The sequence below is a fragment of the Eschscholzia californica genome, unplaced genomic scaffold, assembly GCF_041429995.1.
Source record: "Eschscholzia californica isolate CP2 unplaced genomic scaffold, dmEscCali1.0.p SCAF_2, whole genome shotgun sequence".
Taxonomy (NCBI): Eukaryota; Viridiplantae; Streptophyta; class Magnoliopsida; order Ranunculales; family Papaveraceae; genus Eschscholzia; species Eschscholzia californica.
In genome coordinates this window covers 14,483,211-14,625,193 of record NW_028238309.1, presented here as the reverse complement: position 1 = coordinate 14,625,193, position 141,983 = coordinate 14,483,211, and the positions used below count along the sequence as shown (strand labels likewise).

General features: G+C 35.9%; 11 protein-coding genes and 1 long non-coding RNA gene across 26 annotated transcripts; 6 read left to right on the top strand and 6 right to left on the bottom strand.

Annotated features, from left to right (window-relative positions):
* The first annotated feature begins 758 nt into the window (after positions 1 to 758).
* Positions 759 to 3,997, top strand: LOC147556430 (uncharacterized). Of its 3 annotated transcripts, XR_015235359.1 has the most exons (8): positions 759 to 914; positions 1,011 to 1,236; positions 1,417 to 1,551; positions 2,352 to 2,392; positions 2,870 to 2,906; positions 3,215 to 3,504; positions 3,593 to 3,776; positions 3,907 to 3,997. It is a non-coding gene; the product is annotated as an uncharacterized LOC147556430 (long non-coding RNA). The 3 variants fall into 3 exon arrangements; XR_015235357.1 differs by lacking the exons at positions 759 to 914; positions 1,011 to 1,236; positions 1,417 to 1,551; positions 2,352 to 2,392 and having other exon boundaries at positions 2,437 to 3,504; XR_015235358.1 differs by lacking the exons at positions 759 to 914; positions 1,011 to 1,236; positions 1,417 to 1,551; positions 2,352 to 2,392; positions 3,907 to 3,997 and having other exon boundaries at positions 2,412 to 3,504; positions 3,593 to 3,901.
* Positions 3,998 to 15,133: 11,136 nt separating this feature from the next.
* Positions 15,134 to 18,805, top strand: LOC147556429 (uncharacterized). Its single transcript, XM_086664330.1, has 4 exons — positions 15,134 to 15,303; positions 15,390 to 15,456; positions 15,847 to 16,054; positions 18,070 to 18,805. The coding sequence occupies exons 3-4, from the start codon at positions 15,854 to 15,856 to the stop codon at positions 18,760 to 18,762; spliced, it is 894 nt and encodes a 297-aa protein (XP_086520456.1). The 5' UTR covers positions 15,134 to 15,303; positions 15,390 to 15,456; positions 15,847 to 15,853; the 3' UTR covers positions 18,763 to 18,805.
* A 17,258-nt stretch (positions 18,806 to 36,063) lies between these two features.
* LOC147556428 (peroxidase 16-like) lies at positions 36,064 to 38,492 on the bottom strand. Its single transcript, XM_086664328.1, has 4 exons — positions 37,980 to 38,492; positions 37,670 to 37,867; positions 37,397 to 37,562; positions 36,064 to 36,951 (listed from the first exon to the last, which is right to left on the bottom strand). The coding sequence occupies exons 1-4, from the start codon at positions 38,196 to 38,198 to the stop codon at positions 36,542 to 36,544; spliced, it is 993 nt and encodes a 330-aa protein (XP_086520454.1). The 5' UTR covers positions 38,199 to 38,492; the 3' UTR covers positions 36,064 to 36,541.
* Positions 38,493 to 42,977: 4,485 nt separating this feature from the next.
* Positions 42,978 to 51,369, bottom strand: LOC147556427 (centromere protein O). Its single transcript, XM_086664327.1, has 13 exons — positions 51,012 to 51,369; positions 49,744 to 49,791; positions 49,025 to 49,073; positions 48,861 to 48,909; positions 48,339 to 48,409; positions 47,437 to 47,495; positions 47,137 to 47,235; positions 46,333 to 46,390; positions 45,338 to 45,474; positions 45,182 to 45,238; positions 44,615 to 44,712; positions 43,850 to 44,040; positions 42,978 to 43,307 (listed from the first exon to the last, which is right to left on the bottom strand). The coding sequence occupies exons 1-13, from the start codon at positions 51,099 to 51,101 to the stop codon at positions 43,225 to 43,227; spliced, it is 1,089 nt and encodes a 362-aa protein (XP_086520453.1). The 5' UTR covers positions 51,102 to 51,369; the 3' UTR covers positions 42,978 to 43,224.
* A 7,794-nt stretch (positions 51,370 to 59,163) lies between these two features.
* Positions 59,164 to 64,637, top strand: LOC147556426 (Galactose mutarotase-like superfamily protein). 2 transcript variants are annotated; one of them, XM_086664325.1, is made up of 9 exons: positions 59,164 to 59,540; positions 60,294 to 60,368; positions 61,981 to 62,037; positions 62,107 to 62,267; positions 62,486 to 62,626; positions 63,119 to 63,221; positions 63,321 to 63,420; positions 63,515 to 63,763; positions 64,269 to 64,637. In XM_086664325.1, exons 1-8 carry the CDS (start codon positions 59,445 to 59,447, stop codon positions 63,727 to 63,729), a joined length of 948 nt encoding a protein of 315 aa, XP_086520451.1. In that variant the 5' UTR covers positions 59,164 to 59,444; the 3' UTR covers positions 63,730 to 63,763; positions 64,269 to 64,637. The 2 variants fall into 2 exon arrangements, with proteins under 2 accessions (XP_086520451.1, XP_086520452.1); XM_086664326.1 differs by having other exon boundaries at positions 59,199 to 59,540; positions 64,216 to 64,637.
* A 1,107-nt stretch (positions 64,638 to 65,744) lies between these two features.
* On the top strand, positions 65,745 to 68,515 carry LOC147556425 (uncharacterized). The gene is made up of 2 exons (XM_086664324.1): positions 65,745 to 66,066; positions 66,477 to 68,515. Exon 2 carries the CDS (start codon positions 66,700 to 66,702, stop codon positions 68,017 to 68,019), a length of 1,320 nt encoding a protein of 439 aa, XP_086520450.1. The 5' UTR covers positions 65,745 to 66,066; positions 66,477 to 66,699; the 3' UTR covers positions 68,020 to 68,515.
* An 8,026-nt stretch (positions 68,516 to 76,541) lies between these two features.
* LOC147556424 (protein FAR1-RELATED SEQUENCE 5-like) lies at positions 76,542 to 80,026 on the bottom strand. The gene is made up of 4 exons (XM_086658640.1): positions 77,757 to 80,026; positions 77,582 to 77,668; positions 77,442 to 77,499; positions 76,542 to 77,366 (listed from the first exon to the last, which is right to left on the bottom strand). Exons 1-4 carry the CDS (start codon positions 80,024 to 80,026, stop codon positions 76,542 to 76,544), a joined length of 3,240 nt encoding a protein of 1,079 aa, XP_086514766.1.
* Positions 80,027 to 83,926: 3,900 nt separating this feature from the next.
* LOC147556423 (uncharacterized) lies at positions 83,927 to 86,489 on the bottom strand. Of its 2 annotated transcripts, none has more exons than XM_086664322.1 (2): positions 86,305 to 86,489; positions 83,927 to 85,670 (listed from the first exon to the last, which is right to left on the bottom strand). In XM_086664322.1, the coding sequence occupies exon 2, from the start codon at positions 85,633 to 85,635 to the stop codon at positions 84,163 to 84,165; it is 1,473 nt and encodes a 490-aa protein (XP_086520448.1). In that variant the 5' UTR covers positions 85,636 to 85,670; positions 86,305 to 86,489; the 3' UTR covers positions 83,927 to 84,162. The 2 variants fall into 2 exon arrangements, with proteins under 2 accessions (XP_086520448.1, XP_086520449.1); XM_086664323.1 differs by having other exon boundaries at positions 86,196 to 86,322.
* Positions 86,490 to 91,369: 4,880 nt separating this feature from the next.
* On the top strand, positions 91,370 to 107,343 carry LOC147556422 (villin-4-like). Its single transcript, XM_086664321.1, has 24 exons — positions 91,370 to 91,501; positions 97,997 to 98,109; positions 98,977 to 99,076; positions 99,620 to 99,688; positions 99,821 to 100,057; positions 100,165 to 100,342; positions 100,429 to 100,561; positions 100,798 to 100,960; positions 101,054 to 101,201; positions 101,323 to 101,423; positions 101,570 to 101,725; positions 102,498 to 102,566; positions 102,722 to 102,790; positions 102,921 to 103,058; positions 104,017 to 104,145; positions 104,545 to 104,692; positions 104,820 to 104,830; positions 104,933 to 105,073; positions 105,351 to 105,476; positions 105,567 to 105,632; positions 105,798 to 106,116; positions 106,241 to 106,443; positions 106,561 to 106,719; positions 106,893 to 107,343. The coding sequence occupies exons 1-23, from the start codon at positions 91,493 to 91,495 to the stop codon at positions 106,672 to 106,674; spliced, it is 2,940 nt and encodes a 979-aa protein (XP_086520447.1). The 5' UTR covers positions 91,370 to 91,492; the 3' UTR covers positions 106,675 to 106,719; positions 106,893 to 107,343.
* Positions 107,344 to 107,970: 627 nt separating this feature from the next.
* Positions 107,971 to 111,887, bottom strand: LOC147556421 (hydroxyproline-rich glycoprotein family protein). Its single transcript, XM_086664318.1, has 5 exons — positions 111,555 to 111,887; positions 109,605 to 110,700; positions 109,343 to 109,492; positions 108,649 to 108,834; positions 107,971 to 108,530 (listed from the first exon to the last, which is right to left on the bottom strand). The coding sequence occupies exons 2-5, from the start codon at positions 110,673 to 110,675 to the stop codon at positions 108,453 to 108,455; spliced, it is 1,485 nt and encodes a 494-aa protein (XP_086520444.1). The 5' UTR covers positions 110,676 to 110,700; positions 111,555 to 111,887; the 3' UTR covers positions 107,971 to 108,452.
* Positions 111,888 to 111,954: 67 nt separating this feature from the next.
* Positions 111,955 to 123,981, top strand: LOC147556420 (uncharacterized). Of its 8 annotated transcripts, none has more exons than XM_086664309.1 (18): positions 111,955 to 112,095; positions 113,324 to 113,495; positions 113,963 to 114,329; positions 114,414 to 114,503; positions 114,701 to 114,791; positions 115,436 to 115,502; positions 117,156 to 117,199; positions 118,154 to 118,327; positions 118,416 to 118,514; positions 119,996 to 120,058; positions 120,216 to 120,354; positions 120,772 to 120,970; positions 121,243 to 121,412; positions 121,529 to 121,565; positions 121,739 to 121,945; positions 122,052 to 122,138; positions 122,880 to 123,018; positions 123,791 to 123,981. In XM_086664309.1, the coding sequence occupies exons 2-15, from the start codon at positions 113,361 to 113,363 to the stop codon at positions 121,903 to 121,905; spliced, it is 1,842 nt and encodes a 613-aa protein (XP_086520435.1). In that variant the 5' UTR covers positions 111,955 to 112,095; positions 113,324 to 113,360; the 3' UTR covers positions 121,906 to 121,945; positions 122,052 to 122,138; positions 122,880 to 123,018; positions 123,791 to 123,981. The 8 variants fall into 8 exon arrangements, with proteins under 8 accessions (XP_086520435.1, XP_086520434.1, XP_086520431.1 ...); XM_086664308.1 differs by having other exon boundaries at positions 111,992 to 112,091; XM_086664305.1 differs by having other exon boundaries at positions 112,005 to 112,144.
* Positions 123,982 to 124,689: 708 nt separating this feature from the next.
* On the bottom strand, positions 124,690 to 128,822 carry LOC147556419 (uncharacterized). 4 transcript variants are annotated; one of them, XM_086664316.1, is made up of 10 exons: positions 128,206 to 128,794; positions 127,528 to 127,759; positions 127,386 to 127,450; positions 127,058 to 127,122; positions 126,784 to 126,870; positions 126,561 to 126,691; positions 126,144 to 126,249; positions 125,737 to 125,825; positions 125,585 to 125,651; positions 124,690 to 125,054 (listed from the first exon to the last, which is right to left on the bottom strand). In XM_086664316.1, the coding sequence occupies exons 1-9, from the start codon at positions 128,535 to 128,537 to the stop codon at positions 125,610 to 125,612; spliced, it is 1,149 nt and encodes a 382-aa protein (XP_086520442.1). In that variant the 5' UTR covers positions 128,538 to 128,794; the 3' UTR covers positions 124,690 to 125,054; positions 125,585 to 125,609. The 4 variants fall into 4 exon arrangements, with proteins under 4 accessions (XP_086520442.1, XP_086520443.1, XP_086520440.1 ...); XM_086664317.1 differs by having other exon boundaries at positions 125,585 to 125,825; positions 127,593 to 127,759; positions 128,206 to 128,822; XM_086664314.1 differs by having other exon boundaries at positions 125,585 to 125,825.
* Between the last annotated feature and the right edge of the window lie 13,161 nt (positions 128,823 to 141,983).

The window sequence follows — 141,983 nt, the reverse complement described above, 5'->3', positions numbered from 1 at the left end:
CACCCCTTTCAATATGGTGTAACGTTATTCTGGGTAGCTGAACCAGAGCAACATCCAGATACTCTTCGCCCAAATCTTTTCCTCTTCATCTTCTCTACCTTTCCCCAATCCTAACGCCTATCTCCCTTCTCTATCTTCAGTTTTCAACCCCCCCATTGATACCAGCTTTCAATATTGATTATTACTCTTTCTCATCTCTTTTCTTTTGTTGTTTTAACTCTTTTTCTAAGTTACTCATTTTCTTTTTTTTTTCCTTCATGTTTCATCAACAACTCCAAATATCTCAATCTCAAGGTGAAGTCTGTTTTCTCTTTTTTATTTAATAATGTGTATGAGATTGCAAAACCCATTATATATTGTTCAAATTACCAAAAATTCCTTCTCACGTTGTTGTTTGGTCAAAAGGTTTGAACATCGATTTCAAGCGTGTCCAGCCCTAAGTCTATCATCTTCTCATTCTGCAACAACTTAGAGCATCTCCAATGCAAAACTAAAAAAAACTCAAATAGTCCTATGTGTCAAGGCTCAATTGAGTTCCTCTTTCCTAGATGTCAATGTTGAGATTCTCAATTCAAAAGACATCTCCAATGCAACACTCTAAAAACCTAAAAATAACTTAGGTGTCATTTCCTAGATGGTTAGATTTGCTTTTTATGTTGAGTGACCAATTGTGATCCTCAAAATAAATCTCAAATATTGAGTTTCTTCTTGAGATATCTCAATATTAAATGATGCCACATCATTTTGAGATCTAAATTGAGTGTTGCATTGGAGAGAGTTTTCTACAGAAAACTCAAAAAATCCTAGGTGGCACTCTAAGTTTTTCTATTTGAGTGTTGCATTGGAGATGCTCTTATAGGTTCAAAAAATTTCTCTCTCTAGAGATCGCGAAGATGGTCGAAGTGAAGAAAGCGGTAAGCTCCAAACCTTTACAATTTTGGGTTTTGAGGGTTCCATCAATAAGCTTCTCTCTCTCTCTCTCTCCATTTTTTGCTGATTGATTTTTGCAGAAGCTAGAAGACCCATGAGAGTGCTTTACAAACCCCTTCTTCTTCAATTTGAAACAGCCAAAGAAAAGTTTTACAATTTTCTCAATCATTTTGGTTTTACATATTCAATTTGATGTGTTTTCTTGAACCCTTGAGCTTGTGTAGAATTTCTCTTCAATTGACAAACAAAATCTCTCTGCTCCAATGAAATGGGCGGGGTTTTCAACTTCTTTCTGAGTTCTTGAAGGTATTAAGATTTCTGGAATTTTGAGTTCTGAATAATTTCTTCGAGTAGTTTGGCTTCATTGTTAGATATTGTTGTATGTGAGAGGTTTGGTGAAACTAGAGTTGTATGAACTGTATATTCCATTTTACATGAATTTGAAGGTGAGAGCTCTAATTTTTTTTCTTTTTGGCTTTGTTTTAGGTTCAGTAATGTTTGTACAGGACATCAGTCTATTTGGCGAGACTATATGAATGAAGCACTCAAAAGTCAAACCCAACAATGCCGCCTCTTAGAATGTATATAATGGTGATCCTACAACAAAACTGCATAAAAAGGGTATAACTTCGTCTTTGGCTTTTTTCTTTTAACTTGTGATTACTTGACAATCTGCTGATACTCTTGCTAACCCAGTGCAGTTTTAAGTCTATAATTACTCATCAAATTAGAATAGTGAACTATTTTGAAGACATACAAGTTGTCACAGCGAAAGAGATTTAATTCGTTTTCTTATCAAAGTTTTTACTTTGTTAGATTTGTTCATAAAAATTAGATACAATGATTTTCATACATAATTACATAAGTTAAACTATGTAACTCAGGGTCTCGAGTTACCAATACTTTTTATGGTGTTTGAGCTTATGCTTGGTTTCCTTTCTTAATTAGCTTGGTTTCATTTTTATTGACAGTAGTATTTGTTGTGTTTGTTACATATTATAGTTTGATTATTGAGTAACATATGGTTTCATTTTTTTTTTTGATGGATCATGTTCCTTCATTTTCTTTGTTTAACTTTACATAAATATTGACACTTTCTTCGGATGGATTGTTTTCTTTAATATTGGGTCCTCCGTAAAGGCATAGAATTTGAAATTATATATGCCCCTTTTCAGCCTTATTTGAAAAGCAAGGTAAAAAGTGATGTAGCGTTGGTGACCCCTTCTATATTAAGTGTTTTTAATGTAGTCGATGGAGTTATTGTTGCATTTATAACAATATATAGAAGGTGAAGAACACAATAGGCCTTTATTGTTATTCAACTACTACAAATATGTGCATCTTCTATTGAAAAATCAACATACTCCAGCTTCACACATAATTTATACTTCTTGGGCTAATTATGCTTCTTTTATTGGCAGGTGACCCCAAATTGAGTTGGACAAGGCTTGATTCAGATGAGGTGTTTTTCAATTGATCAATAATATTTGTCATAATTGTTTTTGTTTTTCTTACGTTACTAGCAAACATTTAGTTAGACTCTCTAAATGTTGTTCGACACTTAAGTAAATAACCTGACTTTATGTCAAATATTGTACCTTAGTTTTTGGTGACTGCCCTGTCATAGGCAGTGTGTGAGTCACCCATTGTGTTCGAAGAGTAGAATTTGTTACACTCATGTATTCTATAGACACTTTCAACAACAAAAAATGTATTCTATAGACAAGCATAACCGACTAAATCATATAAATTGCACACAAAGTATATCAACACATTGTTAACTCACTTAATATTAATTAAAATACATTGGAACAATACAATTTATATCAGGCTAATTTATAGGTTATGCTTCTCTTTATGTTGACTCAGAACCTATATTTTATATAACCGACATTCTTTGTTATATTATACCATCCATATTGAAAAGCCTTGAGTGCAGGATATTTCTCATCGGCTCCATCTTAAGCCAACAAGAGGTAAGTTCATTTTCTAAATTTAATTTTCTTCCTTTCATGGTTTAATGATTTTGGCAGTTTTGTTGTTTAAACGATTAAACCGTGAATGCAAGACATTGGATCACAAGTTACTCGACTTAGAAATACGTACAATACCTATTGTTGGTTTACAAGTACTTTTCTTTTTTAGACACGAATGAATCTCTTATTTGACTTTCAATTTAGGAGATTAAAAAACAGTTTTATTCCTACAATTTTCTTCATTTCATTTTGTTCTTTCTTTTCTAATTCTTGTGGGTTTACTGATTTTTGCCTTCATTTGAATTCAGTTTCTGTCTTACAAATTTGACCGCTGTTTCTTCAATATTTCGGCTCAACCAAGTTATATTCTTTGATATATGCTACTATTCACGGCATTCCCCTAGGTTAAGAGAATATTATCCTTTATGCTTTTCTCTTCAAGTAAATGGAACACAGGGTCAAAGAATATCATCCTTTATGTTGCCTTCGAAGATCAGCAACTTCTCTATTCAAAACAATGAAGATTAATTGTAGTAATGGTGAAGAAACAAGATGAAGACTGCTTCTCGGTTAGAGCTTCTGCAGAAAGCTTATGCATGTTAGTTTAGGTTTTCAAAATTTTCGCTTTTGTTGCATTTTTGTTTTCTATGGTTGAATTTGTTTTGAATTGGTTGTTCTGATGGTAGGTTTGATTCGTTAGAGATATCATTAATGGAGACATATGCACCTTAGGTTGTACGTCAAGAGCTTTTGGTGAAGTTAGGGCTTACGAATTGAAAACTACAGTTAGAAGAGCCATTGAGAGGGGGCGTACCAAATCTCGAGATGGGATTTGATAAGTTGCTTCTTAGTGCCTTGGAACCGCAGTTGGTAGTATTTGCGGTTGTTTTTTATTTTGTCGCTTATATGTTGAATTTTGAATTCCTCGTAATCTGAACGGTTTTACCATTTTGTACCTTTTGACAAGGTTGAATATATAGCTAGGCTTTTTTTTGCATAGGAGTGTCGATAAAGTTGGGTGATATAGAAGATTAAGATCGCTGGTGGTTGCTAGAAAAGGTGGTGGTTGTCGGTGAAGTTTGGTGATTGCCTCTGAGGTTGGTGATGAAGAAGAAGAAAAAAAAGAATTACTTATTTAGTTATTCAAGTCTCATTTTTTGGCATTGAAAACAAGAAGTGCATCTTTTTTTTTTATTCGTAAATCATTGTTTATCGTTTGATCCTTTTTGTTCTTTGAAGTTTAAACAAGGTCTTCTTTTATTTTCTGATGTCATTTTTAGGAAAACAATTGAATGTACTATCGAACCTCCATATTTCATTAGATGTTACCTGCGATGTTCACTATTTCTTTTTCAATTTGTTAGTTTTATCCATATATTCGATATATTTAACTATAATCTCTTAAAATTCGATAGGGATATTTAGCGTTTGGGTCAAGGATAAGTACTGGTTTTAGTGTTTAGGTCACAAGTTTGTCCGTTATAGGGTCTGGGTCACGGACTAACCATTGACCACGTTGACTAATGACGCAGTTAACTAGCGTCATTAGTCAACGGGTCAATGGTTAGTCCGTGACCCAGACCCTAAAGTCGGTACTTATCCTTGACCCAAACACTAAATAGCGTTGTTGTGAGCCGTTCCAAAGACGGAAATAAATTTGAACGCATTAAAATCAGAAAAAGGATTTGAACATCAATTCTTTCAGGTCTTAAAATTGATGGATCAATTTGGTCTTTGTTGTTCATAGTAATCACCATGATTCTTTCTTCAACCAAGTAGAGAAAATTTCGTCCATGAAATTCAAAATTCCTGATAAACTTATAGATGTTGATTTCTCATTCAAATATAGATCTAAATCTTTAATAAAAATAACTAATCGTTTTGTTGTTTGAAGAAGAAGCATTTTTAGGCCAGAATCATTAGTAACATTTGATATATTTATATCGTAGATATCGTAGTTCTGGAATTTAGCCATGGCGGAAACGAATGATGATTTTCCAATTTATGGAAGACCGAAGAAGATAGCTTTGTTTCCAAACAAGACGTAATCGACGATAAAATTGTTTTAATTTAATAAAAGATTCTAGATCTGATTTTACCTTGTTTTTTAGATGTGAATCCATGACAATTGTATCGAAAGTTGTTAGATGAGTAAATGAACAGATCTTCACATTTTATTATGAAAAGGGGGGAAAAGCTAGGGTTTTCTGAAGTTGGGGGTTTTCCAGGGTTCTTGAGAGTTAGGGTTTCAGAGAGCTTGAAAAGAGGGAAAGAGAGAGAGAGATGACCGGCAAAAGCTTGACCGACCGGCCAATGCTTACGCCGACACGGGAAGAAGGAGTTGAGCTCGGCTCATGGAAGGTGGCAGCAGCTTGGACGTTCATGGAAGCACCCTCGAGTTTGGGATTTCAAGGGACTAACTCGGTTTTCATGGCAGCAACAAATGGGACTTAGAACGGCTCACATCAGCTCGTGTTTAGTGTTTGGGTCAAGGATAAATACCGACTTTAGGGTCTGGGTCACGGACTAACCATTGACCATGTTGACTAATGACGGTAGTTAGCTATCGTCATTAGTCAAGGGGTCAACTGTTAGTCCGTGACCCAGACCCTATAACGGACAAACTTGTGACCTAAACACTAAAATCGGTACTTATCCTTGACCCAAACACTAAATATCCCAATTCGATATCATGAGTTGTTTTTTTCTCAAATTTGTGTAATTCACTAGATTGTACGGTGATTTTGTTTTTAGTTCAAAGTGATCAACAACTTGCGTTGTAATGCAGCAAAGGGTCCGTGCCCTATGGGCACGGGTTATTTCTAGTGTATGTATATATCATAATACTTTGTAAAATTTGAATAAACATACATAAGATCTATATTTTTTTAAGTGGCGTTGGGTCAAGTGTCCAAAAAGAGGGAGTTTATAGGCATCACATCCACGGTAGCCCATAAATGAAAGAGAGGTCCAAATAGTCAGAGCCCCACGCGAAAGTACCGTAACGTCCTTGTTTTTTCATCAAATTTACGAAATCTACCACCCAGAAAATTACGGAATTGCCACTCTGAAAAATCACGGGATTTACTTTCTCTCTCTACTCTGCGTTTTACTTTCTCTCTCCACTCTTTTACTTTATCTCTCTAGTTTTCTTTCCAGATTTATTTCTCTTTACTTATTTAACCAAATCCAAATTTCACTCCCAATTTAACCAAGTTCCAACTAATTTAGATTTTTTTCTCTCTCCAAATTTAACTAATCTCAACAAATATTTTCAGATTGGTTCAAAATTCTTTTTTTTTTTAGATTTGTTTCTTATCTCAAATTTTGAATTTTTTCTGATAGGTTCAAATTTCGAATTTTTCCATATTGGTTCAAATTTTGAATTTTTTCAAATTGGTTCAAATTGCGAATTTTTCTCTGGTAAATTATTTTATTTACGGGGAATTTTCCTATTAAATTTTTTTGTTTACTGGAAATTACTTTATTTATTGGGAAGTTTCTTGTGTACTCGACACTTTTGTACCGGAAAATTTTCTTGTGTACTGGAAATTATTTTATTTACTAGAAATTTTCTTGTGTACTAGACACTTTTGTACTGGAAATGTTCTTGTTTACCGGGAATTTTTGTATTTACTGGGAATTGTATTGTGTACTAGACATTTTTCGAACTGGGAATTAATTTATGTACCGGGAATTGTTTTGTGTACTACCAATTGGGTTATGTACTAGACATTTTTGTACTAGGAAATTTTCTTGTGTTCTGGAAATTTTATTGTTTACAGAGAAAGTGTAAAATAAAATGAAAGTAATTGAGAAAATAAAGTATTTGATTCAAAAGGTAAAAAATCTAGAGAGAAATATGATAAAGAGGGAAGGAAAATCTCAAGATAAATCTAAAATTTGAAAATGAAATCCATCCAAAAAAAACTTTAAGATTTAAAAAAAAACCTTCCTAAAAGAGAGATAAATTTACCGTAAATTTATGAGAGAAATTAGGGGGAGAGATAAAATCTGGAGAGATAAAGATCTTAGCGGAAATCTGTAGGCGGGATCCTACAATTTCCCCAAAATTTCTAGAAAAAAAGGCCAAAAATAGTGAGAGAAAAACTGGGAAATTTTAGAGAGAGAGAAAGAAACGGAAAGAGGGAAGTAACGAAAGTAGTGACTCTCTTAAGGTTTTAGAGAGAGAAAGAAGATGAGAAGACAGAGTTTGCTGGACGAGATCCCAAAATTTCGGCCAAAAGTTTCGAATTTTCAAAAAAATTTACTTTCTCGCTTTATATTTTCAGAAAACACCAGAATTTCCAGTCCAGGGGAAAGAAGGGGAGAAAAAAAATAAAAACCAGGGAATAATGAGTTGTCCCTGACATTTTGACCTGCACTCAATATTTTGGCATGTTTGGATTTTTTTTGTTTTACCCCCCAAAAATTGGATTGTTTACTCAAAAATTCATTTTTTTAATAGTATTTTAAACTTGCCCAGGCTAGTTCAAAATCCTGGTTCCGCCCCTGCTTTCTCAACAAAAAATCTAGAATTAAGGTTTGTAAACTCCTTGCACAAACCTTAATAAAGTCATGCCTACTCTACCTGCTTGTCTATTACATTAGATTACGGGAATGGGTACTTTTTGTCGTTTTACACCTTTCAGGGTGTGTGAAAAGGCAAGAAAACACCTTGTCTTATTTGTCGCATAGGTGAGACGGTAGACAATGAGTAAGGGAGGGGAAATTTAATCATTTTTCTAACGATTATTTCCCAAATAGCCCCCAACTTTGTAACCCGCTTCCTGCCTAGCTCCCTACTTTGTCAAAATATCCAGATGGCCCCTTTTTGAGTTTCGGTTATAATTCCGTTAACAATTCATCATTTCTCTCTCTGCCACCTCATCTTCTCGCGGGCGACCTTCAAACCTAAGAGAAAACTTTTTTTTCCCTTCTTCCTCTCTCTCTTGTTTTCTGTCTCTTCTACTTTCTTTTTCTTCTTGCTCTCTCTTGTCACCCTCTCTCTATATACTGCCGGCGAAGGGGGCCATCTGGTTAACGGAGTTATAACGGAAACTCAAAAAAGGGGTCATCTGGGTATTTTTGACAAATTTGAAGATATGTGAAATTATTTGAAGATATGTAATATTTAGTATATATTCAGAATATCTCTTGTAACTATCTAATGGTAATATTAGATAGATTTTATATTATTTTCTAGTTCAGTAATCAGAAAATAGGAAACCCTAAATCCTAAGTTATCTATAAATAGGAGAGGGTTTAAGTTATCTATAAATAAGAGAGGACTCTAGGAATCAAAATCATCGAGTTATGTCTGACCAGTGTAACCGATCAACCCACATTTGTATGTGGTGATTATTAATAAAGAGTTATTTCTCTGTGGATGTAGGTCTTGAGTATTTGACCAGACCACGCTAAATTATCGTGCCACTATTTAAATTTATATCTCCGATTATTATATAATCGTGATTTTAACATGGTATCATGAGCAAGTTAATGTTCTTGATTTAAGCTTCCGCAAAATTTCTAACGGTTTTTTATTCGTTGTGACATAATTGATCGATCAATTACTTTGACGATTTTTCTTTCCAAGATAATCTTGTGATTATTTCTCATCTTCTTCACACTTCTAACACGTAGTTACAAAGAAAAAAAAGTTAGAAGCATTCATAGTTGGTTGGTTCTGCGAAAAAAGGTACGTTTTACATTAACTTTCTAAATTTTTCTAATTTTTTTTAAAATTTTTTAAGACCTAAATTAGGTCTGAATTTGAAAAAAAAAAGCTTCGGAACCAAAATCACGGATTTGGTTCACTTTCAACTAACCAAAACCGAATTTATTTCGTTCTGGAAAAAAGTTTAACTCGGTTTTCCTTAAGCCCACGACCAAACAGACCTTAAAGAGCACGATGACTAAGTCAGCGCACTTTGACCCGTGTTTTTAACCACGGTGACTCCTTCATTGACCCAGCCAACACATGTTGACTGCGCAAGACCCGTCTTCTTCTTCTTTCGCGTGAAAGAAATCCTAGGGTTTGATCCCTCAATTTTCCGAAGAAATTTTGTTCCAAATCACTTGATTTCATCTTTTTTGACTATTATGTACTCTCACAAACCATTTTACTGTTTGATTCGATGGAGAATGAGTTGTTTCTCTCGGTTTAAACCCACCATCGATCTTTTTCTCTCTCTAGAATAGCTCATCGGCGGTGACGATTCCGACTACAATCAGTCTCTCTTCCCGCCGATAATTAATCCTATTACTAGGCTACATTATTATCGTCTATTTCCCCTATCAACCGGTTCGGTTTTTTGCAAACCCTAACTAAACCAGACATCTCACGGTGACTAAAATCGTGACTTTGGCGACAGTTCATATACTGTCATTGTTCTCCTTTTATCCATGACATTTTGTTACTGCTTATTTTTGCTTGCACTTAAAACCAACTATCACAAGTTGTGACCGTTTTCTATTCCATTTGTGACACTCAATAGATTAATTTCATATATTTTGACTTTTAATTCCGGATATACCAATGATATTTTCAAAGTCATACTTTGTTTGTGACGATTTCATTTCTCTATCAAAATTCTGAAGTTTCTCTTCAACGAAGAAAGATTTCCTATTTTGATTTTTAATTTCGGAATTCATCCTGCGAAATTTTCTTTATAATATTTTTCTTATGATGATTTTCTTTCTTACCAATTATATTTTGGACTTTTTCTACCACAAATAAAATATCTCTATTTTGATCTTTACTTCCGGACTCAACCGTGACATTTTCAGAATCATACTTTTTTTATGTTTTTTTATCCAAATTAGACTCGTTTGATCTATTTTGAGTTTTCTACTGGAATTAATACCAGCGACTTTGACATTTTACAATACCATCTTTCTTGGTTGTTACTTTTCCAATATTTTGGGAAATTCGACAATAATTCTCTAGTCAATTTTGAACGGAACAATATTATTTTGTTGACACTTATTAGGCAATGTTTCACTTGCCAATTTTAAAACACAACAATTTATTTTGTTGTCACTCACTCATTAAGTTCATACTTGACGTTTTTATAATACAAGATATTGATCATCACAACCTTTTAGTTGTTGACATTTTCTTCCACATTGTTCATACAATGACCAACTTTATATACATGACAGCAATACATGTAATTTCATTGTCATTGATTATCGTTCAATCTTTGACTGCATCTCCAACTTTTTCATTGTGACTTAATTATCGTTCAATTATCTTCTAACGCATCCACAATCTAAGAGTTGTAAGAAGACAAATACGAAGCATCAACAATTATTTTTTTCTATCTCCAAGTCGGACACTTCAAAATTTACGTGCTCCAACTTGCGGGGGGTAATAGGATACGTGATATAAGACGGATCGTAAATAAGAGATCCGTCGGTCAAGATGAGTTCCAGAAATAATATACGTGTGTAACACGTGTATGTATGTGACGGATCAAGAAGATGGGATCCGACGATCAAGAAGAATTCAGAATAAATACGAAGATATGTGAAGATATTTGAAGATATGTGAAAATATGTAATATTTGGTATAAAGTATAATATATTCAGAATATCTCTTGTAACTATCTAATGGTAATATTAGATATATTTTATATTATTTCCTAGTTTAGTAATCAGAAACTAGGCAACTCTAAACCCTAAATTCTCTATAAATAAGAGAGGGTTCTAGGAAGCAAAATTATTGAGTTATGTCTGACCAATGTAACCGATCAACCCATATTTTTATGTGGTGATTATTAATAAAGAAGTTACTCTCCGCCGATGTAGGTCTTGAGTATCCGACCGAACCACGTTAAATTATCGTGTCACTGTTTAAATTTATATCTCCGATTATTATATAATCGTGATTTTAATAATGTAGTCAGACAAGTTTTAGAGAGAAAATAAAACTTTACTTTTAGGATTTTTACTATATACTACAGTTGGAATTCAACCGGGACTATGGTCCGAACTAAAGACATACCCACGTTGGGACCTGTGGGGGCACGTGTTCCCTTAATTGTGCTCCACAGATCCCAAAGGTAAAAGTCTGTTCCAGATAGAACTAATGTGTTACATAGAAAATAACCCGAACTACTTATTATCAAAGATGAGTTGGTGTAATGCCGATAGTATGAGTTGTTTGTGTTTTAGGTTGTTTTCGATTCTCGTAGCTTTTCTTTTTAGTTTTCTATGTATAAATTCGTGTATACCCTTAATTTTACTTAGAATGTGACTCTATTTATTTTTATATTCAAAGATTTTTATATGTGTTTGTGATGTTTTGCAAACTAGATTTGTTTACATGAGCACCTCCCTTACATATACATACGAGCTAGGTGTGATGAACTAATGGAAGGAGATGCAATTAGAAGATGTGGAAAATGGAAAATCGATTTTCACACCTAAATACTTTCGTGAATATGGGAATTGGATATAACTGGGATGTTATAAACCTATTTGAATTAGAGAAGAACGAATGAATGAGATAAATGACATACCAAGAAACCCATATGTATTACTTAAGACAATTGAAGTTTGGTAATTCATTGTGATGGTGGGGATTAGTAGATATAATTGTTTCTTAAAAGTTCTGTGACGCATTCAAAATGGTGGTGGTGCGTGGTGGAAAAAGATTCTTTTTTAAGAACCGCCGACAATGGCAGATGCTAATGAAGAGAAAAAAAGGTGACAGAAGACATCTAAGATTTTTTCCACTGAAATCTTAGATGCACTTTAGACGTTTTAGGATGTCTCGAGACCCCTAACCCACCATAAGACATACCAAAAGAAGTGGTTGATTTTTGGGTTGACAATGTCAGTTGAGAAATTCTACTTGCACCTAAGACCTTCTTAGTCCGTGAAGAGTTGTTTCAAGATTCTATCAGGAGTACGAAATTTCTTAGTGGTATGTCTAACCACAAAATGTAAGTTTTATATACACGAACCACGTTTACCAACCACACCCCTTTTATCCCCAAACACCATCTCTCGCCGATGAATATTGTATTCTTCTTCGTATGATGACGATCGTCAGCAAATAGCTGGAAGGCCATCCATCTACAATCTTCGTAAAAAAAAATTATTTTTATCTGTTTTCTTTCTTCCTCTCCTATCACTCCCGAATAGATCTCTCTCCCCCCTCTTCTTAGAAGTTTTGTCTAGAATTTCTCGTTGAGAGTGTGTGTGTGCGTGTTGATGTGACATGAAAATGTCACATTTGGAGAGCCTAACTTAGACTAATTAGTCATTTTCGAGTGTTATCAATAACATTTTATGTGTTTTTCTTGTTTAGGTACCATATTTGGAATAAAGAACCTAATTCGGAATAAAGGGAGCGAATTATCACTATCATTTCATGTGCCCAAAATGAGAGAAAAGGACTTCAAGCAAATCATATGAGAAGAGGAGTCAAAGACGAGTCCAACGGTGAAAACGGAAGTCAATTCCGAGTTCGGACGGGGAAGTTGTGAAAGAAAGAAGTCGAGGTTCGGTCTTAAAACAAAGATTCTATGAAGGCACCCCCCCTTGATTTCCAAGTGAAGATTAAAGCCCAAGTCTTAAACCCAAGCCCAAAGAAGATGAAAGAAGGAAGAGATTTTGGAGGCACCCTCTTGATGGACTCAAGTTTGAGTCAAAGTCAAGTCTTGACTTGTCTAGGGTTTGAGTAAAAAGAGAGGGTCAAGACACTATTCATCTTCTTCATTCTATCATTCAACATCCAAGAGAGGAGAGAGAAAAAGAGCTAGGGTTTGGGGGTTTGGAGTGTTCTTGGTTAGAGAGTTTGAGCTAGAGAGAGAGCAAGAGGAAGAAGGAGTAGCCGGCCTTACTTGGCCGGCCTAGCTTGGCCGGGCAAGCAAGGCCGGCACAACAAGCAGCTCGGGATGGCCATGGAAGCTGCTCTCGGGTTTCTTCACGGGAGCTGCTGTTCGGGCTTTATAGCCACTCGGGTAGCTTCTTCAACGCACGGGACAGCAAGCCTCGAGCATGGGACGCGCGCGCAGCAGCTACCGGCAAGGACGGCCGGACAGCAGCATATTCTCACGGGACTTCACGGGACGGCCGGACAGCAGCACGGGAGGGTGAGTAACCTGCTCGGGATGCTTCCAAGATGGCACGGGACAGCATCTATGGGCCGGATCTAAGCTTCCTTTGGCCGGAAATCTTGATTTTGGCCGGAAACCTAACTTTCTTTGATCGGATTTTCGTGGTGTTCCGGCAATTTTCTTGATTCAAAACCTTAGGGCTTTTACTCCCCATGTCTTGATCTATCTTCCCATGTAGTTTGATTTGATTTTGGGTAAGAAATCTCTAGAGAGAGAAAGCTTGATGAAGCTTTAATGGAGTTTGGGTGAAAAATGGAGAAGATGATGGTGGTCGTTATGGGGAAATCTGATTTTTGCTCGGGGACACCCAAAGTTCACTATTAAAGGGAAATCCAGAAAATTGCTACGGGGAGATCGACTACACTTAGAGACTCAATTTTCTCGACGAACCTAGCCTCGAACCACATCGAAAAAGGGGGATTTCTCATCATCTTCTTTTCATTTATTATTCATTCAACATGTTTAGCTAAATCAAGTGTGTCGAATATATGGGATGAAATGTGATGAATTCGTGATTATGTTAATATGATTTCATGTTTCGACTATGAATTGATGTTCATTTGATTCGATTATCGTTTTGATCGTATTTCATGTGTCTTGTCAAGCACTTCGCATAGTTAGGCGACTAGACGATACTTTCGACGACTCGGGATTAACCGATTTAGGACGTTTGTTTGACTACGTATGACCTCCGGATATACGTAGTCCTTATAGACACCACCTTAGGAGTCGAACATCGATTGTATTTGACACATTAAATCGGACAATACATAGTTGTAGATTATCATTATAGATTCCCGGACTTCGATACATGAACTCTCGTATTCGGATACTCTTGAAGCATGATTTGAATGTGATGATTGGCTTATTATTTGTTACATGTGAGTTTAATTGTCTTCGTCTAGTTTTATAAACTAGAAGCCTTGATCGTAATCGTCTATTGACACGAACTTTGATAATGCGTACTTAGTTTGATAATCGATGCTTAGTGACGTTTGATCGATTATACTTAGTTTGACGTATTATGCTTATTAGTGTCATACTTGTTCATTCTCAATTCATTAGATGGTGTGTGTAAGTTTGATAGTCGATGCTTAGTGACGTTTGATCGGTTATGCTTAGTTAGACACATGATGCTTAGGATTGTCAATGTGGGTGAAGTTAATTACACTTTCATGTGAATAGATACATAGTATTTTGTCATTGTCGATCTTGTGGATCGAAGTATCCGTCTCAATTAACTTTTACCCGAATCGAGTCTTACCGTCTCCCGACTCTTGTTTCTCCGACTCTTCTCTCGAATCTCTTTCGCCCATTTACTTTGTTGTTTAGTTTAGTTTTACTTGCTTTGTTCTCTTCTTGTTGCTTACTCAATCATAAACCTCCCACTTTTATCTTGTTCTTTCCTTTTTAGTCTAAGTTAGTGAGTGACTCGTAGACCGGTGGGTTAGACTCTCCCGATAACCGGACTACCAACCTATCCTTGGATCAACTCCGGTTTTACCGGTTACTACTTGATACCTCCGCTTGGGTGTGCAACCTTTTCGGGTGCATCACGTGTGTGTATGTGAAAGGGAGAGAGGTGGGGAGGGAGTCTTTTTTCTTTTTTTGTTGAAAACCGTCTTACAGATATCCATAATTCTCTTTTAGGGGAGGGGAAGGGGGAGGGGGTCTAAAATATAACTACGTCCATTCTAAAAATTATAACTTTACAAACTTAAGCAAATAATAAATATTTTAATGATAAAATCAATAGCCACAAAGTGATATGTGAATTTATGACCATTTTATAAATCATTAGATATAGGTCGATATTTAACTCGATATGTTGCCCACAAACCCGCTCCGAGCCGAGACGCTATATTTATCCGCTTAGGAGGGTTGATCCCACGTTGTTGTCCGCGAGGCAGGGTTCCTCCTTAAGAAAATTACTAATGTTAGGGGTATCTATGTATATTTCGGCTGAGAAAGAGAGAATCGGTGGGAGGTGAGGAGAGAAAAATTGAAGGGGCGCCTATAGCCGGGCCCATGCCAAAATGGCCCTAGTTCCCGAATAGCAGCATATTAATTAGTAAGATTCAAAAAATAGAAGTTGACTTGAACCCCAAGTTTCGTAATAGGGTTTCTATCGTTGTCACCTTTATATAAATAAAGGACTGACCAAAAGTTCCAATTTCTTTTCAATCAACCTCCACCATTATCAACAGAGGTTTCTAAATTTTCAATTTGTCTCTTGGAAGATCTGCCAATAAAACCTCTTTGATGTAAGTTTCAGTTCCTTCTTTCTGTTTTTCCTTCTATTCTTTCTTTTTCTCTCGCCTAATCAATCGTCTCTCTCCTTTTGTACTAGGGCGTAATAAAAGTTTTTAACGAGCTCTCATCTCCATCGATTTTGCTCTATCAAGTTTGAGATTAAGGTAATCTTCTCCTATCCTTTTCTATTTGTCTTTTAAGTTTCTTCTGCGGTTGCCCTAAAATATTTCTTTAGTTAAACTTAGGGCTGAAGCCTGATTTTTTTTAGTTAACCAATTTCGTTTTGGTTATTCGATTTTGAGAAAGCTAATAGACGACGGAGGTTTGCAGTGATTGCATCTGCTCTATACTAATGCTTTCTAGGGTTTGCTAGTGTTTTAAGACGTAAACACGAAACAGCCGTTCATATTTACACCCCCATTGTTTACTTGTTACGACCAACATATCTTTTTTCCTCTTTATCTCAAATCTAATGACATGGACCAATTTCCTTTTGTTTTGTGAGTTGTTGTTTCTGGTTTGTTAAAGAATCAAATCTATTTATTTATATGCAGATTTAAAATGGCCGAGACTAGTAGTAGTAAGAGTAATGTACCAGTAGAAGTATCAGATCCAAGTGCATTTGAAAATTACTATAGGAAAGCAGCATTTGAAAATTACTATAGGAAAGCAGCTTTCGGAAATGAAGATGGGTTGATTGATTATTGGAAATATATGGATTTCTCTAAAGGATCGTATTTGCCCAAATTAATTTTAGACAAGGTAATTATATACTTAATACTCTTCCTTATCCTCTACTAGTACATTTTATATAATATACTAGGTAAGACCCGTGCCTACGGCACGGTGGATTCCGTTGAATATTTTATACATCATAAAATAGTTGACTACTCGTTATGAAAATAAATGATCTTTAAGTTGCAAAAAAAGAATTTCGGTTACAACTATTAGATCCCCTTTAAAAGAATAACATTGACTTCTAGCTCTAACACTTCCAATCTCTAAAACACCTTGCCCAAAGGCACCTACTGATGAATTTCTGAGGTTGATCCAATCTCTTTACAAGAGGCCTAACCTGAATAAAAATTAAGAAATTCATTGAAATCAAGAAAATTTTGACCATTCTAAAACCAATAATTTTGTTGAATATTTGTTCTTGCCTACAAGTGGAAATCTCCTTGTTATAGGAATGAAAATATGAAGAATTATAAACACCCAATCCAAATGAGTTAAAAGATGAGAAATTATTAGAATTGGAGAAATCATTATTTAAGGATACAACAAATTTTAAAATTCAAGATGGTTCAATAATCACTTGGACGTAAAATATTTGAAACATAACATTTTATCATACCATCTTATGCACATATTTATACATGATGCCATGTTTCTTAACCTAAAAATAAGAGCCTTAACAAAAATTTAGTCCACGCTCTTAGAAACTCCATAACTTTATAGCCAAGTATGTTAATACAAAACCACAAACCATCAAACCCTATTATGTATAATACTCACAAATCACATACCTTTATTATTCTTTTATCGGTTTTCCCTATACCAGCATGTATTGAAACCAAAATAGGAAGAAAAAAAGATTCGAGATCACTTGAAATGTAAATTTTGAGTTTACAAAAGAATTCTTTCAATTATTCTTACAATCATATGAAGTGTGTAACTCCTTTACACAATAGATACATCAAACTCTGGGAAGACAATCACAAATTTGAGAAAGTGTCTGTTCAAGAAAACTTGAATAGAATTTCTAACTGCCGTTGAATATATTGGTGAAAAGGAAGATGATGTTCACCTGTTATCGTGAAAAGATAAATACGCAAATTAGAGAGAACTAAAGATGGTCAAATTGAAGAACATAGATACAAACCTTCAAGTAGTTGTTAAGATGAAACATAGATATGAAATATATTTATAGACCTCTCCAGACGAAATTATTAGGTAAGATACAAGTGAGGATTTTAACTAATTATTGAGAACCAAATCTTCTTTAATTCGTAATTCAGGGTAGATGGTGGTGCACTTGCATACAATAGTTTTTTAAGAAGAGCTTACCAAAACAATATTTAGAGACTCAAAAGATATACAGAGAACCTAATACCCTGAGACCAATATCCAGAAATTTTGATAAATCAAAGGAAAGAACTCAACCATGCAATTATAGAAAACATAACGTCTTGAGCACAAGAGTCGTGGACAGTTGAGAGTAACAGGGTAGTGGGGAGGCCAAAAGTCTAGGGAGTATTACTGCTTAATTTTAATTTTTTTTTTGATAAGATGCTTAATTTTAATTTAGCAAGCCTTATAAATGAGAAGATGAGTAAAAGACAAGATTTAAAGGATAGGGTTTGTGTCAACCGTAGAGTTACAAAAATGGTCATTAGTATCGAATTAATTGGAAGAATTTTAACTCCCAATACACCATTAAACTCCCACATTATTTCAGGTAATTAGTGTTGTCATTAGATATATGGATTTAAAGACCACAATTGAAGATAAATCGAGATGGACGACTGTGATATCATGGGTGAACGAAGTTTATACAATAGATTTTAATGAGAGAGTGAATGAATTTTCATTTTCTTCGGTAGGTAATAGATCTAATGGCTAAAATTTAACAAAAAGCACAACGAACGGCTAGATTTGTCTTTTTGTTTGTCCCAATCATCACAAAACATTGCGTTTTATATAATAGATTACGAATTTAATAAGAAAGAAATTCTACTACTGTACTTAATGCAATTTATTTGTAATACATGTTGTAGATATGGGTATTGATCAACAGGAAAAAGAGTGAGACTGCTATTTTCATTGGTCGGGAGGAGTTTTATGAAGCTCTACAGCTTACAAGTTTGGCACAAAAATCTAAAAGAGAAGGAACTCTTGTTGATTTTGCCAATCAACTCTCAAATATTATTGGCTACGACACAAGCGTATTACCTATGCTACATAAAGTATCACCACCAGATAACGATACCATTCTTCTCCCTTCACCATATGTAGATATTGACGGAACTTTGAAGACATTTGCTCCAAGACCTCCTCGACTATCATCATCGAGTGAGCAAATAAGGTTCCCACTTAAAACTATATCATGTACTAGAACACCATTTGATCTTTTTTTACGGATAGGTTATGATGCCTTGGAACATTACGACTTCGGCGGCAAAGGTTTTGACCGAATTACTATATGTATACCCGCACCATTTCCTACAATTATGAAGCATATATTTATACCTCCTACGCCTGTGTCATTGAGTATTGAATCTATGCCAAGTTGGGAGGACAGAATGCGAGGTGAATTGATGGAGAGGTGGGAGGATTTGCCGGATGAAATTAAAAGACTAGCACTCAAAGAACTAAAAGAAGAAGCACCTTGGCTGGTTTTATGGGTGGGGCGAAGGCGGGGTATAATTAACCTAATTGGTGATTGTTGTCCACCTTTAAAGGGTATCTGATATCTAATATTGGTTTGACATTTACATTGAGTTTTTTTTTTTTGATGAGAAACATTGCATTAAAAAACGAACAAGAGTACTACAAGCACACAAACGGCTAAAGAAATGCCGACACAAACAAGAGTACTACTAACACACAAAACGTTAATATTAGCCCCTGTATTAATGTTCCAGAAAATAAGACTATCCATATTAGAGTAATTCTTAATAATAGCACTGCATATATCATCGACATTTACATTGAGTTTGATATGAATAGTTCTAACTGACTACACATTTATTTTGTCTAGTTTTAAGGGTGTTTGTTTTTTTATCTCTTCACATGTAGAATTTCATGATATTTTTTATGGTTTGAGCTTGTCTTTTGTTTTGCAAGCACTTTTTTTTTTTTTTTTTTTGTTGAAAGTATCAGTATATTAATTCGAAATCAGAGTTCTATTACAATATAATTTACAAAGAAAATATGGAACCTGTTTCCAAACCTTCGATCTGTTTTTCTTTCTTGCCCATTTTGCGACTTTGTCCGCTGCCTGATTGAACTTTCTACATGTGTATGAGAATTTCACTGTTTCTAATCTCTTTCGTATATCCTGGATTCTTTTGATGTGTATGAGCGATTGCCATTAAATGTCGTTTTTTCCTTTCTGCAAGTACTTGATGATATTTATGTTGTCACTTTCAATAATAATTTTTTTGTATTCATGAGATTCTGCCCATTGTATTCCTTTCAAGATGGCGATAGCTTCCCCTTCTTCTGCATTCCTACTCCTGGTGGTAGAAGCTATCGCTACAATCATCTTAGATTCATTATCATGTACTAGCATACTGATACCAGTGATGTTTTGGGTATTTGTAAAGGATGCATCTACATTTATTTTTATAAAATTAGTTTCAGGAGGATTCCATTTTCCGCTTTCCGTTTTGAGCTTTGTGTCGTTCTCAGCTGGGATTTGTGGGAATGAAGATATAATGTTGATCATTTTGTCAATGCCATTGATCTCGTGTTGAAAACAATGGTCACATCTAAATTTCCATATGTTCCACATAATAGTAGCGTAGTGAATATTGTTTGTTGTGTATACATTCTGGTCGTTTGACTCCCAAGAGAAAACCCAATCTCTTGTTGAAATAATATTTTCAGATATAATATTGAAGTAGAACCATATATTTTTTGCCATAGGGCAGTGAAGTATGGCATGTTCTATTGTTTCTATCTCGTTGCAGTTAGGGCAAATTCTATTGTTATCAATGTATTTTCCGATTCTGTCCCTGACTGGGAGAGCTTGCGTGCAAATTTTCCATAGAAACATTTTGACCCTGGGCACCCCTGGGATGGACCAGAGAAAATTCCAATTAGGGGACTGGGGTTGGGGAGTATTCCTACTAGTGCTCAGATGTTGGTACATGGATTTGACACTAAATTTACCGGACTTGGTAAGAGACCATTTTATTTGATCGTCGCTATCTGAAGGTAAGGGGATCGATAAGATTAGGTTTTTAGTCTCATTGTCGAACTCATTATTCAAGATCGTTTCATTCCATTGACCCCTGGTTTATCAGTTGCGATACCTTTTGAAGGTTAGAATTATGATTCTGCGGTAGAGATGGCATCGTAGGGATCCAGTTATCAGACCAGATGTTTATACTTTTTCCGTTGTGCACTTCCCAAATCGTGTGGTTTTCTATTATGCTGAGGTATTTATTAATATTCTTCCAAATCCAAGAATGATTTGGTTTTGCCGGTCCTGGGTTCTCTGTCTTCTCGAAGTACTTAGCTTTCAGGAACTTCACCCATACCGACTCCGGTTCCGATTTGATTCTCCAAGCTAATTTACATCTAAATATGAAGTATTTTGAAATGTAAATTAAACTCATTAGAGCACTTTGTTCTCAAAAAACATTTAATATTTGTTTGTTTTTCACTAAATATATTTTAACCTATTTTCTATGATTGGAATTGCTCAACCCAAATCATGACTTAACAAAGGCTTTAGTTGCTACCGTGGGGCTCCATTATTTACTACAATCCCCAACTTTCTATGGGCATTCCTCCAAATCCAACTTTTAAAGCATATTGCTTTAGACCAAGACCAATCATCTATATAACAAAACAGAGGATGGTGAATGCGGGTGACTGGGATAAAATTGATTCATTCCCATACTCATTAGACCATAGATCTCCAACTCATCACTTATTAGACTATAGATCTCTAACTCATCACGGATACAAAATGAATAAGACTATAGAGCTCCCTTTATTCAATTTCAGTCCCTTATTATTCAGTTTAGGTCCTTCTCTAATGTCATCTCTAAGAGAGAATTTATTAAAAAAATTTGGGGAATTAAAGTTTTTTTTAGGTGCTGGCTTCTTTAGCAATCTTCATACAATTGATTAGAGAATAGTTCTTCATACAATCCATGAAGTTTAGTTTTTTTTTTGTTGAGGACCATAAAGTTTAGTTGTTCATACAATTTATCAAATTTTGTTCATACAAATTATCTACTTCATGGGCTATAGGAATAGGAGTAATTGAATTGACTATATAGGTGTACTATTAGGAATATACACTGGATAACCCTCAAATGAGAAGCACATCAATCGTGATGGAATGTCAAAACGCTTCTTATTGACAAGATTAGAGAGATTCCTAAAAACATGACTGTTTCACACATCTTATGTAAGGAATGTCTGACTTTGGTTCCGCCAATCGTCGCGCCGTAAAAAGAGGATATAAAAGTGGATACTAGGAAAGACATGATAGACTTGAAGCTGAGTGGGAGCATAAGAATAGATTGTGTCATCCTAATCACATTAGGAAAACGTGTCTCAAGGCCGCTTGATGAGTAGCAACTGCGAAAATGCGTGGTCGCGCTCAAATGGATTAAAAGTTATCATTTTTCTTTTACAGTTGTACTCGGGATCAAGAAAGTTCGAATGACGTGACGTATCGGATGGGATACAAATTGACACGGGAATCGAGCATTGCACTTATTCTAAGTACAAATGGGAGTCTAAAGGAGATGTCCTTCGACCAAAGATGCAATGCGAGAAATTTATTGGATTGGACAATTGATGAAGAAGATCATCATGTCCAGTTGATTTAGGGATTGTAGTGTTTAGCTAGAAACCAACTACGATCGTCGAATTACGAAGTAATTCGCGGCTAACTTCGATCGGATCCTACATCGGGTTACACATAAAATGTTTATTTGATCGGATGATATGACTAGTCGTATGAGACATATAATCATGGGAGAGTCTCATAAACATGTCTCATAGGCCTAAAAGAAGTTCAGACAAAGATAGCACAAAAGGCCCCAAAAAAGGGTTTTTGTGTCTGGGCACCAAAAGGGTGTTTTGGGCCCAATAGGAGGGTCGACCATGCTCAATAGGCTGCCCATAATGGGTCGGCCATATATGGAAAAGGTCCTTAGCATGGGGCGGCTAAAACTTAGGGAAATAGGAAAATAAAAACTAGTTTCCATTTTCGATTATTTCCTTAATCTTATTCTAAAGGGACTTTTTAGGAATCTAATTAGGGTTAGAGTCTAACTTAGAACTCCATATAAGGTCTCTGAGGGACTTGAATAAAGTGTGGAATTTCTCAAGAAGCTTTCTTACTCTAAAAAATCAAGTAGAGAATAGAAAGTGAGCTTATTCCCAAGCTATCTAACTAGTCAATAAAGAAGTAGGTGTTCTTCATATCAAATCACCATTGGAGTTCTAGCTAGATACAAGGTGGGAGATCAAGTTGATCATTCGTATCTTGAGTATAGGAGCTACACGTGGAGCCCTTGGTCTTCGCATTCGATTGGAAAAGTTCGAGGGAAAACTAGTGATTAAGGTAATCCTAAACTCTTAGTTGATTATTAGCTTGTGCATGATGATCCTGGGAATGCTAGTGTTAAACATGAGATGTCTGATATTCCGCTTGAAACACTAGTATGAATCATAACCCAACAGTTGGTACTCTGGGCGAGGCACGCTTTTTAAGCCAGGGTTATGCTTATCTTTGAGTCGGGTAGACAAGCTTAAAAAGCGTTCCTCGCCCAGTAATTTTTATGTGGCGGAGTCCAGAGCAGTATTACATTGTCTTGCAGATTTGGATCGTCTTTAAGTAGGGTAGACGCGGAGTTATGCTTATCTTTGTTCGTCTCCCTCTCCGACGCCAAGTCAGTAAGTGATGTAAAAAATAAATGATAAATTAGTGAAATTGAGTTAGAAGTAGTACCGTTTTAGGTGTTTTGCATTCCAATTGTTGTTGATGTCCAGACCTTCCTGTGAGTGGAGCTTGTGTGTTCCTTGCTCCACTACTTAGGTGATGAGGTAAGGCCCTCCCCAAGTGGGAGCCAGTTTTCCTACTCATATTTGCTTAGTATTTTGGAAGACCTTACGAAGCACCCAATCCCCCACTTTGAAACATTTTTGATATAGTGAGAGGCTACCTTCTGTTGGTAGATGGCATTTATAATTGATGCCTTGGCTCGTCAATTATGTCATGGTTTTGGTTTAGCTCGACTCAATTACTTTCTTCTTTAGTCCATTAGTATTGTGCGGTAGGGACTTCTGTTTCAGCTGAAATTACAGGTTCAAAACCAAAAGCTAATGAGAAAGGGGTTCACCTGTTGGCATCCGTACAGTTGTTCGATAAGCTCATATTACTGTTGGCAGTTGGTAGTCGGTATGCCCAAGTTCCTTTAGCTTTTCCAGTTTCTTCTTCGAAGAGTTCTTGATAGTCTTATTTGATGATTCAGTATGACTACCATTGGCTTGAGGATACCTTGGGGTTGAAAAGCTGAGCTTTATCCCCCAATCCTTGCAAAAGTCTTGGAAGGCAAAACTTATAAATTGGGATTTGTTATCAGTAACGATTTCTTTAGGTACCCCAAACTTGTTAATTATATGCTTTCACACAAAATTCATAGCTTCTTTATCTTTTATTTGGTGGAAGGCCTCAACTTCAAACCACTTAGGAAAATAATCGGCCATGGTCAACATGTAGACACGTTGACCTGGAGCAGTGGCGAGTTTCTCCATTATGTTCATTCCTTATTTCATAAAAAGTCAGGGTGATATTATGGAATTTAATTTTCTAGAGGGAGGCGAGAAGTTTATTTGAACCTTTGACATTTATCACATCGTTTGGCACGATCAATTGAATCAGCCTTCATGGTCGGCCAGTAGTGCCGACAGTCAGAGCTCTATTGGCTAAGTTGCGACCACCAGAGTGGTTGCCACATTCTCCCTCGTGCAATTCTTTTAAAACATACTTGCCTTCTTTTGGAGTGGTGCATTTGAGGTAGGGTTTGAATAAGACTTTTTGAGTAATTAACCGTCGAGTATGCAGAATCTCGCGGCTTTTACTTTTATCCTTCTGGCTTCGTTCTTGTCTTAGGGCAGCTTGTCACTGGTTAGCTACTTTATGACGGGAGTTATCTAGGTGTCAGCGGTATCTGTAGTTGCTACCTTTGGTTGTGGGGTTTTCTAGCTGGTTGGCCACTAAAGCAGGATCAGTGGTATGTCATTTGCTACCTTGCTCTGAATGGACGAGCCAAGGTTTGTCAAAGCATCTGCGTGTACATTTTCAATTCTTGGCACCTACTTATATTTTACCTCGTGAAAGTATTTTTGCATTTCCCTGACATGCTCCAACTAGGTCGTCATCCTAGCATCTTTGGTTTGGTAGGTTCCTTGAAGTTGGTTGACCACAAATTGAGAATCAGACCTCACATCGAGGTTTTGGATCCCCAATTCTTTAGCCAAGGTCAGACCTGCAATTAATGCGTCATACTCGGCCTCATTGTTAGTTGCTTTAAATTCACACAATATCGCATGTTGGACCATGTTCCCCTCAGAGGAGGTAAGAAACACACTTAGCCCAACTCCACTCATGTTGCTTGACCCATCCACGCGCAGAGTTTATTTTTTAAGGTCTGACTCATTGAGTTGGCATAAAAAATTATTTTGAGGATTTTTTTTACACCTAATTCTATTATTTTGTCTCCCCAGAAAGCTGAAATGAAATCCAACCCTCTCGAAAACGAAATTCCCACCATCTTCATCTAACTGGAATCATCAATATCACCGTCGCTGGAGAGATTTGCAAAAATTTGACCTCCCATTATGTCCTTCTCCTCAAACTCCAAGTGCAAGAGATACCATCTTTGTTCCTAACCACCAAAGATGAAGGAAGTTCCAAAAAAGGTCGGGAAAACGTTAAAACACTACACCATATGGATTTATGAACATGATTTTATTTCTAAAGAGGTATATGAGCATTCCCTATCACTTTAATGCATGTTTGGCAAAGTTTTTTTTGTAATTGAAAAAAAAAAATTGAACTCGAGCTCGAAATCGGTCTTGTATGACTAATTTTCTACATGGAGATCAATCGCACCAGAAATTTTTCAAGATCTGAGAACAAAGCATGGTTTCCTAGGAATCGGTGGCCTTGCACCAATTCGGCTCAAAGAAATCTGCACGAGGCCACTGATTCCAACACTAGGAAGTGGGTTTTTTACCAGGTTAGGAATGATGATCTTGTACCGATTTCCTTTGCAAAAATCGACATGCCCTCACTGATAAGAATCGACATGTCCCCATCGATAAGAATCGACATGTCCCCACCAGTTCACTCCGAGAAAGTTTAGCAAGTTCATGGAGTTGGAATAATTGGTGGTCGTGTATCGATTCTTACATAGGAAATCAGTATGCTCGTACCGACTCTATCTACAGAAATTGTCATTGTATTACCGATCCAAATATAACTTTTCTTTTTTGTCTTTATTTCTCTTTAAGGTTTTGCTATTGTTCCTTTTTCTCCATTTTCGATCAAAAATTCTAACGGCTTTTGGGACTTTGGAAGTCGAGAAACCAAAGAAAGGTGGTGTGATGGAAGATGGGACGAAGTTATCTTTTGATTTTGATGAAGCTCATGCCAACCTTGGTAGCACAACTCAAATAGTTCCAAGGGGACGGAACCATTTATTGGTTCTTATTGGTTTCCTCCTACCTCTTTTACTCACAATTATAACAGAAAAAATAATGCATTAAACAATTATAACAGAAAGTAAGATATGTTGTGAAAAATAAAAAAGGAAAGAAGAAAGATAATAGAAATATAAATTAAGAGATAATAGACAAGAAGAAACTAGATTTGTATTCCTATGTTTGTAGAGAATTTCTCTACTTTAGTACTTTGGTACTTTGATACATTGATTCATTTGTACATATTATCCTTTAGTAAAGAGCCTCATTATATAGGTCTCTAAATGAGTTACATAACCAATAGAGATTCACACAATAATGGTGTTTAAAGACAAAGTAATGGTAGAGAACTTATGGTCGTGAGAGTTACAAAGTGCGGTGGTCATCCACCAAAAATCAAATATATAACACTTCCCCTGGATGTCCACCACATCAGAAATTGTCTCCTTAAAACTTTACTTGGAAAACCCAAGGGGACAAAACCACAGTGAAGAGAAAAGAGTACAAATTCTTTATAGTTGTTTATCTTTAATCCCCACATAATCTGCCTCATTAAAACCTTTTAAAAAAAAACATATGGGTAAAAATCTTAACGGATAAAAAAGAGTACAGTATGAAAATGCAGTATATAGTGTCTTCATAAACTTGCTCCTCCTCATGAGGGTTCAGGGCATTGTTCGACTTTGTACCGCCATCTTCTTCTTGGATACACAAAAATATAATAAGTAGAATTTGACATTTCAAGTTGCATTCATATATTCTTCATCAAAAAAAAAAAGTTGCATTCATATAATGTTTTAAAATTTATGCATACTTTAGATTGAAGCTTGTTAAATCTTATAGGGATTTCAGTTGAACTCACTTTCTAGTGATTTATATTTGTTATATACATCGATCAGATAATTATAATATTTTGTGAACCAATGTACTAATCACATTTCAATGTGGTTTATTAAAATTCTATGCACAATCCACCTGACACACATAAATGGTGTTAAATTCATCATTCGATGATTATTGTTATAAGATTGAGTTGTCTCGCCAAAACCTTGTCAGGAAAATCCAGACGAGCAAAACCTTCAGGATAATTCTTTGTTCGTGCTTTGACTCCAAGTCTGAAAACTTGATTATTTTGTAAGAAATATCCAAAAGTCATGAATTATTTCGTCAAAACTTTATCAATTACTTAGAGTAACTCAGAATCAATACGATCTAAGTAGCTATTATTATTCAAAAAATACATAGCTTGAAACAATTTTATTTGCTCTCACAAATTTTCACAATGTGCATATAATTCAATGAGTTTTGTCATTCAGGTACGTGTGTCGTCATTGTATATTTTAAGATACTAGGTATAACCCGTGCCTCCGGCACGGGAGCTTCCGCTAAGTATTTTATACATTATAAAGTCGCCGATCACCAATTATCAAAATGAATGACCTTTTGCCTGCTAAAATAGACCTTTCATTATCACAAATATTTCATCTCCACTTAACAGGAACAAATCAAACCATATGCTTGAGAATGTAAATCTCTAAAAGCAAACTATAAAAATTAACAAATTAAAATTTACCGAAAACTTATAATTGGTTGCAATCGTTACACATTTTTCTAAAAGTAATTTGTAATCAAGTCCTTGCCAAACCAACTCATTTAACTTCTTCGGATTTCTTTCTTTAACATTTTTTTGACATTGACAATGATTTTCACATTTTTAATAAGACGTAGATGATACGACTTCACTTTTTTTCAATTTGATCTCCTGTTGTCTAAAACATTTTTGACAATGACACAGTTTTCATCTTTTCGAACATAAAGCAAATAAAAAATTTAAGTACTTTGGCAAGTACATATGGATTAATTGAGAGATTTTTTTCAAAGATTTAGAGCTCACACAACAAAAATTTTCTGAAATGGATAACAAAATCAACGACATTATAATCAGTTAAGCTTAAACTAACTTCGACAGAAATATCAAGGGATCAAGTAAACTTGAGTTCGGTTTTGCTGGAATCACCATGAAATATCCGAAAATTGAAATAATTGGTTAACCTGAAAATCAAGCAAAAATAAAAAATTATAACACATTCAATTAAGTAATTTAAAAAAAAATCAAGAAACCCAAACTTTCTTATCAATATCTCAATCTTTTGTTGATGAGAACCAATCACAAACCCTAGATTAAGTGAAAGAGAATAGATAACCGAAAAGTTTTTGATTCTTTTGTAACAAAAAAAACAATACAAAAATGAAAAGATGAATAAAACAATTAGAGAAATAAGTCATGAAAATTTTTAGAAAGAGAGAAAGGAGTAGAAACGGCAAGAGAATAGCAGAAATTACCAACAATGAACAATCTGTATCCACGAAATGAAACTGGTTGGAACCAAGGAGAATCAACTTGAACATATGGATGACCTTTGTGATGGATGAAACAATAATAACAAAGAAAATTTTCATACAATACCAGCAAAAGTAATTGAATTCGGTTTTGCTAGAATCACCATGAAATAATTGAACCAACCTGAAAGTCAAGCAAAAATGAAAAATTAGGACGCAGTCAATTAAAAAATTAAAGAAAACCTAAACTTTTTTATATCAAAACCCCAATCTTTTGTTAGTGAGAACCAATCACAAACCCTAGATTAAGTGAATAAGAAGAGATACCCGGAAAGTTTTTTATTCTTTATAATAGAAAAGGTGTAAGAATTCTCTCCTCACTCTATTTTATTTCAATGATTATTCTAATTACAATCTTTAAGTTTTATACTTGATTAGAGAAAGGAAAAACAGAATTAACAAATCCCAAATAGTTTGTTATGAAGTTAGTTGTCTAACTAACTTCTGTTTTTGTTGTAGGTTGCCTGTAGAGAAAACTTCAAACAGCTTGTGGCTGCCTTTAACACTTCAACAGAGGTCAACTCCTCTTGACTGTCGTGGGTGTCTTCAGACAAAGTCTTAGGTCATATCAGACTAATGACCTAGGTATAAAAGGGAATGAAACCCTAGTTGCCTCTTCTCAGCTAAATCGAAAATCCCCAAATTATTGTTCTTCACTAAACCCTAGCTTCTGTTCTTCATCTTAAACCTTCTTCTATTCTTGAGTTTTACAGCCCCCCTCAAACTGATGATGAAGGTTTATGAATCATCAGTTTGTTTCGAAAAGAATCAAAGAGTTCGAGTGGGATTCCTTTTGTAAAAATATCCGCGATCTGCTCCTTCGTTGGAAGATGGTGAATGATAATAGTTCCATTTGACACCAAATCTCTAACATAGTGGTAGTCAACCTCTATGTGCTTCGTTCGTGCATGAAAGATGGGGTTCGATGCGAGAAACTTCGCACTAATGTTGTCGCAGTAAAGCTCGAAAGGTTTCTTCAGTGGAAACCCTAGCTCATCCATAAGGTAAGAAACCCAGACCATCTCTGTTGCAGTATTCGATAATGACTTGTACTCTGCCTCTGTTGAGGATTTCGCAACTGTTGCCTGTTTCTTTGAACTCCATGATATTAGACTTGAACCGAGAAATAAACAGTAACCCCCTGTTGATTTTCTCGAATCAGGGCACCCAGCCCAGTCTGAATCTGAATATGCTTTTAGAGACGATAAATCTCCCTTTTTCATTTGAATACCAGAACCCATTGTCCCTTTAATGTATCTGAGTATCTTTTTAACAAGCACTAAATGAGCTGTTGTTGGTTTGTGCATGAACTGTGCTGAGTAATTCACTCCAAATGATATGTCTGGTCGAGTCAATGTGAGATACTGTAAAGCACCAACCAAGCTTCTAAACTCTGTTGGATTGGAAAGCTCATCCCCCTCTGTAAGTGACACTCTTTGGCCAGGAGAGACAGGCAATTTTGATGGCTTTGATTCCAATAATTTTGCTCTCTGTAGTAATTGCAAGGCATACTTGTTTTGAGTTAGAAGCATATTCTGTTGGATTGAATCATAGGATACCTCAATACCTAGAAAATAAGACAAGGATCCCAAGTCTTTCATCTTGAAAGCAACACTTAAGTCCTTGATTAGTGAATCAATATGAATAATTGAGCTGCCTGTGAGGATGATATCATCCACATATAATAATAGAATCAAAGACCCTGATGAGAAATGATAGACAAACATTGAATGGTCTGTCCTACTCTTATGAAACCCATATTTGTAAAGAAAAGAAGCAAACTTGTTGAACCAAGCCCTAGGAGCTTGTTTCAATCCATATAAAGCTTTATGGAGATGACAGACATGTGTCTCTTTGCCTGGTTTTGCAAATCCTGGTGGCTGAATCATGTAGACATTTTCATCAAGAACCCCATGTAAAAAAGCATTTGATACATCAAGTTGCTTTATGGGCCATGAATTTGTCACTGCAATTGTGAGTACAATCCTAATAGTGTTAGCTTTGACTACTGGACTGAAAGTTTCATCATAGTCAATGCCCTCTTGTTGGTGAAATCCCTTAGCCACAAGCCTGGCTTTGTACCTTTCAATGGTACCATCACTCTTCTGTTTGAGCTTAAAGACCCATTTGCAGCCTAGAACATTCATATTTTTGGTATATGGAACCAAAGACCAAGTCTCATTATCTAATAAGGCTTGATATTCATCATTCATAGCCTTTGTCCATTCACTACTTTTAGCAGCTTCCTTATAAGACCTTGGTTCAGTAGGTAACTCTAGAATGGACAAATAGGCAACATCTAAAGTGTGAGATGATGTATAATGAGCCACAAAGTCTGATGGTAGTTGCTTACTCTTGATAATTCCATTTCTGCCCCTAGTCATAATCTGATTTGACTGTTGAATAGACACTGGAACAAGAGATGTTGCTGGTGTACTAATGGTGTTATTAGAAATGCCCAAGTCTCTTGAACCATATCCTCTAGAAACTGAATTAGTTGGTGTACTATTGATAGGTGAACTATTGATAGGTGTACTGTTGATAGGTGTCCCTAATTCAGTAGAGATAAGTTGTCTATTTGATAGAGATGGCAGAGGTAAGCTAACATGTGAGAGCTCATTCTGATCACCACTAGACATGTGCTGTTGGATGTTGGAATATGGAAAGTTTCCTTCATCAAAAGTAACATGTCTAGATATATAGACCCTTTTGGATTTAGGTTCATAGCATTTGTATCCTTTGTGTTCATTGCTATACCCTAAAAATACACACTGAAGGCTTTTTGGGCTTAACTTGTCTTTCCTAAGTACTCCCAAGTGTGGAAAACAAGCACAGCCAAAGATTTTAAAATGAGAGTAATTTGGAGCAATATGAAATAGAACTTCATATGGAGATAAGCCTTGAAGGGTTTTAGTGGGTATTCTGTTAATGATGTAGACTGCTGTATTGAATGCATCAAACCATAAAAATTTTGGTAAAGAGCAATGGAAAGATAGGGTATTACCTAATTCTGTGATATGTCTATGCTTCCTCTCTGCCTTCCCATTTTGTTGAGGTGTATAGGGACATGAGCTCCTGAAAATAATCCCATTCTTATCCAAAAAGCATCTGAACTCTCCTTTCATGAGTTCTGGAGCACCATCAGATTGAAAATACACAATTTTCTCTTTGAGGAGGTTTTCATTTGTTGCCTTAAAGTGTGTAAAACACTTAATACTGTCTGATCTTGCCTTCATAGGATAAATCCAACTAAATTTGCTGAAGTCATCAAGAAATAATATATAGTACTTGGCTCCATTTGGTGTGGTGACAGGGGCTGGTCCCCAAACATCACAATGAACCAAATAAAGAGGAGTATTGGTGGTTGTAGATGAATCCTCAAAAGGGAGACATTTGCTCTTGCCCATTTCACAAGAAGAGCAAAAAGACTTCTCTTTTGTGGTTGTAAAATGTATCTTCTCATCCTTTTGTAACTGCTGCAATACTCCATGATGGGAGTGACCCAATCTAGCATGCCATATGTCATAATGTGTAGTAGTTTGAGCTAAGTTGGCTGAATAAGACCTATCTTGCAATATACTGTTGTGAACTTCTATAGGGTATAAATTCTGTTTCATTGGTCCTTCTGCCAAAAGTTTCTTAGACCAAATGTCCCTAATGGTATAACCCCAAGGCAGAAATTCAACTGAACAAGAGTTGTCTTTAGTAAACTTTGATATAGACAATAAGTTCCTTTTAAGATTTGGAACACACAATACTTTATTTAGCTCAAAAGTATGATTAGAAGTAGACAATTGTGAAGAACCAGTGCTAGTAATTGGTAGAAACTTACCACTACCCACCATAACTGCCTCTGTGCCTTGATATGATTGACTAGTTGTGAGATTTGAAGCAGTGTGAGTCATATGACTGCTGGCTCCTGAATCAGCTAGCCAGGCCCTGTCCTTTATTGAATTTGCTTCTGTGACTACATGACACTCATCAAAATCTAAGACACAATCTGAAAAGATATCATTATCCTGTTCATGTACAATAGCAGTATGGCATTCTTGAAAGATATCATCTTCTTCATTTGTTTGTTCATATTCATATAGCATGGCATTATTACATTCAAGTAAAGCTTCATCCTCATATAAGTAAGACTGTGGTTCTATTGCATTATCATGAGTGTTTTCTATGTTAGAATCATTTGTCTCATGCTGAATTTGAGATTCTGAATGGTAACCCATATGAGGTTTATTTGGTGTATACCTAAAGTAGCAAACCCCAGCAGAATGTCCCCATCTTTTACATATTCCACAAGGGACAGTGGTGAAATCAAAATCATCAGCCCTAATACCCACTTTGGATTGAGAACTTGATGATGGTTTGACATGATTTTGTGAATTTGTAGAATCCTTCTTTGGTTGACCTTGATTTCTATAAAATGTGGGTGATGGTTTGTATCCTGGTTTAGGGTATTGTCTTTGATTATATCTTTTGACATAGTAAGCTTCTTGATCACTGTCTCTTGATAACAGCCATTGCTCATGTTGAACTAATCTTGATTTAAGTTGAGCAAAAGATAAATGTTCATTGTTTGCCCTAATAGCAATGGTAAATGGATCATAGTCTACACTTAACCCTTGAATTGCAAATCTTATTAACTCAGGTTCAGTAATTCTATCATTTACAGACATTAAAGAGTCTGAAATTTGTTTCAGTTCTCTAAGATATTCTGTTATGGAAGAATTTCCCTTCTTTATTGTCTGCAACTTCCTTCTTAATTGGTCTTTTTGAGATTCAAGACCTTCATTATTAGTAAGATAGAGATAATCCCAAATCTCTTTGGCTGAGTTCAGCCCATATGTGTCATAATAGACAGATTTGGACAGGGTACTTTTCAAGTAAGATTTCACAAAACTCTCCTTACTTCTCCACTGTTGGAAGTCTGGGTTAACTTGTTCAATACCATTTATGATTCTAAGTTGTGGTGGTGATTCAATGGTGCCTGTGACAAACCCTAGCAAGTCATAAGTGCTAAGAAGGGTTTCAACTTGATCTTTCCACATGAGAAAGTTAGAATCATCTAACTTTTCAGTTATGAAGTTAGTAACAGATGAAATTGGAGGTAAATTACCTTGAGGTGAAGCCATTTGATGAATGCTTGGAAAGAAGTCCGAAAAAAAAGTAATATTCTAACCTTTTGAAGAACTGAATTCTTCAATTTCCTTTTGATTTTGATGATAATGGATGTTTAATTTTCTGAATTTTGATCTTGATGTTGTTTATCTTGCGAGATGATGATTGCTTTTGAGTTATTGAGAGAAAACCCTAGTTTTGGATCTACAAAACTAGCTTTGGATCTTTGAAGAACCCTAGACTGATACCATGTAAGAATTCTCTCCTCACTCTATTTTATTTCAATGATTATTCTAATTACAATCTTTAAGTTTTATACTTGATTAGAGAAAGGAAAAACAGAATTAACAAATCCCAAATAGTTTGTTATGAAGTTAGTTGTCTAACTAACTTCTGTTTTTGTTGTAGGTTGCCTGTAGAGAAAACTTCAAACAGCTTGTGGCTGCCTTTAACACTTCAACAGAGGTCAACTCCTCTTGACTGTCGTGGGTGTCTTCAGACAAAGTCTTAGGTCATATCAGACTAATGACCTAGGTATAAAAGGGAATGAAACCCTAGTTGCCTCTTCTCAGCTAAATCGAAAATCCCCAAATTATTGTTCTTCACTAAACCCTAGCTTCTGTTCTTCATCTTAAACCTTCTTCTATTCTTGAGTTTTACAAAAGGCAATACAAAAAAAAACCATGAATAAAACCATTAGAGAATAAGTCATGAAAAGTTTTAGAAAGAGAGAAAGGATTAGAAACGACAATAGATTTTAATGGAAGAAATGAAAAGTTGCAAACATAAAAAAAATAATGAACATAAACGTTATGTGAGAGTGAGTTATAAAGAGAGGGTATAAATTCTTTAATTGGTGTGAAATTATTTTGGGGGTTTTCTTTTAATCATAAATGTTGGATTAACGTTTTAGTGAAGGGGAGATAGATCCAAAGGTCAACAGTAGAGCTGAATCTAGATGTGAACCCATCTTATGCACGTACGTTATGTGAGAGTGAGTTATAAAGAGAAAGTATTAATTCTTTAATTGGTGTGAAATTAATTTGGGGGTTTTCTTTTAATCATAAATGTTGGATTAACGTTTTAGTAAAGGGGAGATAGATCCAAAGGTCAATATTAGAGTTGAATCTACATGTGAACCCATCTTATGCACGTATTATTTGCTTTGTTAATCTTAAATAAATAGACGGTCAAGATTTATCATGGGATAACGGACGGCTAGATTTATCTTTCGTTTGTCTTTGCTTTTATCTTTGGTTTGTCCTAGTCAGCACTCACCATCCTATTTTATATAATAGATATCCGCTTCAAGGAATTTTATTTAGAAACATGAATCACATTATTCTCATTTAATAACCTCTTCAGGAGGATTCTTATACAAACGTGTTCCTTCAGTGTCCAAGAGTACATGCTACTTTGATCAACTCTGATCATTTTCCATGACCTTTATCCATATATGAGCATATTACGCTCTGAAAAAACATAAATATTTGGAGGTAGTAAATTCACCCTTTATCGATTCTAATGAGAGAAACTTGATAATTTTCAAGTATTTTACGACATTGAATCTGAGACTTCCTCTCCCTAGTATTGATAAATTTGTCTCATTTGATAATAAATATCATATCCATATATGCACATAATTCAAGGTTGTCACAAAGACGAAAAAGAAAGTCAGTTGCTTCAAGCAAATCTTGATTTCTATTTTCATATCATATGATTTGTAAGAGAAAAATTTTAATCTAATCACAACCTCAGGTGTGAGCAATTTGTTCTAATATCACAACTTCATGTGCGATTGATTACATGTGAGATATATGATCTTCATGTGATTTTTTTTCTACTAAATTCATCATTACTTTCTCTTTGGGAACTACAACATTAGGTGTAATATGAAAGCGGTTATTCAACAAATTCTATTTTTCAAGAATTTACAACTCATCACCGTCCAAAGACGCGATAGAAAATATTATCACCACTTGAATATATATATTTTGAACTCGGTGTAGTATTTTTCTTACCACAAGTTCAGTTGTAATCTCTTAAGAATCAATGGAAAATCATTTTGATGCCGAAGTATCAATATTTCTCATCCTTCAGAAATGAGTAAACAAATTTTGTTTTACAAGAGTTTACGATTTTAGTGATAATTAACCAACTCATAGTGGCTATATATTTTCATCTTTCAAAGATTTGATTTATTATCATCTCACAGAAATTTTATACTTCAGACTCTTCTAGAAATTTTGAGATTTTAAGACTTATTACCCACCAAACTTCAGGTTTGGTAATATCATATACAAAGTATGCTTCAATTTGATTGTGACCAAAATCAAATGGTTAAATTTCCTCAGAAAATCATCAGTAACAGATATAATAAGAGAGTGGAATTGAAGTAACTACTATATGAGATAAGTTCATCATAGCAAAATATATAAGTCACAAGAAAATTACTCTTCAAAGACTCAAATATATCATTTTTGAAAAGAAAAAATACTACTTTATTCTTTAATGAAATTACTCGTCATGATTCTGTAAAATATTTATCAAATATATACCCTTGCGATATGCATATAAAACTAAAAATGAGTTATGAGAGTAATACTAATTTATTTTGGAGGCATAACTTACCTTGACCTTGCCACAGGATGGATTTGATTTACACTTATATTAGTTTGCAATATTAACCCTTCAGTCATGATCATCTACGTAATTCTCATATCCTTCTTATATGATTCAGTATGTCTCAACAACCATAAAATCAATGGTTAGCGGTAAATAAGAATAATAAGTTTCAAAATTCAACAAAGAAGCCCATATATCTTTAACTTCCCAATTACAATTGACCAAACTTACCATATATAGGTCTCTAGATGCATTACATAGCCAATAGTGAGTCACACAATAATGGTGCTTAAATACAAAATAATGGTGTAGAACTTATGGTGGTGAGAGTTACAAAGTGTGGTGGTCATCCACCATAAATCAAATATTTATAACAAGATCAAAATTATGAAAACATGAAGATATCACAGACTATATAGAATCGGTAAGAGTAGATCGATACTGATAATGGGCATCGATGGGCTCTTGTCGATTTCGTTTAAATAATTGGCCCAGGGATGCATTGCCCTCTCTTCTCTTGGATTGCCGAAATCCAATGTGTGAGACTTTTGGGATTGTCTTTAGCGGGATTATTTTGAACAAGAACAGGAGGTGCCTTTAAAACTTGCCAAAGTAGTAAACAATCTTTGTATATTAATTACTATTCTAGTTCACAAGAGTGCAATCATGTCGAATTTCTCCATGTAATCGGGAATGTTTAGCTCCAACCCTTCCTAATTTAGTCATTGCCATAACAAAAGCTTGTTCAAAAGCCGTTTTATTCGCTGCGAAAGTATTCACAATATTTCTTGTTCTTAAATCAGTAAACAAGATTTGATCGGAACTAAACAAACCCATTCCTTTTTGAAGGTTTTTGAAGTAATTATTGTCGAATACTTGAGGCGTAAACGGATCCAGTATTGCTGCAAATCTTGGGTCAACATCTAATGGACAAACATCACGAAGCTGCCTTGCGTAATCCGGGTTTAATGTCGGGTCAACTTGTTGGTTTGGTTTGAAATTTCGAATTCGATTCCAAAACCGATTACAGTGAGAGGCTCCAATTGTATGTGCTCCTATAAAATGGAAAAGTATTTTCGTTACGAAGTTATATATAAATATGACAATATAGTATGATATAATGAACGTTGTAGCTTTGTCATAAATTAATCGGTAAAAACGGTTTCTTTTAGCTTTTGAAGTCCTAATGCGATTGATTCAAGAATGAAAGAGTAATTTCAATATACTTATTCCCTGATATAGGGTTAAAATAGATTGAATGGAATACCTCAACAAATGAGGAAATTGGAAAATACAAAAGTAAAGTTGTATGAGTCTAATTCTTTTTTAAGATAAAATTGTGGAACTTGGTAAGATATTCATCAATTAGATTTAAAGTAAATCTAAGTGAAATCGGTTTTAAGTACCAGATTTAACGAATTAGAAAATTGAAGATATGAAAGAAATTCTTAGAAAATGTTTAAAATTTATATCAAAAATTCAAACTTAATTTTGTCTTACCAGATAATGCAACCATATCAATTTGCGAAAGTCCATTAGAAGCAAACATTTTATTAAGTTGGTCTAAACCAAAGTTTGGCTCCGGAAGATGATCTCCAACACTAGCTTTTGTTGAAACTCGGCCGTCTAGTCTGCCTAATTCAACCTTGTACGACGGTCCGCCAGTCTGCCATAAATAAACAATTTAACCCAAATTAGCTAAATTTTATAGTTAAGAAATATTATCATTTACATAAAATAATACATAGAGGTAGACAACAAATATGAACTTACAAAGGCAATAACATCTCTAGTAGCTAATGCCAAAATATCAGCACATGAGACTTTATTCTTACACCTTGGATCTTTATCAACAGCTTCTTTAGCTTTAATCACTGTATCGAATCCATCTCCGGTGAGCGATAGACCTTCTGGGTGGTCTTTCTCCGCGTCATTTTTTGCGGATCTTAGAAGAATGGAAGCATCACACCCCTAAAACGAAAACCAAAACCAAAAGAAAATGAGAAACAAAAATGAAGAACAAGATTACCCAAACCACTAATTAAGTGAATGAATAATGAGATAAGGAAAAAGGAAAACTAACCCTGACAAAACAATCATGAAAGAAGAGTCTAAGGGTCCCAGGAGCAGTAGTGAAAGTCTGTTGGAACTTCTGTTTAACGGCATTTTGGACAATGGATTCGACGTTGGGACAGGTCTTGCTGTAGTAATTATATTGGAGAGATGAAGATTTGTTTAAAATAAGAAAGAGAAGAAGTGGGAGAAGAAAAGGATTTAGTAGACTGGTTTTAGGGTTCTTCATAGTTAAGTAGAATTTTGATTTTAGTTTAGGGTAATTCAAAACTTTGAAGGGGATTTATATAGAGAAAAGATTGAAAGGGTTAGTAAGATATGTGTTGTTTTATGTGTCATCTGTCAAGGAATCTTGATTGTGTTTTAGTTTTATGCTGGAATGAAGTATAAAACAGATGAGGACAACTTAAGTTTGAGTGGAGAAGTAAAGAAGCCAATAAGTTAGTTGAGAGAGAGAGAGAGAGAGAGAGAGTCGGTGATAGGTCATTTGTTAAGTCCATATATAGATATAGGTATCAATTTCTTAATCAAGGGCATGTGGATCCAAATAATAAAGCCCAAATGATATGTAAAACATTTTGATTGTGAAAAGTTACTTGTTACTAATATATATTCATATTAATACATATCACCAAATGTGATTTAGGTTAGAAATTATTTTACATAAAGAACGTGATCCCTTGGCCACTGAAACGAACCATAAGAAAATATTTTCATTTTTTCTGTCTCGTTTAATCTCTTTAACTCGTGGGTTCGCTCAATTTTGATCTCTGCAAATTCTGGTATAGGTTAATTTTGTATATAAATTATATTTTCTGAGCATCGATGTGTCATTCATTGTTTGTCATAACTACCCTCAAAAATGAAGTTATTAATTAAAATGTTGAATAAGAACATTAATGAAAGAAAATAATGGTATGAGTTGGAAAGGTGCAAAAAGAAATCCATTACTCTATTATTGGGATCTCATATAATAAATGGAGGAAAAGGGATAACGAAAAGCCTAAAGTAAGTTTTAAAAGAATTGTTGTTTTCTTCTTTTTGTCTTTATGATTCTTGCTTTGCTTTTCCCCTTTTTTTTTTTCCTTCTGAAGGCATTTGAGTTGAGATATTTTCGTATGACAAATGCTAAACGAAGCTACATAATTGCTTGCTCTTTGCTAGACACAACCATTTATTCTTTTTTAAATTGCTAAACAACCCCAAAGATCGATTTATTGATTTTATCTAGCAAATAACTTTTTGAATCTTAGATTGCTAAATAGTTTCAACTTCCCAAAATTATTTACTAGACACAATTTTTTCTTTTATTAACTTATTCAACAAAAATAAAATTGGTTGTATTAGTGTTATCTAATATTTTTTAAAAAATACATTATTTTTATGTAGTATGATTTTATGTAAAATGAGTTTATGAAATATACATTATTAAGGTTTAAACGAAAAGCTTAAAAATATACATAGTGATTTTATGTAGTATGATTTTTACAGCATGAAATGCTCTGATTGGAATACAATATTTTTTAGTTATTTGTTTATATTTGGTTAACTTTTTAGTTTAATGTTTGAATAAATTTTATTTATGAATAATTAATTATGGTAATAGAAATTTGAACCCAAGAGTTTTTGAGAAAAAATTCGGTAATATTTGATTTTTTTTTCTTTGAATTTTACCTCAAGTTACAACATGGAATGCTCTGATTGGAATATAATATTTTTTTTGTTAGTTTTTAATATTTGGTTAACTTTTTAGTTTAATGTTCGAATAAATTTTATTTATGAAATTAATTATGGTAATAGAAATTTGAATTTTGAGAAAAAATTTGATTATATTTGATTTTTTTTTCTTTTAGTGTTGGATTTAGCAATTTAAGACAAAATTCACTTAATTTTATTTAGTTATTTTGTGTAATAATTTTTTTCGGTTATACTTGATTTTTGGTGTTGGTGTTGGTTAGCCATTTAAGACACAATTTTAGTTAGTTTTATTTAGTTATTTTTGTCTAATAGTTGTCCTTAGCAAAACTGAAGTTGCATATAGTAGCATCCTTTCGTATTGGAGTTCAAAATAACTTTGATTATTAAATAACTTTCTAGGAAGTTCAACAAAAAAAAAAATAACTTTCTAGAATATAACTTTGAGTTTGAAAATTAGGAATGACTAATTTCTTCTCGACTAGAATGTCAATTGCCGTGTGTCAACTTTCTTCTCGTTACAATTAAGTTTTAGCAAATTAAAACGTTTGGTTGATTCAAACTCTTTACCACAACACACCTAACCCTTATCTTCAATTTGTTTTATATTTGTTTCTGGAAAATGTTGATAAGAAGTCCTAGTATTCTATTTTAAATGTGTAGTACTCAAAGTAATGAATTTTAACCTTACCTCCATGCTTAAGTAGTCCTATGATTTATTAAGTACTTGCATTTTCTATAAACTATTCTTCTTTATTACATACAGTTTCCATGTTCACACAGAGTATGTACTCACATAGTAATCTAACTAAATAACTAACACGTCCTCTAATTATATTACTAAACTACTATTAGATGTCCCAAGTGAAAAACAATAAAATATGACATTGAAGATGGCTTGACTTTTTCTTCGTCACATTGCTCTCGCATGCCCCAGTAGGGCACTGGCAAAGGCGAAAATGACAAACAACTACAAATCAAAATGTGGAAAAGAAACAATGAGAATGATTTTTCTGTTTACCATGTCACCGTTAACATCAATGATTGTGACACGGTCTGCATCTGGCCTTGCCTCTAACCCAGACAAGTCGGACTGTAACTAGCTATCAATAATAGTCTTCTGATCCACCACGAGATCGGAAAACTCTTCACATAGACGAGATTGGACATAAAAAGTCCCCCCTTTCTCAATAAGAAACGTTGATCAATATATGGACAATCTAATATCTTTTGTAGAAAATCTAGTTGTGTTATTCTTCTTTTTCTTCTTCTCGGAAACAAATAACATTGAATCTTTGAGTAGACAAATTAACTACCAGATCAAAAAGGGTGGATTCAAAATATAAACCCAAAAGATTTGATTGTTAATGTTAGAAGGGGATAAGGTTTGGGTCGCAGATACGATGTGTGAATGTCGCTCATTTGAGTTCAAGTGCCCGGAGGATGCCAACGCCTAAGCGATTTAAGTCGTTCAAGTGTAGAAGGGGAACAAACTAACCCATCACAAGAAGCCCTAATTTTAACCAATCCTCCAAGAAATCCAGATAACATTCTGAAACAACTGTTCAATTTATCCACACAAACATGGGATTTCTAACTTTTTTTATTTGTCCACATTAAGTTAGTGTCCGCGTGAAATATTTAGTTGTCACTATAAGATATTTACTTGTCCATATATTGACCATTTTAGGATATATCAAACCTCTCTTCACGAGGACAAAACTTGTCCAGTGTGATCTTACAGCTAATTTGGTTCAAATAATTAACACCAAGCAATGAACATCAGTAACATGGGCGGCACACGTTTTGGCTTTCTGGGTACTACATTTTGACATGTCCCACATGTTACTAATCTATTTTAGATTTTTTTTTTTTAGTCAAGTCATATTCGATGTCTAGGAATAATAAGTTCAAATTATGGTGGTCCCCTGTCCCTCTGTCCTCTTCTTGGGCGGCTCCGACCCTATAATCCATTATTCCTATTCCTAATGAACTGATTAGATTTTCCTGCCTCACGACCAGGTTTTCTAGATTATAAAGGTGTGGATAGTTTGTAAGTCTTGCTCTTTAGGTTATTTCAGTACAAAGTGGTCTTACTTCAGCTTGTTTTTTATATTTGACTCTAACAGGACTCAGAAGTCAGACCGAGATAACCATTCATTTACTCTATTATACCCATGAGCCATGACAACAACAAATCAAACTTAGGTTGTGTTTGTTTTTTTGTGGAGGTCTGAATCTGAATTGGCTGAATCTGAATTGGCCGAATTGAATTAGCTGAATCTGAAATGTCTGAATTATTTATGAGTAAGATGTTTGTTTTCTTAAATCTGAATAATTAAGTCTGAATTGAAAAATGACATTTATACCCTTAAAACCCTTATTAGTCTTTTTACGAAAAAAATATACCTAATTTCTCTTTCTCCAAAACTAAAAACCCTAATAATATCTCTTGTCCCTCTCTTTCCTAAACTCTCTCTGCCGATGGCTGCCTGGTAGGGATTCTCTCTCTCCTTCTTTGTCTCTCTCTCTATCTCCCCTCTCCCCCTCTATATCTAAGATCTAAGAGAGCTATCTCCATCTCTATATCTACACAGAGATATAACCCTCAAGAAGAATGAATAAGTTTGCCCTAGTTTTTCTGGTGTTTAACTAAAAATCCTAGAAAGGGAATGAAGGCAGAAGAAGGTGGCGATTCTGGTCGTTGGTGGTGGTTCTTGTCAGTGGTGGTGATGGTTGTTCTGGTCGGTGGTGGAGGTGGTTATGGTCAGTGGTGTAAAATCTGAATCTGGCTCGCTAGAAAGGTTACTTTTCAAACAGTGATTAGATTTGTGTTTCTTAGGTCGGTGGTGGAGATCAGATCTGCGTTTCTAAATCAGTGGTGGTGGTGGCGGCGTTGGTAGTGGTATTGCCGGTGGTGGTGGTGTCGTCGGGGGCATTGCCGGTGGTGGTAGGTGAAAAAGTAAGAGGGAGATACAAAAGCATTTTCTATTTTCACAGGGGTAAAACAGTGATTCAACACATTTCAAAAGTTGGACTCTCTTTTCAGACTTGCTTTAAAGTCTGAAATGAGTGGGCTTGTTTTCAGCCCATTCAGACAAATATCCAATTCAGCCCAAATTTCAGATTTTCTTCATAAAAATAACAAACATCTGAAATCTGAAATAAGTCTCAATTCAGATTTCAGATCTGAAAATATAAAAAAACAAACACAACCTTAGACTAATTAAATTCAGACTGTCACAAAATCGAACACCACCTAAAGTAAACATCCGAAACTAAAATGACAAATTTATATCCGGAAGACAAAAGGTACTTTAATTTGTTCATTCATCTATTGAAGAACACCAAGATAGTACTAGTACTACAATGTTTCCTTCATTTACAGTCTTTGGCTACAAATCACAACAAAAACTAACAAGATCATTTCACAATCATCAGTTCATAGTCACAGGGGATAGAGAACTACATACCTAACAGACTCAGAAACCCTTTGCTGCTAAAGAATGAATACTACTTAAATGTACTTACTCTTCAGATATATCATTTATATGATTGACTCAAATGGAACCCAAGCTCGATTCTGATTGGTTAAATGTTTCACGGAGTGCTTGAGGCAAGTTCAACACAATCTCTGCATATGCTGCAAGGTTGCACGACAAAAACCCAAAAGAACATAAACAACTGAATTTATACATAATAAAGGAAAGCAAAAAAAAAAAAAAACAATAGCTTCGGGGAAAGGAAAGATGCAACAAAAATTCAGAAGAACAAAAAGGGGCTTTAACTTGGACCCTACTTTTCTCTTAATGTTCCTGGTAGTAAAGTCCAAACAGCTGCTTTTCATTTTTTTTTTTTTTCTTTCAAATGAACTCACCAATTGTAGATCACACCCACAAAAAATAAATTCCTCTTTCTTCTACTTACACGAAAATACTGAGTACATATGAAGTTTAAAATCATTCTTAAACTCGATTTAACTTTTAAAAATACATTGAACAAAAAACAGTAACATGAATGGTTCAAAACACTTCAAGTTTTCTATCAAAATTTTATACGATTAGAGGTTTTTGGAACTACTTGTTTGATGAGAATAAGATAAATTATAAGATACCTGAAACAAAAAGAGTCAGCATAACTGTTTAGCAATTGCTTTAGTTTGTTACATAGAATACAGAGGTATACCTTCTGGTAGAGTCATGGTCCGTAAAGCATCCTCCGCGTAAGATAGACGAGATGGAACAGCTGGACTCTTTTGGTTCGTCGGCTCTGCTGTTGACGTGTTCTTTCGAGAATTAACGGGCCAAGCTAGCACTCTGATTCGAGTTGGTAACACAGAGACTAGATCCGCATATCTAAGACTCACTGTCAACTTACTGCACCACAGAACCCAAATTTTTCATGCCAGTTTCAAGACTACCCCAAAAAATGAGACCTTGATTTGTTTTAACAACAACATTATAAACCAGATCAGGTAAAAAATGTATTAAATTGTTATTTCTAAGACCAAGGTGTCCACTTTTACACCTGAAATCCAACACAGTAAGTAAGCTACGGCATGAATTTTCCATGGGAGCTATATGAACAACTATTTTCCTACGTAACTTTCAAGTCTCAACTTATTAAATTTCAAAATTGATCAAATGGAAATATCATATATTCCCCTAAAGGCAAGATACCAAATGAAAATCCTTCTCGGTTTCCTCGTTAACAACAAAAGTTAATAATCTACTGTAGAAATAGCGATGACTCAGTTAACCGCACAGCCATCTCAAATCCCAAACTTGACGTCTCTCAGAGTGAATCTTCTGACAGTTATAAGGTGTAACATAAATCTTTTACATAAATCTGAAGTAGAGTGTAGAGATTGTTCATGGCATATAGAATATAGGTTTAGAAAGCACTGACATAAATTTCAAGACAATTCCATGTCATGAAGTAGAGACTCACCAATCTAAATCATCCACCACAAATTCGACCACATGGTACGAAAGGCTATGGTAAAGCTCTCCAACTTGATTCCCATACAACTCCTTGATAAGGCGAACCTGCGTAGAAAAAACACGAAAAGTAAGACACAAGTGCTAAAGCATTTAAGAAAATAAGATGAACTTCAATGAACTGCATGTTTTAAAGATTTTCTTGGATAAAAAAAACGAATGAGGATAACTTCTAATCTATAATATTCACTGTAGTTTCTAGAGAATTACTAAGTGCAGCCTAGCGACATATATTCACCGCAAGGAGAATAGATCAACAGCCACATAAGTTTAATATCTAACGGTTAAAAGACCAGCTTTTTTCCCCGTTTTATAGCCTCCTTACAAAAAGGCCTAGATAGGCAGTCAGTGGCCAACCAGATCCATATCCTCAGGCTCTCTAGGTGGTTCTAAAATGATAAATTTTCTGTTGAACATGAGACATGGTAGCTTGCATTTCTTATATGAGATGAAGAGATTAATAGAACATCAAAGGAAGAGTAGTGTCAGCCTAGTATAGAAGATCTGTATACCGTACCTGCTCCCTTCTATCTACATAAGCCTGGACAAGTTCACCAACGTAGTCGATAAACTTCTGCAATTTCATAAGAATGAGCTAACTGAGTCTTAAAGATACAGCTGAAGTGCAACCTAACGACATTTATTAGATAAAATAAACAACTACTAACCTTACCATAGCATTGGAGGAGAGAAGATCATTTTCTGCTTCTCGTATAGGTAGAAAAAATGGAACCGTATGTTCAATGACATTCATCTTTTCAAGAAATGATTTGCTCTCAAGCACACAATGATAGAATTCACAAGGTTCACCTGCAAAAAATCACAAATAGATGATTTGGGAGTTCAGATCTCTTTCACGAGTTATTTTTGTTGCTTAGAACTAACAGTCATAGGTGGTGTTTGCTCCGGACTTAAGGAACTACGTAAGGATAAGTTCAGATTTATTGTTTTACAGTATCAAATTTGCAGAAAACTCATGTGAAGAGCTTTGGTTTAGCTTAATATTTCCCAAACAATATAGCTCGACATAAGCCTTCCAATGAATATCAGATCCAAGTTCAAATTCAATAAAGAGAGAATTATCCGAGATCTAGGATATCAATATCCGATAGTAGTTATCCGAAAAATTCTTATAGGATCCGGATAGGGATATGATTTATCCGATCTAGTAATCATCCGATATCACGTTACTAGTTATTTTTTTACAATAATTGTCTATTTCCTATACTTATACTTAGTTTTATAAGTAAAATATTACATTTAGATTCATATTATATACATATACTTAATAAAAGATGTTACATATTCATTAGAATCAAATGATTAAATTAGTTCCATTGATTTTTAATACAGAAATTGGGAAAAAAAATTAAAATATAAAATTTTATAGTTTTTCATACGCTTATCTGATATTGGATGTCTGACAAGCTTATCAAATTTGGATGTGATGAGTAGATATCTGCCGGATATTTATCCGATCGCTTATTGGATAAGGTAGTACCTATACCTGATCGGATAAGCTATTGTTTACACCCTTAGCTTGACAAATATCACACCTTGCGCAGTCATCGTGTAGTATGTCAAGTTTAATTATATGCTTTTTGGGCCTTAAAGCAGAGGAAGCTCAGGTTTCTTTCAACATAGTGGCTTAAAAGTGAGTTGGATTACCAGCAAAAGATGTCTCATACTGTATGCCAATCCTTGTCCCTTCCAAACAACAGATTACCTGCACACAATAACCAGAAGCAATACTCACTGTTTCTCTTCTTTATTTTATTTATATAATTTAGTTATTATATATTTAGTTTCCCGGTGGAGGGATATATTTGCCCATTCAAAAGTCAAAAAAATCTTAGAACAAGAACTGTGACTTTTCCTATAGATAAAAAAATAACTAAATTAAATCCTGACATTCAACCGCGAGCAAGATGGTTTGAGCTAGATGTGCTCAAATTGGGTTTCCCAAGTCGTAATGCAATATCATCCACAAGATCACAGAAGGGATGGCCTCTCAAATGTGGGACCAACTCATTACTCACATTCTCGCAGGCTCACTTTTTATAATGGCATACGAAAACAACATTTTACATTTAATCTGAAACTACAACCTATTCATCTCACTGAAACAAGACATTTGCAGTAAAAAGCCAAGAAACACAGCTGTGTTATGAGTTACTAACCATAGTTGGGCCATACAATAACTAAACTTGTGTCAAATACACAGAAAAGACATGTGTTAGTCTTTCAGGACCTTTTAGCTTTAGGTAGGGGCAACTTTATCAAAGAAACTGTACAAGTGGGTAAAATAACATTTAAATAACTGTGGTGACAGAGTTACAGGATCTGTCATTGTTCCAGTCTTCCAGACATATATGAAATTTATAGAGATAGTCTTTTTCATAAACCTTGTGAAGACAATTTACATCCATAACCATAATACTACTATGTCCAAAACAAACTATACCAGTATACCTTAGTTCCAACTTTATAAGTAATCTTCCCATGGACATGAGGATCAGTTGTTGGGTTAGTGTCTCCTTGCGTTGCCTTTCTGTCTGCCTCCATGTGAACCTGATCATGAAACGAAATGAGGTTTCAAACATACTGGTGCAGCTATAGAATTTCACAAGCATTTTTATATTCCTAGAAATATAAAATATTATGAAACTGTTTCCTGAATTTGTAAGGACCTTAATACGTGAAATAATATAATCAACCCACTGCTCTAATTTTTTATTTCTAATTATTACGAAGTATAGAAAAGAAAATTACCCTCTGCCTTATTGTAGCTAGCAGTCCATCATTCCACTGTTCACCATCTAAGCATTTCTCTGCAAAATGACCTTATGTCTTAAATAAGGAAATTTACACTTTATACTTGCACCATCCTTTACAAAAACAACGAATGAAGCAAATTGACATTCTTGTGCTAAGTGCTCTATCGTACAAAATCCTACTAGAAGGTGCATACATCAAGAAACATGGAAAAAGAGTAAGACGTTTTATAAAAGCTATACACTGTAAAGTTTTCAGTGAAATATAACATTTGATCAAGATGAATCTGTTTAGAATAGAAAACACTTATAAACTAAGGGGGCATATAGATGAACTAGAACACATTACCAGATACTTTTCTCCCCCTTGCTTACCACGCACCCGTTTCCGCTTTACCTTTTTAGTCTTAATCAACCCAAAGTCTTCGTAAAAATCTATGAACCCGACTATCTGGGTAGCTGACTACAATAATTGTTTAATTAACTTGTTAGATTTTAGTTTTTCGGAGATAGGAATATGGAATATATGAGAGTAGGTGTATTTATTTTAAACCTGAAGATCACATCTGATTCTACAGATACATGAATCTCACGATTCACTCTGAATCCAATGATTCACGATTTAAAATACGATTCAACTTATAAATCTTACAATAGGCTGAAAAAACGTGTTTACGTACGATTTGGATGGAAACTTGTACGATCCGATTCACATCGCACAATACAAAATCGTAAATTGGTACGATTTTAACATCATACCGGTACCTGTACCACGTACCGAAGTGATCCGCGTACCAGGTAACAAATGAACAAGATAGTTTGGAAACCATGTCACCGCCAATATACAGCTCCAAGGAACAATTTATAACATAATTGTGAGTGTAGTATTTTTTATGTTACCTTCAGTTTGAGCGGCTCGTGCATTGTCAAATTCTTTTTGTAAGCGATCATAAACCATCTTGTCACTATCCCTATAGAAAACTTGAAATATTTAGTATGACAAACACATAAAGCCTATACATACATGCATCTTCAGATGCTTACGCAAATAAGTATTATGATGAATAACAATTGAAATATAACAAAAGCAAATACTTCCAAGTACTAGGTCCACTATGTACTAGATTTGATATCAAACTAGTAGGCGTGTTCTACTAAATTTATAGTTCTTCCTTATCGCACCTACCTTTAGTGGTAAACTGATAATAGAAGTATATCATTGCTATATCTTAAAATGGGATATAGTTTGTAGAGGATAACTGACGAAGAAATATTAGTTGAATACGAAAACAGAAGGTAAACACTCATTGTTTCAAAGTCCAACTTCTGATCAAAAGTTCAACAAATAAAAGCAATAAAATGAAAATGCGACAACAAATTAGGACTTAATCCTAAGATTTTAAGGTGCAAGTAACAAAGTACCTAGATAGGCGCTCCTTTAACTGTGCGTGCCTTTTAAGAACATCTGACACTGCCACAAACCAAACAGCTTCAAGTATCAACTCTATCACTTGTACATTAGATATTTTCATAATAAATAATAAGCAGTTAAGCACAATTCTGGATAGGAGAATGGGACAACATACGTCTAGCCCGTGTTGTCTCCAAAAGCGTATCTTCCTCCTGCATAAAGTTCTATAGCACAACAAAACACATGTCTATTACTAAATTTGTTATGCTTTTCCAGGTAAAAACGAATGAAACTATACATGGAAATAAAAAGGAAAAAGAAATAAGCTTAACTTGGAAGGGAAAATCTAAGAGCTAGTAACCAACAGCTACTCCGAATCTATTGATACATATCAAAAGTCAAAACTGCAGAGCTCAATGACACTCAAATATCATTCAGATCCTACCCATCTACTTATATGTAATGAAGCAGATGTGTCAGCAACACCATCGTATTTTATGTAAGTGAGATCCAAACCCAGACTCAACTATCTATGCTAATCATCTTAGAATTGTATTAACTATTACGGGAGTAGCTTGCCATGAAACATAACGTCGCTCACGTCCCGACAACATTACCAAGGCTGTTTTTAAATTTATAACATAAACATGTGACAAATTAACGAACCAAACCTTGTAAAATTTACCCTTACCCTAAGTTGAAATCAGCCGCTAGTCAACCATAAACTTGCAGCCACTTTTGGAATATATTATAGTGATCGTTTATAACTATAAGGTGTGGGACCTAACAAACACATTCCTAGCCAAACCTAAACTTCTCAAACATTCCTACATATTGACATTGCATTAGAGCCTTAATCTTTTCAGGAAGTCTGACATGAGTAGAAGTACATACCACTTCTCCACTTATTGAATTTGGGCGTCCTTTAAGCTGTTCAGTTTGCTGTAGAATTAAAGCACCATATAGTTACTATAGCAATTAAATAACTATAAACGAATTGAAGAGAAGCAAGGGCCAAAATATTCGATAAGGTCCAATAATTATAGGGTTAGCTTTCAGGTAACAGGTCAGAAACCAGTAAAATTACTTGTTAGTTGTTACAACACTAAGCACAAACAAATTGAACTCTACAAACAACTAGAAAGAACTGAGGAAATTATTTCTAAAGACAATATCACATTATAAAAACACAAGATGAGAAAACAAATTCAACGGCCAGTATTAGATATATACATGCATATATATGATCCCATGTATAAAGCACAATGGGCTTTGGTAAGTTAAGATAGTCAACAGTTTTGAAATTATGCAATTGCTCCTACAATGATACCCTTCGATACATTATTTTCCCACACAAACACACTTACATGCACACGCACACACACAGCCAAAACTGCCAAGGCCAAAATATTTTTTAACCAAAAAAATCCAACAACTTTTTTAAGTTTCAGCTACTCAGAAAGGTTCGCAGAGGTTCCCATAAATTTGTGCTAGTAAGGTTCGAACGAATTCACACATACTTTGCACGGGTTTTCATAGGTCTCGCAGGTTTGTACAGGAAGCCAATCCTAAATATATTAGACATGGAGCCCAAACATAACCAATATTGGCATATCTTTTAACCCAGATTAACACGAATAGGTCTCCGGCCAAATTTCCAGTATGCATAATCCACCTCGAATAAAGCGCAACGATGTGATTTGGGCAGATTTAGATACTAAACATTCTTGAAAATCACCAGACAAATTGCTCCTAAAAAGTGCCCTCGATACTATCCTTTCGTGTGTGTGTGTATATATACATATATATATATATACATATATATATATATATATAAGAGATTAGCTATTGTAAGTAAAGATACTCAAGCTTCATGAAACTACGGAAACATTGCTACAAAAAATGCTAATAAAATGGAGCCATCAATATGGATAGAGGTTCAACAGATATTTCATTTCCTTTCTTCTATCTTTTATACAGACTAGCCAAATTACTCGAATTTTAACTACAAATAAGTTTCGACAGAAAAATGTTTATTTCCACCAATTCACTAAATTAGGGTAAAATTGTTTCCTTTTCACATATCATTTTGAACTAACCTAGATTCTTCAGACGATATTAACAAACAAAACAGAAATCAAAAGAAGAAAATGATGATAAACCTTGCGAGTAGGGTCTCCAAAAACAATTTGCTTTCTTTTAAAGCTGCTACTTTTCTTCAACGACGATTCTTCCTTATCGCTGCTCTCCATTCCAGAAACCCTAAAACCTTAGAAAATCGTGTATTTCGAACTTCAAAGAGTAGAGGTTGAATACAGAGCAAAAACAGACGAACGAGACAAAACCTAATTTCGTTCTTCCGACTAATTTTGTGTTTATTGTGTTTGGAGCCCTGATTTTTTTCAAATCCAATCTCCTCCTCACCCGCTCCCAAATCTAAATATATGCGTGTGGTCAAGGTAGCCCAAGTGGTTCCAAGGTGTTGACATAAATCTAGAAAGCCCTGGAGGTCCCAGGTTCGAATCCTACAGAAGGTGGAATCTTTGGTTATTTGAATTGAGATTATTAGGGTGTAAATAATATTGTTTGGCTTTAGGCCATGTCTAGTTGGGCTATAGGCCCGGTCTTGTTAGTGTTTGAGTGGGCGGTTATCGAGCTTATCACATCTATGATGTATCAAATGCCAAATGTAACGGAAAAGGAGGCCATATGGGAATATTTGCTAAAGTAGAGGGCTAGGCAGGAAGCTGGTCACAAAGTTGGGAGCCATTTGGAAAATAACCCTTAATTTTAATATAAAATTAAAATTTGATATTATTCTAGAGATAGAGAATTTTAAAAGGGTTATTTTCCAAATAGCCCCCAACTTTGTGACCGGTTTCCTGCCTAGCCCCTACTTCGTCTAAAATATCCAGATGACTCCCTTTTTTAGATTGCGTTATAACACCGTTAACCAGTCAACATTTCTCTCTCTTCCATCTCATCACCTCTCTCTGCCACCTCATCTTCTCGCCGCCTCATCGTCTTCTCCGGCAAGGTCGCCGACCGGCCAATTTTCCGACCGATGAGTTCAAATATAAAAAATAAAAATAAATTAAATTTTCTCTCTCCTCTCTCTCTAAAAATATATATATTAAATTTTCTCTCTCCTCTCTCTCTAAACTCCGGCAAAGGTGGTTTCCTTTCGCCGGAGTCTGTCGAACAGACCTCCATAGATCTATTCGCAGACCTTCATAGGTCTGTCGAACATACCTTCATAGGTCTGTCGAACAGACCTTCAATGGTCTGTTCGGCAGACTCCGGCAAACCCCCTTCGCCGGAGTTTAGAGAGAGAGAGAGGAGAGAGAAAAATTTTAAAATTTTTTATTTTTTGTAGAGAGAGAGGAGAGAGAAATTTTTTTAAAAAAAATATTTGAACGTCGCCGGCCGAAAAATTGGTCGGTCGGCGACCTTGCCGGAGAAGACGATGAGGTGGCGAGAAGATGAGGTGGCAGAGAGAGGTGATGAGATGGAAGAGAGAGAAATGTTGACTGGTTAACGGTGTTATAACGAAATCTAAAAAAGGGGGTTATCTGGGTATTTTTGACAAAGTAGGGGACAAGGCAGGAAATCGGTCACAAAGTTGGGGGCTATTTGAGAAATAACCCATTTTAAAAAGATACAAAAAAATTAGAGAAAAAGTTGAAAAAGAAAAGGTATCAATCAATTAAATATTTTAAAAAAATATATATTTAAAAGAAATTAAATAAAATACAAATAAGTATGGGTGGCCTAAATCTTTTAGATTTCTTTTCAAAATGTACAAGGGCCCAGTCCGGCACAGGGTATCGACCCAGGTCTGGCCGGGTCGAGTCAGGCCGATTTTTATGTAATTTAAAAAAAACGAAATAAAATAAATTAAGAAAAATAAATCAATATTTTTTTTAAAATATATAAATCTGTATAGTTTAGAAATGGTTTTCTTGAAATATTTTTGGGAACGTATTTCTAACGATTTTATAATAATAATAAGACTTTGGAAATGGTTATTAGTTTATAGGATATGATTTACATAAATCTATATAATAAAACAGAAGGGAATTATACTTACCGGGACAAACACTCTTAATAAACAATTATGTCTAGCAGTCCTTCCCTCAATTTATAATATGGTACTTAGGAATAAAATATTCAATTTAAAAATATAAAATAAAAATAAGTAACCCGTATAATTGAAAAAAGAAAAGAAATACAATAAAAGAAATACAATAAAAGAAATAAAGTGCACATAATATTGTCCATAGAACAAATTGATTTAGTAACTTATGTTGTATTATTAAAGAAAAAATTGATTCAGTAACTTATAGTGTATTAAAGAAATATAACAAAGTCTGGGTTTAGAAATAAAGTGAAGTTTAGGGCAAGAAACCCAATTCGTTACATTCCATCTCTGAATTCTGAATTTCTTTGAGCTACATTCCATCTCTCTAAATTCGTTTGAGGTAATTTTCTTTTTGAAATTTTTTAATTCGTTTTTCTCTTTAAATTCGTTTTGAGCTACATTAAAAAGGTATTTTGGGATTTTCTAATCTACAAAAAATTTCATCTCAATTCATCTCTTTCCAAATTTCATCTATCTCTCTAGATTCGTTTAGGGCAAGAAAAAAGAAATTGAAATCTCTTTTTCTGTTTAGATTCGTTTGGACCATGTTTGGCGCGCGGGAATCGCGTGGGACTGGAATGTGATTCTTGAGAATCACAATCCTGATTACTGTTTGGCCTGCGGGAATGCAGGGGGAATCATATTCTCATGAAATAGGATTTCCTCAAAATGAGGTAATAGCAAATCCAGAGAGGGGGTGGGTTTGTTATTCCCATTCACCGAGAATGCTTTGTTTTAATATTTATAGACCAAATTATCTTTAATAAAACATTAGAATGACGATTAATAAAATCGTCCTCCACATAATATCACAACTAAAAAATTTAAAAACCTATGGTTAGCCACATAATATCACAATTAAAGTCATTGATTGTTTTCAAGGGGAATCAGAAAACATTTTCTTCATAAAAAAAAACTTAATCGACCTATCCCTAACAGTATCACGGGAGAATTTAGTTTAATTGGGTGAAAGTATCACAAATACAATACTCAAGAAACTTGTCTTCAACAAATTTGAAAGGAAGTTCCATATTAATAACCAACTCAATCATACTATCATGAGAACGAACTTTATTATATTTGAAGGAAACAAGTGTTCCAAACTGAGTTTGGACTATTTTAGATTGTTTAATATCAACCTTGTGTTTCTTTGAACAAGTCTCAGTCGGACATTTTAATGAAGTCTCACATTTCCCAAATTTTAGTAGTTCATTTTCTCTTATTAGCGGTAAGTTCTCTCTCTTCATGCTCTGCTTGATTTACAACAACATCGGGAGGGGCATTGACACCACCAGCATGAACTACTTGTCCAATATTAATAACAAGTTCAATTGTGGATCAAAAATAGGAACATGACAAGGCATTTATATAAAAAACAAGAGCATCTCATGACTTGAAGCCTGGTAAGAAAACGATTATTTCATTATCTGGACAATAAAAAAAACAATACAATAAGTTGTTAACCTTTCTTTCAAGGCAACCATCATGTCTGTTAATTGTCCATCAGAAAGTTAATTACGGACATTTGATAAATTATCATCATTTGCATATCCTAATACTAATCATTTATAACTTTAGAAAAATATATAAGATATATAAAGATCTTAAAAGAATAGAGACATCTCATAACCAGTGGTGTGGCTGAGAATTTGGGGGCCTGGTGCGAAATTTTATTCGGGGCCCTTTATATCGTAATATGACAATAAAAAAAATCACACACTCCAAATAATTATTCAAAATAAATTTGATGTAATTATTGTAAGTATCAAATCTCAATAACTCACAATTTCATTATGTGAATTATAATAGTATCCGTACAACAAACTAAACATGCAAGTACAAAGTCTACATTAACAATAAACATTGACTATTTTTGCTTAGAAATCAATAGAAAAATAGGAGGAAGAGAAATATTACTCCACTTTGATAGAGAAAAATGAATAAAAAGAGAGAAAAAGACAAGGGATAGAGAAAAAGAAAAATTGAACGTCAAATATTTAGTTTTTTATTTTACTTTTGGCTTCGTATTAGCATCTAATGCGTGTAGATAAACCTCTTCAATAGACTTATGGGATAAGAAAGACAAGTCTTTTTTTGTTAAAAGGTGGAACAACTAACCTAATAACTACTTACAAGTCATCTGTGAGGCCTACAAAATGATATATTTGGGTCTTAAAACATTTTAGGCCTAGTTAGGTCTTCCTGGCCTCATAAAATAGAGACTCGAGCACACAACCTTCAGAGTATTGGGTTAGCACCAAACTAGTGGAGCTAACTTGAGTTTATGTTTGTATTGGCTTTCTCCTTAAAAATATTGTTTTTGTTATAAAAATTCAGAGAAAGGGGCCCTAGGGGAGGAGGCTTGGTGCGATTGCACCCCCTCGCCCACGCCCCTGCTCATAACACATGTCACCTAAAAGATTTCCAAACATATGCATCATCTTTTACATCGGCACCATCAAATTTATATAAATCTCCCATACCAGGTGAACTTTATATCTACTCAAATCTACATAAAAAATGTTTAGATCCACTCAAATTTATATATAACTTTTTAACATATCAAATCTTTGCATATACTCAAATGTACATAAAAAAAAGTACAAAAGATACGTACAAAAACTAAATACATAAGATTATTGCATTCCAACTTTTAAGATCTTCCAATATTTAGATAAAAGTTTTAACAGAACAAGAAGACTTGATCTAAGACAAAGCACCAGGCCGAGTGAGAGAAGAAGAGAAGTCGAGAGAAAGTAGAGAAATTTGGAGAATGAACAAAGGTCGAGAGAGACTAAGGGTGTGTTTGATATCTCAATTGCTCTAGTAGTGATTCGGACACATACATTATAGCAAGTCGACGATGATCGTGGGTAGATTAGCGGCAATTGGACGATCAACCGCTTAAAGCCTCGTCTATCGATGGTTAGACCATGTAATACCAGAGTATTCTGAATGAGCTTCTTAGTGTGTTGTGTTTGTGTAGTTTTTTTTGTGTATTTCAAGAATACAAATGAGAAATATATATATATAGAATTTCTCATAGCTACAATTAATCACAGAGATTAATAGCTAGCAATTAATCTATTGTAACCGTTATACTAAATAGCGAGTTAATTGCAACCGTTTCATTCCCATGAGTGTGGCCGTTACAAAACGGTTTCATTCCCTTGAATGTGACCGTTACAAACTGATTAATAGAGAGGATAGAGAAAAAGGTGAAAGAAGAAGGAGCGACATTCCTTAATTATTTTTACAACGGTGATGATGTTCACTGGTGAGATGGAGGTTGCGAGATAAAAACAAAAGAGTAACAAAAAGAAATTAAGGAAGCGCAATTTTGAGAAGTAAAAAATAACTTAATAGTCAACAGACAAATAAAATGAAAAGTAACCAATCTCCAGAAACATATGCAAAATAACCTAAAAAAAAATAACAAACCATATAACCACATTTGTTAATATGAAACAACTCATCCGAATAAACATTCAAATACTTTATAGAAATAGCTTACATTAATAGATAAAAGCATAAATCACGATACAAAACCGACTTGTTTCATATCACTTCATTTGGATGCATGAATGTAGTTTAATTATAATAATCTGTAAGTGTAGTTTAATTATAAATTTATAATCTATGAATGTGACTTCATTCTAATAATCTATTATCTCAAAAAAGAAAAAGTGAGCTCCTCTTTTATTATCCCATCTTTTAGATACTCCATGTTTTTTCAAATTTTTGAAAGGAAAGAATATTGTTGTCCCATAAAAATATCTTAAGGGCCTTCTGGTCTCAACCGTCAGCTTTGAATTATCCATGTGTCTACATTTCAACAAAAAAAAAAAAAAAAAAAAAGAATTATCCATGTGTCTATAGAGGGGCACTTTAAACTCCTTCAGAGGTGGTGCACTAATTGTTTTGTAAAAATAAAGATAGTTTTAGGCCGCGACTTTTGGGAGTAAAGAATAATTTTCGAGGAATAAATTCTCTAGGGAATTTATGTTCTTTTTTATATTCTCAGGAGAATATTTTATTTTAGTCAAAAAACTCACTTGATCAAACATTTGTCCCTAATCTTCATCTTCTTTATCACCACCACCACCATTCCAACCATTATTGCCACATCTTCTCTTTCCTCTCTTCTCATCTCTAACTCACTGTTACTCTCCCTCTCACTCTCACTGACTATCTCTATGTCGTTCTCACTTTAGATCTCTCTCTCTCTTTCATTGTAGATCACTCCCATTATTTCTCTCGTTGTAGACATATCTCTCTCTTTCACTATCTATATCTCTCTCACAGTCTTTATTTATCTTTCTCGCAATCCCTCTCTCTCTTTCTGTCGATCTGTATAGTTCCCTCTATGGAAATCACAGAGTTCCTACCCACAAAAAGGTTTTGTGCCCACGAAATGGCCATGACACGAAATCCTCGAGGAGGGTTTCACTAGAAACCCTTCCCAGTGTCAGGTTCCGACGAAAAGAAACAATGAGAAATCGAGAGACATAAATAGTGAGAGCAATAGAGAGAGATGGTAAGAGATAGACAATGAAGAATCGAGAATGAGACTCAGAGAAGAAGAGGGAGAGAATAAGAGAACAAAAAAAGATGGTGTGAGAGAGTGGGAGAGAGAACAATAGGAGAGAGAGAAAGAAAGAAAGGGACAGGGAGAGAGAAGATGAAGATTAGGGGGCAATGTTTGATCAAGTCCATTTCGGACAAACAAAAAATATGCCCCTAAATAAATATTTGTTGATCAAAATCTTTATTTTTCGGAGAATTCTTTTTATTCCCCAAAGTCGCGGGCTAGTTACGGGAAACTAGGTTATTAGTTTCATGTGTGTTGGTAGACAATGATTCCCTTCAATCAAACCTATTATTTCCCTTACCTCAAATTTATGAAACTCTTTCCTTTTTCTTTCCAAATTTATCCTAGTATGCTTAAAGTTTATTTTCTATTTTAGTAGATAAAACATTCTCTCTCTAATTTTGTGGTCAAACTGAATCGACAATAAATTTACCAGTTTTCAGTCAAAATATAGAAAATATTACTCCTAAGCACAATCCAAACGAACTACATAATGGTAATATTTCCCCAAAACACTTATTTTCAGTCTTGAATGGATGATTTTCTTGGTAAAAACGACAAATGAGTAAATAGAGTAGTAAAATATTCTAATCGTCACTTAAAGTGACAAAAGAAAAAAAATCAATAAAGTAATCAACAAAATATATTTTGCTATCGCTAATTATTTACTTTTAAAAGATAAAGTCGTCTAAAGTAAACCACTTTTTGAAAATATAATTTAAAATCAACAAACTTACGGTATTGTGAATGATTTTGGTAAAATTGTAAATAATCATAGCAGTTAACAAAAACACTCATCATTTATCCAAACTTGTCAGTGAATCTTTAACAGAAGAGATATACCTAAATTATTACATCGGATAACTTTAATATGAAATTTCTATTTTCCTAAAACGAAAAAAGTTACATTGTCTTATTCTTTTATTCCCACGATCCAATAAAAATTGGGCCACATGAAATGAAATACAGTTATTATATATATCTACTATCTAATATATATATATAATCGTACCGGAAATTTGGTATTTTTTAAGTTAAAAAGATAAATTATATTTTGTTTAGTTAAAAAGTTAATTTTTTTTCTTTTAATTTTTCGTGACCCTTTTGTAACCAGTTGAAACCTTTTTGCATACTAGTTATAATTTTTTTGTATACCAGTTGCAGTCCTCTTGCAACCAGTTGCAGATTACTAAAATACTTTGAGAACTGAATGCTAGAATAATCTACTGACCATTTCACACAAAACACAAAAAAATTATAGTTAGTTTTGACTAAATTTGGCATAATTATATACGTTTTTTTGGATCAAATATGAAATATTTTTAGATACGCAATATCTATATATGATATGAATGCAGATGTGACGAAATATCTGCATCTAAATCAGTATTCTTATATTGTGATACGAATGCAAACCAATTATAGATCTTCTTGTCAACAACCCTTAGTTGGAATGGTAAGAGGTTTAGTCTTCCACCCTAGAGGCCAATGGTTCGTTCGAGACATGCCTATTTGTGTGCCAATATGGCAAAAATGACAAATGAGTTGATATAACAGCAAGAATGTTAGAACTGTCACACCTGAAGTAGAATAATACCTTACAACAAAAAAAGAAAAGAAAAGAAAAGTAGAATAATACAAAAGGAAAAAAAAGAATAAAAGAATTCCACATAAACCTTTATACACCAACACGCAGACCTCACCCTGGGCAGTCACTTCCTCTCTCTAACTTTTGCATTTCTAATCTCTCTCTCTCTATATATATATGATATGATCGGAGTCTAAAGAAGAGAAGGTTAGATTTCCGATTCGTCCTTCTGTAATATCAATTCTAGAGAGAGAGGGAGAGAGTGGAGAGAGAGTATGTCGAGCGAAAAGTGGGTTCCGGTGGAGTTCTGTAAGGGAATTAATAACCTCGACAAGATCGTCCTTAGAGAGGTTCGAGGCAGTTCGGCAGAGGTCATCTCTTTCTCTCTCTCTCTCTCTCTCTGAATTTTTCTCTTTCTATTAGAATGCACTTGTTTGTTAATTGAATTGGTAAATTGAACCAATTGAGCTAGATCTGTTAGTTCTTCCCTTTCTGATGTTGTGGATCTGATGCTGGTATAAGATTGACGATTGCTTTCCCGATAAGTTAGATTGGGATGTTGATTGTTCTTTAGAACTGTTGATAAAAGTGAATTGCTTTACTTGATTCAATTAGTTATAGTTTATCATTCACAGAACCAGGGAATATATCAATCGAATTTGTGGATTTATTTACTATATTTTGTTCAAATTATAACAGTCATTCTTGATTAGTAATAGGTAATTGCTTGATTAGCATCCAATTCGTGTAGTGGATTCAATCTTATCATAGAAACATATGCTTCTTGAAACCTTATCATTCTATCTATTTGTTTAATTCCCATTCTTGCTTTTTTACATCTTTGTTGAATTGTTATCTACTTGAGTTCATTTTTTATTCTTCTTTCTCTTATGAGATTTGTTGATTTAGTCTGTCGAACTTGTAAACAAAATGAAAACATTGTCATACTTCTTTGAAACAATTGTTGTTGTTGATGCTCTTTGTATACCTTTTTCTGTTGACTTGAATCGAAATCTGTGAATAACTGGTGTGTTAGTTTCTGAAAGAAGATTAGAAGAAATTGGAAGCATTTTATGGCGGCAAAAGTAAAATCTTAACAAGGTTTTCACCTTATTTATTCACAGGTTTACTTGTATGGAGGTCATGTGACATCTTGGAAGAATGACCACGGGGAGGAGTTGCTTTTTGTTAGCAGTAAGGTATTTTGTCCTGTGTCATCATCTTGCTAACCTGTAAATACATATAGATAGTTTTAGCATTAAACACAGTTACATTGATCTCTAGCATCTGTTCTCTGTGCAAGTTAATGGTCATGTTATAGTGGATATTAGTTTATAATTATGATTTAGTGACATTAGTTACCGGGATATGACATCAGGAGCTCCAATTTTCATGGATGCGAAATGTGTCATTAACTTATCCCATTTTATTTACTGAGGTTTGCTCTAGTAAGAATTGGGATAAGAAAGAGGAAACAATCTACTTTAAAAGAAGGAAAAGATCTAGAGGAAGATCTTTATTTTTAAAATGTAAATTAAAAATTATTCACTCCCCCGTCCCCCTACACACTGAAAAATCTCAATTAATAGGAGACGAATCTTGTCAGTTATATTTAGGTGTTAGTAATAGGAAGTCATTCTTGTGCTTCATCACAATGGTAAGCAGTGACTCAGAGGGTGTTTGATTTTTTAGCACTTAGAAGTGCTATGTCGTTTGTTTTCCATCACTTCTAAGTGCATGATTTTTTTGTTTTTATGTTAATTTTAAGTGGTATAAAAATGAGTAATTGTCTTGTTTGACCTTAAAGTACTTAAATATCAACATTTCATACTAATTCATGATTTTAGTTAAAGAGAACTAAGATTTATGAGTACTTTGTGTCCAAAACATAAATCACAAACAAATGAGATTTAGGAAGGAGAAAGGGATCATGTTGCATCTTGGAGTTTGGTGTTCTTGATCAGTGAAGGAGGGGAGAAGACTCTAGAGGAAAGGCTTGAGTGAAGGATGAGTGATGGAGAGAAAAAGTCTTGGCTGAAGTCATAAAGTAGTTTTGTACTTAACAATTGTTTAAGGTTTTGTTTTAGTTAGGATTAATGGATTATATTGGTAGTAATTGTTAATTATGTGAAGGATAAAAATGTCTCTTTTAGCACATTTGAAGTAAGTGCAAAAATATAAGCTCCAAATTAGAGCTTACAATTTTTCACTTACTTTGCCATCAATTAGAAGCAAGGGCGGAGCCAGGATTATAAGTCAGGGTACGCTAGTCTAAAAAATAAAAGGCCAAAAAGCAATTATGGACAAGAAATTAGGGACGAAGTTAAAGGGCTATTTATGAAAATGGGACAGAGAGAAGGGCCCAACGCGGACTGGAGAGAAAATAGAGGGCAAAGATGATTTAACCAGAAAATAACATGAAAAATGTCAAGGGTGGGGTTCGAACTTGGTTTGTTCCAGCGGCAATCTGAAACAGTGACAATCTAGCCAAGGCTGGCTTCATGTTTTTAAATTGCTCTAAGCCTTACTAATTGCAGATTGACCCCTGACTACAGCCAGGGGCAGCCTATAGCTGGCTCCGCCCTTGCTGAGAAGTAATATTCACTTATTTAAGTGAAAAAGCAAATGCCCTATAATTGCTGGCCCACACTTAATAAATGCAAAAATCTAACAGCCACTTAGTATTATAGTTCGATAATAAGTCGTTCCAGCCTTGTTTAGTGATAGTCAAGGCAGGGAATAATTGGTAGAAATTTCTTCCGTTTATTAACTTTTTTCTTCTTCCTGTCGTAAAAATGTTTGCTTGTGTAGGCCATCTTCAAGCCTCCAAAGCCAATTCGTGGAGGTATCCCCATATGCTTCCCGCAAGTAAGTTATCTCTCATTGTCCTTGTTTGCTTTATTTGTCTTCTTCGAATAAAAGTGTACCCTCTTGCAGTTTGGACCTCTTGGAAATCTCGAACAACATGGATTTGCAAGAAACAGGTTTTGGAGCGTGGACACTGATCCACCTCCTTTTCCAACTAGTAGTCCGAATAAGGCTTTTGTTGATTTGATTCTCAAGCCAACTGAAGATGATAAGAAGACATGGCCTCATAGGTACACAAGCTGTAGATTGGTATTTCCTGTTTTTGAAAGTTAGATTGGTGTTTTCTTTTATTTAAAAACAAACATAGACTTGGGACTAAATGACTAATGCAGTATTGTTTTTCACTGATAATTGTCAACTTGTTCGTTTTCCCTGTTTTCCGTTCTTTTTTACCATAGCTGCTAGAATGTGGGTCTATATTTGATATAATAAAATGTCATCATTGCAGTTATGAGTTTCGACTTCGAGTAACTCTGGGGCCTGGTGGGGATTTGATGTTAACTTCCCGCATCAGAAACACCAACACTGATGGGAAGCCATTCTCATTTACATTTGCATATCACACCTATTTTTCCGTTTCTGATATAAGGTATTATCTTGAACTTCATACATTCTTCATGACATTATTTTTCTGGGTTAACAATATTGGACCGTATATCGTTCCTATAAATCATACTTAGCAGAAATAAACTGTTCCTTTTGCATTATCAAATTATTCATCAGAACATGTGATAGCACTTTTCCCCAGATAATGTACTGCCCAAATGTGATATACACTGAGCTAATACGTTTGAACTTTAAATGGTAATAGTCTAATAGACATTGTTGTGAATAAGATGACGGGTTTTTGAAATCTGGATCTTATGCATAAAACATTTATTTTACTTCTGTCTTGCACATTGACCAATTATTCACAAATCGCAGACTTTATCTCACTTTTTTTCCCTAACCAACCATGTAAACTTATAAAGAGATTCAGGATTTCAGGCTTTAGCTCAATAGTTTGAAGAAGCTTCAAAATTAGGAACCTAGATTATGCTTTCAAAATTAATGTTAATTGCTCTGGTTATACTTTCTTCAGTGAAGTCAGAGTAGAAGGGCTGGAGACAATCGATTATCTGGATAATTTGCGTAGCAGAGAAAGATTCACTGAACAGGGGGATGCCATAACATTTGAACAGGAAGTAAGCATCAGATGATTCAAACCAATGCACTAGCTTTGAATTAGATGTTCATTCTTTTTTCCTTCAGATTCTTATGCCAAGGTTTCTCTCTCTAAAAAGGTGGACAAAGTATATGTCAGCACACCTTCTAAAATTGCAATTCTGGACCATGAAAAGAAAAGAACATTTGTTTTGCGAAAAGATGGTCTTCCAGATGCTGGTACGTCTGGCTAATTAAAACTGTGGCATCTTCGATGCTTGTCTAATATCATGTCAATGCTTACACGTATTTACTCCTGTTTTCATCTCTTCAGTGGTATGGAATCCTTGGGACAAGAAAGCAAAGGCCATGGCTGATTTTGGTGATGATGAATATAAGCATATGCTGTGTGTCGAGTCTGCAGTTATAGAGAAGCCCATCACCCTGAAACCTGGAGAGGAGTGGAAAGGAAGGCAAGAGTTGTCTACTGTTCCTTCGAGTTATTGCAGTGGTCAGCTGGACCCACAAAGGGTTCTCCAAGGAAGTTAAGACCTCCTTTTTATCTGCTCCAGATCCTGTACAGGTATCCCTTTCATAATCACAAACATTTTATACTTCGAAGTGTTATTTTATTTCCGTGTACCCATACTCTCAATACTGGAATCTGCTCACCCACTACTCCAGAGAATCACCCCAGTCGAATTGTATAACGATTGATACTCAAACTAGAAACATTTTCCAATTAGACACAATTGTAGTATACCTCGCCTAGTTTTCGAACTCTTAAACTTACATTATTACGGCAGAGAGATTTGAGGAGCATCTTCTGTAGTAATAAGAAATAACAGTATGAATGTTAATGTGTGGTCTCTAAACATCGAGTCTGACCACATTACCCGTCGGGCTGTGGTCGTCCCAAATTTTTAGGCCATACCTCATTTTGTAACAGTATAAATGCCAGATTTGATGATATTTGCATCCTCAGTTGAAAGGTTCAGTGAGTGAAAACAACCAATCTTTTAACAGTTTATGCAGATGTTCTTTTGCAATTCTGGGACTGGAACTTGATAAACTGAATGTCTGGACAGGTATTTCTTACTGGCAGGATGGATTCATCAACACAGGAATTTTAATCAAATAATGTTTTCCTTCTTTCTTGTTATGGACTATATTACTCAACAAAACCCGATTTGGAGCAAAGATGAAAATAGAAACAGTGAGAAGTAGTACTAGTAGTTCCTGTGTTTCTTGAATACGTTTTAAGTGCTGAGAAGAACTTCATAAGAAAGGTGGAAAGGGTAGTTAAAAATGTGATGAAAGATTTGATCAATTTGTTTATCGGCTGTGTTCGAATATCTTCCATGCCCAGGATATCTTTTTATTGTCGCCTTATTATCAGTTTGTTATCGTTTAAAGACAAAGAACTACAAATACATAAAAATGTCATGCCTTTGATATCTCCTATCAATTTTCGATGTTTTTTTTGTAGATCTCTCTCTCTCTACTAACTCACCATAAGCTTCTCCATTGCTCTACTGATTTTCATGGTGATAGCACAATTGTACTAGTACAGATGACAGATCTATCTCTGTGTTTCCATAGTCTATCTTGATCCTTTTTACTGTTTTCTTACATCTTGTTTACACCAGATACATCTGTCATCCTAGTCCCCATAGCTCACAACCTTAAACTGGTTGAAGAACCAGGGTCACCCTAAAAAAGAAAGATGTTGTAATGAATTATTTAAAATCTGCCATATCAGCTACGGCTTGTAAAATGTAAACTCCTGTACAGGATTCTTCTCTACACTGTCACATATAAGAAAGTGTATTTTCCATATTACAAGACGTCTGGAAGGGAAAAAAAATCAGTTAAAATGTGTTAGTTTGAAATCTTAACTGCACATAACGATTCTGTCTTATGTCATTAGAATTGAGGATGGTTTATATAGGCTTTCGGTGTTGATAGATTTTACTATCATTGTTAGTTCTGCCATAGTGAGATTCGACTTACAAATGTTAATATGTCTTACCCGATTATACACGATATCTTTTCAAAAAATATCTTAGGTCATAGTTATAAAAGAAAACTTGATTAACATATTCACAAGGAGCATACATATTTGAACAAGTGGAGTAACTCTACCATAAAATCAAGGGTTTTATCTCATATCTGCGTCAAAAAGTCAGTCTACCACAAAATAAACAGTTTCTTACTTGTGTATTCCTTCTCATATTCACACAAGGGGGCTAATCTGTCGTACAATCGAAAGTCATGTATGTATTGTTCACAATAAGAAGATTACCTTACATTTGTTTGTTTATTTGCTTTTCTATTCAGAAAAATTTGTCTTCTTGCCTTCACATACGAACATTACGTCATGCTAAAATGTCATGCTAAAATATCAATAAGACATTACAAACATGTTTTATTACTCTTCATTTTCTTCCAACATGATGGGAAAAAGATTGTCATGAGTTTTTTTTCTAAACAAAGTACTACAACAAGTGACAAATCATGTAAAAAACTCACAAAAATAGAAGTCATGTCCATATTTCTTCTCTACACTGTCTATGCAGAGAATGTTTTACCCCACATGAACCAAAGAAGAGAATGAGAGGAAAAAACAAGAGAGAGAAAGTAGAGAGAGAGAAGTGCAGCGATCGAGGGTTGTAATCTAATTCACAGAGAAGAGCGCGAGAAAAAAAAAAAAAGAATTTATAGTTTAGATTAAGAAAGAAGAAGAAGAAGAAGAGAAGCTACTAAAGAAGCAATCGAAACTAGAGAGAGAAAGAAGAGAGAGAAGGTTGTGTTTCCGTTGATGCGGGTTTGAATTTCATTATTGCTGAAGTTCGCTCTGAAGAAGAAGAAGAAGCTCGAAATTAGGTCAGTTTGATATTTAACCTTGGTTTTTTCTTAGCTTAATTAGTAAAGTCTTCATCTTTATTCATCTCTTCTGTTTGGGTTCTTCTTCGAATTTTGAAGTCTCTATTTGAACTCAAACAAAACAAGAATAATTTTTTTGTTTTGAATGAAATAACATCTTGAACTCAAATCTCATCTGTGATCCGTATTGTTTGAAGTTCGTTATACGATCTCAGTTAAATTAATCGAATGTTATAAACTCAACAAGGAAAAAACAATGAAAGTTTCTGGATTTACTCTGGTTGAGTATTGGTGCTTATTTCTAGGGTTTTCATTATAAATGGATATGAAATTTGAAGTGTTTATAAGTGTTTGTGATGCTTCTTATACTGAGATCTCTGTTGAATTATGGGTTCCTCAACTTTCTCTAGGTTTTCTAATTTGAAGATGAGATTTGTTCAACTGCATTGTCTGGTTTGAAAGTGGAGAAATTAGGGCAAGGTTTAGGTTTATGCAGTTATCGTGATTGGTAACGGGGCAAACCCTAATTCTCTGTTTGTGGGAATTTTTTGTGGGAGTTTTCTGGGTTCAAGGGCATTTTAAAGATCTAGTGGATGTATTAAACCATTTGGACTCTAATCAAAGCACTGTGAAATGCTACCTTCACAACAACATCAATCACGGATCAATATCAGTGACTTGAAAGCTCAAATAGTGAAGAAGCTTGGTCCTGAGCGGTCGAAGCAATATTTTTACTATGTGAATAGACTATTGAGCCAGAAACTAAGTAAGTCTGAATTCGATAAGTATTGTTTTCGAACACTTGGAAGAGAAAATCTGCCACTACACAACCAATTAATACGTTCGATATTGAGAAATGCTTGTAATGCCAAAGTGCCACCTCCAATTCATGAGAAGGAAGCTCCAGTCAAGTCAACATTAAAGCTACCAAAAAAATCTCCGTCAATAGAAGATGGGCATCAACAGGCTGGGCCTTCTCCATCTTTGGCTCAAGGTCCTACACATTTTTGGTCAAATGGAGATGCTTTACCTATCTCTCCTCGGAAAATCAGGTCTGGGGTTCGAGAAAGGAGGGCCAGGGACCGGCTTGACAGGCCTAGTCCTCTAGGACCAAATGGGAAGATAGAATTTGTGTCTCATCATCCAATCATAGCAGATGATCGGAAGACGAAGGTTGTTATAGAAAATGGCGAACTGAATCCTTGTGATTTGCAGAGATTGGTTCGTAATAATCAACAAGTACTCGCTGAACAGCCTAAGCCTGAGCTAGATTCATCACTTTTGAATGTAACAAAACGACCAAGAACAAAGAAATCACCAGAACATGTTCCCATTTCGATACATAGTAAGAGTTCTGAAACTCCTGCTGAAGTAGTCCATGTTGAAGAAGAGGTGGAGGAAGCTGAAAAATGCAACCCTACTAGAACTGCTTTCTCTGCTCCTCTTGGGATACCATTTTGCTCGGCGAGTATTGGTGGGGCTCGAAGAAGTTTGCCTAAGGTAAGCAGTACCTTTGCTAGCTCTTTCGAAAGTGGTGGATTACCTGATATCGAGACATTAAGGAGACGTATGGAACACATTGCAGGAGCAGAGGGTCTTCAAGGGATATCAACTGATTCTGCTAATTTATTGAATAATGGGTTGGATTCATATTTGAAACGGTTGATCAGATCTTGCTTTGAACTAGTGGGATCAAGGACTGGACATGAACCAACAAAGTCCACTTTTTATAAGCAACAACCTCATCGGAAGCTTATTAATGGCATGTACCCGAGTCAGCAATTGCAAATGCAAAGTAGCGTTGGGCCCGCGGAAGGGATACAAGGATCCAGTACCCATAGTCCAATCTCTCTACTGGATTTCAAGGTAGCAATGGAGCTAAAACCACAGCAGCTTGGTGAAGATTGGCCGTTGCTGCTAGAAAAAATATGTTTGCATTCTTATGACGAATAAAGCATCCAAGGCAAACTTTGGTTTTTCACAAGACTAGGTTCAGATGGGTACCTTCTGGTTCAAACGGTTCGAAACTATAAATGGACACCATTCGATGTGGTGACTTCTCCCAATAGCCAAGATGAACCAGTTACTTCCCTCGGAATGAAGCTTTGTCACTTCAAATATCAGACGAAGATTCAAGCAGGAATTCTTTGAATTCTCGTGCCATGGTACCCACAGTTAACAGCAACCATCAGAAGGGGAATTTGAAAAGCGTTCCCCATGTTTTGGTTGCACTGTTGTACGTTTATGATTTATGTTGGTCAGCCCCCACCATAACCGCTGATCTTGAGCTTTTCTGTATTCTACAGCTAATTAGGAAATTTAAGGACAGTTTTGCAGGAATACTATTGTGTAGCTTGGTAAAAAGGTGCGAAAGTGTAACGTAAGGAGCATGGTGTCGGTATATGTATTTTTTAATCTGAAAATTTATTGAAGTTTTAATATTTCACTACAGCTTGTCATTCCATTTTTGAATACTTCCTTTTGAAATCTTAAGACCTCACAAATCAAAATCTCTCGATATCTGATAGTGAAGTTCCAAATGCTTGTTCCCTAGACATACTAGTTTCCCTAATTGGATAAGTTTGAGTTTGTTGCACTAGTAAGTTGCATAAATAAATAGAATAATGAGTTTGCTTGTGAATTGTGATCTAATATTTATATGAGAATTACGTTTTACTGGTAAGGGGCACCTGGCACCTTGTTGTTTCTTTTGATTTTGCAATACCACGTAACTTGCGTAGCATATTTTTTTTCCATGCGAGTGTTTCTTTTTCTCTGTGAGTGTCAGCGAGTGGTCAGGTACCAAATATATGTCCTACATCTTACTGTATGAAAACTTGCTTATTTTACTTCGTCAGTTTCTAAATAGGGAAAAATAGGGAATGGATGAAAAATAGAGAGAGAATAACGTGTGCTTTCTCCAGGGTTAGAGACTTAACTGGATATGTAAACTTTTCGTGAAAGACTTGTCATCTGCCGATGTTGTGTTTTTTCTTTTTTATTTTGAGTGGCGTAAGCTGGGGATGAAGAACATGTTTCGATTACGTATTTGTGCTATAGCAATCTTCTACTGGATACCATTGATCACACACACAGACATCACATACATGATGCTGTTAGGAGAACTTCATTACTTATATGTGGTTGTCGAGACCTGCCAGTAACGGCAGACTGTTAATATCAATTCATGCTAAGTGTTGATGAAAGACTGATTCTGCTTCTACTGCACTATGAGAGCGTGTATGACAAGAAACCAGCTGATTTTCGACAAGAAATGTAAGGTAATACTAACATCCATAAACCAACCCTAAGCACAAAACTCACTGGCAATCTCACTCTTGCACTCAGCTAAAGACAAACTCTATATTGCCTTTAAGAATGCTTCAATTTGTTCCCTTTTTTCCTTCTTTAACCCTTAAAAAAAGGATGGTTCATTTTTTTTTTACTTAAGATCACATTATGTTCATGTGAAGTTGAAGACAAGATTCTAGGCAATTCATTATCTTCTATTTCCTTGGCAGGTAATATCCTATACTTCACATTTTTCCTACTTCCAATGACATGATATGTTCTTTGTATCCATTTACTCGCTCTTTTATTTCGTGTTCTTAGGTTCGGTGGTTTATCTCACGAAGCAATTAACAAAGGATCTACGTGTATCTGTAAGGAACTCTATTCATTACTTCATTGTATTTCATGAGTTTATGTCTTGCTCAATAAACCAATGCTACCTAGGATGTGGATTTCTAGTACGTTGTAAGGGTACCCTAGCTTATCCTTATACGACATGGCAGGGGTATACCCATCTTGGGTTAATACAATAAACTATTCCTTTTGAGAGGGTAATATAACAAAGTTTGGATTTGGATAAATATTTACTTATTTAGAAATGAGAAATTTGGAGCTAGATAGTTGGAGCACTACAAAAGAATGGTACATGAGATCTGGAACCCTGTATCCTAAGTGAGGTAGAATTTATGGTTAGGGTTAAACCTGTCACCTGACAATAAGTAACATTTTCCGTTGCAAGATGTATTACTTTTCACTTTCTGTATATTGGTATTTACTTTTCTTCCACCTGCCAAGAATTGAAATTTCGGACCCATTGTAGCTGTGCAAGTTGCGAACTCGGAACCTAACCTTGTTTAAGTTTCATTGAAATATATTCATTATGAATTGTTTCAATTTTCGTGTTTGACCTTTATTTCTTGCTATACCAATATGATGTTTACGTACGTGTTTCTGTCTTTTATGTGCTGCATTAATGATGGTCTATCTAATTCAAATAAAATCATCTGGCCTTTTTGAATTCGATATTTTCAGAAAGTTTTCGATCTAGAAGAATTACTGATGTTAGCCTGAGCCATGGTAGAAGAATTGGTTATTTTTAATGAAGTAATCAAGTAAACCTCCATCGAAGCTGTTGCTAACCAATTTACGTCAAATACCTCTTCACTGACCAGTACCTCCTTCCTCGTACTTTCTTTTCTGCTTTTCCCACTCAGGTTTAAGAGAGAGATTAGGAGTCGGTTTAATCATGACAAGAATATTCTTTTTAGGAAATGGCCAAAACAATGTATCATCTAGACCTAGATAGTCTTTCTTGAGGTTTGCTTCCTAATATGATTTAGTTCGTTTTTCTTCGTAAATGGGGTAAATGCAGCTAGTAAACATGGGTTTTTGTTATCATACAAGTTCCTTTACATTACTAATGTTCGTTCTCTTTTCGTTGGCCCGACCCCTGCCACAAGTTTTATCAATAATCCAGGTTTCTGATTGTATGGTTCTCTGCCGCAAGTATTATCGATAATCCAGGTTTCTAATTTAGCCAGATGATACCGAGTAGCTTATTTTCGACCTTGTTAGAATGTTTTTCATTTCTCAGCTGCAACAGCCGTTGAGGAAGGACAAACCAATTATTGGTTGTGAGTCGTCCCGAAACAGATTTCGGAGTTTTTCTGTTCCCCCTCTTCAAATTTGACTCGCTGAAAAGGCGTAACTGGTAGCAGTTTTAGTCCTATCTTGTGTACTCTTCCTGGAATTACCAAATGCCATTTACTCTTAGGTAGACTAACTGTCAACCTTAATTATATTTAAAAACAGTTTTACATGTCATAGAGCTTGTGCTTTTCTGTTTTACATATATTAAGTTGTATTCTGTTACAGGGTGATTAGTCGTTCATTCGGAAAGTTGTGAATGGGAATCCCAGACGTTTTCTTAGTCTCTCTGTTAAGAGCCAAAATCCATGTTTGTGATGGGTCATAATCATTGGATCATGACAGAAGGGAATGTAATCTGTATACAGTATGTCTGTAGAGAGAGAGAGAGAGAGAGGGGGGTGAAGAGAAATGGTCGGAGTTCCAGTGACTGTTCCACAATGAATAGTAGGCTCTGGCAAGGAGCTAGGAAGCTGCAGAAGGAGCCTTGCATATTGTGCACCAGTTCTTTTGATGCAGCCATTGTTGCGAGTGTCGTTCTTTCTACACAAAGATGTCGAAAAAAGCAAGATATCTGAAAGTGTAAGTTGGATGTGCATATCCTTAACAAACCTCGAAACGATCATTCAAAAAAATCTAGTAGGTTATAGTAGCATAAGTAAAATGAAGAAACAGTTCGAGAATCCAAATTTCCTCGGATATGATGGACTGATGGAGACAACAAACAGTTTTAAGGATAAGACGAGTTCACCGCATTGGTTGCGGCTGAAAGACGAAGAGATATAAGAAGATGGGAGATACTGCAATCAACATTATCTTGGGAAAGTAAATTATTTTGTATAACATATTGTATATGCCAGAATTATCATTGGGAATTTGGGATAGATTCACATGGTTAAATCTCTTGTATAATTTGCTGAGAAGCATTCAAGTCTATTCAATAAACAAATGATCCCTGATAGATTTGTGCGTGTGTGCAACCCAGTCTCCTCGGATGGTGTAGCGCCCCAAGTCCAGATTTACGTCGGCCGCCATGAAAGCCTAAACAATAAATCATCTAAAAGAAACAAATAACACTAAATAAGAAGCTCATAAGAAACAATAAATTATCTAAAAGGAACTTTGTTAAGTTTTCAAAACTCAAATGATGTCTTTAAATCATCTACACATATGTCGGACAAGATCTAGATAAGAGCAAAACAATTACTTAGGAGATGCAACTCCAAATAACTACCTAAGGAAAGAAAGAAGATTGCTAAGAAAACTCCTCGAAAGACTAACTACGACTCAAGCAGGTGACACTTCCCGATTCCCTTGACCTGAAAAATAATAGGTTGGGTCAGACCCCACCAAGTAGATTTCGAAATCCCTAAAGTCTGAATAGACAATTTCAAGAGCTACCAAACACAAATAGACCACTCTATAATATATAAAGGTGTTCTAAAATTAGTATTCAAGATGTGACCGTTATAATGAAGTAAACTACATTTGTAACAAACAACCAAACATAATGTGATAAGTTGGTGTCCACTGGGGAAATCAGATCCTTCATCCTAATCCTCCCCATAACCCTCGTTGAATGAGAATGTGTTCCTCAAGGCTACCCTTGTGTTGGCGCCGACCCATACGCTCCATACTAGGTCGTACCTCCGTACACCTTCACCATGTGGACCCGTCAGTCATCGCAACAAATAGTTGGTAGAGAGGGTCGGACCAATCAAACTCATACAACTCTCCACCAACTTCATCGCATCACACACACATAATAGCATCACACCACAACATACATAAATCAAAATCATATTCGCCAATATATTATGACATACTAGTTTCATACCAATAACGTTTTGCAAGTAGTGATCTATGTGTAATAATAGTTTACAGTTCTCATATCGTTGAATTCTAACAGTTGCTCATGTATCTACATAAAGGTTATTGTCTATTAGTGAGAGACATCTAATTATAGGAGTTATATCCTTAAATCATGTCAAATAAATGGGGTTTAGCCCAAAGTATTATAGTAGACTTGCCGGATTTTTCCTATCACCATACTAAATTAGACAGTTATACATGAATGTAGAGTCAAAATGTTAATAAATATTGTATGGTTCATCAACTATATCATTAGGGTAATTTTTCTTCAAAATCTAGTACATAGATGGGATTCAAACTGACCTAAAATTTGGTGTTGTAGAAGTGATAAACCTACTACTTCTAATGTATATTTGTTTCAAGAACTCTAATCTATATTCAAATAATATCAAATTTAAGGTTTATGACGTCCTTTAATTGTCTATTTTTTTCTATGAAAATGACTATTCAAGCCATAGGGAGGTTGAAACCTACCTCGAATCTATGCAAAGCAAATCCCACACAATAACCAACGAAGAAGAATCCCCAAGTTCCAACCCCTCGTTCTAAACTTTCTCTTTTTAGAACACCTAAACTATATCTCTGTAGCACTCTCATGGCTGCATCAGAAAAAGTAGGGTTTAAGGGTTAAAAGTGGTGCTGCTATAGGCAACCCATTAATTATGTAGGGGCACTACAGAAGGAGTTGAGGTTTATAAAAACTAAAAATAAATTTAAGTCATCCGATCTATATGCGTCTCAAAAAATAAACTGAAAGGTCTTTATAGATTGTCGATTCAAAAGTACAAAGACAAATCTAAACTTTAAGAAATTAGGAATGCCGGAAGATACAGATAGGAAAACTATCTTTAGGGCAATATCATTCGTGAAACTTAATAGGTCGTTTATGCCGTAAAATCTACTAAATGATCTATCAAGGATAGAGAAAACTATCTTTAGGGCAAGTTTTGTTTAAGTCGGCGTAATTTACACTCATTTCTTTAGGTAATGTTCTTCTTCAGAACCAACACTACGTTAGCCAACTAATCGGGGTAGTAGGCTTCTCTGATCACTCCTGAAGCCATAAGCTTCCCTACTTGTTTGGGGATTTCCACCTATTTTGATTTTGAGCAAAATTTTGCTTCGTTTATTTGACTGCTTGTGTTATAGTTTCAGATTTAACCCATTGGAGATTACAGAAGCATCTATGCCTGGTAGCTCTTCTGTTTTGAAGGTGAACATATGTCGGTAACTCTTGAAAAACTCCGTCAACTCTTTCTTCTTTACTTTTGTCATCGTATTGCTTACACAAGTGACCTTTGCCTCTGGAGTCCTGTTTTGCACCGACACCATCATGTCTTCTCAGACGGCTTGCTTTGTTGTTTCTCTTCTTTTAACCTTCGTTGGATTTGCATCAGACTTGCCCATCTCTTTGTCCATGACAATAAGATCTGTCTCATCCACTACCATCGTATCATCAACAACTAAAATTAGTTAAATGTCAACCGTACGAAGTTTTGGTGTTTTTTATTTGTGTTTCGGGCAATGAGGCTTTGGCATCAAGGTCTGTTAATGCCTTTGTCGAGCATTATGCACTTCCAAATCTTTCGACAGCATGAGTCGACGCATTGACACCCTCCCCCCAACCTCCGCCCCACGTTTTGTTATGGACGAATTGATTTTGTTCTATGAAGCATTGTAATCTCGCCAACACATAAGCATGGTAATACATCGACGAACAATATAAATTTCCCCCCTTTGTTCTTTAGCCAGAGTACAACATTTCCTTGAAAAACGAGACCCTTATTTCTTATTAGATGACGGTGAACTTCTAATCAAATTTGATCCTAACGAGATTATTAGACGAAGTAGATGAATTTCTCGTTAGATGAGAATCTGAAGAACTAGAACTTCTCATTAAATTATTAGATGTATTTGTAGACGATGATTTGCTTCCACTACTACTGTTAGATCCTTCGTGCTTCTTTGACAATTTCCACTTCTCGTCGTAGTAGATCTACGAATTTGAGCTAGTTATCATTTAATTACTAGGTAATTGCAGGCAGAAGATACCCACATATTTAATCACCTGATCGTTTTCCCCTGAATGAGAGGAAAGAAAGATAGATAAAGAGAGAGGCGAGGTTGTAATTTGTGGTGAAAGGATGCTATTTTTAGGGATTTATAAGAAGAAGAAGAAATTAAAATAAAAATCTCATGGCGGTTGCTAGCGGTCGCTAGGCCGACGACCACTTCCCAGACATTGGAGAATAAAGAAGAAACAAATGAGAATTATTTTTTAGATGATGGGTATTGAGAAAAAACAAAAATCAGATGTTAAAGTTAACAGACAGTTTTTAAAAAAGGAGTCATTGTTGAATTTATGAAAATCCGGGAGCCAAAATAGAGCTGGTCACAAGTTATGGGCCAAAAAAGAGAGAATCCAAACATTTCCCAGCACGTGTCGTACAATAGCTTGACATTAAGGTCTATAAAATGGGTAGAGGAAACCCTAGAGTTCTCATCTCTTCTTCTCTTGCAATAGCTTGGCGCAGCTGCAGTAGAGAGAGCCAGAGAGGGCAAGGGGAAATTAGGGTTTTCTGCTCCGTCCTCTTTGTTTACTTTCGTTCCTTACTTCTTTCTTTCTCTCTCTGCTAACTTTGATCTTTTCTTCAATTTTATTATTGGATTTGTCTAATACCGATTCAGTACGATGAAAGGCTCTATATCTGAGTCAACAGCGGGTGCCCGATTCATGGCAACCTGACTGCCGCTTAGAGCCAATAACTAACTCGGCCTGATGAAGATTGCTTGATTCTCATTATCTATTGGTTCAAGCCACAAAATCTGGCCATATTCATTTATAAACTCAGTTACTGAATTGAAAACTAGTTAGGTCATTGAGTCCTACGGCACCATACTAATTCATATATAGGGTTTGTTATTTGTTAACAAATTACTTTTTGAATGGTTCCATATTGAAAAGATGCTCACACGATTGGAGGGTTCCTCTGTGTATAATGGTATCCTTCAAATTTAGGGCACCTATATTTCAAACAATTTGTTTTTTTTGTTGAGCCGTGATTCAGTGGGCTCGAGCTCGAGATCCAGGCCGTAGATAATAGGAAGAATAATTAGATATGGAAAAATGACAGCTTGCTTTCACACAGCCAATTTGGGAAACCTTGGAAGTAATCAAATCAGCCATATAAATCATCCTATTTACACAACTGCCATTTACTCCCATCCATGGATATGAATGACGTAATTACCCTTTCCAACTTGACCGTAATTCCTCTTCCTAACTTACAAGCAATTCATGGGCATACTTTCCTAAGTCCTAACTACTATTAATTTGTTTCTTTTAGTTTTTGTGAGAAACTACTTACTTTATTTTTTATTGCAACGTGATAATACTTATTTCTATAGATTTTAAAATTTCTTTTTAATGTAAAGAGTTTCTTTAATAAAAACATAAGAATATATTAAATTGCAATATGATTTTAAATTTCTTTTTCTTACCCGGTCAACTACTAGATATGAACAAATTAGAAAAGAAAAAAGATTTAAGAATTAGTGATAAAAAAATTAACAATGTTAAACATAATCATATATAGTTCATAAACTAAAACCAGTTGAATTTGAACTCATAAGTTTAACAAAGTTTAGTAAAATTCTTGATAGAATTAATTAGCTACTAGAGAATTCCATGCTTGACTTTTGGGTCCAACCCAATGTGCCCATTCAACTGCACACGGTAGAAAATAGCGATGCCAACCTTTATATATTGGTGGAATTGGAGCATTTTCTTTTAGAATTGCCTTGACAAAGTGATTTTTCGTCTCGGATATTACAATTGCAATAATCTTTGGCTCTTCTGGAACACCCCCTCTAAGCGGTGGATACGTTACATTTTGAGTTTCTGATAGCACACACAAAACACAGTTGAAAGTAGTAGCAAATAAACAACCCATATCAGGTAAAGTAAACCAATGCCCTTTACCACAATATTCTTCATAGTAGTCAAGTACTTTTCTAATGTATATGTATCTATCAACGCCCAAATGCTGAGAAAATAGAACTTCATGTTCTTTTAGTGTCTCAATCATTTTCTTACGAACAATCACCCATCCATCTTCCTTGTCCAAACCTAAAAGTTCTGCACAACATCTGTATCCACAATGACCATCACCTAAAACATCTTCTAACCTTTCAATGACATATTGTTTAACCTTTACATCGAACTCAGACAATAAACTCTCTAACACCCATTCATCGGACATATCTTTTAATATGAAATCTTGACTAACATAACCCATCTTCTTTGTGTTTTGATTTTGACAACTTAACAGTTGGTCAAAATTTCTATCAATATCAGAATAAAGAGGTACTATATCCATTTTCCATTGTGAGGTATCGTCTTCTATTTCATGTGGAAGGTCCTCATTGAGGTCCGGTAAGAGAATTTTTTTCTTCGTATTCACTGCATAAGCATCAACCATGTAGGGACCCTTCAAATAACGAAGATCATTAGTGAATTTTAAAAAAATTCTTTCAAATTACGTGTAACTTAAAAGCATTGTTACCTGACTCATTAAAATGTCATCGTGTTTGCTAGAAATTATGTGTTCATCATTACCAGTACTGCATAGATTAAAAATTTTAAGTTGGTAAGATTTTTTATTTGACTCTAATAAAACATATACTATCTTATATTAATTAATACCTGATCCGATATGGTAATTTTGCTGATTTTTCTCCTTCTTTTGTAGTATGAGAAATCTTCTTTGTTTTTGTGTGCATGTCATGTGAACTACAAAAAAATCGAACACAAAATATCAATATTTTAACACACTATGTCAGGTTAAATACTTTATAAGGGACCCGTAAATTGACATTACCTCCTCGCAACCCCCTTGGACTTTTTGACAGTTTGAACAACATTCTTCTTCGGTAACTGATCAATCCAAGATTTTATTCTTTTTCTCCGACCTTTGTGTTTGACAATAGGTGGTTCTAATAATTGAATTTTCTCCTCAGATGAATGTTTAATAATATTTTCCTCAGATATATTAGTAGTCTCATTTTTCATTGCACTTTCGACTTCTTTCAATGCATTGTGTAAGCTATTTATTGCCACCTTATATAATTCAATAGATGTTGCACCCTTAGCTGCAATATTAATTGCCTCTTGACAAAGCTTATTATATCTAATAGTCACGCTTTCATTCAAGTCACCTGTCACTTCTTTACCTTTTTCATCAATTACCGACCCATATTTTGCGTATCTTGTCCACCTCTTTAATATGTACTGAATTGGAATACTTTGAACATCTTCAACCAAAAAAATCTTAAGAATATGTCTACATAAATACCCCGCAAATTCTAAAAGTTGACAACTACAACTTGTAGTCGTGTCACGAGAGTCAAAAGTGACCATACGTGTTGCTTGTTTGTGTTCTGATCTCCATACATGATATCTAGATTTTGTCCCCTCTCTCCCTACTAATTCATGACGGTATGAAATACCCTCGAAAAGTTGACTTTGAAATTTTTGAAAGATGGTTCTTGTGTAAATTTCTGCTGCTTGTTTCTCGATATTTATTGAAAATCTCAAAACCCTTATTTTATGATTGGTCTCGTAGTCTTCATCGTTTTCCGCTTCTCTTCTCGCTAATACCGCCCTTTCATATTCTTTAATAAATTCAGCTAAAGGCAAACTCTTTTTCAAGTATCCATCGAAGAAGGAATTAATACTCTCACTACGTTGAGTTGTATACATTGCTCCACAAAATATATCCCTTGTATAAACTGATGCCCATTTTTCTTTTTTTTGAAATAACCTTGTCAACCAAGTATTGCTTTCTAAATTGTATCTTTTCAACATTGCTTCCCAATTTGAGTGAAACTCTTCAATTGTCTCGTTGCCGTACAAACAATCAATAAAGTCGCGAGTAAAACCCTTGTGTTGATTAATAATATGAGGTAAATTCTTCATTGCATTCCTACATATGTGCCACAAACAATAACGATGTCGAGTACCTGGCAATACCTTTGCAATGGCTCCCCCGATAGCAGATTCTTGATCAGTAAGAATCACTTTTGGTTGTTTATCATTCATTGATCTCATCCATGTTTCCATTACCCACACAAAAGATTCTTCTGATTCATTGTAAAGTAATGCACCACCAAACAATATTGTTTGATAATGATGGTTGATGCCAACAATTGGGACAAAAGGCATGCCATACCTGTTAGTTCCATATGTAGGATCGAAGCAAACAACGTCTCCAAAGTAATGGTAATCCATCCTTGACCTAGCATCTGTCCAAAAGAAATTTGTTATTTGACCTTCTGCATTAACATGGATTGAATAAAAAAACGACGAATTTTCCATATGTTGACGTTCAAAATAATCAAGTAAAGCTTCTGCGTCACCCTTTACATGCTCTTTTTTTCTATTTGCATTAAAGAAATTTCTCGCATCTCTTTCTGTAAATCCAACATTGCGGTTGCCCCCGGCTTCACGAACCATATAATTCATCATAAGATTTGTTTTCATACCTGCTGAACGCATGTTATTTAACAATACTCTTTGACTTTCCGCTATTCTCCTATGTGATCGAAGTTTATGTCTTTTGTCTAGACTTACAAGATTGTGGTTATGCTCATCTACAAATTGAGAGACTACCCATTTAGTTTCTCCTCTCTTTCTTATAAATATCATTGCTTTACAATCGGTTCTTGTCTCAGAATGAGTTTTTTTTCTATCTTTGAAAATTTCAGTTGTAGTGGAATTAGACAATCCTTGAAGCGAGCAACAATATTTTCGACCTATTGTTGTGTTGGTGCGATTAGACTTGCAGGTCGAAGACTTTCGAACACTAAACCCCACATTGGATGCATAGTGATTGTAGAAGTTGTAAGCTTCATAGGGAGATTCAAATTCCATACCAACATAAGGCCGAAATTCATGTATCTCATTTTGAATATCATCATATTCTTTTCCTCGTACATCTCTTTGTAAATCTTCATGTTTTTCGTTGATGTTATGCCTCAATTTACATTCATCATCTCTCTCACGTGCACTGTAAATATCATCTTCTTTCTCACTATTAATAGTTATATCACCCTCATTACTGTTGAGAAACACATCTTTTTCTGGAAGCATGTTCTCAAAGATGGAAGAATTTGCTTATCGAATACGCTAACTACTTTGAAATTCCGTGAAGAAGAAGATGAAAAAATAATTTTTTTTCGTATGGTTAAAGTTTAAATTTGTGTTGCTATTTAATGTGTTATTATTATTTTTTATTAAAGAAACTCTCTAAATAATATAATAGAAGAAACAAAAACTTCCTAAGTAATATAAGAGAAGAAACAGAAACTCCCTACATTAGAGAGGAAATAAAACTTTAAATTATATATAGGAAAACAATATGTTGCAAAAACTGAATAAAAAATATAATTAATATATATGATTGAGTTGGAAACTTGTATTAAATTAGATGGAAAGATTGTCATAAAAAAAAAGTGAGATGGAAAGAGGAGGACAATGGAAAGAGAATACGGTCCAAAGGTTGATTGTGCAGGATTAAAAAGAAACAAAATAATTAATAGTAGTTAGGACTTAGATCTCAACAAAAAAAAAAGTTAGGACTTAGGAAAGTGTGTCCATGAATTGTTTGTAAGTTGGGGAGAAGAATTACGGTCAAGTTGGAAAGGGTAATTACGTCATTCATACCCATGGATTGGAGTAAATGGCAGTTGTGTAAATAGGATGATTTATATGGTTGATTTGATTACTTCTAAGGTTTCCCAAATTGGCTGTGTGAAAGCAAGCTGTCATTTTTCCATATCTAATTATTCTTCCCATTATCTACGGCCTGGATCTCGAGCTCATACCTCACGGTATGAGCTCGAGCCCACTGAATCACGGCTCTTTTTTTTTTTTGTTTTACATTCGCATGATATGTATATTTTATTTTATTTTTATTTGTTGTTGTCAATTGGTTTTGGGTAAAAAATTGTTTTGGAAAGTAAATATCTTTTAAAATATGAAAAATATTTTTAGATATTTTTGATAATGAATGCAATAAAACTAATTAATAAAATAAGATTAATAACAAGAGGAATGTTATTTCTTATTTTTTTTTGATGAAAATATTATTTCTTATTATAAATTATTAATTGTAATAAATAATGAGGAGTATATATATAAAAAATGGGGATCTATCTTCAATTTTGTTGCAACTTGCAAGGCGATATAATATAGTGTTTTGTATGAATATTATTGTTGACTACTTTTGTATTGAAAATGTAAAATTTTTACACAAATTTATTATTAGTCATTTTTAATTAACTTTTTTTTTTATTTATATTTTTGTATGCATGACAATTTAAAATACTTTTTGTCTGTTTTTTCTCAATAATTTTCTTTTATTTTCTTTCTAACGTAGATTTTTTTTCTATTCTAATAAATTTGAATTTTTTTTATTTAAGAAATCAACTCATCTTCACTACGTTGATGTTGTATTTTTGTCATTCTCAGCAAATTCATTTTTATCTCTTTAATCATTTACATTATTTGTCATAATATTGAAATTGGAAAATGGTTAATAATAATGAAAGACTTATTTTTGTGTTCTAAAAACATATAATAATTAAACTCTATTGTATTAAATATTAATCACCAAAGTTAAAATAACATTTACATATGCTAAAAACGTTAATTAGCCTCTTTCGATACGTAATCGGAAGTTCAGAACTATCGAAAGCAAGGCTAAGGTGCGTTTCGATATGTAATCAGGACTACCGGAAGCAAGGCTAGGGTGAGTTGTACTGGAACTTGTGTGACAGAAAAACATTGGGCATCGATCTGAGGCGCGCGGAAAGCAACAGACAAAATTAGAACGTTGGTGTGGGAATATGGAACTAAAATGGAATGACCTGTACTGGATCAACTTCTTTAGGGCCTATTTCAATGCTCAGGAACACCGAACTTAGATGAGACAAGTAATCCACAATTACCCCACTAGCTAGAATCGTGCCCAAAAGTGTAGCGAATCTCCTCACATCTTCGTCTTTCTATAACTTTCTTGTGCAGACTTTGATTTGACTCCGATTCGACTCTTGTTTTCACCTAGGGTTCGCCTTGGGCTCTACTTTTCACCGATTTACTAGCCTTAGTCAATTTACCAAAATGTCCTTGACTTCAAATAACCAAAATACTCTTCGTGTATCTTTTTCTCGTTTTAAACCGTTTTCACCTTAACTCTGTAAAAGACCCCTAATCAAGAAAACCAACTATTTTATTATAATAAAGACTCGAAACAAACTAAATTGCCTAAATTAAACGACTAACATTTTCAGGACCCATCAATTAACTGTCAAATTTATTTGAACATTTAGTTAGGCCAAAAATGCATAACAAAAGATGTAACCAATAGTTACTGTAGAAAATCATAGCAAAAAATTTACTTACATGAGAAAAATGAGATTAGTAGGGAGTTGTGTAGATGAAAGAGGAGTCTTGGTTACATCTGCATCGCAGTTTTAAACTTTAAGGCCAAACTCATACGAGAAAATGAGATTACTAGGAATAACATCCATGTAGCGTGATTCTGCAGTACTTCACAGTTTGATTAGATAAAAAACAAGATTGATAGAGAGATTGATTGCTAGTATATTGTTTGATTGAAGATTTCAAAGGAAAGAGAGTCCCAAACCGACCATCCTTGTGTTTGAGATTCCCCTTCTCATGGGGTAATGTGATTCATTTTGCGTTTGCTCGTACATCTAATGACATTCCTTGCTATTACTATTACATTCCATTCCCATGGGCCGATCATGAAGATTGTAAGAGATGAAATAGGGGTCTTTTACTTGGAATAACATAGGTGTAAAAACCGGATCTGTTTTTGGTCAATTTGGGCAACCAAATGTTGTCCAAATCAGGATCAAGATGGATCATTGGATTCGTCTCGTCGAGCTCTTGAATTTAGACATAAAATTCGCTAAAATATTTTTTCATATGAATGAGCTATCATTGATTTACTTGGGGAATATATAAGGATAACTACAACCTGTAGTTTTATTATTAGTTCCATATTGGACAAATAACGAAAGTTCTACATCTTTATATACACTTTTTCAGATACAATAGTAGATTTCTTTTGAGACGATGGGGTGCCTTGCGTGGTTTGCACCACGCAAATCACGCAACGCGCGCGTGACATAGGCGTATAGGGCGCCAGCACGCACTTTGCAAATTGCGCGTCGTTAGGAGCAATTGGAGCCGTTGGTGTTTAAGATCAGAGATTTGATCTGACGATGGAGATGTAATCAACGGATCTGGGCGACCCGACGGTCAAGATGCTTGGCGCCTTCTATGATAGATCCGTTGGGGATCTAATGGTAGGTGTTTGAGGCGCTGGATCTAGATAGATCCGTTGAGATCTGATGGTCGAAATTAAACTTGAAACCCAATAGTCAAGTGCGACTCTTGGAAACATCCATTCGTCTATATGCACCCATAGAAAGTGTTGCGATTACCTCTATAAATACCATGAGAAGTCAGCAAACTAAACATCAATTTTTTAGCATTTTCTGAGCATTCATTTTCAAGCATTAGAGTTTAAGGATCATTGTTTCAGAAGTTTGTATTGCTTACAAAGTTCGACAAGCTATCAAAACTAAGAGGTACCATCTTTAACTTGATAGGTAATCCGTTTTATACTGGGAAACATACACCATTACTGTTGGCATCAATATACATGGTGTAAATTGTAAGGACATAGGAATCGTCGACTCGGATACTTGTTACATTTAATTTTCATTTTATTTTAAATCACTATTGTCATCTTTTTCATTTAGTTTATAGAAGATAACTCTTTCTCCGATTTATCATATATTACTTTGTATTTGTTTTAACAGAAAGATTAAGATTTGTGATATTAAAAGAGAACCACGAGACCAACAATAGGTGAATAAAGATGAATGACATAAATATAGTACCTTACTAAAAATTACAATTTTGAAATAATATTTCTTTGTTAAGCATGAAAGTCAATTAAAACACAACCTAAATGTATAAGATTATCAATATGAGTTAATTAATTATACAATAAACCCAAATTTCAAAACAAAAAAATAATAATAAAAAAACATTAAAATATGAAAACAATTGAAATTCAAACCTCATTGAATTGTGGGTACCAATTAAGCATAGCTTAATCCATTTCACATTTTAAACCACACAAAATAAGTTAACTCAAGTCCTCATAATTGCAGTTGGTCAATTGACCATTATTGACCTTCGGGCTCTTGTAAAGAGATAACTGTCTCAAATGCACCAACAAGAGCTAACACTTTATTCTTCCTTTTCTGTACTAACTTACTTGCAGTTTCTTCAATTACATCATTATAAGCTTGACTTTCTTTCTTCCCCTTATTCACTTGTTGTCTTCTGAAAGAAAGATTTTCAGCTTCAGCTTCAGCCTCAGCTTTGGCTTTGTCTTTCGCTTTGGTTTCTTCATTATCATCTTCTTCATCTTCTTTCTCTTTCAATTTGAGATTTTGGGTTCCTTCCTCTTCACATTCTACTTCCGATTCCTTCGTTTGTTCCATCACCGTCTTTTCTTCCCCTTCTATTTCTCTAGACGCCTCATTTTCGCCTTCTTGTTCCGATTCGGCTAGTACTTCCAAGGGTTCTTCAATGTCATTATTTTCTATATGAATGTTCATGATCACTTGCTCTTTTTCTACTTCATGTTGGTTCTCATTTTGGACTGGTTCTATTGTCTTCTCTTCAGTAGTTTCTTCAATTTGGGGAGTTGAAACCATTACCTCTTCATGTACTTGTTCCACCAAGATTGTTGGAGTACTGTCAAAACTTCTAATCTTCTCGATAAATGAACCCTTTTCTGATGATTCGGGGAAGCTGGTATGGTCGTCAACTAGTACTTGATCATGATCCGGAGGAACTTCAAGAGAAATTTTTTCTTCTTCTACTTCTTCTTTAACCTTCAATATCTCCTTTTCAAGTATTTCTTGCTCTAATATGGCCTTATCTTCTTGCTCGACATCGAAAGCGGACGTATTCTCGATTCCATTGGGACTAGTAGGAGCTGTAGAGGAAGCAACGGAAGGAGCAGGGCTAGATTTAACTCCATTCTTAGAACTAGTATTGCTTAATGTCCTTCTTAGAGGTTTTGGTTTAGCTGATATTGGTTGAACTGTCTTAACAATTCTAGGTGCTTTCGGTGTTCTATCAGAGATAGTTTTGTGGGAAATGGTCAGTCTTTCGGAGGTGGTTTTTGGAGACACAATGACTCTTTCTGTGACGGGTTTTGGTGTCCGAATAGTACTTCTTTCGGAGTTAGGAGAAATGGTGGTTCTTGGCGAAGGAGATGAAGGTTTAGTTATTGGTGTAGTACCTTTATCTCTTGAGTTTGAGGATAGAGTTCTTTGAAGCTGTGAATTTGATGGAGGTTTATCAAATGATTTTCGTCTAAGTAACCGAGGATTATTGTCATCGGAAATAGTGGGTTTTTTTCCTAGCCTAGAAGAAGTCTCTTTGGATGAACTTATAGTATGTTTGAGATAGTTTGGAATTTGTTTCTCTGGTGGGACATGGTTAACTTTATCAGGAGAATTTGTAGTTAAAGAAGATTTAGGAGTTCTTGGTGATTTTCCATGAGAGTTGTCAATATGATGATGGGTTGAAGATACAAGATTCTTCTCTTTTCCATGAGAAGAATCCTTATGTTTTGTTGCCATTAGAGATATTATACGAAGATCGAACTTCACAAGACCTACAAAACTTAAAAGAAAGAATTTAGAAAGAGAAGAAAATCATGTAGCATATTTCTCTAAGCTATATTATTCATGACTTTACGCGTTGATCACACCCTTAGTATCTAGTTCCACATGGTACGGTTTTCGCTTGATGAATGATGTGTATGTACACCAAATCTTCTTAATATATGTCTCTCAGTATGATCAATCTACGCGATAAAATCCACCCAAGAAGTCTAGTTGTCAATATGTAAATCAAGGTGTTTTAATTAGTATAATCGAAACCAGGAAGGTTTTCGATCTTACGCCTCTCAATGATTTCCTAATAAGCAATTGCGAATCAAGTTCTTTGAACACAACTTTTGCTTCAAACCATAGGATATAATAGACTATTAATTAATTGTTATAATCATGTTTAATCAACATGAAGAATTTATCAATTTGGATCATCTCTAATATGAAGATTCAAAGTTCATCAAATAATACAAGCATAAGATATCTAACACATAAAATAAAGAGAATTATGAGGATGATGATCAAACCTTCATTTCAAGATAATAAATCACAACACCACAACAATTTGGAATTCAATCAAGACCAAGAGAAAGATAAAGAACTCAAAATAATTAAAGATATTGATCATCATCTTACCTTAATTAGATACTAATTTCCAATTATCTTCTTCATTTCAACAAAAACTCTTGTAAAAAGAAAATATGGGTCTCAAGAAACAGAATAAATCATTGAAAATGAATGAAGGAGATTGTAGTTAGAAAGAGAGTGGTGGAGAAGTTTGTTTGAGGTTTGGATGGCTAGTTGTTAACACGTATTAATGTGTGGGATGATGGTGGACATGAAAGGGAAAAAAATAACCGTTTCAAATATGAATGACCAAACACAAGCACATAGTTGACCAGGTCACAAGTTGGGGCTAAAGATGGATATCCCTAAACCTTTATATGGATTCCTAATAGTAAATAACATTTGGGCCGTCTGCTAATAACTTCGCCTGCTTATAGCAGTTTTGGTGGGTGCTTTTAGCAGTTCTCTAAAGATGATTATATTTTTTTTCCTAAAGATGATTATATAGGTTTTGAGTTTTGCCAATACGACTTCTTAATAAGAAATCAGAAATTTAATGAAAGGAGTATGTCGAATGCTTCTAGACTTTATGCAAAGAATTGGTGGAAAAATAGTAGCCAAATAAATTACATTAAACGTTAATTTAAGAATATGTGAATACCTTGGGAAGACGGTGATAAACTAGTGAGGGTTGAAAGAGAGGAAAGAGAATGGGAATATCATTCCATCGTTTATCATAATCATTGTTATCTTACCTATAAAAACAATTTGGTCGGTTATATGCGAGATAAATCTGGTCGTACATTTTTATTTGGAGTTTCATAAAGATTAAAAATAAGGGAGGAGGATTTGTTAAAGTTTCAACCCTTAAAAATTAAGAGAGAATAAACTACCAATTCCCACAATTCCATCTATTTCTTTCTTAATTCTCTCATCATAACCGACCATTTGTCTCTAGATGAGATTTATTTATTTTCCCTGTGTTTACACTCCCAACTATATATTTTACTGAATACGTCTTTATTTATTTATCCAAGAAATACATATTAATGAGCACCATTAGTCAAAAGAGATCTACCTCATCCGTAGAGCGAGGTGGCAACCGAGTTCATATCTAAATCAGAACAACGTAATATGTGACATTAGTCATCCCAACTATGTCAACTTCGTTAAGTAACTATCATCGACTATCAAAGATAATTTAATTAAATGATAAAATAAATGAGTAAGAGAAACGACTAAAGCCATTTGATCGATTCCTTAACATTCAACAATTAAAGCATTAACTGATTAGGATCAAATATGAATTAAATACTTCAAAACGACTAGGGCATGCATGACTGGCGGCACTGTGAAATTATCAATCAAACAATAACAGATGCACTTGTAGAATCATCAAAGTGATTGATTTATAAATTTTTAGTCTAACGTCCAAAAATAGGAGGGGTAATTAGTCATATATCCACTCCTAAATCAATAAACACTGTAACAATAATATGACTTTAAAGAATAAAGTTTTAAACGAGGCAAAAGAATATTTTAGGTGCAATAATCTAGAAATGCCATGTGTGACTCCATCCCAAATAGAAAAAAAATGAAGAACTTAACAAATTTGGAGGTTTTTAAGAAGAAATGAGAGGAAAGATGACTTGTGAGATGGTAGACTGTAGAGAGTATTACATTGTGTATTGTATGTCACTCGTTGGCAAGTGTCACATACTTTCACATATTCTGATATGTCTTTTTTCATTCCTGAGCACGAAAAACTTCGTTTCAAATCCTTGTACATCTTTGTAGTCGTTAGGACGTACTGCATATCGAGTCTTATGAGCTATCTCTAAAATCTCTTTTCCGGTCTTCCTTTCACTTGGTATCCATAGTCTTCCTTTACATCTAAACTGCCATATGTTTGTATCTGCCAATCCAGGTTCTCACTATCATCTGCTTGACTTTTAACCCAAGAGTATCGATAATCAATAATTTACTTGCTAACCACTGTTCAATGAATCTGGGTGTGATTTGGTAATATTGCACCGGTATTTGATACATATTCTCTGAGGTTTCAATCTCTTTATAGTCGAACCTACACTCACCAACAATACTTACCATATAGAATAACTTGGATGCATCAAATATGAGAGTTTCTCTTTTCTTTCGACTCAAGGCATCAACTACAACATTTGCCTTGCCCGTGTGATGAAGCAAGTCAAAGTTACAGTCCTTCAAGAATTCCAACTGCCTTCTTTGTCTCATATATACTTACTTCTTTTTGTGAAAATAAGTATTTCAACTTTTTCTTCACAAATACTACGGGTGCTCCCCATGGAGAATTACTGGCCTTGATGAACCCTCAATCTACTATTCCTGAATTTATTGTGATAAAAATCAACATCTTAAACACTTAGTCGATTTTTCAAATAACTATCTCTAATCTACTCTATTTTTTTGCCGAGTTATTGCAAACCCAACTCGTTGCCAGATATCTTTATCCTTCGATATTGTACCATCGAATAACTGTAAATCTGATAAGATTCTCTAGCATGTTCTTTTGTTGTCCCAATCAATTTACTTGTTCTTATAACTTCCTTGAGTAACATCTACTACTTGGACTAAAAGCTCACAACATCTTATCTCTTGCCATCCTTATAGTTTTTCATTTATCTGAATCTCTGAGCTCTTTACAGATACTCATCTTGCAAGTCCTTTTATTGTATAATTATCCACGTTGTATGATCCTTCAAAAATTTATTTGGTCATTACACTTCTTATGTGGTTTAATTTGTAGCTTCCATGCTACTCGAGGGCATTTCCCACATTACCGGTTCGCCGAGGTTAGTTACTCCTTGCAATGCCTTCATACGGGAATCACCTGCTCGAGTGACTTAGGCTCCACAAGATTTTACCGCACCAGTTCGCCTAGGTTAGCTCACCTATCAATAGAAGATATAAAACCTTGAGTGCTTGACTAGGCAAATACTATCAAATTTTTGTTACGTGGAGCTTGTGCCAGTGACACAAGTTGTACCTGTCGAAAATATCTTCCCTATAAAAATCATTTTTTTCTTCATTTTGACAAACAAATCCTATTTTTTCAAACTTCCTCCTGAAATTCATACTTTATCTTAAAAACTCTATCCAATAATAGATCAGGTTTTATCATTCAAAAGATCGATTATCTTGGTCCTTAACAAAAGGTTATCGAAGAAGATATCACTACATAAGCTGTAAAGGATTGGAGTGTCCGATACATAATCAACAGAAGCAGATGATCATGAACCTTACAGTCCAGTAGATGAAACCAACATTAATATATTGTTCTTCATCTCTTCCTCATATTCTGGATCATTTAGTCGGAAGTTCAAATTTACGAATAAGACAAACTAAATGCAATCTCTTCGCCTACTCTAATGGTAGCCTTAGTCGCAAGGCAATTCTTTTGTTTCTTCGCTTACTTAGAGCATCTCACATGGGACACTCAATCTCTAATACTTGGAGTGTCACATGACTTCTTGGAGTGTTTGTTAACAAATCATCTCCAATGGGACACTTTGTTAAACACTCTATTATGAGGTGGACACATTTATTATAGAGTGTCTAGAGAGAGAAACTCTAAAACTAGAGTATCTCTTTGAGACTCTCTAAGTGTTACTTTAAAGTTTAAACCAATAGAAACTTTTCTTTTCAACTACTTTTTCCATATTCAATTTAAGAGTGACATGTGTATTAAGTAGAGAGATTTAGAGATCTCCATTGGAGGCCAAAAAAATATAGAGTGTCTCTATATTGACACTTAGGAAAGAGAATCTCTATTTGATACTCGACTACTAGACTTTAAAGTTTCTGTTATAGTGCCCCATTGGAGATGCTCTAACATCCATTCTACAAATTGCACAAGCCAAACTAAACTCCAATGAAGTAATTACAATTATACATAACTTCACAACTTATTTTGCAAACGTGGAGTTTCTAGAACTTTCTTCATCCTCAATAAAATTATCCAGCAAAGATTCATATATCATGCATGATCAATATAATCTTTAGTATTCCCGGTATATCCATTTGATTCCATCATCTGAAGTTGTAACTCCATTGCCCTAGTCTCTAAACCTCTTGTAATTTTTGATCATTTTTCATTTGTTTGAGTAGGAGCAACGAGATCTAGCATTCAATGTTCAAAAATGGTCTCTCTGAAGATTATTTCATCTCCACGATCATGAATATGACCTTCTTTGCCTTCTTATCCTCCAATAGATTTCTTTATCAGATCCATCATAATCTTCATTTTCTTGAGCGGAATAAATCATCCGGGTTGTGTGGATTAGTTATTTGTAGGCGGTAAAATATATGTAAAAAATTTATCCTCCCAACTTCTGATTTTCAATATTGGTATGTAAATTTGAAAAAGAAAGTTCAGTTCAGTAATTAAGGAGAAAATGAATTTAGTAATGGAGTACGATTTTGGGAGAAAAAAACGAGAGAACTTGAGAATTGTATCTCGAAACGAAGATGAAAGGGGAATATTTCAGAGAGGGCATTTTTGTCATTCTCTACATGTACCACTCGTACAAACGTCACAAAACAGAAATCTAATGTTATTTTGCAAGTAGGGGAGGGGGGGTCTATATCAGCTGTTTCGAGAAACTGGGGATGTAATCCAAATATTGATATTAAATTGGGGGTCAATGTAAGAATCTCCATATTTTAAAATGGAATATAACACAGTCCATAACAGTTCATCATCTGGCCCGCGCTCTTTAGCTTGGATTAGTGATAAGCACGCCTCTCAACTTAAAACATAATCATTCTCTCTCTCTCTCTCTCTCTATTTTCTCTCTTCTTCTTCTTCTTCATTCATTCATTCATTTATTTTCTAGGGTATTTGGTTCATTCGAAGTTGATATGTTAATTATTTTAGAAGTTAGTAAAGCAGACTAATTCCATTTCAACTTCCACAAGGTACAATTTACACAACAACTTCTTTTTAGCTTATTTAATTTTTCGTTGAATTTATTTTGTTTCTTTGTTGTGAAATTAATGTTGAGTTCACTGTTTGATGTATAAGTTTGTATAATTTTGAGTTTTCAAAAGAAAGATAGTGATTTTATTATTCATATATATATATATATATATATATAGAGAGAGAGAGAGAGAGAGAGAGAGAGAGAGAGAGAGAGAGAATATTGGGTTTTTATAGTGGGCAAGGATTGATTTGGATTCTCATTTTAGTCTTAATTTGGTCTATAACTGAATTATTAAGATGAATCAGGTAGGAGAAGAAACTTCTCTATCCTAACTGTTTGTGGAAATTTTCATGTTTGAAATTGAACCAGTACGATATGTGTAACTGAATTTGCTGTTAATTGTATACTTGATATGGCGAGATATTGGGTATCATCCTCTTGTCTATCTATATGCACGAATGCTCAATATTCATGTATGTGATCGTTTGTGGAAATTTTCATGTTTGAAATTCAACTTTTGCTTGTACAATATACTTGATATCGCGAGATATTGTGTATCATCCTCTCGTCTATATACACGAATATCCAATATTTTTTTAATATCTTTACTAACATGTTGTTAGTTGCTCCCTGACCAATTTGACTTTGCATTTTGACTTTTGTTGTTCTCTGTATCGATCGGGAAGAGTTTGGCCCGTCTAATATTTCCGGTCAAGGAAAATTATCTGTTTAGCATTACAGAACTACAAGTACTCCTAGACCATAGGTCAAAACTTAGTTTTAACTCTAACATGATTGATGTCGATTAAAATTCCAAAAATTTCTTCATGTTGTAACTTAGGTGAAGTCGTTGGTAGTATTTAGAAGTTTCTTTTCTGAAATAATTGTAGTATCGTAAAATTGATTAAAACCCAGTAGAAGTATAAGGAATCGATTTGGAATTTAATTTCTTGTTTCCACTGTGGCTATGTCATATCTGATTCTTATATTGTGTATGAATCATGGGTTTAATGGATAAACATGTGAGAGGCGGTTTAGGTGACTTGTGGCGGTTTGTCCAATGGCGGTTTATGGAGCCAATTTGTGGCAGCTTCTAATTGTGGCAGTTTTGGATTCACAAATTGGACCCGGCTTATATTATTATAAATAGGGGGTTAAGGGCCAATGTATAATCACCAACAACAACACAACAACTACTCAATAGAGAGTTAGAGAGTGTGAGCAAGTAAGAGAGAAAATTTATTCATAGTTTTTGAGCGGTGTTAAATTTCTCGGTCGTCGAAGATTTAGTATAGAGGTTAATTTCTATACGGTACCATCTTGGGACGAACTTGCGGGTTGTGTGAGTCGTCTTCATCTATCCTTCAATAAAGATTTCTTGTTCGCCCGAGGACGTAGGCTTTAGGCCGAACCTCGTTAAATTCTGTTCGCATATTTGATTTTGGCTTAGCTTTTCGATTAATTTTCATAATCGGATCAATTTCTGGGTAGGTTCGATAGCTTCCGCGACTTTCAGTTCTAACAATTGGTATCAGAGCCTTGTTGAGATTGAACGAAGAGAAGATGGGATCGAGAAGTGGTACGGTCAAAGCAGGGAAATATGAGATAGAGAAGTTCAATGGGAAAAACGATTTTTCTTATTGGCGAATGCAGATGAAGAATCTGTTAATCTCGCAGAAATTACACAAGACGTTGACGGGAAAGAAACCAGGAGATATGTCAGATGAGGATTGGGAAGAGTTAGATCTCGAAGCACGGGCTACCATTATGTTGTGTCTTGAGAGGGACGTGGCGTTCCTAGTAGACGAAGAAACAACGGCGGCGGGTGTGTGGTTAAAACTAGAAAGCAGTTTCATGACGAAAACTTTAACGAATCGGGTCTACTTAAAATCCAAATTATTCACATGTAGAATGGAAGAGGGTTCTTCTATTCAGGAATATGTGAATAGGTTTGACAGGATTATCTCAGATTTGAAGGATATTGATGTTAAGGTTGAGGATGAGGACCAAGCCCTCATATTGTTACTTTCATTGCCTAAATCCTATGAGAACCTTGTTCAAACTTTGATGCTTGTTGGTGATAGTCTAAGCATGGAAGAGACGAGAAATTCGCTATTAGCGGATGACCTTCGTAAGGTTGCTACTAGCAGTATGGCGTCGGGTGGAGTAGACAAAGAACAAGCACAAGGGTTGTTTGTAACGAGGGGGAGGAGTAATGAAAGGGGAAAGGAAAAGGGCGGGAAATCTAGATCCAAATCTAGAGGCTCTTTCAAGAAAACGTGCTTTAGTTGTGGTGAGCTTGGCCACTTTAAAGCGGCTTGTCCAAAGAGAAAGTTGAAGCAAAAGAACGAAGGCTACAAGGAGAAACAAGAGATGCAAAAGGCGGGATATGTGTCAGAAGAGGCGGACGAATGTTTCTCGGTGACAGAGGTGTCTGAGAAGATCTTCGATAAGTGGATGCTTGATTCAGGGGCGTCACACCATATGTGCCCAAATAGGGAGTGATTTACTACCTATAGGAGTATAGATGGTGGTACAGTTATACTGGGTGATGATAGTATATGTAAAACTGTGGGACTCGGAACAATACGGATCAAGATGCACGATGGAGTGGTGAGAACATTGACGGACGTAAGACACATACCCGATTTGCGGAAAAATCTAATTTCCCTTGGTGTGTTGGAGCGGAACGGCTGTAAGATAATTATAGAGAATGGCTCCATAAAAGTCGTTAAGGGTTCTTTGGTGGTAATGAGAGGTACTCGTTACGGTAATTTATACAAACTTTTGGGGACAACAATTACTGGAGATGTAGCAGTAGGAATCAGTGGAAGGGATCCAACGGCTAGTACGAGGCTTTGGCATATGCGCCTTGGGCATATGTCAGAAAAAGGTCTATCTTTGATGTGCGGGAAAGGCTTGTTGAAGGACATGAAGAAGCCTTGCATGGAGTTTTGTGAGCATTGTGTGTTCGGGAAGGCACACAGGGTGACGTTCTCTACAAGCAAGCACATGAGCAAAAAGGTGTTAGACTACGTACACACCGATGTCTGGGGACCGGCAAAGTTACCTTCCAAGGGTGGTTCCAGGTATTTTGTTACATTCGTTGATGATCATTCGAGATTTGTCTGGCTTTATTTTCTGAAGCATAAGAATGAGGTATTCAACACATTCCTGGTGTGGAAAGCAATGGTTGAGAACAAAACTGGTCGAAAGCTGAAGACGTTAAGGTCGGATAATGGGACCGAGTACACGGATGGGGCATTCAAGGAGTTTTGTAATCAGGAAGGCATTGTGAGGCACTGGACAGTAGTAAACACACCTCAACAGAATGGAGTCGCAGAGAGATTGAACCGTACACTACTTGAGAAGGCTAGATGTATGCGCTCCAATTCTGGATTAGGCGTAGAATGATGGGCAGAATCTGTTGCTACAGCTTGTTATATTGTGAACAGGTCTCCACATTCTTCTTTAGATGGCGGCATACCTTACGAGGTGTGGTCAGGTGAACATGCAGATTACGGGAGACTTAGGGTTTTCGGTTGTACGACCTATTACCATGTTAAAGGTAACAAACTTGATAATAGAGCAAAGAAGGCAATTTTCTTAGGATATGCTACAGGAGTTAAGGGTTATCGGCTATGGTGTACGGAAGACAAGAAGTTTGTAATCAGCAGAGATGTGGTGTTTAATGAGTCGTCTATTGTAGCTATGACGAAAGCTACGGTGCCTAGTTGTGGTGATGTTGGGTCTACTAAAGCTCAAGTAGTGGAAGTAGAAGCCGAAGACCAACGGGTTTCTAGGAATCATGATCAGGTGGAGCATCAGGCTAATACTCAAGATGAGGAAATTGATGAACCCGATCATGAGGAGGTTCAAGGGGAAGGTACACAAGTTTTACAACAACAACAACAGGATGTTTCGGTATACACTAGGCCGAAACGGTTATATAAGCCGGTACAGAGGTTAGGGTCAGACACACCTCTTAGGCATTACGGGCAGGCAAATTTGGTTGAATATGCACTCTCGGTAGAAGACGACGAGCCGGTCACCTTCAAACAAGCTATTACCGCGGAGGAAAGAGAGAGTTGGTTGGTTGCTATGCAAGAAGAGATGAAGTCTCTTCACAAGAACCAGACGTGGGAGGTTGTCCCATTGCCCGAAGGTAAGTCTGTTATTGGTTGTAAATGGGTGTACAAGAAGAAAGGGGATTCTTCCGAAATCAAGGGTACAAGGTATAAGGCAAGACTAGTGGCCAAGGGTTATGCACAGAAAGAAGGGGTCGACTACAATGAGATTTTCTCACCGGTCGTGAAACATACTTCTATTCGGGTGCTATTGAGTATTGTTGCTCATAGTGATCTTGAGCTGGAACAACTCGATGTTAAAACCGCCTTCTTGCACGGGGATTTGGAAGAAGAAATTTATATGGCTCAACCCGAGGGATACAAGGTTGAGGGTAAAGAAAATCAAGTATGTCGTTTGAGGAAGTCTCTTTATGGATTGAAACAATCCCCTCGCCAATGGTACAAACGATTTGATTTTTTCATGCTAAAACATGGTTTTCGCAGAAGTGACTATGATTGTTGTGTATACATCAAGAAGCTTCGCGAATGTGACTTTATTTATCTCCTTTTGTATGTGGATGACATGCTTATTGCTTCTCGAAGCATGGTGGAGATAGATAAGTTGAAATCTCAACTCAGTCAAGAGTTTGAGATGAAAGACATGGGCGCTGCAAAGAAAATACTGGGAATGGAGATTAAGAGAGAGCGGTCAAGTAAGAAACTTTACTTGAATCAGAAAGGTTACATCGAACGAGTAGTTTCTCGATTCGGGATGCAGAATGCGAAGGCGGTGTCAACACCTTTGGCACCACACTTCAGGCTCTCGGGAAAACAATCTCCCACTACTACGGTGGAGAAGGATCATATGGATCGTGTACCGTATGCTAGTGCAGTTGGCAGTTTAATATACGCTATGGTGTGTACTCGTCCTGATATTTCACAAGCGGTCAGTGTGGTTAGTAGGTTTATGGCAAATCCGGGGAAGACACACTGGGAAGCTGTGAAATGGGTGTTGAGGTACTTGAAGGGTACCGTTGATACGGGTTTGTGCTTTGGTGGAGACACATGTCAGGTAAGCGGTTATGTTGACTCAGATTATGCTGGCGATCTAGATAGAAGACGATCTACTACTGGTTATGTATTTAGGGTACATGGTGCTCCAGTTAGTTGGCGATCGATGTTACAATCTACAGTTGCGTTATCTACTACGGAGGCCGAGTATATGGCTATGGCCGAGGGTGTGAAGGAAGCATTGTGGTTGTGGGGTCTTTTGGATGATCTAGGGATTAAGCAGGAGTGCGTGGATGTATGGTGTGATAGTCAAAGTGCGATCCACTTGGCGAAGAATCAGGTTCATCATGCTCGCACTAAGCATATCGATGTCAGGTATCACTTTGTACGAGATGTCATAGAGGAAGGTGATGTTTCTCTCATGAAGGTACACACAGATGAGAATCCCGCGGACATGTTGACTAAAGTGGTGACGTGTAGCAAGTTTCAGCATTGTCTGGAATTGCTGCAAATCGGCTCGTGTTAAGTTGCCCGAAAGGGCGTAATGGCGACAAGGTAATCTTTATGTGAAGGGTTGGTAGAACTACGGTAGGCTTGATCCTGTAAAAGGGTACGTAGGCAGCCATGGTCATATGGCGCAGTCGGATGAAGTTACAAGAAGCAGGTATATCTTACAAGGAGTATCCTGGTGTTCGTCCAAAATTTGAAGTGTATCAAATTGTGTACGAGGTGGAGAATTGTGAGAGGCGGTTTAGGTGACTTGTGGCGGTTTGTCCAATGGCAGTTTATGGAGCCAATTTGTGGCAGTTTCTAATTGTGGCAGTTTCTAATTGTGAATTGGATTCACAAATTGGACCCGGCTTATATTATTATAAATAGGGGGTTAAGGGCCAATGTATAATCACCAACAACAACACAACAACTACTCAATAGAGAGTTAGAGAGTGTGAGCAAGTAAGAGAGAAAATTTATTCATAGTTTTTGAGCGGTGTTAAATTTCTCGGTCGTCGAAGATTTAGTATAGAGGTTAATTTCTATACGGTACCATCTTGGGACGAACTTGCGGGTTGTGTGAGTCGTCTTCATCTATCCTTCAATAAAGATTTCTTGTTCGCCCGAGGACGTAGGCTTTAGGCCGAACCTCGTTAAATTCTGTTCGCATATTTGATTTTGGCTTAGCTTTTCGATTAATCTTCATAATCAGATCAATTTCTGGGTAGGTTCGATAGCTTCCGCGACTTTCAGTTCTAACAAAACATTTATAGACGTTCCTCTGAAACTTGTAAGAGTATTGAGCTAGATATGTTATTTTGACATTGTTAAGAACCTTTCAAATATAGAAGTCTATAAATGGTGAGCACATGTACCTGACTTCACACTTCTGAGTAATTCACTTCGTACCATCAACGCATCAAAACCGAGGCCCGCTAAATATTTGAACCATAAGGCCCAGCAAAATGCATGTGTTATATCATGAAACGAGTGAAGGCAATTGTTAATTGGCGAGTACAGGATGTATCACCATTTGACTAGTTATGATGTGTTGATATTGTGTTCATGACCAACTTATTTTTCTTTCCAGAGCTTTGGTGCTTGAAATCTTTCGGAAGCTTTTAGTTCCTTTCGACCTTCATTTTACGTTTAACTTCTTTTGAGTTTCTTTTCTGAATTGTGGCTTTCTTTCTGCCTAATAATGCATGTTTTCATAAAATCGTTTTACAGGAAATCTCTGGTTCTCTCGACGAACCAAGGGGACCTCTCAAGCCAGACAACAAAAGTATGGCTGTTTCTATGAGGGATTTGGATCCTGCTTTCCAGGGAGCTGGACAAAAGGCGTATCCTTTACATTAGGAACTACTTGAGTGGTATTTCTTTAGGACTTGCAGGTGATCTACAAGAAGAATAAAGGCACAAAATATATTATGTATAGAGTACAAACTACTAAGTGCTCGACACTGATGACTTGATGAGTGCAAATCAAATTCGTCGAACTGTCGTAATAACTTCACATACGTTAATCAGAATTGGTGAGAGGAAATGTGCAAGTTACATAGCCGAGATAAAGTTAAAGCTGAAGTCAGATACTTGAATAAATAGAAATTTCCTTTGATTTTCTGGCTGTCAAAGTATGTGTCTACTACATGTCACAATGGAAGGATATTTATGGGCAAAATATGACAACTGGCTTATTGTTGCATCTTGTAGGACCTTCATTGGAATGGGCTGCTCAGACGCATATGAGCTACAAGCTTACTGTTCAAAAGCAATTCGCAGATTGCTGTGATCTCTAAGTTTGTAACGGAGATAATTTTATCTGGACAAAACTTTAGACCTTGCTACCGCCTCTGATTAGTTTTCCTCCAAAAACTTTATTCCTTAGAAGAACAACTTGAATTTCCAAAACTCTAGACCTTGCTACCGTTCACTTCAAGACTTAGTTTTGTGTTTGGATATAGATTAACATAAATTAACTTTCAAAAACTCTCAAACAGAGACTAACACATGAAGGAAGAACATCCACACCACCCTCTGAAGGGCAAAGGGGATATTTAATTTTCCAAAGACTATGCAAAACAATCATGATACTTTTTAAATATGTGTTTCTGTGTTGTGTATTTTTGTTTATCCGCGCGTGGGCGTGATATATAGTTTTATTGCTTTCAAGTTGCACATTGCCATAGTTTTCCTTGACCAATATATAGTGAAACAGAAATCTGGCGCATTGAGAATTTCCACCCTGTGCCTGTCCCGAAGTCTTCTCAGGGAAAGTTCTTTACAGGAGATTCATACATTGTTTTGAAAGTAAGTCGCAAGTTGAAGCATTTGATTGATGTGTGTTTTTGTCATATATTTGTTTGTAGATTCCCCAAATACAGTTTTGATGTTCACATATATATTATGTGTTTGTTGTTAGCACAAAGTCTTAATATGAACAGTTGATTCATCATCTGAATAGAAAAACTTGTCACTGGAGCATTAAGACCACCTTCCATATTCTTCAAAAGCCTGGTTCTCCATTTATTTGAATTTAGCGGTATTTGGCAAAGCACTTTCAATTGACGAACTTATATGCTTCTTGGGGAGTTAAAGGATATGAGTTATTTGATGCCACAAATGAAGAATGCACCTTTTACTTGACTCTAAAGTCTAAACTTGATATTAAATAAATATATCAACATGGTCTCGATCCCCTCGTAATCTGCGCATCAGTTCTCCTTTTAATAATTATTTGAGAATAATTGTTTATCTCTTGTACTATGATCTCATCTTTACAATTAAATCTGATCTATTTCATAAAACTGAAGCAACCATATTGAAGGCTTCGAATTGTCACACTTTGTGCAGACAACCGCGTTGAAAAGTGGTGCATTACGACATGATATCCATTATTGGCTAGGAAAGGATACTAGTCAGGTCAGTTGCAAATTCCGCAGTTTATTTGTAAAGTCGGCGTTGAGAAAGATAAAGTAGATTTTCATCTACTTTATCAGTTAAAAGACTAAGACAACCGAATTTTCTTATCGTTTAACTGTAAAAATATAATAGGATGAAGCTGGTGCAGCAGCCATGAAAACAGTTGAACTAGATGCAGCCCTTGGAGGGCGTGCAGTCCAATACCGAGAAGTGCAGGGTCATGAAACTGAGAAGTTCCTTTCATATTTTAAACCGTGTATCATTCCTCAAGCAGGGGGTACTTCATCTGGGTTCAAGCATGTTGAAGCTGAGGAGCATCAGACACGTCTATATGTCTGCAAAGGGAAACATGTTGTCCATGTAACAGAGGTAATTTAACATGGCTAGCTTTACTTGTCGAGGCAGTTATGTTCTTCCCTATTTATATATTTTAATATTTCTATCTGAATTTCTTAAGCTCTGTATATATTTCTTAGGTCGCCTTTTCAAGATCAACCCTCAATCATGACGACATTTTTATTCTTGATACCAAGTCTAAAATTTTTCAATTTAATGGTTCTAACTCATCCATTCAAGAGAGGGCTAAATCTCTTGAAGTTGTTCAGTACATTAAAGATACTTATCATGATGGAAAATGTGAGGTAGCTTCCATTGGTAAGTGAGTAGTTTACCATAAAAGCTAAGTGATAATATTTGAATTATTAGCATCATTTTGGTTGAACTTTTCCGTTACTTCATAGAGGACGGAAAGTTAATGTCCGATGCTGAAACTGGAGAATTCTGGGGATTTTTTGGCGGCTTTGCTCCTCTTCCAAGGAAGACAGCCACTGCAGATAACAAAACATTGGAAGCTTTTTCTGCAAAGCTCCTACAGTGAGTTATTTCTTGAGGCATACTTGATTAGTTTGTATGGTTTTACCATTTGATCACTACTTCTCTAAATTATTTAAATGATCTTCATGTTCGAAAAAACTAATAGAACTGGCTTAAAGAATAATTCACTGCCTTAAGAATCTTTTCTTTGTTAAGTAAAAGAAGTGATCAGAATAAGAAGAAATAATTTGGATATTTCAGTTTGGTTCAAATAAAATTTATGTTTCCCTCTCTAGCATCAAGAAAGGGCAAGTAGAACCTGTCGATGCTGATTCTTTGACAAGGGAGTTGCTGGATACAAACAGTTGTTTTCTTCTGGATTGTGGTTTAGAAGTGTTTGTGTGGATGGGAAGAAATACTTCTCTTGATGATAGAAAAGCAGCCAGTACAGCTGGAGAAGTAATAGTCTCATTTTCTTTTTAATGCACATAGGCTGCGTCCACCAGATGCAAATTCTATAAGCTTGTTATATATTTATGATCTCACTTACAGGTGTTGCTCCATGAATCTGATCGACCGAAATCTCACATAACTCGCGCTATCGAAGGATTTGAGACAGTGATGTTCCGATCGAAGTTTGATTCATGGCCTCGGACAACTGATGTAACTGTATCTGAGGATGGAAGAGGAAAAGTTGCAGGTGCGTAATCAAAATACTTTTTGTTGTTTCATAATGAGAAACTTCCTATTTTCTTGCGGCTTTGTCTATCGAAAACTTTTTATTTAGTATCTGAGATTCTTAATTATTGACAATTTTGTAGCACTTCTTAGGCGACAAGGACTTAATGTTAAGGGCCTTCTAAAGGCTACTCCTGCTAAAGAAGAACCTCAGCCATATATTGACTGCACAGGAAATTTGCAGGTGCTGTTATAGCTCAATAACTCATTCCTTTATCGATTTGATTTTTTAGAATTTTTAATGAAGAAGTGAAAATTAGGAACCATTCTAAGAAGTAAAAAAATCATGCCGTTCAAGTGCTAAATACGGATTCCAGCTTGGCTACGCAGGTTTGGCGTGTAAATGGCCAAGGAAAGACTCTCATACCAGCTGCTGAACAGTCTAAGTTCTATAGCGGAGATTGCTGTATCTTTCAATATTCATATCCAGGAGAAGATAAAGAGGAATACCTTGTTGGTACTTGGATAGGGAAGCAAAGTGTCCAGGTAAAGTTGATTTAAGTAATCAAGAATTTTGTCTGATTTCCTAAACATCTTTAATAGTGCACTAAAACTCAAAATGCGGAACATTAAACCAAAAGATGATAAAACGAAGTACACCTTCTGCTATGTCCCCTTTTCATTATATATTTGTCAGCCAAGACTTTCCTATAAAAGGAGGCAAGGCCCACAAGAGACTCTATTCGGTAGGAAAAACTAGAAAGTGAAGTTGAATTGTATCAGCTCGATCTGGACTGTGGGATAAGTCTATTTAATCGGCCTAACATGTATCTCAGCACCAGCCACATTTCCCCCGCTTTATGGCAGTAAACCCACTCAGCTCAACCCAGTTTTACATGGTACATGGTTTTTTTGACATGGGTTAGCCTTGGACCACCCCACGCTTCCCCACCTTACTAAGGGTTTGGCCCCCTGTAACTACATAGTTACAAGTTACAACATTGGTAATATTTGTATGAATATTACTCAGTTCAGACTCAATTTGGAAGAACTTGTTTTTTCTTAAGAAAACGTCCATCAAAAGTTTTGCTCGTAATAACTGAAAATCAATAGGATCTTTTCTTGCCACTAGAATGAGTCCATCAGAAATTAAGGAATGGACCTTTATGATTGTAAAATAGTATTCTCATTAAGTTAGTTTCAGGATGCAGTCTCATGAACTGAAACATTAGTTTGGGTTTACATTGTCTACATAATTTGATAAAATTTACTTACTTACAATTTGTTATATACCCTATGAATTTGAAACTGAATTCAGGAAGAGAGAACTGTGGCGATTTCACTGGCAAGCAAGATGGTCGAAGCTTTGAAGGCTCAGCCAGTGCAGGTATTGCCACCAAGATATTTTGTGGGGACTCAGTAACCTGCAAGAACATTATGTTTGGGCTGACAAATAACAACAGCAGCATTTTGTATCTTAATATCAGATGCCATTCTGTGCATTCGGTTGTATGTATAATTTTTCTCATTATCTTTGTACAGGCTCGTATCTATGAAGGAAATGAACCTATTCAGTTCTTCTCAATCTTTCAGACCTTTATTTTGTTTAAGGTTAGTATAAGTTACTGTTATCTATTTTGTTCATGAGAAAAAAAAAGTTTGTTAACTTAGGCTTCTCTTCTACTTCTTTTTATCTTTTATTCCATAAATTTCAAACAAGAATTTCTGCCAAACTTAATAGGGAGGTTTTAGTGTCGGATATAAGAATTATGTTGCAGAGAAAGAAAATGCAGATGATACTTACAGTGAAGATGGAATAGCATTATTTCGGGTTCAAGGTACTGGACCTGAGAATATGCAAGCAATTCAAGTTGAACCTGTAAGTTCACTTCCTTGTACCTATTTGGTTCAAACGTAGTATTGCATCTCATTTCCCCTACCAATGGCTAATAACTGATAAGTCTTCTCTTTCAAGTAGTCTAACTTGGAAGATAGGACTCGATTGTCATTATACCTCAAATTTCCCTGTATTATTCCACTTTTGTCACCTATCTTGATCTAAAGTTGGCCTAAATAATGAACATATGAATATGATACACGACTTCCTCGGGAACATGTTCAGCTAAATATTACGTTGGGGTCTTTTATTTATTGCTTTCACTTTTTCATGATTTTTAAAAGTGTCCTCAAACTTGACACTCTAAATTAGGCATCATTTCATATATCCGTTCTTACGAACTCAAATATCTCGATTTTTCAGTTCTAGCATTATATCTTAAAATTTGCTCTCTTGGGGATCATAGAGAATTTTCTCAAAATTCGATATTAACTAATCTGTGCATCTCTAAAATCAAAATATAATGACCACCTAACGTCTTTTTTTTTTTTTTTTTTTCTTTTTTATGTTATAATTTATGGGCAAATGTTATTTTCATAACATTTAATTTGCTTGTTCTAAAACAGGCTTACCAAACAAATAGTTTCATCATAATATATAAGAGTTATTACAATATTCTTTGTTGATAGAGGGAACCTAGATTACCCAATATATTCAAGGACAGCATTTTTGGCATAAAATGATAAAATTGAAATTTTTGATTTCCAAATAGCGATAAGCGCAAAATTCAAATCGTAATACCTTTCGAAACATCAAAGAAATGTCATTGATATCTATGAATTTGATTAATTGGTTTGTGGTATTCGTTTGACTTGCTCCTTTGCATCTGAGAGTGCTTTTAAGTTTCTTGTTTCATACACATTTATACGAGTTTGTTGCCTATACTGGACGCTTTTAAGTTCAACCGAGATCTGCTTACATGCTATTTTATGTTTATCAGGTGGCAGCATCTTTAAATTCTTGCTACTGTTACATATTGCATAATGATTCCACTGTGTTTAAGTGGAGTGGAAGTCTTACTACCGCAGAAGACCAAGAGCTTGTTGAGAGACATCTAGATCTAATCAAGGTATATTCTTTTACTTGCTAAGTCTCCATTGCCATGTGGTATTGTGAACTTGAAAGTGGATAAATTTGATGAAAGAGCTTATGTGTCATACCACATGACATGGACATGGGTGTGGGTACCCATTTCCACATAGGTGCGAGGTCTCAATACTGTGGTCTGTGAGTGGAAAAAGACCAGTACGGGGATACATGCCATACACATTATTTTTGTTCTCTTATTTATGCAAAAATATGCACAAGATACATGTAAAAGCATATATACCAACTGAACGATTAGAATTTTTAACAAGGGTATCAGACTGTGAATCAGAGTGCCCAAGTATTTTTCGCAACGTTAGTACTGAAAAAGGGAACCATGTCATATACAATAGGTTTGATATGTGTTTTTTATTGCCCACAGCCAAATATCCAGTCCAAACCACAGAAGGAAGGAACAGAATCTGATCAATTCTGGGAGTTGCTTGGAGGTAAACATGAGTACCCTGGCCAGAAGATTGCAAAGGAAGCAGAAAATGATCCTCACCTATTTTCTTGCTCTTTAGTGAAAGGTAGTATTTAAAACGGTTTCTTTTATTCTAATGTTGGGTAGTGTTATTAAATCTAACTAATCTGTACATTCATCTACTAATACCACATTTGTGATTTCGGTTATCGGCAATGTTCTCTGAACTGAAGGAAATTTAAAGGTGCGTTCTTTACTACTTTGGGTTTTCTATGTTCTTGGTTGATCAAATATAATAAAACGGTTACATAATACTTACCTTTGATATTATATATTCTCCTTGCAGGTGACGGAGATATTCAATTTCAGCCAGGATGATCTGATGACAGAAGACGTGTTCATCCTGGATTGTCATTCGGATGTATTTGTTTGGATAGGGCAACAAGTGGACTCCAAGACTAAAATGCAAGCTTTGCCCATTGCAGAAGTATGTTTTCTTCTCACCAAAACTAGGTCGCGATTTGATACTAACTTTTTTTTATGATTGAGAACTACTAAGATCAAGTCTGATGAGCAAAGTCTTTTACCAAGTACAGGTTTTAACTTTATTGTGGTAGCTGAAGTATGATTTAGCTACAATTAGACCATGATTTATAGCATTCACCAGATAACTTATTGGATAACCTAAAATAGGCATACTAAACGTCATAAGTCTTTCTACATCATGCTCTAAAGTCTTATTTCTTTCTTTTTGATTTCACCAGAAATACCTTGAACATGACGTTCTTTTAGAGAACATATCTCGTCAAGCTCCAATATTTATTGTTACTGAAGGTTTCGAACCACCTTTCTTCACACGTTTTTTTACATGGGACTCTGCAAAATCAGCTGTAAGTGGTCCTGCAAGACTGGGAACTCACTAATAATCAATAGGTCCAAAATATAGGAAAGGTCATATGTTTATTTCTGTTCTATGATAGATGCACGGAAACTCATTCCAGAAGAAGCTTTCCATAATGAAGAATGGAGTTTCTGCAACTGTTGAGGTAAGGATAACTGTAACTTATATTAATCAAAGAGACAGCTAACCGGATCTTGGCATCATTTCTGACTTGAAAACATTATTCAGCTGGCATCTAATGTTGTATGTATCCATACCTTTTCCTCCATTTTTCCTATATTAACATTAGATAGATATCTTCTCATGACAGAAACCGAAGAAGAGGACACCAGTATATGCCGGAAGGTCTACTGTACCAGACAAGTCACAGCGAACCCGAAGCATGTCTTTTAGCCCTGACCGAGTTCGTGTGCGAGGCAGATCTCCAGCCTTCACTGCACTAGCTGCTAATTTTGAGAATTCAAATGCTAGAAATCTTTCTACCCCACCGCCAATTGTAAGAAAAATCTATCCGAAATCCGTCACTCCTGATTCAAAAAAATTGGCTTCTAGATCAGCAACCATAGCAGCACTCACAGCCAGTTTTGTTCAACCTGCACCAGCAAATAGTTCTGTCCAACCTCCTACAGGTATAAATTGGTTGACATTTTTTTACCCGCACAAAAGAATATAAATAAATAAGATATATAGTATGTTCACATATTTCTTAAGGTATAATGATAGAGATAAATTATAATCGTTTTCATTTTCTAGTGGATGAAGTTATATCTGAGACCCCAAAAAAGTCGGATGCAAACTCCAACTCAATGAGCAGTAGAATAGAATCCCTCACTATACAGGAAGATGTCAAGGAAGGTGAGGCGGAAGATGAAGAAGGGCTTCCTATTTATCCCTATGAACGTCTTAAAGTATTTTCAACAGATCCTACTGCCGACATTGATGTAACTAAGCGAGAGGTAAAATAACCCAAAATTGAGAAGACATCGTCGTATCATTGTTTATTTTCCGGGGTTTAGAAAACGAATGTGGGATTTAAATCTAAGAATTTAAAGTTTTTGTGCATTACATTGCAGACATATCTTTCTTCAGAAGAGTTCAGAGAGAAATTCGGCATGACAAAGGATGCTTTCTATAAGTTACCCAAATGGAAGCAGAATAAGCTTAAAATGGCACTTCAGTTATTCTGAAGTCATCTTAATTAATCAAGTTTCTATTTGGCACATCTTAGGCAGGTAGGAAGAAGGCATGCTTACCAATTTGTATGATCTCTATCCCTTTTTTATTCTTCCCAAGGTTTCATCTTATTGCTTCTAACCAAAAAATAATATGATCAAAACCTGAAATTGAAAAACCGACAATTTATTGCTAATAAATGGCTAACTTTTGCTTGATTTCTTTATGACAGGTGGCTTAATTTCTTTTCCGTGACGGACAGCGTTGCCCTTTATTGAGCTGCTTCTGCACCCAAAAAGCTCAGTGTCATCCTTCATAGACTGCTACCTGAGTTTTCTCAGCTTTCCTTTTGGTCTTTGTTTTGATTTCCAACTTTGTTGTTTGTCCATGTCGAGACTAGATATTTTTTTATCGCCACGGATTGGTATTGAAGGTGATTTTTTCTCTTCTCAACAATTGTTTCTAGAGGTATTTTGTTATTGAGGATGTTTTTGTGTATAGCAGAGTGTAAAAGCATTTAGTGTGATAACCAACTCGGTCATCAAATACTAATGCATTATCGAGTTCTTGTATAGTTTTGTTACAAGAATGAAGCTGTTTATACTTGTGTAAATTGTATAATAGATTGGATTTGTGACAGTGAGATTAATGAAATGAAAAAACAGTAGTGCTGGTTTGGCTAATAGTATCTTTCTAGCTTATTCTTTGGTTATACTTTCTTCTCCAATTGGGAATCGGGTTTTCTCTTGCTATCTTGAAAGCAACATATGAATCTCTGAACGGCGCTGTTGATTCTGCAATTTGGCTCACCTTTTTCTGGTTGCTGTATCATTATGGTTTAACCAGAAGGGTTTGCCCTCGAACATGACTGTGGATCCGGATCAATAGAGATTTGTCTAAGACAAGTTCGATATAATTCGAGTCCTTTGTGGGAAATGGTACTTGTACACAGTCCAGGAATTATTTCTTTTTAAAACTACTTAAATCGTTGTTCGCAAATGTTTCGGCGATTAATTTAAGGCACAATTTGTACTCTTATTTTCGAATTATGAGATTTTCGTAAAACAGTTTGATGCTCAACTATATATACTGTCACCTCTTGAATTACATTATCAGTCAGACCATACGGCTAGGAAATAAAAGCATTTCTCAAGAAAGAAAAGCTTTCCAGTTCACAAAAGATGATACAACACTTTCATTCGAGCATCTGTGCTATGATAATGAAGCTTTAACTTCTATCTCATCGCATTCTGGAGTATGTAACTTACAACGGATCTTCCGATGTTTCATAAAATAACAAAATCATATCATTTGCCAGACGATTAATCATGTTCTCTATTTTATTACCTAAATTGAAATTCAAGACTCAACAAATCTTCCCCAACTAACAAGAAGACTGCTACATACAAAAATTATTCACCTGAGCCAACAACCAAAAATAAATAGTAGTGAACTCTGAAACAAATCAAGACCTAAAACAAGGGTATTATTTCCTCAAAAAACTATAAATAGAAGCATTTGACTAAGTTTGAAGCTTCGACTTGCAACAAAAAAATGTTTGAAGCTTCGAGAAACAAAAACCATTTGAAGAGAGTCATCTCAACTATCTTATAAAACTTTCAAAAAGGAAGAAGTACTCGGTTCAGATGTCAACAGTAGCACTATCGATGATGTTGATTGTGCCAATTGCTGAATATGTTGGCTTTCACCTTAGTCCTCGAACTGTATGAGTGACTTGATGGTCATGAAGATCCTCGCTAAAACATTCCATCAATGCGGGCCTTTTACCATGCTATTTGTGTTGAGAAACTTCCCAAACAAGCTTATCCATGAATTGGCATTTCTTATCAAATCCCCATCCTGGGTTGCTCTGCGAAAACAAGTACAGAAATTATGAAGCATTACTAAATCGAAAAGGTACGAATAACATAAATAATAATGATGACAATTAATATAAACTCCGAAAGTTTGAGGATAGTCTAGCCAACCTGAAGGGAGAGAAGAGCTCGGTCTGTGAACCTCTTCACTGATGAAGGCACATCAGCAGGAAGAGTTGCTGCGACTCTTTCCAATTCTTTTTGTTGTTGCTTTGCAGTAACTCTATCTGGACCACAATAGATATCAATAAGCTCCTTCATATGTGGTACTTTCTCCATTGTTTCTTTCATGATTTCCTGGGAAGAGAAAAAAGTGGAGAAGTTACTACTTACATCAGAAAGTTACACATTAATGACAACGATAGAAGCCTATGCACGATGAATGTTTCTTGCATCCATTTTCTAATGGAAGTAAATCAGCCAATATGCACTTAGGTTTCATTCAGTTTCAGCAAGAAGACATATATCCATGTCATAGATCAGTTAGAACTTAGAACTTAGACCAACGAATATTGCGCAAAGTTTCAAAAATAAGATTGTCGAGAAAAAACTGAAAAGCTGAACATTACTACGGCGGATCACTCTCAAAAACTAGAAACATGCATATCAAGCATTAATTGGACGTGTACATAAGCATCTCGGGAGGCAAAGGTGAAAATATCAAGAATGAGTGGTAGTTCCAAATCCCTTTCAACTAAAAAGTACTCCGAGGAGGTTATAATCGAATAGTGCAGTAAAAAGGAACACTTCCAGAACACCAGAAGAATCGGAAGAAAGACTTCAATATTACTGAAGTCAAACATACCTCCCACTCTTCTTGATCTTTTATCCCTTCATAAGCCATCAAGAAAGGCTTCATTTTCTCCAATGCATCACGAAGAGGAATAGGAGGCTCCTCGTCGATATCTGGGTTTGCACCAAACTCCCCCATCAAATACTCCGGTTCATACTCGATCTACAAAAATGGATAAACAACAATTAAGACAAACTGAGGAAATATGTCATCATTATTTAATGGAGCATATATGTGCGGTTATCTTTCTTGGACTAGATAAGAAAATGCATACAAGATTATTTGTGTGGAGTGCATCCATATAAGCATCGTCCATGGGGGAAGGCAACACTCTACTACTCATCTCTTCAAACCCTTCAACCAATTTGTCCATATTTTCGGTCCCGACTTTCGTAGCCAACCTCTCACCATCGGCATTGTCACCGAGGTAAAGCCCAGATGCAAAATCATCCTCTGAATCGCGAAATCGACCACCACCTCTTCCTCCTCGTCCTCGTCCACCTCGAAAGCCTCTTCCTCCTCGTCCTCGACCACCTCTACCTCCTAATTCTCTCCCTCTCCCACCCTCTTCCCTCCCAGCTCCGCCGCCTCCTCGAGATAGAATCCCAACTGCCTTCTTAACCGCTTCTTCGCGACTCAACCTTGGTGTGCTTTGAGAGCTCCGTGGTTGCGACTCTATATTGACTCCTCTTCTAGGACCAGGTACAGGTTGACGAGGCCGAAGATGTCGGTTCTCTTCATTGACCCTAGCTTCCTGCCCCGAGAATCGAGTAGGTTTTCCACGTCCAGCACCAGGCAACCCAGATGAAACACCCACAGGAAGAATAGTATGTTCTGGGCTGCGACCTGAATCACTGAACTGAGGCGTCCTTTCTGTTGACTCTGATGAATTTTCCCGAGAAAAGAAGATGGGTTTTCTTGGTGCATCAGTTTGTTGTTGAGGTGGTTGCTGTTGCTGTTGAGGTGGTTGTTGTTGTTGCTGTTGAGGTGGTCGTTGAGTAATTCGCCCACGACCGGTGGAAGGATTATTAATTCCAGATGACCACGAAGGAAATGTAGGAGAAACTGGGTTTGACGAGATGGGTTTACCTCTGCCATGACCCAATCCCGAAGTAACCCTATCATCGACTTCGGCACTCGAACTGTCATCAGGTTTTGCTTTACCAGGTGGAGTTGGAGCAGCACCTATTTGTGGGTTTGGAGAACCAATCGATGGGCCAGATCCTCGTCCTCGACCTCTACCACCTCCTCCGGACAACGTCGAGAAAGCCGAAGGAATGATGATAGTCCGTCCCAAGCTAATGCCATTGTTATGAATGGCTAATCTTCCGAGACTGCTACTCATGGTGGTGTTCTTTGAGCTTTAACCGCTGTCATACAAATGAAAGGGGTAGTTGAGAGACGGTGATCCGTAATCTCATAACAAGAACCAACATGAATTCATAAATAGCAGACATTCTGTAATAAACACACATTTATTTATTGAACACGTCATTTAGCAGATTGAATTACAATTTGAACAGTACATAAGGATCAAGTTAAAATGTTCACAAAAGAAAATGGTGTAGAAAAATCTAATCTTTCTCTACAAATCCCAAACAATACCATGGAAAGGATTTAATACAATTTCTTTTACAGAGGGTCTGAATGAAGAATTTGATAAAAAATCGACGTCAAGGACAACTAAGAAATAAACCAATAAACAGAGTCGAACTGTAGTTTACACACCAAAAAAACAGAAATTTTGTGAAATAATCTCAGAACTTAAAAAAAAAAACCCTATGATTCATATCTTCTGATTTCCCCAATACCATAAAGTGTCACATTCTTTCTAGCATAATAGAAATAAGAAACCCCTAACAATCATAACATGCCCTCAACAACAAAGCATCAGTGACATCTTTTCTTGGCATTTTCTCAAGCAGTATACCGATGATGAATCATAATTCAAAAAACCATAACCATCAATCGAGAAACGAACATTAACTTATTAACAAAATTTGAACTTTTCTAACATTCATAACTTATAAGAAAGTACTAATCATAGTTCATAAATCATAATCGTCAATAGATTGAAAGTATTTAATTTTCAATTTCTAACCTTCAAGTAAATCACGTCTAAAACCTGAGGAATAAGGATAAGAGTCATAACATTCAGATTTTAGAATCTTTTACAAATTACACATCAAAGTGATTAGAATCAAATCAAGTATCGAGTACTTACCAGAAATCTGAGTATCCCAACGTTGGATTATTCCAAAACCGAAAGTTCAATCGAGTCCTTGAGAGAGAAAATGAAGATTTAAACCCTAGTTGCTCGGCAGCTCAACTTCAAGCTATTGTCGACTTTTCGCTTTGATAAAGATCTGAGAGAAAGTTCAACTCGAAACTCTTACCATAAATGAAATCATTTTCACAGGAAGTGGAGATTAAAGATAAACCCTAAAACTAGTTCGGCTCTTTTTTACTAGTGTCGATTTGAGAAGTTGAAACTCTTCCTTTCTTTCCCGTCCCGAAATTAAAAAAAGAAAATTGTATCAGACGAAATTACCCCTACAATTTAAAAAAAAATACGACACGTGCTTCGTAATTATTTAAGTGAGGAGGAGCAATTTGGGTATTTCACGTGCTGTAAATTTTTTTTGGGACGGGAAAGAAAGAGAGACTTTAACTTCTCAAATCGAACAGCAAGGAGGAGCAGGGAGCAAGTGACCAACTAGGGTTTATCTTTGATCTCCACTTTCTCTCTCAAGGATTTCTGGTTGGTATAATTTCGCTCATGTTTCTAAAATCTGAATGTTCTGACTTATAGAGGTGATTGATACTTATTCCATGTTTTAGATATAATTTTGCTTCCCCTTTTATGAAATTCATCAAGAAATTAATGAGCTCTCTTTGAGAATTGTGGAGATGGTTAAGGTTGTAGTCTTGTAGACCAGCTGTTTGATGAAATTCTCCTTACTTTCTTATAAATTATGAATCATAGATAAGTTTAAATTCAGTTCATAGTTGATGTCTAATTGTCGACTGACATTGTTTATTGATTCATATTTAGTTTATTTGATCGATAATTGAAATTGGTTGGTGTATGATTCATGTTTAGTTTATTTGTCGAACCTTGTCGCCTCGCCTCATGCTCAATACAACATAGGTCGCCTCCGCAGTTGCCTATGAGTTCTACAACATACTTTGTAAGTTTCGATGTTTTGACGGACTAACGCTCATCGGCCTATGAGAGTTATCTTTGTTATGTAAATTTGGACCGAGGAAACTTCTGTTTGAACGTTACTTCCGTACTAACATCGATTGAGAACTAGAAATATGGCAAGTAAAACATTCCATCTCTCTGTATCATTGCTCTTCTTGATACATTCGAGTATTTTTGAAAACAAGTTGAAATTTTGTGCAAAATCTAGGTCTTATTCATAACTTTAATGGAGATTGAATTGAGGTGGTCTGTATGTACTTCATGGTTCCTTTGAAGATTCCGTAAACTACATGGTATGGGTTTGATAAAGGCATTTTGGAAACCAGGGTTTGGACTGACGTTTAGAATCCAAAATCGGGCAGTCTCTCTCTCTCTCTCTCTCTCTCTTGTTTATAGATTTTGTTGGGCTGTTATTTTATGAAAGAACTTGATGCTCTAAGGTGAACAGTAAAAATCTGGGATCTCTTGTTCTGAAACTTATTATGTGTTGGTGAAGACAACATAATCTTATCTAGGAAAAAGTTAGAAGTCTAAAATGGGTCCGCTAGAGTCAGAGTGAGAGCACTGTACTTTTAACAATTTGAACTTGAACCAAATGAACAAGCTACTAAAACTTTCAATTTTAGAACATGACCCGTTTTAAATCCACATTTTTAGGGTTTGATCCAGTCTGCCTAATAAACTGAATGGTTAGCAAATAGATTTCGAGCCTAGATCTATAAGTTCTGCGGCTATTATATTTAGACATGAATTTGTATTTTGATCATTATTCTTTTCTGTAACAGTAAATACAGTTGCTATAATCGTCAGTTAAGTGGAGAAATGGGAGTCATAAAAGATGGAACGATCTCAGGGATTATACCTGAAATGGAGGGTTTTGCTGTTCATTATCCAGGTTATCCTTCATCAACTTCTCGTGCAGTTGAGACTCTCGGAGGAACTGAAGGTATTCGTAAGGTAAATCCAATGTCTCAAATCCCTACAAAAGAAAGTTTAACTATCTCATCATCCTTTAAAATAAAAAGCTAATAACTGATATATGCTCACTTATGTACTATATATATTCACCAATCACCACTATGTTGGACATAGTTTCTAGGTAATGTGTGTGTCCACACTTCCCATTTCAACATAACATCAGCTCACAAAACTTTGGTAGACATTAGAAATAGTGGCTCAGTTTGATGTTCAGGATATGGAGTCATGAAGTTTTAACGAGGCAAGAGTGTCATGATAATAATAATTCTTGTATGGCTGTTCGGCTGTTCCATATGAGCACATGTTGTTGTCTGGTTGATCCACTTCATTCCGTAAAAGGATAGGACCGAGTACTGAAGTTTCTGTAGGAGCATCGTCGTCACATTCCCACCCCAACCCTGTTTTTAATCTCTCCCCTTCACTCATGTATTCTAAGAATTTCGCAGGCGAGAAGCTCAAACTCGAATTTAGAGCTCCATTTCCGTCCTGAAGATCCGTATTCGCATCCTGCGTTTGGGCAACTTCGTCCTTGTCGTTATCTTTTGCTTAAAATATCAAAAAAGAAGGGCGGGGATACTCGTAATGCTATGGTTTCTGACAATACGTCAAAATCTTCAACCGTAAACATGGTAAATTCAGAACCAGTTACTTGCTTTACTGAATCCCCGGAAAAATCTCAAGAAGACAGTGGTCTTAGGGACACCATGTCAGAGAGCAACGAAAGGAACGAAGCACAGACTGAAGAATCTGTAGAACCTTCTAACCTAATTGCAGATATTGTAGCTCGAGTGCCTGAAGCCTATCATTACGATGGTCAGTGTTTCATTTTTATAGACAGCTTCTAAACTAACCTAATCTTGCTTCGATCAGAGATACTTATTTATTTGTACTCTGCAGGAATGGTAGACTACCAACATGTTATTGCTGTTCATGCAGATGTCTCAAGGAAACGGAAGAGAGAATGGGCAGATGTGATGCCAGAATTTGGTTAAGTTACTTCCCCATGGTTTCAAATTTGGAGTATGTTAGAATGTCTCTTTAGAACTGAGGGGCATGGATAGTTAATTACGAAGTACGAATTAGTCAATAAGGATGGCGTGGGTAGAAATTGATATTGGAGAGAGCATTGGCGTCCCAGTAGCTCATGTATTAAAGGAAATATGCTGATGTTTTTCATTTTGCAGAGAAGGGTGGTCTAATAGGTGTAGATCAGGAGGATTTGATGACTCTGGTACCCTCACTTTTCTCACCCAAGGACATGCCAGAGAATTTAGTGTAATATACCTGTGCCTCTTTTTTTAGTTACTTCGCAATGCAGTACGTCTGACTGTGTGGTTTTTATATCAATGAGTATTTTTCTGGCATTATCACAATAGTTCGGTAACTGACATCTGTTTCTCGTACTCCTTGGCAAGTGCGAATTTAATCGAAATAAAACTTTGTCCTTCACCTTCGATCAGATAACATTTTATTCATGGTTTTGAAATAAATCTTTGATTTCTCATGTTTTACATACACGTTAGGTATTAGGTTAAATCCTTCCACTTGAATATTGGTATGTCTTATAGTTATAGGTTGTCTTGCGTTTTAAGCCTGGTAACTCATCTTCGAACTTGCCTAAACGCTCTTATGAGGTCGCTGTGATCATGGTTCTAACAAACACTTAACTTTACTTCTTCTGTATGTTTGTGAACATTTCTTTCCACTTGATAGAGTAATATTCCCCTTTGTCGCTGATCCCAATTAAACATGAATTGTCAATTAAGCATCAACCTTGACATCCTTCACTTGTATTTTCCACTGGAGTTTGTTCGGTTCACTGCGGAAAAACACAAACTATATAATAAATCTTCTTCGAGAATTATTGAGCTTTTCCACTTCATTGTTGAGTTCTTGAGTTAATACAATATTGTTTGCAGGTTGAGACCATTAGCAGCTTTAAATTCAAAAAAGAAACGTGAGGCTGTAATGCAACATCGGTGGGAGGTATGTCGATTGAAAAAGTAAAGGCCACATTAATTTTTCTTGAATAGTTTTATTGCATTGATGGAAAACAAACTATACAGAGCGCATAGCCTAGAAAATTTTAGGCAGGGGCTTAAGCAGATTGAGCATCTGCGGGCCAGCAAAAGACAACAGGGTTATAATGAAGACACACCATGGCCTCCCAAGAATAAGAAATTTAAATCAAGTTACTTCTCCCCATTTATCTCCCCTGCTCCAACTATATTGAACTAAGTGAACCCCTTCAACGATATCCTTTGATTGCCGAATCTTTTCTTTAAAAATGGCGTTACTCGTTTCCTGCCAAGTGCACCAAACTATATCACAAGCAATAATTTTCAAACGTCCTTGCCTTTCCTTGGTAAATGGTTCCCTTCCCGTCAATTGAAACACATGGATATTATATGGGATTCACCAGGCTACTTTAAATCTTTTGAGGAAGAATTTTCAAACCTCTGTGTCTAAGTCATAGTGAAGGAACAGATGATTGACTAACTCCGAGTTACACTTGCAAAAACACATCACCTAGGCCTTATCGACCCTCCTCTAAAGCATACCTTCAGTTAGAAGTTATTCAAAGATCGTAGAGCCAAGGTCAAAGCGGACTCTCCCTGGGATGTTCTTCCTCCGCAGTTGTTTAGAATTTCTATCTTGTACATCCTCATGTATCAAAAGTCTGTAATAACATTGCTTCACCGATAATGGCTCATCCCCTTCCGAACACCACACAGATTTATCCGGATTAATATTAACCGAATCAAGACTACGCAAGATGCAACAATGAGGCCGCATCATCAATCTTCCAATCATGTAAATCTCTTCTGAAGCGAGGATTCCAATCTATGATACGGCTGCGTCATCTATCTCCCAATTGTTGTTGTAAGATCAGCAAACAAAGACTTAAGATGGTGGTGGAGCACCAAGTGTGCCTTTCCATTCCCCTTTATACCCTTAGTAACTCCTTTAAAAGCATCCGTGTGGTTAGATATTAATGCAAGTGTTAACATGTACATTACGAGATAGTGCAATATAACCATCCATGGATCTGTTTATCCGTGGATCCAGTCAGGGCAAGGTCGCCGATGCATACTTACATAATTTATCGATCGATGAAGAGATGACTGACCATTCATATTTTACCTAAAATCTTATAGATGCCAATTAAATTAGATAGCAAATTAAGACCTTGACTATTGATCAGTCAAGAAACCACCGACCTCAAATGTAAGCTACATCTTAGTGGGGGCATGGATGGATTAATGGGCTTGGGCGACAAAAAGAATTGCTTTTGTTGTCAACCCCATGGATCCATGAATCTATGGACACATACTTCTGCTGCAAAATTACCTGCTTTCACCGTTATGCCAATGAAATTTTAGAGGAATGAGGACTTCTATTCCTTTACCATAGAAATAGCCATTGTCCATTTTCTCTGGAAAAACATAGTTCAGTGATATTTATAACAGTGATGATACAATTTGAGCTTTAGAGTCAAAAAAAGAAAAGGTATTAAAAGTTAAAGACGTCATAGTTTGGAATTTCAAATTGTTTTTACCTGCACTTATTCGGCAAATTTTATAAGCTTTTATTGAGTCCAGTACCAACATATTTCTCTTCTTCTTTTCTCCTCTGCAGACGAACATTGAAGATTGCTTTGCACTTGATTTCAGCATTGAGGATATCCTACTTGTTTGAATTTTTCTTATGGATTATGCAATCGTACTGATACCATTTCAGCCATTAGGTGTTAACTCAGAATTCAGCAATCTAATTTAGGTTTCTTGGCTCGCGGTGTCACACTCCGGGTTAGCTGTAGTGCCTAACTGCCTATCATGAACTACAAAATTTTGCTAATTGAGTTGCTTGACATTGATGATATACTAATAAAGTAGCTAGTCTTAGCTAGAAAATGTTGTCGCATGAGATAAGTCAGCTTTCGACCATTGAGGCGTAATTGGATGAAACAATCAGAGTAGTGTTGTTTAGCAATTCACCTAGTTGTGTTTGATGCTAATACATTCTCCTTCGAACTGGTCTAGGAGTTGGGAAAAAAGGTGCAACAGAAACTAAGATATGGTCAAACAGGGACTATTTCATGTGAGTCGCAAATTGGTCTAAAGCATTATGCTTGTAATGGAAAAATCCATTGCCCCGGGTACAACTGTAGCTCTATCATGACTGTAAGTGACTCTACTTGTATTTTAAGTGGCCACTTTTTCTGATTTAGCGCTTTCCGGGGCGAACATTGGTCCATAATGGATGGTGGTGTATGGTCAATTAGATAACTACATTATGTAATATACTATCTATGCCTATGGCGCATTTAGAGTTATTAATACGATATGTGTATAAAGTATATTGTTATTTAATGTTAACGCCCCCACTCTTCCACGTCTCGCCTCACCTCTCTAATCTTAGACTTCAGAACACCCCCTATTTACCGCTACAAGATGAAATAATCCCTTGCAGCATATAAACCTGATGTTAGAAAGCAAAAACATAGAAAAGATAAATTGAAGTAATTGACAAGCCTTCTTATAAATTTAAATATCTCAAGATAGTAGGTCCATACATCACTGCTATCTGCCTGTATTTATGTTGTACTTTACTACTTTTCCTTAAAACGCCAAACAGATTCCTAAGACTGTCAACTGGGAGAAACATATGCCACAAGATTCAGCACAATGGCCTGGATTGGTGGCCATATCTAAACTATTTGATGAGCGCCCAATATGGCCCAGACATTCAATCAGTGAACATTTGCGTCTTCATTACAATCTGAAGATTGGATATCATCTACTTAAAAGGTTTCCCCTAGACTTGGTATGATGATCGTGCTAGTGGGATCAATTTCCGTTTGTTATTGAATCCTATCTGCTTATCTTATTTTTGCAGGATTCTCTTTAAAACTGCATACTACTTTTCAACTGGTCCGTTCCGGAGATTCTGGATTAGAAAGGGATACGATCCTCGTATAGATCCTGAATCCCGAAAGTAAGAGCTAACCTTTTATTTTTTTTTGAATGAAGTATTTCCTTCCTGTCCTCGTGGTGCAGTTTCATTCTCCCTTGCTCTGTCCCACACACTGACAAGAAAATATAACTGGACGCCCTTACCAACTTATTGAACTCGTTTAGTTAATTTTCTGACTCGATGCAGATTGTAGTCAATGACTATTATAATCAAAACAGAAGAAAAGTTCATATATCTAAGCATCTGAGAGGTCTCTGGATGGCATAAAATAATTTTTGGTCCTGGGCAGATTAAATACTATTAAACAACTAAGAAATGTGTACTGACCTGTCACCTGTGATTTAAGACGGTTCAGCTAGACACACACATAAAGGAATCCTATCGAAGTGAAATGCAAACAAACAAAGACATGAGACCGTATAATTGTGATAGGACGAGTTAGAAGGAAAAAGTTAGGACATTTTTTGAAAAAGTTAGAACATTTTTTCTAACTCTTAATTTGTATTCATTTTTTTTTTTGGAACCTTTGAATCAATATATTTGAAGAAATGAGATTTACAAGTACTGCAATGATATGGGCTGCATGTTGTTGTTGTGTCACTACTCACTAGTCCCTCCCAGTTTTTGAGTTTTGCTCCAATGGTAGATAATTCCTTTGAGTTCCTCTAAGATAATGTTAATGGCTTGTTCCTGTTCCTTGAAGATCCTGTTGTTCTGCATTAATTAAAAGTTGAATTCGAAAAGTAAAAAATTCTAGAGGTTAATTGCAATTTGGCCCCAAATTTGGGACCAACTGGGAAATTTGGCCTTATATTTGTCCATCGCCAATTTGGACCAAGACTACAATTACGTTAGTCAAAGTCAGTAGTCTGTAGTGAATAATTTCTTTCCCTTTTCACCCTTCATTTCAAAATGTTTCCTTGTCTTTTCTCTTTTTTATCGTCAGAAAAAGTTGCTAGAAAATGACGTCGGCAATGATTGGTCAGCCATTGCCGCCAACCTTCAACTTTTTTCCCTCTCTTCTTCTTACTCTCACCACCACCACCATCATCATCACCATTTATCTTTCTCTCTCAAACTTCCTGTCTTAACTTTCTTTTTGGCTACCCTTTTCAACGACAAGAAAGAGAGAGGACATAGAAGGAAACCTTTTGAAATGAAGGCTAAAAATGGAAAAATTATTGACTGTTAAGTTTGACTTACGAAATCACTATTTCGGGGGCCAAATTGGATTGTTGGACAAATATGGGGGATAAATTTTTCAGTTGGTTACAAATTGGAGTCTAAATTGAAATTAACCCAAAATTCTACACCTGCTACTGTCACTGAGGTTAAAACGTCCGAATAGTTATCGCCATCGCCGCCACTCTGGACATTCGGCATGTGCTCAGCCTATGGGCGGCCATATATGTGTATATATATTTGTTGATTATTGTTTACTTAATTTAAAATATTCTTATACACTTCGTCTTGCTTATGCTCGTCAATTCCTACATCGGCAGATACCAAAGCATTGATTTCCGACTACCACCTCTCTTTCGAACTCCTGGATTTTTCAGTAATGAGTAAGTTTCTATTTCCTAGTTATATCTTATTTTTAACTGGACATCCAAAATGCAATTAAGAAACCCGTTATTTGCATCTCTTATCTATGCAACACTCACAGCTAAGTTTTTTTGTCCTTATGTTTTTTGGTTTTCTCTACCTCTTCCTATCTTTCAGGTTGAAAGAGAAATGGAGTGACCTCTGTGCATTCCGAGTTTTTCCTTCTAAATGTCAAACTGCATTCCAGCTTTTTGAACTTGAAGACGACTACATTCAACAAGAGATCACAAAGCCCCCACAATTGACAACTTGCTCGGTAAGTTTTTCATCTGAGGATATTTCTTCTCTCACCAAAGTTATACCAAACAAACAGTCGTTTCATATCTCTGGAACTTGCCTAAATTGTTGATCTGCTTTAAATATGGTTGCAGCATATTTTCTGAACATATTTGTGCATTTAATGCTACTATATCATGCATCAGTTTTTTGTTGCACAACTAATCAAGCCTGAGAGTGTATTTCTGATATATGTCTTTTTGATTTTGTAAGTCATTTTGTTTTTTGTTTGGAGCAACTTTTCCTTTAGGGGTTAAACTCGGTCTCATTAGCACATAGTTACTCTCCATACCTATCTCCCTACTATGATGATATGTGTTTTGGCGCGTATAATATTTTTTTCATGGCTATTATCTGAATCTCTCTCTCTCTATGGTTGCTTTTATTTCGTATGTAGTGCTCAGCAGGATGGTTCTCCTCCAATGTAATCGAAAGCTTCAGAAGACGTGTTGCCATGAGGTTCCTATCTGTATGCTCTAAACCAGGTGGAGCAGAGTTGTTGAAATCTGCGAAAGAGCGCTTTGAGAAGTCCTTAACGGTGCATATTTTTAACAAGCAGTCGGTAGTCAATGAAGAGCACCAACGTGTCGACAAAGGTTAAGCTTCATCTTCTATAAATTAGTTTTCATTGCCGTCGACAGGGTTATTTGTGATTCTGACAACTTTGAACCTATTCGTTGGAAAGAAATTATTGTTGTTGGAGGGTTTATTTGTCTTTTTTCTGTATGATTTCTTGTTTCTAGATCTTTTTAAGTGATAATGAATTAATGATATTTTAGAGAGATCCATGGTTTTCAAAACCAAATTCTTTTCCTCGAGGGGGTCGCTGCAGAAAATGTATATCATTAAAGTTTCGTTTTCACTGCAGATTCTAGTGGGGGCGAACCATCTGAAGATGCATCAAAGAAAGACAGTGAAACGGAATTGGTTTCTGATAAGGAAAATGATGTACTAGATGATTATGGGGATGGAGAAATTGAAGGAGAGGAGGAAGAGGAAGAAGAAGAGGAGTTTGATGAATATGAATCGCTTCATTTGGTAATTGAATTCTAAGATGCCCTCAATTTTGAGATTCTTCTAAATCTGTTCTTTAAGTTCTTCCTTGGTTCTCAATTCTTCTAACTAAACATTACCATGCTTTTTCTTGTTTTTAGGATGGCGAAGATGACGATTTCTCTCCACAATCAACTTGTATCCTTGGCATGTTTTCTTTTTCATTTTTACACGATAGAAAGCAAGCCATATTTCAGTCTCCTCACTTCGTCAGTATCATCTAGTTGGCTGAAAGTAATTGGACTTGCTATATATGGATCTGATTTCTGTTAATATTGGAAAAAACAAGTTTCCTACTTATAATTGCACAGATCCCATTGGAGAAAACTTTTCGAAAAATTACTTGCAGGAGCTGTTTGGTAATATCCCATCCTCGGGACTAGGCAACAGTATGCCACAAGATGGTGATGTCAGCGACGGTGAATATCAGATATTTGAGGAAGATAGCGGTGATAACTATTCAGACGACGATGACTGATACAATCATTTATAGTAGTAGTTAAGAGTATTCAGTAGAGGTGAAAGGAAAACTCTTTTCTTTTATTCCGTACGTGTGATATTTGCCGACTTGAACATTAATAGTCTGTGGTTTTGTTCTCTAACTACTTCCAGTTTGTATTGCAGAAGCAACTGCGCCAGCGGTTCCTCTCTCTGGAAGATTGAAAGACTGAAGATTCTTGCTTCCGTTGAAGTCTTGATGAAGACAGTAAGGTATCAATGCATGTATTGATAAGAAGGGAAGAGGATATATTTTTTTAGAGTATACCTTCCTTTTCAGTGGCTAAGATTACACCTCCCAAACTTATCTCCAAGGGTTGAGATTAGATCTCCTAAACTTGTCTCCAAGAGTTGAGATTATATCTCCCAAACTTATCTTCAATGGCTAAGATTACATCTCTCAAACTTATCTCAAAGGTTGAAATTATAGAATTGTCCGTGTCCGCCAGACACGAGTTATCCCCTCGTACATATATGTTCAAGTTTTGCCAACTAATCTGAACCGTGTTTTGGCCAAGAAAAGATATCCTATACTTATCTTCATTATCGTTCTTGTTTTTACTTGCAAAGTGACTTAAAACGCCACAATACCATCCACATTGTCCTCGATTTAAGAACACCGAGGTCCACACAGCTCAATACCACATGGTACAAGGTTTTCTTTTCAAGGCACGCGGTTGCCAAAGACCAACCGGGGCTTCTATAGCTGATCAGCCTAGTCATGAAAGCCATCCGAAGTCCCAGCCAAGTTATAACAAAAGTTGCTACTTCATACCTTATTACCTAGGTCGAAAAGTTCTCCTTTAAGGAATGTGGGACTAAAAGCAACGCACACGAACCTTTCAACTCACATTAGAAAGTCTTAAATCAAGATAAAAATTTGTCTGCAATTAGATAAGCATTTAATTTACTCTAGTTAACTATTTTTCTTATGTTTGGTTCTTGTTGGAGCAGATGAAGATGCAGTCCGATTAATTAGACTGGAAAAAATCAATTCATATAGTGGTACATTTTGGAGTTAAGGGAAGTCGCTTTACGAAGAGTCAAGGAATCAAGATTGTTTGCTCATCTAAACTTGAATGCTAACACTTAGGTGTCGTTTAGCAACCAAAAGTATAAGTATTTTTGCTTGTAGTAGAAGTTCTTTTGCTTAAAAAAAGTAAAAAAAATTCAAAAGTATATTTGGCAAAAATGTTACTTATAAGTAAAAAAGTCAAAAAATTAGTTTGGTAATCCAATTTACTTTTGATAATTTTATTTTTCTTTTACTCATAGAGATACTTGATTTTAATGAATTTATTTATGATTTCCACGATTACTCTTGTATACGAAGTGGTGGTGATATTGGTGGTAGTGGTGGTGGCGGTGCTTTGAAAGTATGATTATGGGGTTTGGTGGTGGTTGAGGTACGATGGTGCAGTGGCGGTGGTGGTGGTAGAGCTATGGTGATGGTAGTGGTGGAGGTATGATGATGGTGATGGTGGTGGAAGTACAGTGGTGGTAGAAGTATGGTGGTGGTGGTGGTGGTGGTGGTGGAGGTGGAGGTGCGAAGGTGGTGGTGGTGGGGGAGGTTCAATTGTTGTTGAGATGGTGGTGGAGGTACAATGGAGTTGGCAGAAGTTTAGTTGTGGTGGTTGAGCGGAGGTAGACGAAGAAAAAGAATTCATTAAGTAAAATTTATGTATGTGTTGTATATAAGTTACTTTACTTTAAAGTCAAAAGCTAAAAATTTTAACTTAAAAGGAAGTCAAATTTTAACTTAAGTGAAGTCAGAAATTTTTACGTTACCAAACTAACTTTTTTTACTTTTCTATTTAAATAACCAAAAAAGTTACTTATTTTAATGTTGTCAAACGACACCTTAGTATTTGAAATTTGAGATGCTTCCAGTCTGTACCTGATTTTGGTAGTCTGAAATGAAGGGCTTTCAATTGGTGTTTTTAGTCATTAAAGTGTAACAAAAAGTCTGACAAGGGCTATACATAACTGTATAATTGTTCAGTAATGCTGTTTACATGGCAACACTTTCTTATTTTGGTCAAATAGTTCGAAAAAACTTGCATTTTTTTCCTTGGTGTTGCTAAGCACTGTAATACTAAAAAATAATAAGAGTTAATTCCTATATGGCCCCCTACTTTGTGACCAGCTTCCTTTATGGCCTCCTTTTTTTCGTAAATTCAAATATGGCCCCCTATTTTCAAGTAAATGTCATTACTATCCTTCTTAATTCTAAATTTAAATATTTTAAAAAAGTTATTTCCACCTCACCCCTCTCTCTCTCCACCTCATCTCTCTCTACAACTCACCCCTCTCTCTCTTTCCAACTCACCTCTCTCTCTTCCCAACTCACCTCTCTCTCTCTCTCCAACTCACCCCTCTCTCTCTCCAACTCACCTTCATCTTCTCCGATTGAAGTCGTAAGAGAGGGGTGAGTTGGAGAGAGAGAGAGGTGAGTTGGAAAGATTGGTGATGTGGAGAGAGAGAGAGTTGACATGGAGAGAGATGTGTGGTGGAGAGAAAATGAGGTGGAATTATAATTTTATTTTTATTTTTATTTTTAATTTTGAAAAAAGATTTAAAGGAAGGGTAGTTAGGACAATTACATCAAAAAAGGGGATCATATTTGAATTTACGAAAAAAAAGGGTCATAAAGGAAGCTGGTCACAAAGTAGGGGGCCATATAGGAATTAACTCAAATAATAATCACTTGACACAAAAAAATCAATAAAATGATAGCAAATTTTTTTTTTCTGAAAATGAAATATTTGTTTATTGAAAAATCTTATTACCATAAATGAAAATTCCCTTCATGAATAACAAGATCAGTTTAGCACATAATCTATCATGAATAACAATTTTCAACTTTCCACACAGGTGGTGCTGGTGACCAGTAAAAATCTCAAATATAAGATCTCGTATATACCAACAAATATCTATTACGAATTTGACAAGATCCAACCAATGTTCTGTTTACTTGGGGAAGCTCCGCCTTTTAATTTTCTCCATTCTAACGGATCACGTCGCTTTCCAATCACTCCAATAAAACTCTGACAAATTCCCTGTATCTTGCATACCAATGTCTACCGATAGTGCTCCCCCTGCAGGTCCATCTTCTGCTTTTACAGCATCCTAGTAAGAGAGGAACTGAATAACATGAGACCTCTGCTCTTTTCATTTTTCAAATGTCAGCATACTATAAGGGGTACGATTCTGTGTCTCGAACCCTTGACCTACAGGGTGGAAATCAATTTGGTAATCACTCCAACCGAAGGATGTTGACAATAAGAACGCAGTGCGTTTTCCTATCAACTCCATTATAAAGTGCAACTTTGAGTTCCTCTTCATTTACTCATAGTCCAACTACAATTTCAATGAATTGCATGAAAAGATTTCTTGATTATTAAGCGCTACGGCTGGTGCATTGAAACAAAAACCTTGTACCATGTAAAACTGGACTGGATGGCTGTGGATGTGCTTAATTAAGGACAATATAGCTCGAGGGACACGGCGGGGGGGTTAGCAGCGAGAAAACAAAAACCTTGTACCATGAAAACTTGACAAAATTGCTCTACGTTTGCCTAGTTAGAAATTAAGTGCCTTGTATTAAGACACTGATTTATTAGCATTTCACCTGGGACACGGAGCGCAACTTCACATACCTCATTAGGATCTTATAAAACTCATTTATCCATGCATATATGGAATGTCTGCCCAAAGTCTGATCTCCTGAAATAGTTTGCTTCCATATGAGATCAGCATATTCTGGATGATCAACAAAGGGATTTCGATTGTGTTGGTACAAACTGCATACTCTATTGTTTCTTAACTGCTCTTCTCTTGATGGTGGATCGAGTTCATTCCATTTCAACAATGTTGAAAGTAGTCCCATCTCTCTGTTTTCTACAAAATTTCATACATTTAGGTAAGTTCAGAACAATCATTTCATCATTTTTAGCTAAAAGTTTCGCAGAATAATAAGATAATCTACTAATCATGCTTGGGTCATCTAAAGACACGGTCCCCTAAAAGTAGTGAGCTTTTTATGGCTAAAAGTATCTACTGAATTATTTACTTTCAATTGATAAAGGTCTCAATCTAGTTTATTTCATTTAATACGTTTTCACCAGAAGTAAAAGGTACAATCAAGCCTGGCAATATCATGGTATATACGAGTACGACCACATTGTAACTCATTTTATAGGGACTTCTGAGACTTACTGATGCTTGGTGAATCAGAAAGATTAAGGTTGGGGCTCCCGTCCGACTTATTATACCCATAGCATGTAGCCATGTACATTAATGCCCTCGCAATATCACCTCTAACCTGTAAAGACACATAATATAACTAGGTAAATGCAGACCTCTTATTTACTAGAAAAATGAGGTAGGAAGGGCGAAATAGTTATAACTAGCCGTGACCATAATGCCACCAACCCAAGCAGACCCAGGGAGGTATCTCCGACCCTTAAGCGGGTCAAATCTACCTAAACCCTAAACCCACATAGCACTGAGCTTCCGACTTGAGACCTTCCACCCCCCAAATTAGACGTTGAGTGAGACGTTAACCACTAGGCTTCCACTCTGGTTTATATGCATATAGATCCTCGTATAGTGGCAGTGTATACTTGGTTTCACCTGCAAAGGAGGAGCCCATCTCTCTTTATCTGTTTCTGTATCAAATGCAGCTTCTTTGTTTGCTGGCTTGAGGCAGTGAATTGAGGTTACAAGGCACTCCCCATAGAACTTGTTTCCCCTAGATGAGTTTACTGCAAAGAGTTACCATCTCTGGTTATGTTATATTACAAATTAAGCTTTTATGAGGCCTTATGGATATCTAAAACGAATAGAACGACTTTACCATTCACATCAGCCGGGCGGATATTGTGTAAATCAGTCAAGGATGGACCATAGGTTAAACCATAAGAACGTGGCCATAAATGTTCCCCTACAAATATAAAAAATCGATATAAAGCCCAAAAGATTTCGGAACATAAGAAGGATGAACTGAAAAGTTATATAACTAAATGTCTTCTGAATATTCGTAATGAACCTCTTAAACAACAAACTTGTAAGAATCTCAAGGAGAAAGAGTAGAGCACTAAAAAATCTCAGTTTATGTGGATAACACTCACTGTTCCATCCTTCTGGTTTTCCTGCTAATAGCTTTGAGACAACTTTTGAAGAGTAAATTTCAACTCTGCACCAAAGGAGATTACCTAAGTAAAAACCTAGTCACGTGAAGATAGCACAGGGGACTAAATCATATAAAATTCCAAAATTTGAAACTCCAATCTACCCTTTTTCACCTTTTAACATTATGGGTGTTTGGCTTTATTTTCGATCTACTTTCTATTTGGCAGGATTAGAAGTTTCAAGATATTCTAATTTTTCGCAGGGGGTGATCTCAAAGTCAACGGTGAGACGATATACAAACAATATGTTGGTACCAAGTTTACTTACACGTCTGATGAAGCTTTTGGGTTATCCACATCAGCTGAGTCGAGAATCTTGAGTGCATCCCACACCTGTATTTCGAGAAATTTTCACACCAAAAGCAAATTTTCTACTCAGTTGAGTAAAATTATATAAGATTGTCAAATACCTCTTTGTAACGCAACGATTTATGGTTGGAGATAATAAAGTTCAACTTTTTCAATAATGCTTCACCTTGCAAATGATCAGCAGGTGCATAATAACTTGAAATGTCTTCACAATCATATCCAGATGAGGAGAGGGGATCACCGTGGGCTTCTCCAACTAAGTTGAAGCAAAATAAGCACAATAACAAGCTCCTTGAAACCAATCTCCATGAAACATTCAAGAATCTTAGCCACCTGCAAAATCCAAATACTCATCTTCCGAGTTTTGCTATAATACGAAGCATAAACTACTCCCATCTCAGGTCAGCATAAAAAATCGATAAGAACATAATTTTGTCTGCCCTGTTTTGTATCCTATGAAGTTGTTCACAACCCAAGCTATATTAAGCTTCACACTTGTCCACCAATGTGCAGCCACAAGAACAAATTCATGGTAGTGGACGAACAGACACCTTAAAATCGACGATGAATACATGCAAAAAAAAGTAAATCACTGCATAGAAATTGATTCACATTGTAAATATTTAACTCAAAAAGATACCTATATAACTAAGAAAGAATCAAATTGGGTTAATGGGTTATTACATTTGGAGTTCTTTTTTAAATCTTAAATGCTTGTTATCTTCAGTCAGACATTTTATCAAACAGGTGATAGGAAGAAAAAGAAACAAGAAACTCACCCAAGAAAGCTACTATCCAAATCGAAAATCTGATTATCACAGTCACTTCGGCAACAGAGTATTGACTGATACCTTGTTTGGGTACTTAACTGATTACGGAACCGAATTGAATCGGTGAGTAAGAAATGAGACCGAGTCTGTTGTAAAGCAGGCGAGTTAGGGTAGCCATTGTTGTTCTTGTTCCTTGCAAGTTTACCATAATGACTACATGTGGTGATTATCCTCTTCCTACTCGTCAAAAACGATCTGACCAAACAGTTATTACAGTTGGTAGTTATTGGTAAGAAGGGACACTCCATTACTTTTACAACAATTGGTCCTTGCACTAACATTAGGTATGTAGAGACCTGTACAACTTCCCAAACCTAAACAACTAAACAAGTGTCCAAATGAACTCATCTAACTTTATTGTATATCCAATCATGGTTAGAGCATCTCCAATGGACACTCAATTTAACGCTCTATAACAATGGGATCATTTATTGTAAAGACACTCAAGAGAGACACTCAAGAGAAACTAGAGTGTCTCCTTCCAAAGGCGGAACAAAAGGGGTGGCGATCCCTGGCTGCAGTTAGGGATAAGAGTCCTAATAACTAAAAGAGATTAGCTAAACATTACAAAGTAGCCAGGTAGCCGAGTTGGTCATGTGCTTTGCCTAGGGTGGCCAAAGGGTCGTGTCGTGGCGGCAGGACCCGTTTGTAAGCCGTGGCGTGTTAGACACGCAACGACCACGCCAGACACGGCTTTGAACCGTGTCGTGGCGTGCCGTGCCCATACCACACGTCTAGGCACAGAAACGCCCCATGGCAACGACCCAACCGTTGCCGTGTTGTTTCCGTCGCGGTTCTGGCCGTTGTTGTGCCGGTTCCGGCCAGTTGTTGCCAAACATAACAAAATAAACCACTAAATAATTTTTTCAAGTCAAACATTGTGATCCTTGTTTAACTTTAGAATCTATGTTTATTTTATTACTTAATAATTTTATTAACTATTAATTTTATTAATTAATAACTACTCTTAACAAAATTATAATAATATTTTGTAAACTAAGTATCCGTTTCAAACGGGTTAGGAACGCCATGGGCCGTGGCGGGTCGTGTTTCCGTTCTTGAGGTCGAGGTGAATGTTAATCATGTCCAACATGGCTGATGTTATGCCTTGAGCATAACTATCTTTCTCATGCGTGCTTGCTCATCAGAATCCTTCGGATGCTGAATCTTGCCAAGCTGTGTTCCATGTGAGTTGAGTAGAAATACTCTAGTTGAGTCATTCATATTAGACTTTTCAAGACTTTTTCTTTAACGAGTCTTATCATCTTCTCGATCTATCTCCATAGATCTTTGATGCCCCAAAACTTTTCACCTTTGTGTGTGGTCCTTTCTATTGAGCCAGTTCTAAACTGTTTTCAACATTAGAATGTTGTTCTCAATCTCTAATATGTCGTCTACATACCGGACAAAAGAAAACTGGATCACTCCCACTAACCTTCTTGAACTATCTGAATTCAAGATTTCTCTTCATTCTTAAAGAAACCAACTTTTGATTACTTTGCAGAATAGAAGATTCCTACTCCTACTTGCATGTTTCAATCCTTCGATGGATTTCTAAAGCTTGCAATTGTCACTTAGCTTTCAGGAGGATCAACTCTCCTTTGGAATGTGTCATGTTCACATTCTTTTGCTCAGTGATTGATCATTATGGTTTTAAGCATCGTGACTTGAGAGATGGTCTTTTCATGGTCTAAACCAAGAATTCTTTGACCTTCTTCTCTAGTCTAGCTTTGGGAACACTAATGTTTCCATCCTTGTCCGTTTTTCAAACTCTTTGAAAAACCTATTAGTACTTAACATAAACTATTCCCTTAAGAAAATAGATCAAGTTCCAAACTTGATTTCGGGCGTGGATTCCATTCTGATCTTATGACTCCAAGCCATTTTTCAGAGTGATACTGTCATAGCTTTTGTGTAGGTAGCTCATCTCTTCTTCATCTGAGACAGATCTATGAGCCTTCAAGGCCTACGAGGGGTTGGAACAACTTAAAGACGCTCTCAACTCCTTAAGGGCTCTCCTGTGAATCTTATTCGATTTATGCGGAAGGATCTCAGAGATCTACTATCTCTACCTCTATTTCCATATCTATCGGCTTATATAGATAGGAACCGCAATTTCTGACATTCGTATACCACCGTTGGTTTGTCATACCATTGTCAGTTTATTGCTCTTATCGAATTTCTTCGATATTGTAAATTTCTCCCACTTGTCTTATTGGAATAACTCTTATTTCAAGCAAGACACATTACAAGCAACAAACTCTTTGTTCTCTGACGGTTTGTAGAAGAATCCCCTATGTTTTTTTATCCCATAAAGAAAAACATTATCTTATGTGCAAACTACCGGTAAACCCTTTATGTTAGTTTCGCAAGTTCAGACATTTAAAAAAGACTGCTTTGGAACCATTCCAAATCCATACTCCTATGGTGCCTTTCAGCTTAAGGGGGAATGTGGTTAGGTAGGATAAGCGATCGTGTTTGAGAATATATCCCCGAAAGTGTTTGGAAGATTGGCATATACCCATCATTAATAGACTCATGTCTAACATGTTCGATTACTCCCACTGGACTCATCACCCATATGATGTGTTTGTTAGAGTAAGATGAGAAACTATTTCTCAACTTCTTTGATGGTCATCAAATTCTTGACTTCAATATTCACCATCTCGATCCATTCGAATGATTTATATTTTCGCTCAAGTGGATTCGGGTTAACTCTAGTTAGTGTATTAATGATTTTACATACATCCGTATGTATGAAGAATATTTATTCACTAGTCATATCTTCCTTTCGAAAAGGTGACTTTGTCAAATAGTCATTTTGAACAAAATTCACATGTGTCGTATGATTCTAAATCATTAGACTTTAGAAGTCCATACTATTAGATCTTCCTCATGTGTCTTATGTCAATTTGACGCAATGACAAAACCAGAGTTGACCAGTTTGAATCCTTTGATTGTAGCCTACAGTATCATTGTTAACGTTTCAGTTCTCCTGAAACCGACTTTGTTAATTTAGCACTGATTCAAAACATTAGATGTTTCTAGAAGAACATAATAACACTTATTAAGTTCTAAGCTAGATCAGTGTCTAAAATAAGACTTTGATCCATTTCAGCATCCTTAGCAACCACTTGCTTCTGCTCCCTCTTGGACCTTTTCTCCTTTTAGTCAAGTATGTAATTCCCTTAAGCTCCTACTGAGCTGCACATCCGGTTTCAAACACCTGATGAAGGGAGTCTACTATACTTGCCAAACTAATTTTGTTGACAAAGATACAAGAACCGGAATTCTCAATCTCGTTTCTTTGTCTTCTAGGTACTTAGGTAGTTTCCTGTAATGGCCTAGCCATTGCTTTTAAAACTCTGACCATTTGTCCTTATGAATCATAAGAACTCTTCTCATATTCTTTTGGTTGCTGAATCTGAAGAATTTCTTTCTTAGATTCAAATGTTCCTAAATGTTCTTTTCAGTTGTCTTCACAAACTGAGGTAACAACGAACAATAGGAATAGATTATTCTCGGACATTTTCTTTGTTTCGAATTCGAGAGCGTTTCTCGGATTCTAATCCAATCAAGGAAATAAGTTTCGTTTTATTCCTTATGATGGAATGAACGAAGGTTGGAAAACTATTTTCTAATAGTCATATATACTCTACACTAAAAGAAAAAGCAAAATCCTAAAACTTATTATCATAGGAAAAACATAGTTTTGCCACATTATTCAATGAAAACCGTCCCCGGTTAAATAATGCGATTCTAAGATGCCATTTCTTCGAGGTTAAGCGTACTAGGGCACTGCCCTTACCCTCGTCGTCTTGGGTGAGTAACTCTTTACTGGTCATACTCCTATGACTCTTGGTTGATGAATAACACGTTGATGTGTTCAATTCATCCTTTGTCTCGAAATCCAAAACCCTTTTGCCGACTCATTGAGAATAATCAGTTAGACATGTAGACCTCTATAGATCTACCTGTACTATCCCGAGGTAAAAGATGGCACCCTACGGAGGCAGACCCACCATCGATGAAAAATGGCTCAACATGTGTCTTATTCTGGGAGGCTTTACTCAAAAAATTTTTGGGGACTTAGACGTAATTTATCAAGTATGTGTTACTGTGAACTCTATCATAACCATTCATGACTTATTATGTAAAGTTTATGTGGGTTTGCGTAAGGAAATAATTAGTTCTTAGTATAGCCCCTAAAAGATCTAATCTTTTAGGTTACCTCTTGTTCGCCTATGATTCGTTCGTATTTACGTCCTTGAACCTCCATTGATTACTCCCACTTGAACCATGATCTCATCGTTCGGTTCATCAATGGATCCTATGACCCTATACTCTAAGTATTATTCAGGCACATACTCACTTGTGCTTAGAAACAAGAGTCGATTCCTTATCTAAAGGCAATACTATTCTACGCATTTACATATACATATACATATACATACAAAATATGACATTCATACAATAAAGTATGTATCCTGGATTCGTTTATAGGTTCGCTATTTGTGGGAAATTGTGACATCTCTGTGTCTAGCGGGCTTTTTTGATTTGTTTTCGTAAAATATGAACTAACGGCACGTTATGTTTCTTCCTTAATGATTTCTAAAATCGATTTAAGGAAAAACTCCGTTTGGACCCTCGGATGCCCAGGTCAACGTCGAAAATTTTTTGTTGAAGTCGGAAGAAGAAAAATCACCCATTCGAATTAAGGCCCGAGTCGGACTTAGAAGACCCAAGTCAAACTTGGTCAACATGCCCTTTCACTAGCCCGGGTTACCCCATGACAAGTCTAGGACTAAGGCCTAGCACTGGCCGGACCGGAACGACACGTTCCAAACGTGTGGGGTCCATAAGTCTGGACCCGTCTGCCCGAGTTAAAGTCGTCTTGGCCCTAGGCCGAGACCTGTTGGGATTCCAGGCGCGTCTTGTACACGTCTGGTATGTCTAAGACTTCCGCGTCTCGGACTCCCAGTTGGGATCGGACTAGGATTACCCCAGTCCGCTATTCCCGCGTCTTGGGATGCGTCCTGGGCGCGTCCGACAAGCTTGGCCCGGGACTCCTAAGAGTTTAGAAACTTTTGTTTCGTGTTCATTTTCTCCTGTTTTCATGGTGAAAATTGTTGTTTTGTGGTATACAACACCCAAAGCTTATGATTTTGAATCTCGTTTTTCAAAATCTATGATCCATTAGATCCGTTTTCGAAAATCCTTTCCAAAGAACTCAAAATCTAATGATTATACGCATTGAAACTCTTTCAAATACGTGTTTTGATTACGTATAAATCTAATTTAAACTAACCAAAACGTGTCAGAATCTCTATTCAAACTAATCTATCTAATAAATTAAGTCTGAATCTAATGGCTCGTGATGCCACTGTAGGGTTTTGTACGTCTCCAAGACTACATATCATCTAACTAATATTGTAAGCGGAATCTCAATCATCATATGATTAACACTAGTTATCCAGAACCGCATGCAAGAACTAATAATGAAATTGAAACATAAAGAGAATACCTGGATTCGCTTTCCTCGAATTAGATTCCAACTCCTTTATCCCAAAGATGGGAGCTTCATATGTAGCTCTTCTACTTGAGACACCCGAGTAAATAACTTGATCTCCCTTCTTTGTTGTCTGCTAGAACTCCATTGAAGGTTGAGAAGAAGAACCATTCTTCTTTTGACCCCATAGATAGATTGAAAGCTTTTTCTTTAAAACCCACTTTCTCGACTTAGCTGTATATTGTGAGAGAGATGAAGTTTTCTCCTAAGAAAAATCCAACCTTTTTTCTGAACTCTAATGACCCTTATATAGAGAAACCCTAATAGGAGTCTCACTCAAATTAGGTTTCAATAAGAGTCTCAGAATAGATAAACACCCGAATTTCTCTTAATACCCTTTTAAGGGAAATTAGTGTTTCCCCTTAATATGGTGTGTAGCCGACCACTTAAGCCCATTAATGGGCTTGGCCTGGCCGACCCACTCTTACACTATGGCCGGTTCAGATCAACCCATTACTGGGTTTGATCTGGACACCCCATAAATGGGTTTTCCACATTTTCCGGCTTATCTTTCGAGCCCGATTCTTTCTACCTTTTTGGCAATATCAGACTAGACATATCCAAATATAGGCAAGCTTCCAGTCAAATCTCTCTGATCAAGCTACTACTTTTTGGTGTAACCCATTGTAGGAACTGATATGTTAGCCGCAGATTACCGAAGTGATCCGACGATCGTAAGCGGTATCTAGCTAAGCATTACGACCCCTAATTGGACCGAACTAGATGATCTTCCGGATAAAGTCATCATTATCCTAACTGACAACTTGTATGTATTGCTACCTTGGTCGAAGGACACTCCTTCGAAAGGACACACCTTCGGAAGGACACACCTTTGGAAGGACACACCTTCGGAAGGACAATCCTTCAGATCGAAGGACTATATCCTTCATCCCACTGTTCGTGGTTAGGGTTTCCCTTGTAGTTATCTCGTATCTAGGATAAGTAGAAGTTCCTAAGTTCAAGGATCCCTCGTAGATATCCTGCTGAGGTGATAGATTTTTCTTGGAGATGTTTCCTCCTTCGAGACTCTTGAAGTCCAAGCTTGTTTTAAACACTTAAGATCTTTAACCGACTGAGATATTTTAGGAAGATTCTGGGATTGAGTAGGTAAGCTGTTGGCGTGCTTCTGCTTCCCTAGTTTAGGGTGTGACACATCGGCTTAACTTAAGTGGACCCGCTCATTCTTTTAGAGATTCCAGAGCTGATCTGTTCGTGCTTGGGCCGAAACAGGGCTGATACCTCTTAGCTAGTCCCAGCCGACCTCCCAGCTAGGGGTGTAGGTGGCGGAACGTTGAGGGTTTAGCTGTTTTGTTACGTTAATTCGGGTTGACCCGTTGGACTTTAGGTTTGTTATTGACTCCTTGACGTTAGTCAATGTCTGGACAATTTATGTATCATCATGAATCTCTCCACTCCTTAGTCGAAAGTAGAGAGACTGAGGAGTAGAAGTGACTCTCGAGTTAAGACATTTAAATATCTTAAATAACTCTAAAGATAACGGGTATACCTGGACAAGAGCTGTTTCGTGAAGCTCGGTCGTTTCTTTTGAATTTCATGAGCTCCGTGTTCCAAGGCTCATTTTAGCTGAGCTGTTTGCAGAGCTTTTTCTCTAACTGCGCTGATGAGGTCCCATTTGTCGGGGTTGTTTTAACCAGAGCAAACTTAGTAGTGGTTCCTCAGGAGCGTATACACGTATCACCTCCTTAGCGACACGTTTCGGTTTTTTCCTGAGGAGATTGATTTCCGCTTCCATGCGCGATTCTGTGACCTCATGGATTTGATCCTCCGATTACACACTTTCAGCGTTGATCTTTTAGGTAACTGCCAACGACACGTTTGTTGCCCTGCGTGGGCACGTGGCGCTTTGTGACTGGAGGGACGAACAATCCTTGCCGGGTCCCATTAATTCCTTCCCTGACCTAGTCAGTCTTGAGCCTCGATTTGATGCCCAGTCATTATGAGTTGGTACGTTACCGAGGCACTCTTTCCCTCTCTCTTTAATGTCTTTTTCTTGGTTAAGAGAGGATTTTGCCCTTCTCCTTCCACTATAAATAGCTTATTTGTGTTTAATTTTTTTTTCAAGAACAATCCTTCTAAATCATTATGTCTTCCTAATACTTATTTTTGGCTCCTCCTTTTTGGTAACTTTGAGATGAGGCCCTTGTTCGAGTTTATACTTGATGTTTGATGAGACATGTAAATGTCCCATCTGAGTCTCTTAATTTAGACGAGTTAGTCTCTCTAGAGCAGTTACTCTCACAAATTACTCTCTTTTATGTGCAGGTACCCTTTTACAGAGTTACGCGTGCAAAACGGATAAAGTTGGAAAGAATACAGACTAGGGGCATTTTGGTCATTTGTTGATTCAGACTTCTTGGTCAAGATTAGTGTTCGGATGGAAAGTAGAGTCCGAAACGAACCCAATGGCGAAGACGGAAGTCGAATCGGAGTCCGGATAAGCAAGATAGACCAGGTCAAAGTTAGGGTCAAAATCAATGAATTAAAGAGCTCACACGTGGCGGAAATCCAACGGCAATGGTGAAATGTTCGGTATACTGGTGGGCAGAGGTTGGTACATTTCGGAATTAGCAAGAATCTTTGATTTAATGCAGCTAAGTGCAACATACCACCATGGGACAAATACATCTAACGGCTGAAAGGCTTTACTCACATGTGGCTTCATCATGAGAAGAAAAATCACGGCAAAAAGGGAAGATAACAACAGAATCGGAGTTGTTCGGATTTGGGTGGAGAGATTGAAGGGTTTTTTCGGGTCTATATAACAAGGAGAAGCAGATTACAGGAGGGGGGTCGGCCATTAAAGAGAATATCACGACCGGGAACAGTAGAGAGAGAAAGAGGGAGAACCGAGAGCTTTTGATTTCTTAGTTTTTCCCTTTATTTCTTTGGTTGTATTTTTCTATTTGTGAGAGATAGAGAGATTACAGAGAGATAGAGAGTTTACAGAGAAGGATATTGTAGAGAGAGAGAGAAACCCGAGAGCTTTAATGGAGGTAATTTTTATTTCAATTTTTATATCTCTTTGATTTTAATTACTTTGTCTTTGTGAGAGAGATAGAGAGAGAGAATTAACAAAAATATTAAGAAAAGAGAAAGAAACAGAAAGTTTAGAGAGAGAAACAGGAGGTTGAAGAAGGTGAGAAAATAAATTTCCCAGAGGGAAACCATTTCCGGGAAGACGAGAAAATCGTTTTCCCAGAGGGTGCGTTTGGCAGATTTCAGAAAAACAGAAGAAATTCAATTCCTTATGCTCTGTTTGGCTACAAAATCAGTAAGAAATCCAACTTTTCTACTTTTCTCTCATTTTTCTATATAGTTAAGCTTCCATCCTTTATTATGAAGAACTAATTTTATATCTAGGGTTTTAGACGAAGTCATAATAATTATTTTCTCGATAATTTATTAAAGTTTTTACCATTTTAACGATAAAATCTTCCGGGTTTTTAGACCGTTCATGGACTAAAACCTGAGTTATATAAAGAACTCTTGAATTAGATCATAATTAAATTGTCGTTAGAATTGTTACGAAGACGGATTCGAAAACCCTAGGTTCCCTTTTTCTGAATATCGAAATATTTATTTATTTATTTATTTTTCTTGAGTTTTATATTATAGTTCTATTTCATCACCATCAAAACCAATTTTAAATCTCAATAGTTTTAAGGTTAGAATTAATTTAACTTAGTCTCTGAGGAACGAACCGGTCTTACCGGAACTATTACTTGACGCCCGTATACTTGCGGGTGGAAACCTATTTAGGTAACCTTTTAGGCCCATCAAGTTTTTGGCGCCGCTGCCGGGGACTTAGTTTAAATTTAATCTAATTTTATTTCTATTTTTTTTTGGTAAGTTTATATTTTTGGACACTTTTACTTGCTTTTCCGTTTTTGGTGTAGAAAAACACTAAGGAGCAAAGGAGAAGACGCAACAAGGAGAGGAGCTCAAAAAGAAGAATTTACATTTTTTGTTATTTTTATTTTTTATTTTATTTTGGTGAGAGAGAGACTTTTAGACTTTCTAGTTTTATTTTTTTTTTATTTTTTAAGTTTTGACCCTAATTTAAAGGGCTAAATTGTAACCGAAAAAAAACCCAAAAAGAAGTCTCGGAACACTCGCGGGTCATCTACAAAGGTCATCGCCCGTCTTGAACGAGAGGTAAATTTCTTGAACACCCACGAATCTCCTGTCAGTGGGTTTTTGGTGTGAATTCGTGTGCTTAATTGCTGTGACCGAACTGTTTAGTGTAATCATTCTAGTAAGGGCACTAACCCAGTTACAAGATAAGAAACGGATTTCATCACCGTTCTCTTGCCCACATAGGTAACAACATTCACGAACCCAAACCTCACTTAAAAGCTAAAATATTATTTAGACATCAGCCCCTAAGGTATCGAGCTCATAAGACCCTTCAAAAACAACTCGGGAAATTGACTTTTATCTAGGCATTCTCAGAGGAAAGTTTGTAAACAATTCTTGTCAAAAAGGCCGCCTCGAGAAGAGGAAACGTTTGCCGAAGGAAGACGGCTATCACAACGTTCATCGTTGGTTGTCTTCCTGGAGAATTGTTTACCGACTACTCTGATCGAGTAACCTTTATAACAGTCAAAGTTCAAGTGTTGTGGTGAAGTAGGAGCTGTCTAGCTTTTTAGGTGAATCTGACAAACCCACTCATTGCTAGATTTTGTCTAGGTTGCTTGGTGGAGTCAGCCTGATTGTGTTTGCTTTCCTATAAGATCTTCGTAGGGCTTCTTCGGTTTTCGGTCTTCCAAAAAAAAAAAAAAAAAAAAAAAAAAAAAAAAAAATTGATGAGAAATGGATAGATCGTGGTCCCAACATAATGGCAGAAGGGACGAGAGTTTTTCAAATCTACCATGGTGGTATTTAGCAAATGGGCAGAATAGTAGTAGTCATCCTAGAGACAATGTGCATAATGATGGTCGTAGGGATTATTATCAACCTCAAGAAGGTTATGAACCATATTATAGATATCCTGACAGATCATCTTACATGCATTATAGTAGAGAGTCTTATGCTCCAAATGTGTTCCAACCTCAATGGGAAAACATTGAAACTAATGACTCTTACATGCATTATAACGAAGAATTTTATGCTTCACACGTATCTCAACCTCAATTGGATAACGGTGAAACTATTGATCCTTCATCTCCAGCATCACCTTCGTTGGCCGAAGAAATGAGTATGTTAAAAAAGGTTCATGAAGAGTCTATGAGTGCGCTAAGGAGGATTTGTGGAGAGTCTTCTGCTCCACACGTGTCTCAACCTCAATGGGATAATGGTGAAACTATTGACTCTCCATCTTTAGCATCATCTTCGTTGGCCGAAACTATGAGTATGTTAAAGAAGGTTCATGAAGAGTCTATGAGTGAGCTAAGGAGGATTTGTGGAGAGTCTTCTGCTCCACACGTGTCTCAACCTCAATGGGATAACGGTGAATCTATTGACTCTCCATCTTTAGGATCATCTTCATTGACCCAAACTGTTAGTGATCTTCAAAAGAGTACTTTCGAGTTTTGTCAGACTTTAGAAGAAAAGAATGACAATACCTATGGAACTCTACAAGAAATAACAACTAGTATTATAGAAGAAGATCACCATGAGAATGTAGAGTACGGTCCACAATGTCCTGTGTACTATGATGACGAGGATACAATTTTAGAGGAGTATAGCTCTCCCGACAACATCGTTATTGAGACTAAAACCTCAAAAACGATGGAGCCCGATATTGAGATATCCTCTCATTGTATCGAACCAGAAATCCATTCAGACCATAATGAAGAGTTCACTAGAGTTGAAGATAATTTGAAGTCGTTTGACTCAACTGAGGATGATGAATCATGGTTGACCAATTTGCTAAATGAGAGGATTGACTCGCCTGATTTAGGCGAAGATTTAGAATTCTTTAGGGACACCGATGATAACATGATAAAAGAAATTATAGAAGGACTATCTAACTCGACTTCTAGGGATTGTGAGTCTGATAGTAGGGTTTCTCCATTGAAGGAACCCGAAGTACCTGTTTTAGAGAACCCTAGTTTAAGTCCGGGTGTCATTGATAGTCCTCTGGATTGCTTTGTATTTTGTCCCTCAAAACCATGTGTAGATTTTGAAGCACTCACTCCATCTGTCGATCATCCATATGAAGACCCATTATATCCGGTCTGTACTCTCTCTAGTGCGGTGCCAAACTTAACGACCTTATTGTCGTCTAAGTTTGGGGATTGCCCTTCTTTCTTGATAGTCTCACTTACACTATCACCAAGTTACGAAAATGTGAGACTATCGTTCACTGAAAACTTTGTGTTTTGGGTGGACCCACAGATGTATCGATTATTGGTTTACAGTTAATCACATATTTGTAATCCAGTAGGTATAATTCTTTCTATTTTTCAAGTCATCTGTTTCGTCTGGCTGAAGACGTTAAACTTAGCGCTTTCTGGGAGGCAACCCATACAGAGGACGCTGAATCGGGTAATATCTCTCCCTTCACCCTGTTATTTTTGCATAGTCTTCAGAACATTGAGGACAATGTTCGGTTTAAGTTTGGGGATGGGGATTGAATTTTTAGTCCTTATTTCAAAAATTCAAAAGGGTTCAAAAATTTTAATGTTTGGATTAGAAACGTGAGTCTAGTTGTTTTTGCTTGTTAATAGTTATAGAGTCTAGTTGGTTGTACTATGCTTTTGCTAAAGGTTTTTCCACGAATTTCGAGTCTTGAAGTTGTCTGTGCACTAGCCATGTGAGTATTAGATAGGTGAAGAGTAGATTTTCTAAGAGAACTTAATCGATCATTAGTGGAGACTTAACCCATGTGAGATTCTGAGTCTTTCTTTTTGTTTCGAGTGATCTCTTCTGAGCTAATTCTGAGTAGAATGAAGAGCTACTTAACCTCGCAATATTCATTAGAACTCAGTTGATCTCTTGAGTTCAAATTTTACAACCACTAGGGATGTCATCAGGAATGCAAACCTTCTCTTGTAGTCTGAGAAACTTGAAAATAGTGTCAACTAGAGGAAGATAGGAACGCCATCATTATTTAGAACCCTGAGAATAAGGCATGAAGCAAAGTTGAAAGAATTTTACCCAAGGAAAAAAATAATGTGAAGAAAGCATGTTATGCATTTTGAGTTTTTATTACCGTCAGTAGCAAAAAAAAAAAAAAAAAAAAAAAAAGAGAAAAAATGAAAGAAAAAAAGTGTTTATGTATTTTTGTTTGAGTGTTTACTCCTTGAAGTATTTCTTGAAGATTTGAAGTAGTCGAGTTCTCAGGAGTTCTAGTCACATCATCATTAGTATCTATCAACCTTTAGGAAGCATTGTTAGATAGTAGATCAGGTGAGAAGAGTTGGTTAGCTTCCCCATTCCATATTAGTGGTTGTTTCCTTCTTTGAGATCAGTCGTCCACAGAATTTTAGTCCGTCTTTTTCATGTGTTGAGTTTTTCTTCATATTCATACCAACACATAGAGTGAACCATTCTTTAGTGACTTTGATTTTTGAGTGTATGACCGTGAGGCAGTAGTCGAGGCGAAATGTATCGAGACGGTAATCGAGGTCTTGTCTTTTCAGAACCGAATGATACTCATATTGGCTTGTCACGTGCACTTCCGAGTCTTGATTACTAGTGAAGAGATTTTTAGCATTTGTATGGTTTGGTCGACTTAGATTTCATGTCTATTAACTTTTGAAAATCTACCGGATGAACATTTTTAGTCCGCATCATATTTAGACCCTTTTGCATTTTTGATTTTTGAATTTTGTGGGTATATTCACTGCAAACCCTCACGAGACAAAACTCGTCCTCTTGGGTAACCAAGAGGTTTAACGGCTTGTTGCACGTGCTAAGTGCAATCGTGGGTCCCTACGAAAGTGGTGAAATGGGTTTAGTTTTATTTTTCTGTTTTGCTCGAGGACTAGCAAAATCTAAGTTTGGGGATGTTTGATGAGACATGTAAATGTCCCATCTGAGTCTCTTAATTTAGACGAGTTAGTCTCTCTAGAGCAGTTACTCTCACAAATTACTCTCTTTTATGTGCAGGTACCCTTTTACAGAGTTACGCGTGCAAAACGGATAAAGTTGGAAAGAATACAGACTAGGGGCATTTTGGTCATTTGTTGAT

Bases quoted from the DNA above. Each gene is read 5' to 3' on its own strand.
- LOC147556429 (XM_086664330.1), top strand. From the start codon at position 15,854: ATGGCCGAGACTAGTAGTAGTAAGAGTAATGTACCAGTAGAAGTATCA. The intron at 16,055-18,069 runs GTAATTATATAC...TACATGTTGTAG, and splicing joins CCAAATTAATTTTAGACAAG to ATATGGGTATTGATCAACAG.
- LOC147556428 (XM_086664328.1), bottom strand. From the start codon at position 38,198: ATGAAGAACCCTAAAACCAGTCTACTAAATCCTTTTCTTCTCCCACTT. The intron at 37,868-37,979 runs GTTAGTTTTCCT...TTTTCGTTTTAG, and splicing joins TTCATGATTGTTTTGTCAGG to GGGTGTGATGCTTCCATTCT. The intron at 36,952-37,396 runs GTAAGACAAAAT...TCCATTTTATAG, and splicing joins TGATATGGTTGCATTATCTG to GAGCACATACAATTGGAGCC.
- LOC147556427 (XM_086664327.1), bottom strand. From the start codon at position 51,101: ATGGAGAGCAGCGATAAGGAAGAATCGTCGTTGAAGAAAAGTAGCAGC. The intron at 49,792-51,011 runs GTTTATCATCAT...TTAATTCTACAG, and splicing joins TTGGAGACCCTACTCGCAAG to CAAACTGAACAGCTTAAAGG. The intron at 49,074-49,743 runs GTATGTACTTCT...GTTGTGCTATAG, and splicing joins ATTCAATAAGTGGAGAAGTG to AACTTTATGCAGGAGGAAGA.
- LOC147556426 (XM_086664325.1), top strand. From the start codon at position 59,445: ATGTCGAGCGAAAAGTGGGTTCCGGTGGAGTTCTGTAAGGGAATTAAT. The intron at 62,038-62,106 runs GTAAGTTATCTC...ACCCTCTTGCAG, and splicing joins TCCCCATATGCTTCCCGCAA to TTTGGACCTCTTGGAAATCT. The intron at 62,268-62,485 runs GTACACAAGCTG...TCATCATTGCAG, and splicing joins AAGAAGACATGGCCTCATAG to TTATGAGTTTCGACTTCGAG.
- LOC147556425 (XM_086664324.1), top strand. From the start codon at position 66,700: ATGCTACCTTCACAACAACATCAATCACGGATCAATATCAGTGACTTG.
- LOC147556424 (XM_086658640.1), bottom strand. From the start codon at position 80,026: ATGCTTCCAGAAAAAGATGTGTTTCTCAACAGTAATGAGGGTGATATA. The intron at 77,669-77,756 runs GTAATGTCAATT...ATTTTTTTGTAG, and splicing joins TCCAAGGGGGTTGCGAGGAG to TTCACATGACATGCACACAA. The intron at 77,367-77,441 runs GTAACAATGCTT...CGTTATTTGAAG, and splicing joins ATGACATTTTAATGAGTCAG to GGTCCCTACATGGTTGATGC.
- LOC147556423 (XM_086664322.1), bottom strand. From the start codon at position 85,635: ATGGCAACAAAACATAAGGATTCTTCTCATGGAAAAGAGAAGAATCTT.
- LOC147556422 (XM_086664321.1), top strand. The intron at 101,726-102,497 runs GTAAAGTTGATT...AACTGAATTCAG, and splicing joins TAGGGAAGCAAAGTGTCCAG to GAAGAGAGAACTGTGGCGAT. The intron at 105,074-105,350 runs GTATGTTTTCTT...TGATTTCACCAG, and splicing joins AAGCTTTGCCCATTGCAGAA to AAATACCTTGAACATGACGT.
- LOC147556421 (XM_086664318.1), bottom strand. From the start codon at position 110,675: ATGAGTAGCAGTCTCGGAAGATTAGCCATTCATAACAATGGCATTAGC. The intron at 109,493-109,604 runs GTATGCATTTTC...CCATTTTTGTAG, and splicing joins CACTCCACACAAATAATCTT to ATCGAGTATGAACCGGAGTA. The intron at 108,531-108,648 runs GTTGGCTAGACT...TTGTTTTCGCAG, and splicing joins GAGCTCTTCTCTCCCTTCAG to AGCAACCCAGGATGGGGATT.
- LOC147556420 (XM_086664309.1), top strand. From the start codon at position 113,361: ATGGGAGTCATAAAAGATGGAACGATCTCAGGGATTATACCTGAAATG. The intron at 114,330-114,413 runs GTCAGTGTTTCA...TGTACTCTGCAG, and splicing joins TGAAGCCTATCATTACGATG to GAATGGTAGACTACCAACAT. The intron at 118,328-118,415 runs GTTTCCCCTAGA...TTATTTTTGCAG, and splicing joins GGATATCATCTACTTAAAAG to GATTCTCTTTAAAACTGCAT.
- LOC147556419 (XM_086664314.1), bottom strand. From the start codon at position 128,537: ATGTTAGTGCAAGGACCAATTGTTGTAAAAGTAATGGAGTGTCCCTTC. The intron at 127,451-127,527 runs GTATTTGACAAT...CTCGAAATACAG, and splicing joins AATCGTTGCGTTACAAAGAG to GTGTGGGATGCACTCAAGAT. The intron at 125,826-126,143 runs GTAAGTCTCAGA...GAAATTTTGTAG, and splicing joins TTCTGATTCACCAAGCATCA to AAAACAGAGAGATGGGACTA.